Source organism: Malus sylvestris, chromosome 6, assembly GCF_916048215.2.
Source record: "Malus sylvestris chromosome 6, drMalSylv7.2, whole genome shotgun sequence".
Lineage (NCBI taxonomy): Eukaryota > Viridiplantae > Streptophyta > Magnoliopsida > Rosales > Rosaceae > Malus > Malus sylvestris.
This window is the reverse complement of record NC_062265.1, coordinates 26,267,485-26,377,876: the sequence shown is the minus strand read 5'-3', so window position 1 is coordinate 26,377,876 and position 110,392 is coordinate 26,267,485. Positions and strand designations below refer to the sequence as shown.

General features: G+C 38.3%; 5 protein-coding genes, 1 non-coding gene and 3 pseudogenes across 6 annotated transcripts; 5 read left to right on the top strand and 4 right to left on the bottom strand.

Moving 5' to 3' along the window:
- The first annotated feature begins 48,991 nt into the window (after positions 1 to 48,991).
- LOC126626716 (mitochondrial import receptor subunit TOM7-2-like) lies at positions 48,992 to 49,434 on the top strand (annotated as a pseudogene).
- A 2,153-nt stretch (positions 49,435 to 51,587) lies between these two features.
- LOC126626712 (ethylene-responsive transcription factor ERF114-like) lies at positions 51,588 to 81,276 on the top strand. The gene is made up of 3 exons (XM_050296107.1): positions 51,588 to 51,749; positions 78,051 to 78,318; positions 80,341 to 81,276. The coding sequence occupies exons 2-3, from the start codon at positions 78,171 to 78,173 to the stop codon at positions 80,835 to 80,837; spliced, it is 645 nt and encodes a 214-aa protein (XP_050152064.1). The 5' UTR covers positions 51,588 to 51,749; positions 78,051 to 78,170; the 3' UTR covers positions 80,838 to 81,276.
- Positions 51,747 to 53,235, top strand: LOC126626713 (ethylene-responsive transcription factor ERF114-like). Its single transcript, XM_050296108.1, has 2 exons — positions 51,747 to 52,014; positions 52,652 to 53,235. Exons 1-2 carry the CDS (start codon positions 51,870 to 51,872, stop codon positions 53,146 to 53,148), a joined length of 642 nt encoding a protein of 213 aa, XP_050152065.1. The 5' UTR covers positions 51,747 to 51,869; the 3' UTR covers positions 53,149 to 53,235.
- A 9,773-nt stretch (positions 81,277 to 91,049) lies between the features above and the next one.
- On the bottom strand, positions 91,050 to 93,032 carry LOC126626715 (mitochondrial import inner membrane translocase subunit PAM16 like 2-like). The gene is made up of 5 exons (XM_050296111.1): positions 92,928 to 93,032; positions 92,436 to 92,517; positions 91,837 to 91,924; positions 91,532 to 91,662; positions 91,050 to 91,424 (listed from the first exon to the last, which is right to left on the bottom strand). Exons 2-5 carry the CDS (start codon positions 92,436 to 92,438, stop codon positions 91,296 to 91,298), a joined length of 351 nt encoding a protein of 116 aa, XP_050152068.1. The 5' UTR covers positions 92,439 to 92,517; positions 92,928 to 93,032; the 3' UTR covers positions 91,050 to 91,295.
- Positions 93,033 to 94,741: 1,709 nt separating this feature from the next.
- On the bottom strand, positions 94,742 to 95,983 carry LOC126625761 (uncharacterized; annotated as a pseudogene).
- Positions 95,984 to 96,735: 752 nt separating this feature from the next.
- On the top strand, positions 96,736 to 96,817 carry TRNAS-AGA (transfer RNA serine (anticodon AGA)). The gene has a single exon. It is a non-coding gene; the product is annotated as a tRNA-Ser (tRNA).
- Positions 96,818 to 97,108: 291 nt separating this feature from the next.
- Positions 97,109 to 99,946, bottom strand: LOC126625665 (floricaula/leafy homolog). The gene is made up of 3 exons (XM_050294691.1): positions 99,311 to 99,946; positions 98,433 to 98,842; positions 97,109 to 97,649 (listed from the first exon to the last, which is right to left on the bottom strand). The coding sequence occupies exons 1-3, from the start codon at positions 99,765 to 99,767 to the stop codon at positions 97,284 to 97,286; spliced, it is 1,233 nt and encodes a 410-aa protein (XP_050150648.1). The 5' UTR covers positions 99,768 to 99,946; the 3' UTR covers positions 97,109 to 97,283.
- A 3,047-nt stretch (positions 99,947 to 102,993) lies between these two features.
- Positions 102,994 to 104,085, bottom strand: LOC126625564 (uncharacterized). The gene is made up of 2 exons (XM_050294624.1): positions 103,984 to 104,085; positions 102,994 to 103,833 (listed from the first exon to the last, which is right to left on the bottom strand). The coding sequence occupies exons 1-2, from the start codon at positions 104,083 to 104,085 to the stop codon at positions 102,994 to 102,996; spliced, it is 942 nt and encodes a 313-aa protein (XP_050150581.1).
- A 4,359-nt stretch (positions 104,086 to 108,444) lies between these two features.
- LOC126625563 (uncharacterized) lies at positions 108,445 to 109,911 on the top strand (annotated as a pseudogene).
- The last annotated feature ends 481 nt before the right edge of the window (positions 109,912 to 110,392 follow it).

Below are 110,392 nucleotides of genomic sequence, written 5' to 3'. Positions count from 1 at the left end.
TCCATTCAAAAGTCAAAAGTAATAGTTTTATATCATCTTTGCGTTTCACTAATATTTTTCTCAATTTTCTTTTGAGAACTTTAACGAAAAGCATCCGGTACTGTTCACTTTAACGAAAAATCATATTTTTACATTAAAAAGTCAATCCTGGTACTATTTACTTTACCCTTTATTTTGTCCTTAGCATTAAAAATCAAAGTTTTCAAACCCTTTTCATTAGTTTTCCTTTTTCTTTTTTGATTTGTGTTCAACTTGAACAAATGGATTCATATCTTAGGCAAGAACCGCCACCACAGAATACCTCCAATAATGGTATATGCCATGTCCAAAACATCATCTATCAAAAGTCCTAATTAAATATTGGGTGTGCATTAATATTCCTTGCACATTGATTTCAAATCAAAAGTCCTAATTAAATATTGGGTGTGCATTAATATTCCTTGCACATTGATTTCAAACTTGGAGCAAAGTCTTATTAGATATGATCCATCTTATTAAGAATTTCCGTCAAAAAATTATGTGCGTGAAACACACATAATCTTCTTCTAAAAAATAATTGGTGCAATTTTTTAAATATGCATGTGTTACATGCTCAATTTTGATGAAAATTCTCGTCGAATTGGCTTTCAAAATCAATACTCCACATTATATCAAATTCAAAGATCAAGAATAAAAACCAATTTATGCTTCTAACAAATGTCAAGCATATGAATAGTTTTGCATTTAAAAAATATAAACACAGTTACCCAAGGTGTACTCGAAGTCATTGGAAAAAAAAACAAAAGAAAAGAGGACAAAAAGAGTAAACTTCCCACTCCTTGTATGAGTGGTGAGATGACTGGTAAGTGGGTCGCAATTTTTTTTGGACTCGAAAGAAGAATGATATTCGGCTGGCGTTGACTTGAGTTTCAGTCTCCACGCCAATTGCCAAATATGGATCAACTGTTTGACTTCTTGGTCTACTGCTTCTGTCTTTGTTCGTTTCATAGCCGACTCAACTTGTTTTGTCGGCTCCAAACTTCAAACCTTTCGGCTTTCACATTTACGTTTTCTTTCATTTCACTCGTGTAAATGTAAATACAATGATTTCCGCACACTTCGTCTCTCTTCTCATTGTTCTAAAAATTGCCGCCCAGTTCCGCCTAGGCTCTTGTAGATATGTAAATTTCGTTGCATGCAAATGATGTATCATAAAGCTTCACGTGACATATGACTCATCACAAATGAACAAGTCATCAATGACATGTGGCACAAATCAAGCAAAGGAAGCTCAAAACTTCCCCAAAATTCGGCCAAAAGGAAGAAATCTTCTTAAAATTGGCAAGGGGCCCAAATTGCTCTCAAAACTGGAAAGGAAACTAAAGCATCTTCACAAAACAAGCAAGAATTGAAGGTTGTTCACAAAATAGGCAAGAAAGCCCTATAATTTGGCCAAGGTATGGGAAAGTGGCTGAAATTAAGACACAAAACATGCCTAAATTCTCCCATGGACGAATCAAGACACAAATCAAAGCCAAATCCATCCAAAGGCAAGCTTTGAGAAGTCTATAAATACAAGGTCCCCAGATACAAATAAGGGTCGACAATTTCTACATTGAAGGGTAGAAAATTACATATTGAGAAGAACCTCTGCACAAATCTTTGAAGACTAATACGTTACCAAAGCTCTCTTCGAAGAACGCACAACCAAAAGCCGAAGCTTTCTGTCGACCAAAGCCAAAGTACTCATTGAAGAATCAACAAGTACTTGTGCTGATTCGATCAAGACTTTGTTGCAAGCTCAAAACTTGTAACGACATTTGTTTCAAGATTAAGTTGCCAAGACCTTTGAATCAACAAAATCCTACATCAACACTACCTTTGCCACAACCTTAAACCTGAGGTGAAGATCATCCAAGCGTTGTTTCAAGCTCAAAACTTAAAGCAATCGTTCAATTGTTCGTTCGAGATCAAGTCATCGCGACCCTTGGATCAACAACTTACGCATCTACATCAAATTTGAAGACTTAATCAGAGGAAAATTGTAAACAGAGATTGTAACCTACAAATTCAAATCAATACAAATATACTTTGTACACGTGTTCTCGTTTCATTCGATACAGAATTTTCGTGTTTACAAATTTGGCACGCCAAGTGGGACATCTCTGCCTCTCATCTCTGTCTTCAAATCTGCAAGAAGCACACATGGCAACAAGAAAGGATAAAACTGTTCCTGCAATCAATGCGAAGAACAAGAACATCATTGTCGCAAATGGTGGCACTTTGGGCGTCACAACCCGAAGCAAAGCAAAAGCTTTCTCTGTCGTGCTTTCCACCCCTACATCGACTCTGTTGAATGAGCAAGAGTAACCGAGGCACCATCCTGTGATCACCCTGACCTAGTTAAGAGCGCTAAGGGAAGAAAGCTCGATGAGGTACTTCGAGTCGTCGACTTCTGATACTGACTCAAGCAACATCTCGTATCCTGTAGCCATGCAAGTTATGATTACTAGTGTGACATCCATCGAGAAGCAACTAGCACAAATGAACAAAGCAATTGCAAGGCTTACAAAGAATGTGGAAGATAAGGATTTGCAGATTGCTACACTCGTCAACCTTCTAGAGGCGCATCATGACAAGAAAGCTGACCTAAAGGTTGATCCGCTAAAGGAGGAAACTGACTAGAAAGATGAGCCTCTGGTGGAGAAAGCTAAGGAGAAGTTGGAGGTGGACTGAGCTGCGACGCTCATGAGATATCTCTCTATCCAATAGTTGCAAGAGATGATCACAAGCACCATCAAGGCACAATACGAAGGAAGCTCACATGACTCCGTGCTTTACTCAAAGATATACTCCAAGAAGATTGATGCCTTGAGGATGCGAAGGGGTTATCAGCCACCTAAATTCATGCAATTCGATGAAAAGGGCAATCCTAAACAACATATTGCCATTGAAACCTGCAGCAATGTTGGGAAGGAGGAAGACTACATCGTCAAGCAGTTCGTGAGCTCACTAAAAGGTAACGTCTTTGACTGGTACACCTACCTCGAGGCCAAGTCCGTCAATAGCTGGCATCAACTTGAAAGGGAATTCTTCAACCGCTTTTACAGCACCCGTATTATCGTAAGCATGCTAGAGCTGACAAGTACGAAGCAATGGAAGGATGAATCTGTCGTCGACTACATCAATAGATGGCATTCATTAAGTCTGGATTGCAAGGATCGGGTTTCTGAAACCTCCGCCATTAAGATGTGTGTTTAAGGCATGCATTGGGGGTTACATTACATCCTCCAAGGCATAAAACCGAGAACATTTGAGGAGCTGGCAACTTGTTTCCATGACATGGAGTTGAGTATCGCCAATCATGGGGAGAAGGAGCCAATTATCGACTTCAAGAAGGATAAGGTGTTCGCCCCAAAGGTAGACAAGACTGGGAAGAAGCCTGCTAAGGAAGCTTTTTCTGTCAATACTACCTTCATCATGACCTCTTCTACGCCCGTCAAGATCTCATCTAAGAACAAAGCGAATGAGATAAAGAGAAGTGAGCATTCTTGCACCCAGGACAGGTACAAAAACAACTTGAAGGAATTAGAGCAGAAGGCATACCCTTTTTCCTGACTCTGACGTGGCTACAATGTTAGACGACTTGCTGGAAAAGAAGGTGATTGAGCTTTTGGAATGTAAGCGCCTTGAAGAGATGAATCGTGTTAACGACCCTATGTATTGCAAGTACCATTGTATCGTGAGCCATCCTATTGGCAAATGCTTCGTCCTCAAAGAGCTCATCATAAAGTTGGCACAACAAGGGAAAATCGAGCTTGACTTTGAAGACACAGCCGCAACACATACTACTATGATCGTGTTTGGATTATTCGATCCTATGCCTCTCCAAGTGACGCATGACCACTCATGTCCATGTTTAAGCTACACGACACCTTCTATGCAACCATTGCTGGGGGCAAGCGACCAAAATGCACCTACCAATGATGAATAATGGTGGACACTGGTGACTTACAAAAAGACAAGGAAGCCAAGACCACAAGCCACACGGCCAAAGGTGGAACAAGGGAGAAAGCACCGCTGCCGCAACAATAGGAAGCCTAAAAGGAGCCTAAGAGTTGCCAAGCCAACATACGCTGGGGAACCTATGGAGCAAGAGCCACATATTCCTATCTCTTTGCACGAGTACTTCCCAAAGGATTTCTTCCAACAGTGTACTACTGCTGCCTGTCACATGGTTGAAATAAAGATAGAATAGCCCTCAAAAGGCAAATCTATTGTTATCGAGGAAGAGAAGACCCTCACGCCCAAAGAAAGCCTATCGTCACACTATAGCATCGAAGAAGCATTATGATTGCCCAAGGAGATGTGAAATGCACTAGTAGTAGTCTTGGCAAGTCCCGACAACCACAAGTGCAAGTAAGCAAAGACGAAGGCTTGAAGCTTCGGCCACATGAATATGAGACGTGTTGTGCAACCTATGATGCAATCAACTTCACTAACGAAGACTTGCTGCTAGGGTCAAAGTAGACCCGACAGTTTCTAGCACGACACAGTGACATGATATGAAAACGACACGAAAATAACGGGTTTCGGGTCAACACGATAACTATACAATAGCCATATTAATATATACAATATATTATATATTAAAAATATAGTTTTGTATTATTATTTTGGAAAGTTTTAGTCATTATTTATTTTTATTATGAGAGTTCCTTATTATCATTACTAGGACAAATTTTACTTAACATGTTGTCCAAAAAATAAAATAAACTAGTATAGTATTTGTATAGGCAAGAACTAAGAAGACATATATACAAGTATGAAAAATGTGAAAAAATATATAAACACTCATGATTCATCATTATTCCTCCACGAGTAGATAATGGTTACACTTACATTATCGTTTAGATTTTTAAAATCCTCCAAATCCTCATGAATAATGTTTTTTATATAAGGGAAACATTAATAAAATTAATAATAATTATTGAAGAAGTGTAAAAAAAGTGAAAAAAACATACACAATCACTCATAGTGACAAGCTTTACAATTTTCATGAAAGGGTCAGCTTCGAAATCCAACACTATAATCCATAAACCTTAAATTTATATTTAACCGTCGATTGTTATTTATGCTTTATTCTTCTTACTGAATTTCATTTTTAAAATTTTCTTTTTTGAAAACATGATCATCTGGTGGATGTAAGAAGATGAACGGTTTAGATATTTGATTTCACATTTTGATATTTACGGTTAACTGAAATATGAGTCGATGTCATATAGTTTGTAAAAATGTTATAAACATCAAGCAATATTTTCATTAACCGTAAAACTCTGAATATAATATCAATGATCCAAACCGTTCATCTTCTTGCATCCTCTAATAGATCATGTTTTCAAAAAAGAAAATCTGAAAAAAAACAAAATTTGATGAGAACAATGAAGCGTAAATGTAAACAACAATCAACGATTAAATTTTTATCTATGATTTATATGATTATAGTGGTGAATTTCGAAGTTAAGCTCTTCATGAAAGTTGTAAAGCTTGTCATTACGAGCATTTATATATTTTTTCTATATTTTTTACACTTCTACATTAATTAAAAAACTATTAAAGATTTTACTTAAACAATAGCCGTAAGATAAATGAGAGTAAATTTGTATCGTTGGATTTTATTTCACTTATATTATTAGAACTTTTTTGAATGAAAAACCCCCTTCCCTATTCCAATATTTTCCAATTATACCATTTGATCAATTTAGGTAAGTGAAAATATACTTAAAGAAAAATGCGTTTTTATATTTTGGATGTGACAATATGGTATGTATATATTTATTTAGTATTATGTTTTTCATTTGATTATTTATTGGTTTAAAATATATTTTCCTTAATGGGTAACGGGTCGGATCATATTACCTGTTATTATTATCGGGTCAATTTCGGGTCGGGTCATTTTACCTGTTTATTTTAACGGGTGTTACATGACACGACCCGTTAAGATGTCTGGTATGATACGAAAACAACACTAACATGAAAAACACGACATGATTGCCAGGTCTAGGTCAAAGCCTCACAACCATCATCTCTTCATCTCTGGGTACGTGAGAGAGAACAAAATCAACCGCATGCTTTTGGATGATGTGTTGGTCATAAACATCATGCCAAAGTCAACAATGACCACAATTGGCATCAAGGTGGATGAACTATCCCGAAACTACCTCATAATCCAAGGTTTAAACCAAGGAGGACAAAAAGCAATGGGCATGATCCAAGTCGAGATGACCATTGGCGAACTCAAGTCAAGCATGTTATTCCACGTGATTGATGCAAGAACTTCCTACAGCTTGCTCTTAAGAAGGCCTTGGATCCACGAGAATGAAGTAGTGCCGTCCACCCTTCATCAATGCTTAAAGTTCTACCGAGAATGAGTAAAGGTGATACAAGGTGACACTAAGCCATTCACCAAAGCTGAATCACACTTCGCGGATGCCAAGTTCTACATGGATGAAGACATGGTGCTCGAAGCTCTTCCAAAAGAAATCAAATCCACATGCAAAACTGCACCTAAGAAACAAAAGTGGTAAGCCGTGCCCAAGAAACAAGAAATGGAAGCCATGCCATCTTCAAGCAAAAACGACGATGAGCCTGCTAAGCCCATAATAATTAGAGGGAGTGTGATGACCTCAAAAGGACCAAACACATACTCTTCCGATACATCCCAACGTCGAGAAGAAAGAATGGGCAATCCCCGTTCGAAATTGGAACAAGCAAAGCCGACACATAGCTGCACAAGGACGATGTAAAATTGTTCACGATAAATGCAGTTTTATCTCTGACACAGCTAGGCAACGCTAAAGTTTCAAAACCACCACAAGGTTTAGTAAAACCCCTGCCAAAGGTGGCGGAAACAAGCTCTCTTCCAACCAAGAGGACTGAAGAAGGTTTCGACCTGAACGCCTATAAACTCATGTCAAAGGCTGGGTATAATTTCGCCTCTTCTTTAAATCTTGGAAAGAACGTTTCAAACACCGTCAACAAAAAAGAACATGACCTCACCGAGACTCAAAAGAAGTTAAAGGAGCATGGTTACGAAGTTGACAACAATAAAGCTGGAATTGGCTTCACACTAAATACTCCGTGAAGATTTCAAGAAAAGTGAAAAACTCTAGCGCTTAACATATCAACGTGAGCGTTGAACAAATTCAAGAGGAGCCTAAACCCATCCCTCGAACATCAGTCTTTGATAGGCTGAATCGTTCAAAACCCAGAATTTTGACACTTGATCACAATGGTGGTCAAGACCGAACTTTCGTCTTTAAGCGGCTTAACACGCTAACACCCCAAAACTCTATTTCAAAAGGTTGTCAAAACCTAAGAAACAAAGCAACACGGCTCACGATCATTCGCGACAGTTAGCCTTGGAAAAACTTAAAGAAACAAAAAGTCTTCTAAAAATAGGAAAACAATGCCAAAGGAAGAACAGCTTAACGGTTTAGTAAAAAAAGATGACGTTCGAAGCTCGAATCCTTTAAGGATGAAATACCAAGCAACCTTGAAGGTTGACACAAAAGGACAACTGAAGATAAAGGGGCGCATCATCATCCACATTGGCCAATCTTCACGCCAACAAGCCCAAGAGGATGACACTGAAGATGAGGTCCAAAAAGTCCTCCACATCACAATCTAAGAAGACAAAGAAGATGAAATCCTTAAGGAAGACGCCACTGCTGCGCCATAACAGCTCGAGGATGGAGGGCAAGCCACGGTTGATGATCTCAATGAGCTCAACTTAGGCACAAGTAAGAAACCAAAGCCTATTTTAGTAAGTGTACTACTAAGTGCGGACGAGGTCGATGAGTACTACCAACTATTATTGGAGTACAAAGACATCTTCGCTTGGACCTACAAAGAAATGCCCGGCTTTGACCTTACCATTGTCGTGCATCATCTTACAGTTAAACCTGGATCACGGCTTGTAAAGCAAACTCAAAGACGCTATCGATCTAAGCTCATCCTACAAATTGATGCCGAGATTGACAAGCTAATCAAAGCAGGCTTCATTCGAAATGTGCAATACCCTAAATGGATTTCTAACATCATCATTGTCCTTAAGAAATCTGGACAAATACGTCTTTGCTTAGATTTCCGCGACCTCAATGATGCTTGCCCAAATGATGACTTTCCCTTGCCAATCATCAAAATCATGGTGACACGACCACTAGCTATGATGCACTATCATTCATGGATGACTTATCTGGGTACAGTCAAATCCGCATGGCTCTCGAAGACGAGGAATTAATAGCCTTCTGCATTCCAAAAGGTATATACTGCTACAAGGTAATGCTCTTTGGCTTGAAGAACGCTGGGGTTATATATCAACGTGCAATGCAAAAGATCTTCAATGACATGCTACACAAAAACGTAGAATGTTACGTAGACGATGTAGTTGTTAAGACCAAGAAGAGATCCGATCACTTGAAGGATTTACGAATGGTGTTTGACAAACTACGACACTACAACCTCAAAATGAACCCATTTAAGTGTGCATTTGGCGTCACTTATGGGAAATTCCTCGGCTTCATTGTCAAGCACCGTGGCATTGAAGTGGACCAATAAAAAATCAAGGCTATTCAAAGTGTGCCTGAACCAAGGAACTTACATGAGTTGAAAAGTCTACAAGGGCGGCTAGCCTTCATCAGAAGCTTTATCTTCAACCTCGCTGGATGTTGTCAACCTTTCAGTCGACTCATGAAGAAGAACACTCTATTCATATGGGATGACGCCTGTCGCAATGCCTTCGAGGGTATAAAACGGTACCTGGCAAGCCCACCTGTCTTAGGAGCACCAGTGCCTAGGAAGCCGCTTATTCTATACATTGCTGCACATGAGGGTTCCATTAGAGCACTCTTGGCGCAAGAAAATGAAGACTAAAAGGAAAGAGCACTTTACTACTTAAGTAGAACTCTCACTAATGCTGAGCTCAACTACTCACCGATCGAGAATATGTTCCTTGCCTTAGTCTTTGCCCTCCAAAAGCTAAGACACTACATGCATGCTTACACCATCCACTTGGTTGCTAAAGTTGACCCGGTCAAATACGTTATGTCCAAACCAGTTTTGACAATGTGATTAGCTAAATGGGCATTGCTTTTTTAATCAGTATGAGATCATTTAAGTCCCAGCTAAAGTCGTCAAGGGACAAGCGTTAGCAGATTTCCTTGTTGATCATCTAATCCTAGCCGATTGGAAAATCTCAGATGACTTGCCTGACGAGGAGGTGTTATACGTCAACATCTACCTGATATGGACAATGTTCTTCAATGGATTTACACGAGCAGACAAGGCGAGGGCAGGAGTAGTGTTCATAACGCCACAAAGACAAGTATTACCCTACTCCTTCCGACTAAGCGAGCTATGCTCCAATAATGTCGCTGAGTACTAAGCACTGATTATTAGACTCTAAATGGTGATCGACATGGAAATCATAACGCTAGAATTGTATGGCGACTCCAAACTCATAATCAATCAACTCTTGACTGAACATGAAGTGAGGAAAGATGATCTCGTCCCATATTTCTGGCTAGCAACTCAACTGCTACAAAATTTTGAGGTCGTGACTCTAGAACATGTGCCAAGAAAAGAAAATCAAATGGCGGATGCTCTCGCTAACTTTGCCTTAAGTATGGCGCTAGGAGAAGATGAAACTGTAGACATGCCAGTTTGCCAAAGATGGGTGATCCCACTCGTCACTGAAATGCTACAAGATGACATAACGTCATCTCAGTACTTCCAATCGACATTGAAGAGTAGAGGCAACTGCTGATCGACTACTTGGAGCATGGAAAGCTTCCGGGACGATCCTAGACATCGCTCTGAAATACGTTGACGACCACCTCACTTCTTATACTACAAAGAAACACTCTACCGACGCTATTTTGAAGGAGTACTTCTAAGATGCCTAGGTGAGGAAGAAGCTAATTAAGCCATGGAAGAAACACACTCAGGCGTTTGAGAAGCGCATTAGTCTGGACCAAAGATGTACTTCCTGCTCAAAAGAATGGGCTACTACTGGCCAAGCATGGTGAAAGATTGCCTAGAATACACCAAAAGGTGCTAAGCCTGCCAATTCCATGCCAACTTCATACATAAATCGCTTGAGCCATTACACCCTACAGTTGCTTCATGGCCATTTGATGCATGAGGATTGGACGTCGTAGGACCAATCACATCAAAATCATCTGCTGGAGAAGTCTACATCATAGCCGGAATAGATTACTTCTCCAAGTAGGTTGAAGCCGTACCCCTAAGGGAAGTCAAGAAGGAAATTATTGTCTGTTTCGTCAAAGAGCATATCATCCACCGATATGGTGTGCCTCGCTACATCATCACAAACAATAGAAAACAGGTCTCCAACCAACTTATGGATGAGCTCTGCGAGAAATATAAGTTTAAACAGCACAAGTCTTCCATGTATCATGCTTCAGCCAACGGTCTTGCGGAAACATTCAACAAAACGTTGTGCAACCTCCTGAAAAAGGTGATCGGCTGAACAAAGAGAGACTGACATGAAAGAATAAGCAAAGCACTTTGGGCATATATGACTACATATATGACTCATACTCAAGCTACACCTTATTCTCTGGTATATGGCGTGGAAGCTGTTCTGCCGCTCGAAAGTCAAATCTCTTCAATAGGATGGCTATACAATAAGGCTTGACTAAAGAGGAAAATGCAAAGCTACGGCTTCAAAAGTTGGAAGCACTCAATGAAAAAAGGCTTGAAGCTCAACAACACTTGGAATGCTACCAAGCACGGCTATCCAAGGCATTCAACAAGAATGTTCGCCTAAGGCTTGAAGCACTCAACGAAAAAAGACTTGAAGCTCACCAACACTTGGAATGCTTCCAAACTAGAGATCTTTTCTTGGCATTATGAAGGCCTATCATCATAACTCACAAAACAAAAAGCAAGTTCACATCAAAGTGGGATGGACCTTGCGTAGTACAAGAGGTCTACAACAACGGTGCCCACTTAATCATGGCAGAAGATAGCTTAAAGATCGGCCCCATCAATGACATATTCTTGAAGCGTTACTACCTCTAAACCAAACAAGCAATGCTCTTCGCCTACACAAGCTTAAACTGTGCATGACACAATACTCATCGCCTGCACGAGCCTAAACTGCACATGAGAACAATGTTTATTGTTCGGACGAGCTTAAAAGGCAACACCTAATGCTCCTTGCCTGCATGGGCCTAAACTGCACACGGCACAAAACTCTTCTCCTACATGAGCCTAAACTACACACAGCAACAATGCTCTTTGTTCGCATGAGTTTAAAAGACGACACCCAATGCTCCTTGTTCGTACGAGTTTAAAAGGTGACACTCAAGGTTCTTGGTCCGCAAGAGCATAAACTGTGTATGGCAAAATCACCATCAAAATCGTTAAAACCATCAAAAAACAATTCATCATTCCTTTGAACTACGTCATGACTTGATCCCTCCTCAACCGAGGGTACGTAGGCAACTTGAAACTTCAAAACTTCAAGTATAGTCACATTATCAACCAATACACAAACACTTTGAAGCATAAAGAGCAAATTCAAGAATGTGAATACTTTATTTCTTTAAAGGAAGAATTTGGCTACAAACCCGTATTACAAAATGAGCAAAAACAAAGACGGCTTCTCAGTAGTCGACAAGGTGCTATTCCAAGTCATAGCTTCGCTACAAAAATGATCACCAAGAAGCTCAAATGAAGCCGGCAAATTGTCACGAACATGGTGCGAAGGATTCAAGATAAGAATCCTCTATGTACATGCCTTCTTCTTCATATTTGGTCGACCAAAATTTGTCACCTCCCAAGATACTTCAGAAGACGATGACTTGATATGCATCAAGATGTCTTTCGCAGGAAGAACAAGTGCCTTAGGGCCAGTCAACGACACACAAAGCTTCAATGTCGTTCCCTTATCTTGCGAATCGCCTTCCTTCGCAAGAATGGTGATGATATTGCTCTTAAAGCACTTGAAAAATATCATGACTGCAACAAAATAAACAAAGCAACATAAGCATAAGAGTGGGGCAGCAAGAAGAAGAACAAAAAAGATTGCTTCACTAAAGCAAAAGACATGTGAGACAAACATTGTGAGTGTTGAAGAATGATGATGACAAAGTCACAACAATGAAAAGAAATCAGCCACAAAGCTTGAGCAGCATGGAAAATAGGGTAGCTACAAGACGGTCCTTCAAAGCACGCAATAGTAGCAAAGAAAATCAAAATGCTACGTAACCCTGCAGCGATTACGCAAGCAGTTTCTTGCACTGCAAGGCAATGTCACCACCGAGGGAAAACTGTGACTAAAAGGCACCACACAACGTAACCCCGCTGTAGTTTTTTGCACAACACCACACGGTAAAAAGTGATGCATTACAACAAGCTCCAAGCAAGCAGCCCACGGCAGCAACATCAGTAACATACACGACACAACAACAAAGACAATGCACGGCAATAAATTCTGAAAAAAATACACACCCAATTGTCCTATAAATAGGGGTCGATTGCTTCTTAATGCTATGAGGGAGAGTACATACCAACTAGTAAAAGGAAAATCAAAAGAAGGAAGCAAATTCCAAGAAAAAAATGGCAAGTTTAAGCCAATTTGCGCAAGCAAGACGTTTTTGGTGATAATTTGATTTTCCAGAGAAGTTTTGATACAAGGCCAATTGGAGAAGGAAGCTAAGAGGCTGATGATTGTTGTGTCCAAATTTCATAATTTTCCCTAAAGCCAAACGTTCCATTTTTCAAAGTTAATCTCGCAGAAGTTGTTTTCTTGTGGTGTACGATATATGCCTGAAAAGATAAAAGATAAAGCTACGTTTCCCATATTTTTACAGAATGTTTTAGAAGAGAAATCGACCTTAAACTTGGCGTGAAAGTTAGATGACATGTTTCCCAAACCGAGGAAAAAGCTTGCTGTTTTTTTTACAACAAAATCAGCAAAGAAAAGAAATTGCAACAAAAAAAAAAAAGAAAACAAAAGGAAACACTACAAAAAATATGGGCACTGCGCACAATAAATTAAATGTGCTCTTTAAGGCCAAAGAGCACCAACATATGTGCCCATAGACCAATTCAGCAACTATATTTGTATTTGTGCCCTCTATGGGCGTTGCCTTTGATTAAAGGGCACGATATGGCTATTGGTGCTCAAAGGGTTGAGCACAAATAAGGGTTTTTTTTTTGCCCTGTTCTGACACCTGTGTCAGATGACACTTCAAATTATGTTAGAACAATTTTTGTAATTGTGCCCTATGAGTTAAATAAAAAATAATAATAACAACATCGTAACACCTTACAACCTGAAACAAACATTTGAAAACACCAGATCGAAATAGGAAAATATTGCTAAGTTTCTCTTCTTGACAAATCAGACTCAACCAAGTAATCAACATTATGAATTAAAGAAAAAAACAAGGCACCGATTTCAAACGTATATTCTTCCTTTCAGCCATTCATCCTTTGGTGGAGGCGTCTATGCTCCACGCGCCATCCCCAACAGTACCAGACACAGCTCCACGTGCGCGATTACGACCGCCGCCTGCAGTTACACCAGGGGTTTTAGAATCCATTTTGGGTCCAAAACTAAATCATTTTCAACAATTCAAAAACCCAAAAAAAACTACTAAGGTAAGGATTCAAAATATACCTTCCTCATGGCCATTGGGCGGCCGGTGATAGCCTAAAATCGCTTGAAACTCGTGGGTCTCACCGGAAATCTAGAGAATTTCTCCCAAGTTGAAATTGCATCCAACCTTAAACAAATCAGGAATGCAGTGCACGAAAAAGTCTCTAAACAACCTAAAGAACCTAACTAAGGTGTTTTCGAGACTTACCTATACTAGATTCGATGAAAAATCTCACTGGGAAGTCAGGCCTCGACGGAGCTTGCCATTTCACTGTATCGATTTTGGTTCCTAGAAAGCGAAAGAGTAATAGGAGTCTGTGGTGATGAGAGGAAGAAAGTTGGTGGTTGCCTCGCTAGAGAACGGCAGTTCCTCTGCCGATTGTCAAGGAAGAAACTGAGAGGGAGAGAGAGGAGAGAGAGAGTGTGGCAGTGTGGTGTTTGGGTGGTGGCAAGGTTCGTCAGAGTGGCGAATGAGGTGGAGATGGTGCTGCGGTTTTCTATGCAATGAGCACAGAAACGGTGAAGGATATGACAGAGAACAGAGTAGAGAAGTAAAGAGAGTTAGTGAGACAAAGATTGAGTGAAGGAGAGACGGAAGAGTGATGTAGTGAAAAAAATAGTAAGTGCACGGGGAAGCGTGGAGACCCATGTGGGGGTCTCACGGGACACCAAAAACCCATCAAAATATTAGTAAAATACCCACATAAAACTCTGGTGCAATGATGATTGTTGATTATTTATTTATTTTTTTTCTTGGCATATTTTTAAATAATTAAGAGTGTACAGGGGTTAGGAATAGGGAAAAAGTAAATGTAAAGGACACAAAAACATATTTTTTTATTTAAATATATTCAATTAGAGGGCACAAATGCCTTTATTGTGTGTGTGTAAATTAATAAAATAAAATAAAATAAAATTCTCTCTAAAATTTAAAAGGACATTTCAAATTTTTGTAGGCACAATTAGATGACACAAACTAATGTGCTTATTTATTAGAGGGCACATTTGAGATATTTTGGTGCTCAATGGAACTTAAAAAGCACAAATATGTCTTGGTGCTCAATGAAAATGCAAAGGGCACATATCAATTGTGTTCTTAGCTCATTTTTCTTGTAGTGAAAGGGCTTCAAAATTTCCAAAACAACAAAGGAAAGTACCTTTCTTGGCCAAAATACAAAAGCTAAGTTTCCCAAATCAAGAGGGAAAACACCCCTTAGCCGCAAAAAATAAAAATAAAAAAAATAAAAAATAAAAAATAAAAAAGAAAGAGGAAAGAAAAAAAAAATGCAAATCCTACTTACCCAAGGACAAGCATTAAATTTTTCAAAATCTTGAAGGAAATCACCAAGGCTTTCCAAAACCTTGAAGGAAATCACCAAAGTTTTCCAACACTTTGAAGAAAATCACCAAAGCTCTCCAACATTTTGAAGGAAATCACCCTCATTACCAAAATTGAAGGAGGTTCCTACTTAAGGAAGGAAAAACATTTTTTTTCCTACAACCACAAGGAAAAAAAAATTCAAAATACACCAAATGTATTTTGTCAAAATTATGAAAAATCAATACACACAATAAGTATGTGCTGATTTATCCATTTCCAAAATTTCTTTCAAGATCAAAACCTCTACAACCCTTAAAGAAAAATTTCATTTCTTTCAAGATCAAGCCTCTACAGCCCTTGAAGAAAAATTTCATTTTCTTTCAAGATCAAGCCTCTATGGCTCTTGAAGAAAAAATTCATTTTTATTCAAGATCAAGCCTCTACGGCCCTTGAAGAAAAAATTTCATTTCATTCAAGATCAAGTCTCAATGGCTCTTGAAGAAAAGTTTCATTCAAGAAATACGCCTTTACGACCATTGAAAAAGCAAATTAATTCAAGATCAAGTCTTGACGACCCTTGAGTTAGAACATTCACATTGCAGGACTTCAAAACAAGTTTCCTACATGTGACAAGCACACGTCTACAACGCGCATTGAAGGGGGGCATTTGTAGATATGTAAATTTCATTGCATGCAAATGATGCATTACAAAGCTCCTCGTGGCATATGACTCATCACAAATAGACAAATCATCAATGACATGTGGCATAAATCAAGCAAAGGAAGCTCAAAACTTCCCCAAAATTCAGCGAAAAGGAAGAAATCTCCTTAAAATCAGTAAGGGGGCCAAATTGCTCCCAAAACTGGAAAGAAAGCTAAAGCATCTTCACAAAACAAGCAAGAATTGAAGATTTCTTACAAAATAGGCAAGAAAGCCCTATAATTTGGCCAAGGTAAGGGGAAATGGTTGAGATTAAGACACAAAACACGCCTAAATTCTCCCATGGATGAATCAAGACACAAATCAAAGTCAAATCCATCCAAAGGCAAGCTTTCAGAAGTCTATAAATACAAGGTCCCCAGACACAAATAGGGGTTGACAATTTCTACATTGACGGGTTAAAAATTACACATTAAGAAGAACCTCTGCCCAAATCTTTGAAGACTAATACACCGCCAAAGCTTTCTTCAAAGAACGCACAACCAAAGTCGAAGCTTTCTGTCGAGCAAGGCTGAAGCACTCCTTAAAGAATCAACAAGTACATATGTCGATTCGTTCAAGACTTTGTTGCAAGCTCAAAACTTGTAACAACGTTTGTTTTAAGATCAAGTCGCCAAGACCCTTGAATCAATGAAATCTTACATCAACATTACCTTTACCGTAGCCCTAAACCTGAGGTGAAGATCATCCAAGAGTTGTTTCAAGCTCAAAACTTAAAGCAATCGTTCAATCGTTCGTCCGAGATCAAGTCATCGAAACCCTTTGATCAACAACCTATGCATCTACATCAAATTTGAAGACTGAATCAAAGGAAAATTGTATACAAAGATTGTAACCTACAAATTCAAATCAATACAAATCTACTTTGTACACATGTTCTCATTTCATTCGATACAGAATTTTCATGTTTATAGCTTCCCATAGGCTCCGCTTAGGCGCTAGGCGGCTGGCCACCATCCCGATTAATGCCTAGGTGTTTGAAAATTAAGAAAGGGCGCCTAGACCTGCTGAGGTACCCGCCTAAACCGTCTAGGCACCGAGTAGATTGCGACTCACTTAGACAGAAAATGGATAACTTTCATTTTATTTTTTTAATAAATTGTAAAGACTTGTTGAATACTTAAATGAACACACATTATATGTGTGTTCCCCATGTTTTCATTATGTCCAATATTTCATAATATATATGTCATTCTATTTTGTAGTTTATGGTGAAATTATATATATCTTTTAAGTATAAACAGACACTTATTTACACGAAATATAATAGATTCACTTAAATCCGCCTAGTCTGCCTAGGCGCCGTCCTAAACCCTGCCTAGCTGCCTAGGCGCTAGGCCCTAGTCCGCCTCCTGACTAGCGCCTAGCGTCTTTTAGAACCTTGTCTCTTCTTGCACATTTTTGTCTCAACATGCATAAGACATTGATTTTTATCTCATACACACCCTTTTGAGTGATTCAACAAATAAAAAACATAAGGGCTGTAATTACGAAGGGGTGTGTATGAGATAAAAATCGATGTCTTATACAACAACAACAACAACAACAAAGCCTTTTCCCACTAAGTGGGGTCGGCTATATGAATCCTAGAACGCCATTGCGCTCGGTTTTGTGTCATGTCCTCCGTTAGATCCAAGTACTCAAGTCTTTTCTTAGGGTCTCTTCCAAAGTTTTCCTAGGTCTTCCTCTACCCCTTCGGCCCTGAACCTCTATCCCGTAGTCATATTTTCGAACCGGAGCGTCAGTAGGCCTTCTTTGCACATGTCCAAACCACCGGAACCGATTTTCTCTCATATTTCCTTCAATTTTGGCTACTCCTACTTTACCTCGGATATCCTCATTCCCAATCTTATCCTTTCTCATGTGCCCATACATCCCACGAAGCATCCTCATCTCTGCTACACCCATTTTGTGTACGTGTTGATGCTTCACCGCCCAACATTCTGTGCCATACAACATCGCTGGCCTTATTGCCGTCCTATAAAATTTTCCCTTGAGCTTCAGTGGCCTACAACGGTCACACAACACGCCGGATGCACTCTTACACTTCATCCATTCAGCTTGTATTCTATGGTTGAGATCTCCATCTAATTCTCCGTTCTCTTGCAAGATAGATCCTAGGTAGCGAAAATGGTCACTTTTTGTGATCTTCGCTAGATTGCTCCGGTCATTAGTGTGGATAAGTATATAGCTGGATAGAGATAGGAAAGCAAACACAAGATGTACGTGGTTCACCCAGATTGGCTACGTCCACGGAATAGAGGAGTTCTCATTAATTATGAAGGGTTTACACAAGTACATAGGTTCAAGCTCTCCTTTAGTGAGTACAAGTGAATGATTTAGTACAAATGACATTAGGAAATATTGTGGGAGAATGATCTCGTAACCACGAAACTTCTAAGTACCGGAGTGTGGTATCGTCTTGACTTGCCTTATCTGTCTCATAGGTAGATGTGGCATCTTCTCTGGAAGTACTCTTCCTCCATCCAGGGGTGGTATCTGTAACTGGTGGAGATGCACAAGGTAATGTATCAATTTCACTTGAAGCTTACTTGTACTTTCAGGCTTGGTCAAACGCGATACAAACCATGTAGTAGGAGTCTCCCAAGTCGCCGAGCTAGGGGATCTGCTGAAAGAGGTGACAGACAAGGTAAGCAATCAGAGCTCCGGCTGATTGTTCACAATCTCTCTATCGTGCAGGCAGTATGAAGGATAAAGAGAAGAAAAATGAGAAGATATGATATGGGATACTTTTGCTTTTGAAGAAGTAACTTTCCACAGGCTTATTCTTGAACTGGGCTGGAGGGTTTTCTGGTTTCCTTCAGAGTATAAGGCCGACTGAAGAATTTGAGGGTCAAAACAAGTCCATCAAATCTAGAGTACGTTCGACCCTGCTGATATGGGATACGTTTGCTTTTGACAGAGTAGTGGATGTATCGGCACGTGTGCTGTTACGCTTGTCTCCACATGCTTCCTTGTATCCTTCTCACTTGCCCTATCTGTTCCTCAGGCAGATGCGGTATCTTCCCTGGAAGCATAAGATATTGAAGATAAGTACTCGAGAGCAATGCCAGGTAAGTAATCAGGTAAGGGGTTCCAGGCAGTCAGTTCTTAGCTGGAAGCTTGATTCCAAGTGCTGACTGATTGCTCTCTTTCTCCTTGTCTTGCAGGTAAGAACAAGGCCAAAGGAAAAGACAGGGAAAAAGCATGATATGGGATACTCTTGCTTTTAACCCTGATGATATGAGATATTCTTGCTCTAGTATAGCTTGTTTACAGAGGTATTATCGGGGGGAAAGAAAGCTGAATATTTCGAAAGGCTTCGTTGGGAGTGCCCTCTCAGATAAGAGGAAGGGTTGATCATTTTTGCAGGTCTGCCTGTCCGTTGGGGATGGAGGTCGACATATATAGGAGTCTCCCTGACATCAAGTAATAATGCTATTCCTTTACCCTGCTTGGTCATAGCACGGTAGTGGGAGCTGCCAACTTCACATGTTTTAACTTTGTCAGAGCACTTTGAAAAAATGGTCTATGGTATCTGGAAAGCTGATGTTGCGTGTGAAGATTACAGACAAGCTTTATCCAAGGAGATCCAACTCTTGAAGTTGGGAAAGTGGTGCCTCTTCGGTTTTCGAACAAGCAATCATGTCGGGGATCTGGCTCTCGAGATTCGGAGAACGATGCCTCTTCGATTTTTGAGAAAGCAATCCTGCTGGAGGTCTGGCTCTCGAGATTCGGGGAGCGGTGTCTCTTCAATTTTTGAGAAAGTAATCATGTTGGGAGTGGCTCTTGAGATTCGGAAGGCGGTGCCTCTTCGATTTTGGAGAAAGCAATCTTGTTGAGAGTGTTTTCTCGAATGTGAGTAAAGGTTGGGCATGTTTGCTAGTCTACCTTGCCACGAAGCAGAGAGGTTGACACATAGGGAATTTCCAATTATCCAGCAGTGGTACTGTTCCTTTACCCTCTCTTCGATTTTTGAGAAAGTAATCATGTTGGGAGTCTGGCTCTCGAGATTCGGAGGACGGTGCCTTTTCGATTTTGGAGCACTCAATCTTGTTGGGAGTGTTTTCTCGAATGTGAGTAAAGGTTGGGCATGTTTGCTAGTCTACCTTGTCACGAAGCACATAGGTTGACACACAGGGACTTTCCAATTATCCAGCAGTGGTACTGTTCCTTTACCCTTTCTTCGATTTTTGAGAAAGTAATCATGTTGGGAGTCTGGCTCTCGAGATTCGGAGGGCGGTGCCTCTTCAATTTTGGAGCAAGCAATCTTGTTGGGAGTGTTTTCTCGAATGTGAGTAAAGGTTGGGCATGTTTGCTAGTCTACCTTGCCACGAAGCACAGAGGTTGACACACCGGGACTTTCCAATTATCCAGCAGTGGTACTGTTCCTTTACCCTTGTGGGTAATAATATGGTAGCTAGACCTTCAAAATTTATGTGTCTAAACTTTGTTAGTGTTGTTTCTTTGCTATTCTTTTACCCTTCTTGGTCAGAGCGATGTAGTGGGAGCTGCAAGCTTCACGTGTCTCAACTTTATCAGAGAACTTTGGCAAAGTTATCTGTGGTACCCATGAGCTACTGTTGCGCGTGGGAAGTGGGTGATTGAACAGTACGATTCATGTGCTTTCTACTTCGCCAGAAATCTTCGACAGAATGCCCATAATTTCCGCAAAGCTGAGTGTGCGAGTGACAGGTGCTGACAAGGCTGGAAAAGTAGGTGCCTCTTCGATTTCTGAGATCGGCCCTCGTGGTCTCTGAGCAACCCAGCTTTTGAGAAAGCAAGCCTCTTCGATTTCTGAGATCGGTCTTCATGGTCTTTGAGCAGCCTAGCTTTTGAGAAAGCAAACGCCTCTTCGATTTTTGAGATCGACCTTCGTGGTCTCTGAGCAGCCCAGCTTTTGAGAAAGCGAACGCCTCTTCGATTTCTGAGCAAGCGCCTCTTCGATTTCTGAAGCTTCGTCGAGTACAGATTTTTTATAGGGGCTGACATTAAGTTCCAAAGCACACTTGAATATCCACCAGTAGAAGCTCCATTCTTGCACTTCTAAGATCTTGATTTGTCCGACCTCTTATCTCTTCAACATCTTTGAAAATGTCTGGCCCCTCCGACCGTCGTTTTGACTTGAACCTTGTTGAAGAGGCAGCCCCGCCTTCTCCAGACAACATATGGTGCCCATCCTTCGTCTCCCCTACTGGTCCTCTTACCGTTGGGGATTCCGTGATGAAGAATGATATGACCGCTGCGGTAGTGGCCAGGAACCTTCTCACTCCCAAAGATAACAGACTACTTTCCAAACGGTATGATGAGTTGGCTGTTAAGGATTTTCTGGCTCTCAGTGTTCAGTGTGCAGGTTCTGTGTCTAATATGGCCCAACGCCTATTTGCTCCAACCCGCCAAGTTGAATCATTGGCGGCTGAAGTGATGAGTCTCAAACAGGAGATTAGAGGGCTCAAGCATGAGAATAAACAGTTGCACCGGCTCGCACATGACTATGCTACAAACATGAAGAGAAAGCTTGACCAGATAAAGGAATCTGATGGTCAGGTTTTACTTGATCATAAGAGATTTGTGGGTTTGTTCCAAAGGCATTTATTGCCTTCGTCTTCTGGGGTTGTACCGCGTATTGAAGCTTCAAATGATCAACCTCTTATGCCTCCTCCTTCTAGGGTTCTGTCCAGTACTGAGGCTCCAAATGATCCCCCTCCGGTGCCTTCTCTTTCTGGGGCTCTACCGACTGCTGAGACTTCTCCTAAGCAACCTTTGTGAAGGCTCCCTCTTGTTTGTTTATTTTAACTCAAGTATATGTACATATTTGTAACTATTCGGGAATATCAATAAATAAGCTTTCCTTCATTTCAACGTATTGTGTTAAATACACCAAAGCCTTCTTCGCTAAGTTCTTTGAATTTTCTTTTGTTGAAGCTTGTATGTTGAAGCTTTGTGAGTGGAACATGTAGGTTGAGGTAGTGTTCCCTTAATTTCCCGAGTGAGGAAAACTTATCGGTTGGAGACTTGGAAAATCCAAGTCACTGAGTGGGATCGGCTATATGAATCTTAGAACGCCATTGTGTTCTGTCCTGTGTCATGTCCTCCGTTAGATCCAAGTACTCTAAGTCTTTTCTTAGGGTCTCTTCCAAAGTTTTCCTAGGTCTTCCTCTACCCCTTCGGCCCTGAACCTCTGTCCCATAGTCGCATCTTCTAATCGGAGCGTCAGTAGGCCTTCTTTGTACATGTCCAAACCACCGTAACCGATTTTCTCTCATCTTTCCTTCAATTTCAGCTACTCCTACTTTACCCCGGATATCCTCATTCCTAATCTTATCCTTTCTCGTGTGCCCACACATCCAACGAAGCATCCTCATCTCCGCTACACCTATTTTGTGTACGTGTTGATGCTTCACCGCCCAACATTCTGTGCCATACAGCATCGCCGGCCTTATTGCCGTCCTATAAAATTTTTCCTTGAGCTTCAGTGGCATACGGCGGTCACACAACACGCCGGATGCACTCTTCCACTTCATCCATCCAGCTTGTATTCTATGGTTGAGATCTCCATCTAATTCTCCGTTCTTTTGCAGGATAGATCCTAGGTAACGAAAACGGTCGCTCTTTGGTATTTCTTGATCTCCGATCCTCACCCCTAACTCGTTTTGGCCTCCATTTGCACTGAACTTGCACTCCATATATTCTGTCTTTGATCGGCTTAGGCGAAGACCTTTAGATTCCAACACTTCTCTCCAAAGGTTAAGCTTTGCATTTACCCCTTCCTGAGTTTCATCTATCAACACTATATCGTCTACGAAAAGCATACACCAAGGAATATCATCTTGAATATGTCCTGTTAACTCATCCATTACCAACGCAAAAAGGTAAGCACTTAAGGATGAACCTTGATGTAATCCTACAGTTATGAGAAAGCTTTCGGTTTGTCCTTCATGAGTTCTTACGGCAGTCTTTGCTCCTTCATACATATCCTGTATAGCTTGGATATATGCTACTCGTACTCTTTTCTTCTCTAAAATCCTCCAAAGAATGTCTCTTGGGACCCTATCATACACTTTTTCCAAATCTATAAAGACCATGTGTAAATCCTTTTTCCCATCTCTATATCTTTCCATCAATCTTCGTAAGAGATAGATTGCCTCCATGGTTGAGCGCCCTGGCATGAACCCGAATTGGTTGTCTGAAACTCGTGTCTCTTGCCTCAATCTGTGCTCAATGACTCTCTCCCAGAGCTTCATTGTATGACTCATTAGCTTAATACCCTTATAGTTCATGCAATTTTGTACATCGCCCTTATTCTTGTAGATAGGCACCAAAGTGCTCGTTCGCCACTCATTTGGCATCTTCTTCGTTTTCAAAATCCTATTGAAAAGGTCAGTGAGCCATGTTATACCTGTCTCTCCCAAAACTTTCCACACTTCGGTTGGTATATCATCTGGGCCTACTGCTTTTCTATGCTTCATCTTCTTCAAAGCTACAACAACTTCTTCCTTCCGGATTCTACGATAAAAAGAGTAGTTTCTACACTCTTCTGAGTTACTCAACTCCCCTAAAGAAGCACTCTTTTCATGTCCTTCATTGAAAAGATTATGAAAATAACCTTTCCATCTGTCTTTAACCGCGTTCTCTGTAGCAAGAACCTTTCCATCCTCATCCTTGATGCACCTCACTTGGTTTAGGTCCCTTGTCTTCTTTTCCCTTACTCTAGCTAGTTTATAGATATCCAACTCTCCTTCTATGGTATCTAGTCGCTTATACATATCGTCATAAGCCGCTAACTTAGCTTCTCTCACAGCTTTCTTCGCCTCTTGCTTCGCTTTTCTATACCTTTCACCATTTTCATCGGTCCTATCCTTGTATAAGGCTTTACAACATTCCTTCTTAGCCTTCACCTTTGTTTGTACCTCCTCATTCCACCACCAAGATTCCTTTTGGTGTGGGGCAAAGCCCTTGGACTCACCTAATACCTCTTTTGCTACTTTTCGGATACAACTAGCCATGGAATCCTAGCCATGGAATCCCACATTTGGTTAGCTTCCCCCTCTCTATCCCACACACACTGGGTGATTACTTTCTCTTTGAAAATGGCTTGTTTTTCTTCTTTTAGATTCCACCATCTAGTCCTTGGACACTTCCAAGTCTTGTTCTTTTTTCTCACTCTTTTGATATGTACATCCATCACCAACAAGCGATGTTGATTAGCCACGCTCTCTCCTGGTATAACTTTGCAATCCTTACAAGTTATACGATCCCCTTTCCTCATTAGAAGAAAATCTATTTGTGTTTTTGACGACCCACTCTTGTAGGTGATCATATGTTCTTCTCTCTTCTTAAAGAAGGTGTTGGCTAAGAAGAGATCATATGCCATTGCAAAATCCAAGATAGCTTCCCCATCCTCATTTCTCTCCCCAAAACCATGGCCACCATGAAAACCTCCATAGTTGCCTGTCTCCCTGCCCACGTGTCCATTTAAATCTCCTCCTATAAATAACTTCTCCGTCTGAGCAATTCCTTGCACCAAGTCTCCAAGGTCTTCCCAAAATTTCTCCTTCGAACTCGTATCCAACCCTACTTGAGGTGCGTACGCACTAATCACATTGATAAGTTCTTGTCCTATTACAATCTTGATTGCCATGATTCTATCTCCTACCCTCTTGACATCTACAACATCTTGTGTCAAGGTCTTATCCACGATGATGCCAACACCGTTTCTCGTTCTATTTGTGCCGAATACCATAGTTTAAACCCTGAGTTTTCTAGATCCTTTGCCTTACGACCAACCCACTTAGTTTCTTGTAGGCACATAATATTTAGCCTTCTCCTCACCATAACTTCTACTACTTCCATAGATTTTCCCGTCAAGGTTCCTATATTCCACGTTCCTAAATGCATTTTGCTCTCTTGAACTCTACCCTTCTGTCCTAGCTTCTTCACCCTTCCCCGTCTAATAGGATCAAAGTACTTCTTTTGTGTGTCCCGTGTAAAGTTGATAGGAGCATATGCTCCCAAACAACTTTGAGTGGAGTCGTTCGAAAAGAAGTTTCTATAGCCCCCTTGCTCATTTAACACTGCATCCGGGTGCCGATGGAGATACAGCGACCCTTGCTCACTTATCACTGTGCTCGGGCCACACAGCGCGCCACTTACGGGTGACGCCCTAGCTTTAGCGCGATTTCGTTCTGGATTCATTTTCATAAGGATTCGACGTAATCATGGAGTGCCGGCTGTCGACTACCTGACGCCCTACCCCTCCTCATTTATCCGGGCTTGGGACCGGCAATGTAAGATAAACTTACACGGCGGAGTTAATCGATGTCTTATGCATGTTGAAAAAAAGTATTTTTATATAAAAATTATAATCATCATGATATATTCCTAATTAGTATAATTTCAGTTTTCATTCCAACATATAAACATGTTGAAAAAGACATAGTACGTAACTCTTGTTTGATTGTAATCCAAACTCGGAGTTGTTAAGCAAACTAAGCTTAGTACTTTAAACTCATGTCGTCCCATCCCATATATATGTTGGTTAGATTAGGATTAAGGTTATTATAGTTGAATGACTAGCATAGTAGTGTAAGTTGGAATAGTTTTTTTTCGATTTTGAAATTTGTTTATACCATACTTAGGGCCTCTGTATTTAGACCTCGTATAAATACTCGGGGGACTCAAATGTAATTATGTGATAAAGGAATGGGCAAATATGTAAAAAGGGGAGGAGCCCTTATTCTATAAAAGGGCCTCCTCACCCTCACAAATCGGGAAGCCTCTCCTATTTAGAGCAAAGCTCTCACACTCTCTCCCTCACAAATACTCTCAGAGAAATACAATTAGTGTGGACGTAGCCCGAACCTTAGGGTGAACCACGATACATCTTGTGTTATTTACATTTCATGCAGATTCACGGTCGGATTTACATTGTTCCAAGACTTCCGGTTTTGTGCATCAACATTTGGCGCCGTCTATGGGAAACGACACGAAAAGCTACATCGGTTCTCTCTCAATTTTTCTTCTCCGCCATGAATCTGCAAAATCACAAAAACCCAAGAAACCAAATCTCTTTTTTCTCCTCTCTTGGTCAGTCATGCCCAGCAACCAAAAAAAAAAAAAAAACCCGTAGCATGTGCGGTACAGTTTTCTAAGCAAACCGTGGCATGTGCAGGATAGTTTTTCAAACAAATCGTAGTATGTGCAACTGCACATGTTGTCCCATGCGACTGGAAAAGGTGTCGTCGTCTTTCTGGGTCTCCTCCAGCCCAAAATTGAAGGGAAGATGGGCATGTATATGTGCGGAGTTGAGAGCTCACAGCAGCCTGGCGCCACGTGTTGGCCAACCAAGCTTTCTTTCTTTCTTTCTCTCTCTCTCTCTCTCTCTCTCTCTCTCTCTCTCTCTCTCTCTCTCTCTCTCTCTCTCTCTCGCTTTCGTACTAATTAAGGAGAAGCAATTAAAATGGGTGCTTTTGATTATCTTTCAAACTTTTGCATAGTCACCAGCACAAGAAGCAAGCGTAAAGCAATGCAGACAGTTGAGATCAAAGTCAAAATGGACTATGATGGCTGTGAAAGAAGAGTCAAACATGTTGTTACCTCTATGAAAGCAATCCATGTGGCCCTTTATAGAACTGGGCTGGTTTGCATCGTGAAGAAATGGTGGCTGCCAACCATTCAAAATCCCCAAATTCAACGAGAGCAAAACAAGGAGAAAATGTACTCTTTTCATTCTCTCTAACCCTTCCCCAGAAAATTGCAGAAAGAAAAAAAAAAAAGGAAGACTTAGAGAAAGATGGGGAAATGAGACGACAGTGGCGGCGATGTGAAGGTGGTTGGTGCAGAAGTGGGATCCGATAATACTTCCTCAAACTCCCCCGTAGCCTCCAAGATCTTCAAATCCTTAGTATCTTCAGGGACTCGGAGCTTGCATGGTGTCACTGTCGTCACGAGGAGAAGATCAACCTCGCTGGTCACGATGAGTATATTAATCACCGAATAGGTTCTGCATCAACTGGTGTCGCTTCTCCTCCCCCATCGTTGCTGCTGTGTGTTGCGCCGACGGTCCTCTCGATCCTTCCATCAAAAACCAAGGGCAGCGCAAGCAATGAGAAGAATGAATACAGGGATGTCGGTGATGGTGGGCCCACATTCGGTATAAATTCTACAACTTGTATGTATTTTCAGGATGTTTGGTGCGAAGATGAGCAGCCATAGGGAGTCCACCATCTCACTATCTGAAAAAAACACTCACAAAGAAGATAAGCTTTTTCAATACTCAACCTATTATTATTCCTGCCATCTGCCAAAAGCAAAGCAGCAAAACAAAAGAAACAAAAGCGGAAAGAGAAAGCAAAAGCAAAGATTATTCTGTCATCTACCAAAAGAAAGAAAAATAAAGAGAAAGCAAAAGGGAGGCAAAAGCAGAAAGAAAAAGAGGAAGCAAAAAGAGAAAGCAAAAGCAAGGAATAAACACCCCACCAGAATGATGTGGTTTACTTTCCTTATTTTTAAATGATGTAATTTATTTTTGGTATCTTTCGGAGATATCTATATAAACCCCATCAGAGGGTAAAAAAAAAAAAAAACCGGCAAAGCCCAAAATAAATGGGCTGGAATGTTGTGTAGAGGGCGAAGGCCCATAAGCCCAAAATAGCACCAACCAGGTGAACCAAAGTACGTCCAGTACCACAAAAAATTATTCGGCAACCTGCCGCTATTACCACCAACCAGGTGATCAAAAGTACGCCCAGTACTCCAAAATTATTTGGCAACCTGCCGCTATTACCATCAACCAGGTGATCAAAAGTACGCCCAGTACTCCCAAAATTATTCGGTAGCCTGCCGCTATTATCACCAACCAGGTGATCAAAAGTACGTCCAGTACTCCAAAATTATACATGAGCATCACTCATGTCAATCATACATAAACATTCATGAGCATCACTCATGTCAATCATACATACATTCATGAGCATCACTCATGTTAACATTCATGAGCATTACTCATGTCAACATCCATAAGCATCACTCATGCCAATTAACATAAACATTCATGAGCATCACTCATGTCAATCTAGCTTCAAAAGCTTCATTTACAGAGCTCTAGCTTCAAAAGCTTCATTTACAAAAGTTGTAGCTTCAAAAGCTTCATTTACAGAACTCTAGCTTTGAAAGCTTCATTTACAGAATTCTAGCTTCGAAAAGCTTCATTTATAGAGCTCCAGCTTCGAAAGCTTCATTTACAGAGCTCTAGCTCCAAAAACTTCATTTACAAAAGCTCCAACTTCGAAAGCTTCATTTACAGAGCTCTAGCTTCAAAGCTTCACTTGCAAAGCTTCACCTACAAAGCTTCAGTGCAAGGTATACAAATACCGCCTCCGAACAACCGCCATTTCAGCCCATACATAGATTCAATTTGAAGTTTCCAGCCAACAGACCCTATTGACTGAAGACTTTAGGGACTACATTATGTACAATATATTGGGCCTCAACTGGGCCTCATGAAAAATACTTGGGGGACTTAGCCCATTATTTATGTACTAAGGAGCGAGCCCTTATTTTATAAAAGGGACTCCCTCACTTTCATTAGAGAGCACCCATTATTCATGTATTGAGGAGCAAGCCCTTATTCTATAAAAAAAAACTCCCTCACCATCATTAGAGAGCATCAACTCTAGCCCATTATTCATATATAAAAAGGACTCCCTCACCATCATTATAAAGCATCAACTCTAGCCCATTATTCATGTATTGAGTGAGGAACCCTTATTCTATAAAAATGACTCATTCACCATCATTAGAGAGCATCGCCGCCAGCTGAACAACCGCCTCGCCTCGAGCATCACTCATAACCCATCACTTATGTATTGAGAAGTGATCCCTTATTCTATATAAGGGACTCCCTCACCATCATTAGAGAGCATCGCCGCCTGTTGAGCAACTGCCTCGCCGCGAACACCAACTCTAGCCTATCATTTTTGTATTGAGGAGCAAGCTCTTATTCTATAAAAGGGACTTCCTCACCTTTAAACGCCACAAGCCGAGCCAACCAAGGCAACATAAGCCACAAACCGAGCAGCATCACAACATATGCTACTTCTAGTTAAGCATCATTTCAAATTGAGCACCGCCTCATATCAAGTATCAGTTCAAGACGACATTTAGTTACTTCGGCCCACACATGGACTGAATTTCAAGTCTTCAGCCAAAAGATTCTCTTGATTGAAGACTTGAGGGACTACTGTTTGTACCATACTTAGGGCCTCCGTATTTAGACCTCGTATAAATACTTGGGGGACTCAAATGTAATTATGTAATAAATGAAGGGGCAAATATGTAATAAGTGAGGAGCCCTTATTCTATAAAAGAACCATTCACTATCCTTATTAAAGGAGGCCAATTCTTAGGCCTGACCCTCACCCTCTCAAAGCCTCACTCTCACATTACAGAGGCTCTCTCCCTCACAATCCTCTCAGAGAAATATAATAATCAGTGTGGACGTAGCTTAAACATTGGGGGTGAACCACGATACATCTTGTGTTATTTACTTTCTTTCAGATTCACGGTCGGATTTACGTTGTTTCAAGACTTCCGGTTTTATACATCAACAAGACCTAATTATCAAATGGAACGCAACAAATACAAAACATTAATCAGTATGTAGAACACCATAAATGATAGAGTTGTCGAACACATTATGCTCAAGGGAAATTACTGTAACTAAATTCAAACTAAAAGCAAGTCTTAACACAACATATATGAAAGATAGAAAATAAAACAATAAGTTGTGGATATCAGAGAGGGAATTCAGAACATTGCAATTACCTTACCACCCGCACAGGATAACCTTTCAGGCAACTAAGTCGAAGAGCCTTGTTATATTTGTCAAAAGTCTGGTCAAAAGACTATTTCTTATTTGTTCGCCTGTTACCAGTCAAATCCCTTCCACCACTGTAATGTATATCCATGTAAACAAGGCATCAAACATAAATAAACTTGTCAAGGCAAAGATTTCTCTGGAGAAAGCCTCTGGATCTCAGCACAGCCCCCCAAGGGATTGGCACTTTGGATATGTATGTTTGGTAGTCAGGCTCTTACTTGAAGTTAGTTCTGAAATGTGCCTTTGTGGGGCCTTAGGTGTAGGCCTTGAGGCTCGCAATCAAAACTAACTAAATGCTTAGGCATGCCACTGTTATCTCAGTATAGCAGATGTAGAACAAGTGTGTTTTAAGTTGATTACTTGCGCTCCAAGTTACTCAAACTTCTTGTTATCAAAGGATTGTCATAGATGGGTTAAGTCTGCATTAAGTTCTTTTCATTGCCTTTTCAACAAGGACTTTTAGTTCATGATCTTGTATGTTCAAATGGAGGGAGTCCAGAGCCCTTTAAGTCATTTGTTTGATTCCAAGTTATTCTTAATAAAGGCAGATCTATTAAGTTAACCAGATTTAGATGCAAATGAGACTCTTAAAATAGAAAAACAGGTGGAAATGACTTGAATACATGCTAAATAGTGCATTAAGTAATAGATCTACTAATTCAAAGAACAAACAAAAAGACTCGGGCAAGATTTCACCTTGTCTGGCAAGGTTGAACCTCTTGCAGCCACTTCTCTTTGAGTTTACAAGGGTTGTATGCTAAAAGGGATGGATGGTAAACAGGTTTACACGAGCGAATCAATATTACAACACTAAGGGAGGTAGCAGGGCTTTTATACTAGACAAAATATAGCTTTTCTAAGGAAACTATCGTTAAAAGGACTAAATCTAGGTAGATTTCAGATTTTTGGATGCAAATCTGGCTTGAGAACAGAGTTTGTATGCTTGTTTGTTTGATTGCTTGAGTGTCTTTGTCCCTGATACTTGCCTTTCCTTTTATAGGCAGTTTGGCCCGACTGCTGTGGCTTTTGCTTTTGCCCGAAAGCTCTCTGAAGGTAGTGAGTCATCATCTTTTTACCTGTAGTGCCATTGGAAAGTGCTTTTTGGCTAATAGTAGGTTGGTTTTCATCAATTGTCACTTTTGTTATAGACACGTGGCTTGTGTCTTGAGAAGGCTTTAGTTTGCTTTAGATTAAGTGGCTGGGCTTCAGGTAGATTCACCTTGTTTTGACATCTTTGAGCCTCCCTTTAGTTTCGCCCAATATTTAAATATCAACCCAAACAAAACTAAAAGAAAGAAAGAAAGAAAAAAAAAAGTATCTGAGAGAAACATAATAGCTAGAATGTGCCGTTTAAGTGGGTGATCCAATGACAAACCTCCCTGTGTATCTGAACCACTCGCCATGACCCTTATCGTCAAGGTAGCCTCTCGAAAGCACAACTGACCGTGCATCGTGATTAGACGGCCCAGCTATACAGGCAACATGGGGAAAATGTGCACCCCACTGTCTAGATTCAAGCCTATATTTCCAGCATTCACCAACCACAACACCTTGATTTCTATCTGGATCATCGAAGCCCCTTGTAAATCAAGTGGGAGGGGTTAAGTTGATTAGGCTTTCACCTTTCACCTAGGAGTCAAAAATTTGATACCATCGTCCAAACCGCTACATATTATATGTTACATATATCCACAAAAAATAAAAGAACACCATGTTTGCTAACAATTAAATAGAGCATTCAAAGCAAATAATTATTTTTATACTTTTGGCTTCTCAATATCATATAGTTTATATAGGTTACGTTTTTTTTTCTTTTAGAACAAACAATATTATCTACACTAAGGGGGTGAGGAATGAGTTAAGCCTCATAATAGGCTAGCAATAATGTGGTTCAAATTCACTTTTGGCGAAAATAGAACCTAAAACCTCTCACTTACATGTGAAGAGGAATACCACTAGACCGTAGTACTACATTAACCGTCTAATCTGTTAATAATTAAAAGAGTAATAATACACTTATCATAAGTTTTATACTACGTTTGTATTATTTCTCTAATTGAGATAAGATCCGTCAATACAAATATTATTCCATGTTTACTAAAGAGATGAGACAAATATGATATAGAAAATATAGCAAGAGTGACATTTAGTGATTGAAAAAAAAAGTCAAATTATTTGTAATGTATCACACGTAACACAATTTAGATGTTTAATTTATATACTCAACAATATAAAAGGAATTCACCTTCAACATTTGAGAGGTAATTGTTTCAAAACTAAGAAACTCTAACTTTCAATTATCTTCATCCTCTAGCTAAGTCGTTTTCTACTCGCATTGTGACAACTCGTCCCTAAAATTTCGTTTTTATTTATTTTAATCGAGGGAATTGACAAAAATAACTCCGCCTGTGTAAGTTTATCTTACATTGCCGGTCCCAAGCCCGGGTAAAGGAGGAGGGGGATGGCGTCAGGTAGTCGACAGCTGGCACTCCTCAGTTACGTTGAATCCTTATGAAAATGAATCCAGAATGAAATCGCGCTAAAGCTAGGGCGTCACCCGTAAGTGGCGCGCTGTGTGGCCCGAGCACAATGATAAGTGAGCAAGGGTCGCTGTATCTCCATCGGCACCCGGATGCAGTGTTAAATGAGCAAGGGGGCCATAGAAACTTCTTTTCGAACGACTCCACTCAAAGTTGTTTGGGAGCATATGCTCCTATCAACTTTACACAGGACACACAAAAGAAGTACTTTGATCCTATTGGACGGGGGATGGTGAAGAAGTTAGGACAGAAGGGTAGAGTTCAAGAGAGTAGAATGTGTTTAGGAACGTGAAATATAGGAACCTTAACGGGAAAATCTATGGAAGTAGTGGAAGTTATGGTGAGGAGAAGGATAAATATTATGTGCCCACAAGAAACTAAGTGGGTTGGTCTTAAGGCAAAGGATCTAGAAAACTCAGGGTTTAAACTTTGGTATTCGGGCACAAATAGAATGAGAAACGGTGTTGACATCATCGTGGACAAGACCTTGACACAAGATGTTGTATATGTCAAGAGGGTAGGAGATAGAATCATGGCAATCAAGATTGTAATAGGACAAGAACTCATCAATGTGATTAGTGCGTACGCACCTAAAATAGGGTTGGATACGAGTTCGAATGAGAAATTTTGGGAAGACCTTGGAGACTTGGTGCAAGGAATTGCCCAGACGGAGAAGTTATTTATAAGAGGAGATTTAAATGGACACATGGGCAGGGAGATAGGCAACTATGGAGGTTTTCATGGTGGCCATGGTTTTGGGGAGAGAAACGAGGATGGGGAAGCTATCTTGGATTTTGCAATGGCATATGATCTCTTCTTACTTCTTTAAGAAGAGAGAAGAACATGTAATCACCTACAAGAGTGGGTCGTCAAAAACACAAATAGATTTTCTTCTAATGAGGAAAGGGGATTGTATAACTTGTAAGGATTGCAAAGTTATACTGGGAGAGAGCTTGGCTAATCAACATCGCTTGTTGGTGATGGATGTACATATCAAAAGAGTGAGAAAAAAGAACAAGACTTGGAAGTGCCCAAGGACTAGATGGTGGAATCTAAAAGGACAAAAACAAGCCATTTTCAAAGAGAAAGTAATCACCCAGTGTGGGTGGGATAGAGAGGGGGAAGCTAGCCAAATGTGGGATTCCATGGCTAGTTGTATCCGAAAAGTAGCAAAAGAGGTATTAGGAGAGTCCAAGGACTCTGCTCCACACCAAAAGGAATCTTGGTGGTGGAATGAGGAGGTACAAACAAAGGTGAAGGCTAAGAAGGAATGTTGTAAAGCCTTATACAAGGACAGGACCGATGAAAATGGTGAAAGGTATAGAAGAGCGAAGCAAGAGGCGAAAAAAGCTGTGAGAGAAGCTAAGTTAGCGGCTTATGACGACATGTATAAGCGACTAGATACCAAAGAAGGAGAGTTGGATATCTATAAACTAGCTAGAGCAAAGGAAAAGAAGACAAGGGACCTAAACCAAGTGAGGTGCATCAAGGATGAAGATGGAAAGGTTCTTGCTACAGAGAATGCGGTCAAAGACAGATGGAGAGGTTTTTTTCATAATCTTTTCAATGAAGGACATGAAAGGAGTACTTCTTTAAGGGAGTTGAGTAACTCAAAAGAGTGTAAAAACTACTCATTTTATCATCGAATCAGGAAGGAAGAAGTGGTTGTAGCTTTGAAAAAGATGAAGCATAGAAAAGCAGTGGGCCTAGACGATATACCGATCGAAGTGTGGAAAGTCTTGGGAGAGACAGGTATAACATGGCTCACTGACATTTTCAATAGGATTTTGAAAATGAAGAAGATGCCAAATGAGTGGCGAAAGAGCACTTTGGTGCCTATCTACAAGAATAAGGGTGACGTACAAAATTGCATGAACTATAGGGGTATTAAGCTAATGAGTCATACAATGAAGCTCTGGGAGAGAGTCATTGAGCATAGATTGAGGCAAGAGACACGGGTTCCGGACAACCAATTCGGGTTCATGCCAGGGCGCTCAACCATGGAGGCAATCTATCTCTTACGAAGATTGATGGAAAGATATAGAGATGGGAAAAAGGATTTACACATGGTCTTTATAGATTTGGAAAAAGTGTATGATAGGGTCCCAAAAGACATTCTTTGGAGGATTTTAGAGAATAAAGGAGTATGAGTAGCATATATCCAAGCTATAAAGGATATGTATGACGGAACAAAGACTGCCGTAAGAACTCATGAAGGACAAACCGAAAGCTTCCCCATAACTGTAGGATTACCTCAAGGCTCATCCTTAAGTCCTTACCTTTTTGCGTTGGTAATGGATGAGTTAACAAGACCTATTCAAGATGATATTCCTTGGTGTATGCTTTTCGCAGACGATATAGTGTTGATAAATGAAACTCAGGAAGGGGTAAATGTGAAGCTTAACCTTTGGAGAGAAGTGTTGGAATCTAAAGGTCTTCTCCTAAGCCGATCAAAGACAGAATATATGGAGTGCAAGTTCAGTGCAAATGGAGGCCAAAATGAGTTAGGGGTGAGGATCGGAGATCAGGAAATACCAAAGAGCGATCATTTTTGCTACTTAGGATCTATCTTGCAAAAGAACGGAGAATTAGATGGAGATCTCAACCATAGAATATAAGCTGGATGGATGAAGTGGAAGAGTGCATCCAGCGTGTTGTGTGACCGTCGTATGCCACTGAAGCTCAAGGAAAAAATTTATAGGATGGCAATAAGGCCGGCGATGCTGTATGGCACAGAATGTTGGGCGGTGAAGCATCAACACGTACACAAAATGGGTGTAGCGGAGATGAGGATGCTTCGTTGGATGTGTGGGCACACGAGAAAGGATAAGATTAGGAATGAGGATATCCAAGGTAAAGTAGGAGTAGCCGAAATTGTAGGAAAATTGAGAGAAAATCAGTTACGGTGGTTTGGACATGTGCAGAGAAGGCTTACTAACGCTCCGGTTAGAATATGCGACTACGGGACAGAGGTTTAAGGCCCAAGGGGTAAAGGAAGACCTAGGAAAACTTTGGAAGAGACTCTAAGAAAAGACTTAGAGTATTTGGATCTAACGGAGGACATGACACAAAACCGAGCACAATGGCGTTCTAAGATTCATATAGCCGACCCCATTCAGTGAAGAAGGCTTTGGTGTATTTAACACAATACGTTGAAATGAAGCAAAGCTTATTTATTGATATCTCCGATAAGTTACAAATATGTACATATACATGAGTCAAAATAAACAAACAAGAGGGAGCCTTTACAAAGATTGCTTAGGAGAAGTCTCAGCAGTCGGTAGAGCCCCAGAAAGAGAAGGCACCGGAGGGGGATCATTCGGAGCCTCAGTACTGGATAGAACCCTAGAAGGATGAGGCATCAGAGGTTGATCATTTGGAGTTTCATTACACGGTACATCCCCAGAAGACGAAGGCAATAAATGCCTTTGGAACAAACCCACAAACTGCTGATGATCAAGTAAAACCTGACCATTAGATTCCTCCATCTGGTCAAGCTTCCTCTTCATGTTTGTAGCATAGTCATGTGCGAGCCGGTGCAACTGTTTATTCTCATGCTTGAGCCCTCTAATCTCTTGTTTGAGACTCACCACTTCAGCCGCCAATGATTCAACTTGGCAGGTTCGAGCAAATAGGCGTTGGGCCATATTAGAAACTGAACCTGCACACTGAACACTTAGAGCCAGAGAATCCTTAACAGCCAACTCATCAGACCGTTTGGAAAGTAGTCTGTTATCTTTGGGAGTGAGAAGGTTCCTGGCCACCACCGCAGCAGTCATATCATTCTTCATCATGGAATCCCCAACGGTAAGAGGACCAGTAGGGGATAAGAAGGATGGGCGCCATATGTTGTCTGAAGAAGGCGTGGTTGCCTCTTCAATAAGGTTCAAGTCAAAACGACGGTCGGAGGGGCCAAACATTTTCAAGGGTGTTGAAGAGACAAAAGGTCGGACAAATCAAGATTTTAGAAGTGCAAGAAGGGAGCTTCTACTGGTGAAGATTCAAGTGTGCTTTGGAACCTAATGCCAGCCTTTATAAAAATCTGCACTCGACGGAGCTTCAGAAATCGAAGAGGCGCTTGCCCAGAAATCGAAAAGGCGTTTGCTTTCTCAAAAGCTGGGCTGCTCAGAGACCACGAGGGCCGATCTCAAAAATTGAAAAGGCGTTTGCTTTCTCAAAAGCTGGGCTGCTCAAAGACCACGAAGGCCGATCTCAGAAATCGAAGAGACGATTGCTTTCTCAAAAGCTAGGCTGCTCAAAGACCACGAGGGTCAATCTCAGAAATCGAAGAGGCACCTGCTTTCTCAGCCTTGTCAGCACCTGTCACATGCACACTCAGCTTTGCTGAAATTACAGGTATTCTGTTGAAGATTTCTGGTGAAGTAGAAAGCACGTGAATCTTACTGTTCAATCATCCACTTTCCACACGCACCATCAGCTCATGGGTACCACATATAACTTTGCCAAATATCTCTGACAAAGTTTAGACACGTGAAGCTTACAGCTCCCACTACATCGCTATGACCAAGAAGGGTAAAAGAATACCAGAGAAATAGCACTAACAAAGTTTAGAAACATAAATTTTGAAGGTCTAGCTACCATATTATTACCCACAAGGGTAAAGGAACAACACCACTGCTGGATAATTGGAAAGTCCCTATATGTCAACCTCTGTGCTCCGTGGCAAGGTAGACTAGCAAACATGCCCAACCTTTACTCACATTCGAGAAAACACTCCCAACAAGATTGCTTGCTCCAAAATCGAAGAGGCACCGTCCTCCGAATCTCGAGAGCCAGACTCCCAACATGATTACTTTCTCAAAAATCGAAGAGACACCGCTCTTCGAATCTCGAGAGCCAGACTCCCAGCAGGATTGCTCTCTCAAAAATCGAAGAGGCACCGTTCTCTGAATCTTTAGAGCCAGATCCCCGACCGGATTGCTTGTTCGAAAACCGAAGAGGCACCGCTTTCTCAACTTCGAGAGCCAGATCTCCTTGGATAAAGCTTGTCTGTAATCTTCACACACAACATCAGCTTTCCAGATACCACAGACCACTTTTTTCAAAGTGCTCTGACACACGTGAAGCTGGCAGCTCCCACTACCGTGCTATGACCAAGCAGGGTCAAGGAATAGCATTACTACTTGTTGTTAGGGAAACTCCTATATATGTCGACCTCCATCCTCAACGGACAGGCAGACCTGCAAAAATGCTCAACCCTTCCTCATATCTGAGAGGGCACTCCCAACGAAGCCTCTCCAAATACTCAGCTTTCTTTCCCCCCGATAATCCCTCTGCAAACAAGCTACACCAGAGCAAGAATATCTCATATCATCAGGGTTAAAAGCAAGAGTATCCCATATCATGCTTTTTCCCTATCTTTTCCTTTGGCCTTGTTCTTACCTGCAAGATAAGGAGAAAGAGAGCAATCAGTCAGCACTTGGAATTAAACTTCTAGTCATGAACTGACAGCCTGGAACCCCTTACCGGATTACTTACCTGGCATTGCTCTCGAGTACTCATCTTTAACATCTTATGCTTCCAGAGAAGATACCATATCTGTCTGAGGAACAGATAGGGAAAATGAGAAGGATACAAGGAAGCATATGGAGACAAGCGTAACAGAACACGTGCCGATACATCCACTACTTTGTCAACAGCAAAAGTATCCCATATCAGCAGGGTCGAACGTACTCTAGATTTGATGGACTTGTTTTGACCCTTAAATTCTTCAGTCGGCCTTATACTCTGGAGGAAACCAGAAAATCCTCCAGCCCAGTTCAAGAATAAGCCTGTGGAAGGCTACTTCTTCAAAAGCAAAAGTATCTCATATCATCTATTCTCCTTTTCTTCTCTTTATCCTTCATGCTGCCAACAAGATATGGAGAATGAGAACAATCAGCCGGAACTTTAAATCAAACTTCTGATCTGGGCCTGATTGCTTGGAGCTCTGATTGCTTACCTTGTCTGTCGCCTCTTTCAGCAGATCCTCTAGCTCGGCGACTTGGGGGACTCCTACTACATGGTTTGTATTGCGCTTGACCAAGCCTGAAACTACAAGTAAACTTCAAGTGAAATTGATACATTACCTTGTGCATCTCCACCAGTTAAAGATACCACCCCTGGATGGAGGAAGAGTACTTCCAGAGAAGATGCCACATCCACCTATGAGACAGATAAGGCAAGTGAAGACGAGAGCTTGAACCTATGTCATTTGTACTAAATCATTCACTTGTACTCACTAAAGGAGAGCTTGAACCTATGTACTTGTGTAAACCCTTCACAATTAATGAGAACTCCTCTACTCCGTGGACGTAGCCAATCTGGGTGAACCACGTACATCTTGTGTTTGCTTTCCTGTCTCTATCCATTTACATACTTATCCACACTAATGACCAGAGCAATCTAGCGAAGATCACAAACTTAATACTTTCTGTTGTACCAAAGTCCTCACTGATTTTGTGCATCAACAATCCTTAAGTCCTTACCTTTTTGCGTTGGTAATGGATGAGTTAACAAGACATATTCAAGATGATATTCCTTGGTGTATGCTTTCCGCAAACGATATAGTGTTGATATATGAAACTTAGGAGGGGTAAATGCGAAGCTTAACCTTTGGAGAGAAGTGTTGGAATCTAAAGGTCTTCGCCTAAGCCGATCAAAGACAGAATATATGGAGTGTAAGTTCAGTGCAAATGGAGGCCAAAATGAGTTAGGGGTGAGGATCGGAGATCAGGAAATACCAAAGAGCAACCGCTTTTGCTACCTAGGATCTATCTTGCAAAAGAACGGAGAATTAGATGGAGATCTCAACCATAGAATACAAGCTGGATGGATGAAGTGGAAGAGTACATCCGACATGTTGTGTGACTGTCGTAGGCCACTAAAGCTCAAGGGAAAATTTTATAGGACGGCAATAAGGCCGACGATGCTGTATGGCACAGAATGTTGGGCGGTGAAGCATCAACACGTACACAAAATAGGTTTGGACATGTGCAAAGAAGGCCTACTGACGCTCCGGTTCGAAGATGTGACTACGGGATAGAGGTTCAGGGCTGAAGGGGTAGAGGAAGACCTAGGAAAACTTTGGAAAAGACCCTAAGAAAAGACTTAGAGTACTTGGATCTAACGGAGGACATGACACAAAACTGAGCACAATGGTGTTCTAGGATTCATATAGCCCAATGGGAAAAGGCTTTGTTGTTGTCATTGTTGTTGTTGTTGTTGTTGTTGTTGTTGTTGTTGTTGACCATCGTCTAGAGGAACGTATGACTTATTATTTTGGCGTATTTGTGTAATACTCATTGGTACGAACGCTTAGGTGAAAGCTGTTTGCGAGTCCGGATTATAACGGTATAGTTACGGACATTTGAAGTTGTTTCACTAAATTATAGATCTAAAGGAAAATAAACTCCCACCATGTGAGAATTGTAACCAATTAGAAATTAGGGAGGAAGGAGTGGACCAATCAGACAAAATGGCAAGGGACCAATTAGATGAATAGGAGGGCAGCCAATCAAGAGGGGGGATTCCCCTCTTCCCATGCACTCCATGAACCCATGTATGACCTAGCCAAAATTCAGGCCAATTTCTACCATTTTTTAGCAAAATTTCGCACATCCATCACCTGCAGTCTACTCCACCACCTTCCATCTACCATCTTCATCCAAATTTAAGGGTTTTTAGGTCCTAACTCGCGAGGAATTTCACCGGAGCACTGGAGGTGCTCGACGGCTATTCCTCCATTCCGGCGAGTTCCACCACCTAAAACTACCATTAATCAACTTTCCTTGGACCCAGGAACAAGACCCAACCACTGGTAGAGACATTGGAACACCGAGGAAGGAGAATTAAAGTTCACTCATTTTAGGGTTCCGGCGGGTTTAAGTGAAATTAGAGCCTTTTCCGGCCAAATTAGACTTGGTTACAGGTATAAAATTTTCTCTACTCTTTGAGATATTCATTTTTGTAAAATTTGAGCATTTTTGGAGATAGTTGAATTTTTCGGCGACTCGAGGTGGCCGACCGTCGTGTGCGGCGGTGCGTGGCAGTTGCGCGTGAGCCAAGTCACCCCCTGATCTTTCTAATCTAAGTTTGACACCCCAATTCCATCGGTGAAGTCTGATTGATGAAATCTCATCGTTTGAGCATAGTTTTGATAAAGACCGTTACTTGAACATTATGTGAATTGACGATCCGACCGTTGCATCATCACCAAACTTTAATACATTATAGTATGTAATATTTAAGGATATAAGAAACTTACAGATTGAGAATCTAATGTACGGATCTTCCCGGATTGGATTTGTAAGTGCGTAAAATAAAACGTTGATCGCCACTTAAATTGGCAATTGGCAGAGATCCAACCGTTGGATCGTAATGAAACTTTAGTATGATGTTCTTAGAAGCACAATGTGGATCTTTGGAAGTTACGGATCTGAAATCTGAGATGCGGATCTTTCTGATTGAGTTACGTAGGGTTGTGGACCCTACCCTTGATCTTTGACCGACGGTTGATTTTTGGTCAATGAGTCTCAAATCATTCTAGAACGTCATTGGGATGTATTTTATATAAGTTATGTGTTCTATTGATAAGAATTCTGAGACGTGATTGAATAATTGTTCTAGGTAATGATCATTTGTGACGTCTCGATATTCGTGCTAGGGAGTCGTAATGTGGACCTCAGGTGAGTGGGTCTTTTCCTTTTATCATATGTATATCATTGATAGTTCCACAAAACGCTTTTAAATTGATTTATGCATTTTATGCCATGTCATATATATATTTGTATATTCTAAAATACTATGATATGGTTGAGTTTTAGATTACATTATGGTATAACCATATGCATATTACCTACATATAATTGTTGTGAATGCCTTGAAGTGCTAAAGTGAATGCGGGACATACAGGTAAGTTCAGGTGAGTTTATAGTATTATTTGAAATGATTGAGTTAGGGCATGACTATATTAGTGTTTTGTGCAACTCCGACACTGTCATACAGGTTGCAATGATATGTAACTCCGACACTATCGTACTGGTTGCCTATGAGTCGTACATGTTGCATTAGGCAACTCCGACTCAGGTGTTACCATAGATTGATGAGCACTTGATTTATATTGTTGTTGCCAATATGTAGTGATTTGGAATATTCTTGGATTTACTATTGATTTACATTTGATTTCATACGTATATGTAGTATGATTTCCTGTAACCTATACAGGATTGTAGCGAGGGGTTATATGGTTTAAAAGGTCTTTATTAAAGCTTTCTATTCAGGCTCACTCACTCTTGTTTTTATCCCTCCAGGTTCTAGTAGCAGAGTTTTCGTATTGACGAGGATTCGTGGCAAGTCTTGGTATTGAAGATTACCTTCGACGGTATGATTTTCAATCCACTCTACTGTACTTTACTTATGCTCTGACGTCAGGTGTGAAATGAGGTCATTACCGCTCACAGCGCACTCTTGTGTTTAGGCACTTTTAGCTTTAAATTTATTCACATATTCCACATCATCACACTTTATGGCTTCGTTACCTTCCAAGTGTCGGCTAACACATCTCAATTTGAAGTCCTAGTGGACAATCCGAATTGGGATGTGTCACGCATCCCACCGGTCACTCACTTATCTAGTACTTCTTGGTTTCTACATACAATTATCGTGATTTTACAACTAGGTAAAATATTTTTCCTCGCAATATTATATATATATATATATATATGTACGTATTAATAAAATGGTTAAACATGTACAACAATAATATCTATCTAGAAGTTATCTTGAGGTACACTTTTTCTAGTGTTGAAAGATGTCACAAAGTCAAATATCATCTTCTGCTATTAAATAAAAATGGTATATGTTATAAAATCCCATAGAATTGAAGTGATATGCATTACATCTCATATTTTATTGAAATTGATAAAATATTTTGACCACTTTCTTCTATTTTTTACTTGACAAGTTTCTTCTTTCGGTGGGTACGTTCGAACAAGTATATATTCGTTCGTGCAGAAAAGTAGAAGTTGCAGTTAATTAGTAATACAGCTACCTAAAAATGCATAATCCATGGACAAACAAAACACAAAAGTAGTATATTCTTTTAACTATATATATATATGTGTGTGTGTGTGTGTGGCAGATCCGTGCATGGTAGCACTTATTTTACATAATTTTTGACACACGTTTTTATGGAGCTTATTGACACACCCCGATCCTAGAATCAAGGCGTGCTGGCCGTCACGTACAGACCACTCATAGGTGGTTCCGACTCGTAGGTGACTAGCAATTTATCGCATAGCTATCAGGAGAGGATAGCGTGAGTATAACTATATTACACCCAGTTCTGTCGTACATACCATTTCAGTAGTTCCAACCCGTGTGCAGTGTAGTGCCGTACAGGTCGCTTGTGGTGACTCCGGCTAGATTGATTGATGAGATTAATTATGAGCTATAGTTTTAGCCGGGCTGATCACTCGGTTGACATGTTATTATTTATGATGAACTTACTTCACTAATATATTTATATGATATGATGAAATATAGTTTGACATGGCATATACTTTACATATCACTATTTCTGAGCTGGTTTTGAGATAAGTAATTATATTTTTATATTCCTGGGAAATTTACAGGTTTTACGGAAAGGGGTTACCACATTTTGAGAAATGTTTTGTCTTTGAAAAAATTTGTTTTACTGACTTACTCAACTTTGTTTTTCACCCCTCCAGGTTCTAATTAGCTGAGTTTGGTGGCCATGAGGAATCCAACGGTGTCCTGACAGAATTCACCAAAGTAGGATTTACCTATGGGTGTTATATCTTAGTAATTGTCCTACTCGACTGCAACTAGACGTTCTTTTTACTCTGAATGTGCATTTATACACTGAGTTTCGCACTAGCATCATTTCTTAGCTAGTATTGCTAGTGTTTCGGCTTTTATTTATTCGTAATTCTATTTATCTTTTTAGCTTTTGCACTGTGCAAATGGTTACGTCACTCGCACGTGATGGCCAACATGCCCTCCTTCGGGGCAGGGTGTGTCACTTACTCCGTAATATATTCTAACGATCCGAACCATCTATAATTTAGAACATCGTTCATAAATCATCCTTACATAAAATTAGATAAATCCAAAGTTATTAAAAATTCATTTGTAGTGAAGAAAATAGACGAATACCGTTCTATAAAGAAATTTTAAACCCTTTGTTGATGCACAAAACCGGAGGTCTTGGAACATAAATCCGACCATGAATCTGCAAGAAATGTAAATAACACAAGATGTATCGTGGTTCACCCCAATGTTTGGGTTACGTCCATACTGATATTGTATTTCTTTGTGATGAGAGAGAGCCTCTGAATAGGAGAGTGAGGCTTCTGAGCGTGGGAGTCAGACCTAAGAATTGGTCTTCCCTAATAAGAAGAGTGAGGGGTCTTTTTTATAGAATAAGAGCTCCTCACTTATTACATATTTGCCCCTTCATTTATTACATAATTACATTTGAGTCCCCCGAGTATTTATACGAGGTCTAAATACGGAGTCCCTAAGTATGATACAAACACCCTTAATTCAACTATGATATAGTTTCAAACTTTGGTGATTTTTGGTAAATATAATTTTTGAATAAATACCCAAAAAATATACAATTCTATTCGTTGAAATTTATTATTATGTGACCCTCACAAAAACGTATGTAAAAATTAAAAAATGGTGGGGTAGAAAAATGATGCTAGGGATCATTCCCATATAATATGTATAAATATATATCTGCAATTATGCATGCAGTGACTTTATTATATAGTTTCCCTTGCTCAAAAGTAAAATACCAAATAGAACCATCGAAAATCGGCTGAATTGACTCAGTCCTACTCACGGCTGAATTGACTGTAGTTATGACTTTTTTTTTGTTGTTGAAAGACTGTAGTTATGACTTAAGCTACTACTTCGTGTGGCTCCTTTGGACGGCTTCTCTTTTACGATTCTCTGTCGCCTCCATTTGTCAATCTTTCGGTTCTAGCAAGTCGTTTTCGAGCTCAACTATAGCTTGTTTATTTATCCTTCTATTATTTTGTTTTTTATTTTTTGCTTTCTAATTTCTTAATTCTGGAAAAGTATTTTCACAAGAATTCCATGGGAGGTTTACTAGGTTGGGAGTTGACCGCTTACCCCGTTATCGGTTTAATTAGGGCACCTTATTATTTATGGTGCTTAATTAGTTATATAGAGTCAATAATATGGACTTTCATGGGCTAGCTAGGGTTTTAACTTTTACATAAACCCCCTGCAAGATTCACTGTATAAATGTGTTTTTGGCTCTCAAGACTTAGCCGTACTGTAGAGTTCCTGTTAGGGTTTGTATATATGACATAGTCGTTTAGACGTACTTTAACCCTTAGAGTAAAACTCAAATTTTAGGTTCTAAACTTACCCAAACTTGCTCTAATTCTTGGGGCAAATATGAGTTAAAACCTAAAACTCGTTTATGGGGCAAATTTAACTCAGGATTCCCTTGGATTAGTGGGGCTAACCCACCATATATGTGTATTTTTTTTAGTTTTATATTTATAAATTCATTGAATCCAATGGCTAAGATCTAATTTGATCAAATCTAACAGTAAAAAAAATATCTAACAATCTAAATTTAAATCAAATGGCTAAAGTAATTGAAAAAAAAATTATTTTATGTGTTTTGTATTCTTTTGTAGTGTTCCACAAGTTTCATGGTGCTGGTTTAATGATTTTTCAATATTTATCGGAATCTAAATATTTTTAGGTTAAAATGTTCATAAAATTAAATTAGGATAGTCTACATAATTTTTTTATATATATATTTTTTTTAAAGTTACTTTAAGAAAAAAAATATCCTAAATTCATTCTTTAATAATCTCGGGCTAAAAATTTAACCCATAAGGGTTGGGGGAGAAAAACTGTTTATGGGTTAAAATCTAAATTTTTTAAATTAAAAATTTTAAGTTTTAACCTAAAGGTTGGAGATGGTCTTAGAGTTTGTATATGTGGGATTGAGCAACAGACTTCCTTGTATATCTACAGCGATGGATTCAGGTATGCTTCGAAAATTCTATGTTTATTGTTGTATATATCTGCGATCATGGATTTACTTATTTCAAATTACGTATATATTTGAGTTTATGGAGACCCACTTCGTGAAATAACAAAATTCGATAATAAGACCTAATTTAGCTTGAAATAAAGAGTTTGAATAATTTTAAAATAGTTTACAAATCGTTGTGCATCAACGCCAACAAAGCCATAGTAGCCCAAAAGATAAGCATTAGACTCACTTCGTGAAATAACAAAGTTTGATAATAAGACCTAATTTAGCTTGAAAAGAGTTTGAATAATTTTAAAAGAGTTTACAAATCGTTGTGCATCAACGCCAACAAAGCCATAGTAGCCCAAAATATAAGCATAATGCTTGTGTCCTCCATAGAGGGATTTTTTTGTTCACCCACTTACAATTAACAAACTTTTATCGTCCGAACATCATAAGTGGAACTGCTCATTCTTTTTATCATCACCTAAGGGTCATATATGCAAAAAATTATTCAATTTGGAGATCTTTAACTTGGTCATTCATACGCATAAAACAAATGGACGGTTCATCATGAGAACATTACTTGTTACCAAAACTATTGATTGGTTTAACACGTATGGATGACTAAATGATCTCTAAATTGTATGATATTTTTTCTTCTTCATATATGTGATCTTTAGATGATAATAAAGAGAAGAGTAATGCTAAGGAGACTAAATTTGTGGACAAAACTTACAACCTAAATGACGTGTCACCAATATAAATGAGCATGTTTATCAAGGCTGAAGTAATAATCCAATTATCAACTTCCATGTCATTTAGTTTACAAAATTTTGTCGGCAAATTTAGTCTCCATATGTTCGGACGGTAATGTTAATCGAAAGTGGGGGGAGGGACACAAACATTATCCAAAAATTATTCAATTTGGAGATCTTTTAATCATTCATATGCATAAAACAAATGAATGATTCATCATGAGGATGCTACTTGTTACTAAAATTGTTGATTAGTTTAACACGTATGGATAACTAACGATCTCCAAATTGAATGATTTTTTTGTAGATATAATCTTTAACTAATGATAAAGAAAGTGAACGGTTCCATTTATGATGTTCGGATGGTAAAGGCTAAATCATAAATGGGAGGACAAACAAGTCCTTCATAGAGAGAGACTTATCCAAAAGGTAAATAAATAGACACAGTAATATTTATTATCATATATCAATTTACATAAATGAAAGAACCACGATACTTTCATATGCATATATTATGCTCGGACAGCATATTCAGATTTTTTTTTTAATGAGCATTTCGAATTTCTTATTAGTCTGAAAGCTCTCATATGAGCAATTTTTAAGGGATGCAAACATTCATCTTGACTGGAAACATGTAAATTTATATCCATATTTGCATCTTTAGAAAGTGGGCCCTGCAAGTTGAAGATAAAATAAGAAAGCTATTACGTAAATCAAGAGCGAAAATAAATGAGATACAAATTTACATATTCGATATTGGAGTGAAATAGAGACGCTAAATTTATAATGAAGCAAATTTCCACGCCAGGTTGGAAGGTTTTCAAGTTCCAACTGACTCTATTACTGTCAGGAAAAGAAAGATTTACATGGAATATAAACACCAAATAGCAAACAGATTCACCTTGTGACGCTAGGCTGGAAGGGTGTTTGAGTTCGAGGTCGAGCTGATCCTGTCGATGTCATCACTAGGAAACTAACAAGGAGCAAACTTTGAGCTCATTAGGATCGTAGATATATTTTTGGTTATACGAGAGAGGATCAGAATGCTCCTTGATCTCTTTCGTGTAGGCTAAAGCAAATTACTTCTCTTTCTGGTCAAAGTTTTCTGGTATGTCAACTTTAGAACATTAATTATTGATAGCTAGAGCCAATACCTTATGGGTGTGTTTGTTTGGCCTCATTAAGTAGGATTGGACTGAACTGGACTACTTCCTAGTGTAGTCCTATGTTTGGTCCGTGCTAGAACTAAGTTAAATGAGATTAAAGGGGATTCGCGTGGACTATCGGCCTCACTAGAAGTTCTTGGCAAGACCCTCCCCCGACCATGGGACTCGCTAAGACCATCTTTGCTTCGCTCTTTCCGCTTGGCGCTTGGTCCCTTCCGCTTCGCCCCTCCCATCGACTTATTTTTCCCCACAGCTTGCATAGAGACAAAGAGAGAAAAAGAGAAGAAGGACAAAAAGAAGAGCCGTAGAAAGAGGGCAAATGGGAAAAGGTTTTGTTATGGGCTACTGGGTGAGAAGAAGATGGAGGTCTGATTCTCCAATTTTCCTGTTTTTTATTTTATTTATGGGATTAATATGTTTGGATTCTGAGAAATCGTTCAACCCATTTCGCTAAGGTTCTAATCCTCTGTTTGTTTACACCTATTTGAAATTGCAGAATCTAGGGCAAGCAAGGACAGCGGTCATCGATGGATCTAAAGTCGAACTGGGTGACCTCGAAGATAACTTCATGGGTATGTTTAATTTTTGTTTTGGTGAAATGGGTATGTTTTGAATAGTTGTTTTCATGTTTGATTACTGTTTTTTCAGTGTTTTATGCATTTTGGTTGTCAGATTTTTGGTAGTTGATGAATCCAATGTTGGGAAATCGAAGGTGAACTGTGTTCGCCAATTTCTCCAAGAATTGCTTAAATTTAGCTTTGTATCTCGATTTTTCGATTGTGTTCTACCACAAAGATTGTCAATTTCGTGTGTAATTTTTTGTCAGTTTTGTCTGTAATTTTAGTTTTCTTGAGTCAGTAGTGGCTAAGTGGTACGAGCGGGTGGTAGGTGATTAGCGCCGTTGTAATTGTTTATGTACTTTGCAATGGCATTAGTCTGGTGTACTGAGCTGCAAATTTTTATTAGAAAAGTAGTATGAAAGACAGAATTGTGTGTCTCAGCATGCTCGTCTATTTCCTATCAAGTGTTCTTCCTAATGTTATTACTTTGTGAAATGATCAAATGAGGATTACTTCCTAGTCTGAGCAAACACCAAATTGGTGAACAGTACTGTTTTCATTATCCTGCTTCTTAGTCCGATATTGCACCAAACGCTTCACTAAGTTAGTCTAGCTTAGTCTAGTCTAAGCCAGTCCAGCTTAGTCCATGTAGCTAGTCCAGTCCGAGACAGTCTAGTGCAACAAACGCACCCAATAAAAAATCAAATTCCGGTTGAATTTGAGAATATCCACAAATAATAAACTTACTCCTAGAATCGAGTGTTTGACAAAATAGAAAATGATAAACATTATTTAAAGCAAGAGAAAATACTAAAATGCTTTAAATATTGTCATGGATTATGAATTGTATTCGGGTGCTACATGATCGTATGTGTTAGGGCTGCTTTGATATTGTTGTACTTTTAAAATAATTTTTTTTCTGTTGTATTGTGAGAATGATCAAATGTGTTAGGGCTTGTTTAGTAGTCAGATTAAAAGCTAGAATTAGTAAACGCGAGAAGTCAGAAAGAAAAAAAACTTTAAAGGCACTTGTATGCCCATAATATTATTTATATTTCAAAGAAAAGCATTACAAAACCTATTACTTTAGAAAGAAAAATACTGACTTGGTAATAAAGAAGGATTTTAATCCTAAGACCGTTCATTTAGCCTGAAATCGCTCAAAATCCATCTCCAATAAGAGCAACTCCACCTTTGCTAAGGCCCCCCCAGGGCTATTCACTATTTAATACACCCAGTGAACAGTAATTTCCCTTAATAAACAGTAACTGCCTTTTGCATCTCCACCCCTACACTGAATAGCCTGGCAATAGGTAATAAAATAATAGTAATTTTTTATTTATAAAAAAATACAAAATATTTATTTTAAGAAAAGTACAAATTAAAGATTAAAGATTAAAGATGCAAATTCCATTGCAAAGTTAATGCAGCTTCTCACATTTTAACTAGTCAAATTTTGACTAAAGTTTTCATCTTTAAAATAGTTTGCTCAATCAATTAACTAATCAAATCAAAACTCGCACAAACCCCAAAAGCAAATTTCAATGGCGTCGAGAATATCTCTGAAAAGCAAGGGCAAGACTCCGACGAAGCCCTCCAAGGGCTTGGAGGAGCGCTCGGTGGCTTAATCCTTCAAGGAGTGGAGCACGTGGGCCTTGAAGAAGGCCAAGGTCGTCACCCACTACGGCTTCATTCCCTTGGTCATCATCATCGGCATGAACTCAAAACCTAAGCCGTAACTTTCCCAACTTCTCATTCATGTCTGATCCGATCCCAGTCGGATCAACCAATTTTTGTGTTGGGTTTTCGGTATTGTCTCTAATGGGTTTTGTTCTATAAAATTTGGGGTTTCTGCTTCGTCGCCACAACCCATCCATTGTGAGACGACGATGTCGTTGAAGAACCATGAAGGTTGGGAGAGAGAAAGGGAAGTTCGGCCCGTCCAACATGTGGCTGACGTCAGCCTTGTGTCATATGCCATTTGGGCTCTCGGGCTGGCAACTCCTGCCGGGCCTCTCCCTCGGGCCCGCTCAGGCTCCATCGCCAACACACGCTGGACCAAGTTGCTCAAGCTTTCTGGCCCTGTTTGAGAGCCAGTCCACCGGGCTATTGCCCACAGTGGAACTGCTCTAAAAGAGCTAAATCCTAGTCAATATCCGATTAAATCCTTTATCACTGGGCCAAATGGGCATCACACTTGCCAAACATAGCAAGCCCAGTAGCCTAGGGCTACATTTTTTTATGGGTTCCACTTGCTTTTATTATTGTCTATCTCTTCTTGATTCGATTCTCCTTCTCTTCTCTCTTCTCTATTCTCTCTCTCTCTCTCTCTCTCTCGTCTAAGGATGATCAGGGAAGGGTTGGATGGAGTAATTTGGTGGTAATGTTTGGTGTCATTGTAGTGTTGAGTTGGGTGAGATTTGGTGGTGGTGGTGATGTTTGATTGTGTGAGATCTAGTGGTGGTGGTGGTGGTGTTTGATTGTGTGAGATCTTGTGGTGGTAGTGGTGTGAGGTAGAGATGATAAAAATATAGTTCATGTTGCATAATAAATTAATAATATATTAGATGGCTAAAATGTAGCCCCAAACTACATTTAGCTCTCATGACTGAAAATGGCCTAATAGATCAATTAAAGTCAGCCAAGTGGCTAGGTGAGCCTTTTTTTTCTTAAGTGAAGCTTAATTTAAGGTTTTTTTATATAGCCACTTAGTATTACAGTCTAGTGGTATTTCCTCTTCACTTGTACGTGAATGTCTTAGGTTCGATTCTCGTCAAAAGCGAATTTGAACCACATTCTTGCTAGCCCATTGTGAGGCTAAACCCACCTCCATCCCCCTTAGTGTAGATAATATCATTTGCATTTTGTGGGTAAAGCTTATGCCTTCCTTACATCTACTATATCCGCCTCTGACTTGTAGGCCTTTGTTGTCAGAAACTGGAATTTTCCTCTACACTCTCTATTTCTAGCCCCCTGAAATTAACAGATTTAGGGGAGGAAAACAACTTCATTACCGGTGGTATCTTCACGAAGATTGGAATATATTCAAAGTGTTCCAAACTAATTCTGACAAAAAAAAAATTCAAAGTATTCTGAATTTTTAAAGTTATTTACTCAAAATATGCATTTTGTAATCAAATTTTATATTTTATTGTTAGTTTTGGATACCTTTTGTTCATTATTTTTCTATTAAACATAAGAAAAAATGTGGGGCCCACAATTCACACATTATCATTTAATGGTCAAATTCACCGATTGACTAGCAAATGTATGACATTGCAACGAATTCGCAATTTGATGTATGTTATTGCAATGTTCAAAAAAATGAGGTATGAGTTTGTTATGTGACTCAAACTTGAGAGTGCAAAATGTAATTTACCCTAAAAAGAATAAGCATACTAGTATACCAAAAAAATTGAATTTATACGTAAATATATACCAAATATTAAGAATGAACAATAAATTGCATGTGCGAAAAAGCTCGAGAACCTTCATAAACATATATTATATGAATTTCCAAATTATGTTCCAACTTTTCGAGATTATTCGGATTCTAAAATTTCTTAATTTGAGATTGTGATCTGATGTGATCCGTTCCAATTTCAAAATTTTGAAACAGAAATTGAAAACTTTGTTTCCAATCCGATCCATACGAAACTCAGACCTAAACTAGCGTCACATTTGAGTAAGGGTTTGACTTCGAACGTCCAACTTGACAAATTTGCATATATTTGTATAGGAATGCGGTGTAAAGGAATAAAGAACAATAACTATTGAACTGAACTAAATTGAAATACACATATATATTGAATCAATAATGTTGGAGGACTAATGGATTCTTCAAACGTTCACACCACGATAACGAAATATGTATAAAGTCTAAATGTTCCTGTGGAAAACCCTATATCCCACCTATCTTCCTCCTCCTCTCATTTTTCTCCTCTCATCTCTTTCTTTTCTTTCCTTAATCTACTGTCTACTTTTCATGTACGTCGTAAAGCTAGAACGAATTTGAATCAGTTGTTGGTGTCCCTCTCGATTCTGACTCATATATATATAACGTCAAAATATTAATATCTAGGTTCATAAAGTGGATCGAAAACATGGGAAGAGGCTGCTGGCTTCGGTTGAATCGGAGGAGAAAGAGGAGGATCAAATCTTTCCTGTTTACTCGACTCGATCTCAGCAAGACACTTCTGCCATGGTTTCAGCTCTAGCTCAGGTGATTGGAAAAAATAGTGACCAAATTAATAACCCACTTGATCAAGTGCAAGGAATAAATCCATTAATCACCTCACAGTCCAGCCCTACAGAGACTCAATCTCAAACAGTACTTCAAGATCAAGGTATTATATTTTATATATTATCAACAATGAATTAATTTTCCTTTTGGTTCTCCGTTACAAAAATAACTTTTTGGTATATTTCCAGCATAACTACTTGATCTCCCTCATAAGGGATTTAGCGAGCTTCTGTATAACTAATCATATGGTTTTCGTCCACCCTTTAGTTGTGGATTGTGGCGTCCCTATTCTCCTACTGCTCACTCTTTATTTCTGGCATTGAGATTGGATGAAGAGGTTGTGCAGAAATCATTATCTTTATATGGTTATAGATTATCACTCTATCATTCCTTTCTCTAGTATAATGCTTCAACTTATTTGTTCATTTTTTCCTGATTTGAACTTTATACATATATTAGAAGAGATAAATACCCAAATGGTGCATATTAGGATTTCGTGACCCAAGAAGCGAGTATTGACTATGTTCAACTAACAAAAAGTGAAATGTTATAATATGTCAAATAACAATTGAGCACCACGGATAGGAATTGAACCTAACAAGAAGCGAGTTTTGACAATGTTCAACTAGCACGATCCTTCTAGCATTACTCAAACTTCGGTACTGTCTCCGCCTATGTATGAAATGATTCTTTTTCAGGTTTGATATTTTTGAGAAATTAATATATATGTTTGTGTGAAGGAAATTTGAGGAGACAACATTACAGAGGAGTGAGGCGGAGACCATCGGGAAAGTGGGCTGCTGAGATTCGTGACCCGGTGAAGGCAGCCCGAGTGTGGCTGGGCACTTTTGACACAGCTGAGGCTGCAGCACTAGCTTATGATAAAGCAGCACTCAACTTCAAAGGAAGCAAAGCTAAGCTAAACTTCCCTGAGAGAGTTCAAGGGATCTCTGAGTCAGGTTGCCTCACATTAATAACTACTGATCAACAAGACAGCTTGAACATTAATCCTCCTCAGCCTAATATTACTCGACCAACTTCTTCCAGTGTTTTCGATTGTACACAATATAATAATGTCACATCTTCTACATCCTTGTTGTCGTCGTCCTCCATGCCATCTCAACAAGCGGCAGAGCTCCTAAGCTTTTCGATGCAGTTCGGTTCTTCTTTTTCGAGTTCAAGTTCGGGTCCTCCGCATAAGTATAGGAAAGACTTTGACAGCAGTCACTCAAGATGATAAGAGTGAATTAATAGTTATGTTAACGGTAGGAGATCAGATTGAAAGATCGATTAAGGAGAGTAAAAGGCTCATATAATTTTGATGCATGTGTGCTTTTCTTTCCCTTTTTTGGTTTTGTTTAATTTCTTCTGGTCTAAAACAACTTCTTTCTTATATCAAATTAATTAAGTTCACTTCAGTTTGTATTTGATGACAACTAATTTGACAAGAAGCTAGATAAATTTTTCATGCATGTGTGCGCCACCCTGCGTATGGTATAAATTGAGAAGTTATTTCGTATATCAATTTTTAATTACATGCACACATCTGGACATAGTGTGCAGAATGGGAAAAAAATGTATATTTCGAGCATCATTGGAGCTTTCCACTCCTTTCCTAGATGTTATCAAGACGGAATAATGAAGTTAATTTGAGCGAGTATCAATAAGCTCATATATGAAGCATGCAAATTTTGGTGATAGAGAAAATTCCATGATGTATCAGAATGAAGTTTACTTAACCCAGCAAGCTTGCTAACTTAACTAAGAGAGAGTTAGGGTTTGTATACACACCTGGCGTAGAACATAATATGATAAACATTAATGCATAGCCCATATTGATATTAGGGCAAAATTTAGAGATCTGAACCTTGACAGATACGTTCATGGTTATATATATATATATATATATATATATATATATATATATATATATATATATTATTGTTTACTTAAAACCTAGACAGATCTTGATCAGTATACGCAAGAGAGTGAAATCGTGTGGACTAAATGGGGTGGTCATCGAATTCGGCTGTGGGTGACAGAAGCCTTGGAGTTTAAACACGACAGCTAAGTCTGAAAATTGCGGTTGTTTTGGCATCGATTTGAAATGCGTAGTTATTGATAACAATGGTCTCACACGTTTGTCGCTATCGATTCAGAGTAATATTATTTAGATACATAAAGTTGACGCATTTGTTTTTATAATATTCTCCAGTACAGGTGAATCTTGCGTCCAATTATATGGCTTACTACTTCATTAGGTGTGTGATTAACATGTGTGTTAGTTTTATATATTTAAATAAAAAATAATTATGCTATTAAATTTAGGAGAATGAACGATGCAATGCAATTACGTTAATCATCGTTGTTAAGACGTTCAGTTCCTATATCATATTAATAGAACTGCTCTACTAAGGTCCTAACTTTATGGACTTATAAGGTCCTTGTTCATATGAGCCATCAAATTAATTTTATAAGCTATCAACTTAAATAAAAGATTGGATGAAATTGGATGTGTAAAGTTATTAGGGTTTTATGCAATTGGATTTGCAGAGTTTAGATATTTCATAAGGAGACTAGGTTTTGCAGATGGAAGATATTCGACATGACGTGAAACCTTCTTTTCTTATTTTTTTATTTTTTTTATTTATTTTTTTGTTCTATCAATTAGTATTTTGTCTCTGAATAACAAAAATTATTTAATCTGAGGTTCATATAAAAAAGTACCTCATAGGTTCTTAAAATGAAAACCTTCGTCATGTTAAATATTATCTAAAGTCCATGGTGCCATATCCAAATTAATGGATCTATTCAAAAGTCAAAAGTAATAGTTTTATATCATCTTTGTGTTTCACTAATATTTTTCTCAATTTTCTTTTTGGGTCAGTGTTCAACTTGAACAGATGGATTCATATCTTAGCCAAGAACTGGCACTACCGAATACCTCCAATAATGGTATATGCCATGTCCAAAACATCATCTATAAAAAATTCCTAATTGAATATTGGGTGTGCATTAATATTCCTTGCACATTGATTTCAAACTAAGAGCAAAGTCTTATTAGTTATGACCCACCTTATTAAGAATTTTCGTCAAGAAATTATGCGCGTGAAACACACGTAATCTTCTTCTAAAAAATAAACAAAAACTACATTGATGCATAATATTCCTTGCACATTGATTTCAAACTAAGAGCAAAGTCTTATTAGTTATGACCCACCTTATTAAGAATTTTCGTCAAGAAATTATGCGCGTGAAACACACGTAATCTTCTTCTAAAAAATAAACAGAAACTACATTGATGCTTAATTTTGACGAAAATTCTCATTGAATTGGCTTCTAAATTCAATACTCCACATTATATCAAATTCAACGATCCAGAATTAAAACTCCAATTTATGTTTCTAACAAATGTCATGTATATGAATAATTTTAAATTTAAAAAAAGGAAAATTAGGTTCACATCCTACTTTTTGTTACTCCATTGATTAAAATCCTATTCATTTTCAATTTTTGATCAAGGTCCTTGGGTATTAATAACATTATTAATTTGAATAATAAAATATTTTTATTTTTAAATATATTCGTTTAGTGTTAAAATGTTACAATTAGTATATTTATATTATGGCTAAATTTTTTATCATATATTTTTATTTTTAGTTTGTACCTATTTTTAATTTGCAAATATTTTTTAATTTGTACCCATATATTAGTTTCTTTTTGTGCCCAATTTTTTAAAGTTTTATTTGTGTTTGTACCCATGTATATACCGTCACGTGACATTGTATATTTAATCAATGATAGAAAATTACATATGGTATATTTATGTTTTATGCCTAAACTTTGTATCATATATTTATATTTTTAGTTTGTACCCACTTTTAATTTGCAACATTTTTAAAAAAAATTGTAGTATTTTCTTTTTAGTTTTATTTTGTACCCATATATTAATTTCTTTTAGCACCTATATTTTTTAAAAATTCATTTGTACTCATAATTTTTTAATCTTTTATCTATACCCTAATTTATTTATAATGTACCCATTCTTCTTTATTAATGCACCACTTTGTTATATGTGAAATGTACCTATTTTTTTTGTAAAATGTACCTATTTTTTTAACACTATGGCTATATTCTTTTGCCATTTATTATTTCTTATTTTTACATAGTTTTTATCCATTTATTAAATTAAAATGTTTGAATTTTTTTTATTGTAACTGTTTCTAATAGTATTACAATGAGGGAAATCTCATAAAATATCAAACAATTAATGTTAAAATTATAAAAATATTAATATTAATAGTAATATAATGAAGTGTACAAAATCAAGGGACTTTGATCAAACTTTGAATACTATTAAGGTTTTAATCGAAAAATATTAAGGATTAAAAACCATATCCAAAGTATCATTTTAAAAAATATAAACGCAGGTTTTACTCGAAGTCAATGAAAAACACAGAAGAAAAGAAGACAAAAAGAGTAAGTTTTCCACTCCTCATATGAGTGGGGTGGGGAGATGACTGGTAAGTGGGCCGCAATTTTTTTTGGAGCCAAAAGAAATTTGATATTCGGCTGGCGTTGACTTGAGTTCCACTCTCCATGCCAACTGCCAAATATGAAAAGAATTTTCAATGTGATCGTCACATGGAATTGTATATCACGTGTTATTGTATAAATAATAGGATATGTATGTTAAAAAATTGATAATTTCAAAAATAAAATTTACCACCAGTTACATAAAAACATGTAATGTACTACCCGTATTCCTATCACAACTAAAAATTTCTTCCAAATATGGATCAACTATTTGACTTTTTGGTCCACTGCTTCTGTTCTGTCTGTGTTCGTTTTCATAGCCGACTCAACTTGTTTTGTCGGCTCCAAGCTTCAAACCTTTCGGCTTTCACATTTACTTTTTCTTTCATTTCACTCGTGTAAATGTAAATAGAATGATTGCCGCACACTTCGTTTCTCTTCTTGCACATTTTTGTTGAATTTTAGCTTTAAAATTTAATTAATTGAGAAAAAAGATTTTACTCACCCTTTTGAGTGATTCAACAAATAAAAAACTTTAGGGCTGGAATTACGAAGGGACGTGTATGGGGTAAAAATAGATGTCTTATGCATGCCCATGAAAAGTAATAAAAAAAGAAGGAAGATGAGTTCTCATTTCTTTTATCATTTAAAAGTTGTGTTAGATAAAACATTCGTGCACGATTTGGAATGAGAGAAAGAAGTGAAGAATCTTCTTTTCGACTTTGACTCTTAGTTGATTGGGGATGTTATGACCAGGCTGTTTAGTACACATATTTATAATTCTCATATTTTAACAAAAAATAAGGTAGTGTCACTAATGGGCTGGGTCAGTATCGGACTGGGTATTAAGCTAGGTCAGATTCAGTGCGACTTCAAGTTGGTGTCGGACCGGACCGGATTTTGGAGCACAATAACTACTTGTTTACTCTTCCTTTCTCTTCCACTACGCTAATTGTTGCACATAAATAGTTGAGAACATACAAAATGTTATTGCTTCAGTGGAGTTTTTCATAACGTAATACACTACTTGGTAGAGTTAGGAATTGGTAAACTTCGTATACTAGAATGAAAACAATGGGGGCACATAAAAAGCATGAAACAAAGGATTCGGATGACATTGAAACATTATATTTAGATGGTGTAACCACAGAGGTTTAATAACATATACAACATGAATACAATAGCATGACTTAGAATAAGACATAAATAAGAAGAGGAACATATTTTGTTTTTTCATCATTGCTTTCCTTGTCCTCCTTAGAGCTTTAGGACAGAATGCTAGAATAGGCTTTTTGCAGGCGGGTGCTGGCTTCATCCATGACCACCGACCATCGTTTTCCCGATAACATTGAACAGTATAGTTTAGATAATCTCTGATACAATATCAGAGCAGAATGACTAACTGTGCACCCCATCGTCTACATTCAAGCCTATCTTTCCAGCATTCATCAAATAATTATTTTTATATTTTTGGCTTCTCAATATCATATAGTTTAAATAGGTTATGTTTTTTTTTTTTTGGAACAAACGATAATATTTATACTAAGGGGGTGAGGAGTGAGTTAAGCTTCACAATGGGCTAGCAACAATGTGGTTCAAATTCATTTTTTGCGAGAATCAAACCCAATACCTCTTACTTACATGTGAAGAGGAATATCACTAGACCGTAGTACTTCATTAACCGTCTGACCTGTTAATAATTAAAAGAGTAATAATAAATTTATCATAAGTTTTATACTACGTTTGTATTATTACTTCTTGGTTTATACGTACATACAATTATCGTGATTTTACAACTAGGTAAAATATTTTTTCTCGCAATATTATATATATATATATATATATATATATATATATATATATATGTATTAATAAAATGGTTAAACATGCACAGCAATAATATCTATCTAGAAGTTATCTTGAGGTACAGTTTTTCTAATGTTGAAAGATGTCACAAAGTCAAATATCATCTTCTACTATTAAATAAGAATAATATATATGTAATAAAAGCCCATAGATTTGAAGTGATATGCATTACATCTCATATTTTATTGAAATTGATAAAATATTTTGACCACTTTCTTCTATTTTTCCCTTGACCAGCTTCTTCTTTCGGTGGGTATGTTCGAGCGAGTATATTTTCGTTCATGCAGATAAGTAGAAGTTGCAGTTAATTAGTACTACAGCTACCTAAAAATGCATAATCCACGGGCGAACAAAACACAAAAGTAGTACTCTCTTTAACTATATATATATACACTAGAACAATTTGGGTCTTTTACGACTTGAAATATACGGCGTACAGTACTGGCATGCCTTAAATGATATTATTCACGACATTTGTAAAGTTCATGTTGTAATACTTGCACATAATCTAGCATTCACGGCATCATTTTTGTGCAAGTCGTTAAATAAAAATATTTACGGCGTAATCGTTGTGTGTCATATTTGACAATTTACACGACGCATTTTCCTTCTCTTTTAAGGTATTACACTATGTCGTAAAGTGAATTTTTTTTATATATTTGGGTCCCTACCTTTTATGGCACAAATGATACGTCATAAATAATAGTTTCTAGCTTCTCGCCTAAACTTCCCCACTCTGCACCTAACAAAAAATGCATGGGAAATTATAGCACCAGAATGAAATATCAAACAAGTGAAATTCTAGACCATTCCACTTCACTTTCCCCCTTTCTTTCTCTCTGCCTTTCAGATTGCTCGTTTCTTTCACACCACCGTGACCCAACAGGATACCCAGATTTATTTACCCAAACAACAAACCCCTCTCTCTATCGCTTTGTCGCGGTCCATGGCCTTATCTCCACATCGCTTGTTGTCCACCACCTAAAATTCAAGAACCCAGGAGATCCATTCCGCCAAAACTCAAATAGACACCTAAATCTTCCTCTCCCAGACACACGAGACCGCCGTTTTTCTCCCAATGTTCTAAGGTTGAAGTTTTTTTTTTCAAATTTTTATTTTATTTTTATATAAATTTGGTTTTGAATTTACAGGTACTTTTCTCCAGCAGCCCCTCCACCTAAACATTCTCACTCCATAGCCTCCAATTTGGGTTTGATTTTTCTAAATCTATATGTATTTGTGTCTGGCTTTATTATTCTGTGATTGGGGATTCTTTAACTTGATTTATTATTATATATGGAGGACTTTTTAATCAGTTTTCTATTTGCTTTTTATTTTTCAGTATTTTTCTTTTTGCTGTGAATTTGTAGGATGAAATTATTTTTCTGGGATGCTTATGTTTTTCTTGCTGTTTAAAGGTAAAATCTTTATGGCTTGTTGCTTATACAAGTTAATAAGGAAGGTTTAGTAACTTTAGGATTCGTAGATGCTTTGAAATTGAACCACACATAATTGTTTAAGCTACCACTTTACACTCTGCAGTCAATTCCAAGAGCTATCATTTATGTTTTATGGAGAAGCAATTTTATTGTGTGAGGTTCTCTTTGAATCCAGAGCAGTGAGTGCTCTGTACTTGAGTAGTTTTAAAATTTAAAAACATAAGCTATTGTTTATTGGATATTAGGATATTAATGCTCTCAATTGTAATGTTCATCTTTTAGTTGCTCTGCATTGTAATCCTACATGTCCTGGAGGCTTATCTCCTCATGTTGCTTATGTATACCAATACTTGTATCACTCATATGAAAATCAATGAATCGATCGGTTTTTACTAATGATGGAACTTCTGCTTATTGGTTAAATTTGGTTTTTGGGATCACTATCTAATCCATAGTTTGTAATACAATTCAATATTTTTTGTCTTTTTTGTGTTTTTGGGCTTCTACATTTGGATCTTTCTGAATGTTTGGTTAATTCATTTTTTTATATTAATTTTCAAGTACAGGTTGGTACTTGGTTGCTTGACTTCTAACCCTTTTTGTAGATTTTCTAGTTTAAAGTTTCAATGTATATTTCATGTATATTTGTACAAGAGTGAGTCCGCGTATATATGAGAAGATAGAGGGAAAAGAGATGGGAAGGATGGCTGTAGCAAGCAACCGACAAGAAAGAAGAAGGCGTGTTGCCTACCTAAGACATTACCCCAATCAGTCTCCTCCCTTAAATCAAGGGAAATGTGATTTACATACCCTTACTCTAAAGATTACAATGAGCCTTACCCTAGAGATTCATCCTAGGGGTCACCTTGGTAGTAGACTCCATATGCAGCATTAGTAGATGCAGCATCACAACACTTTTATTGGCTCATATGAGGAATTGAGTATTTTGGGTTTCACTGTTTTTTTAGGAATGGTCTCTTCGTGTATGGTTAGGTCCACTAATATGGAAAAAATGGTCCAAAGATCCAAATAGCAAATAACTTTTGTGAATCCATTTATGTCCTATGCAGATTGATCATGCTATTCGTTAGATCACCACCTATATTTCCAAGTGCAGTGACAAATATATACAAGTTAAGTGATTTAATAACTTAAATAAGCGTTAATATCCCACCTTTAAGTGTATTGTAGGAAATGTATCAGCACTTTTTCTTTCTTGTTATAATGTTTTTTTTGTAAGTTATAAACTTATATATGCATTTGAACAATATTTGGGTTACCTAATATTTTTTATTGAGTGAAACAGTTTTTGATAGGTATGCTGGAATGGATTCCTTCCCAAATCTAGACCGGTAAGTAATGGCGCCCAATGAATTATCAAATATGAGGCACCAAGTATTTTAAAAATTTTAGACTAATATTAATCCAGACTATTCCAATTCAGTTTCCTCTGAAAGAGTTTTAATTATGATGTTGAGGATTTGTTAATTTTGCTCTCTCTCTGTATGATTTGGTTGGGATTGCAGAGTGACTTGGGTTTATTTGTATGCATGTCCCGGACCTCCAGGTCACATGGGGTACTCAGCAAGGTTCTACTTTTGCAAAGGAGATTGAGATTACAGACTTACATTGATATTGCAATTCAAATAATCTGTTTTGAAAATCCAAATAATATGTGAGTATGTAGTAGTAGTAGTAGTAGTAGTAGTAGAATAACACTGGGGTACAGCCTAGTACCATTTGAGTTTGTTGTAGTAGTAGTGTAGTACTTTGTTTAGTTTGTACTTTTGGATAAAAATGATAATTTGATTGAGTTCCTTTGGTACGATTTATATTCAATTATTTATTCTATTTCTTTTTACTACTTTTCAGGTAGCATTCAAGTCTTTGGTGAATTTTTAAATGGAGAGGTTGCAAATGCAGCGGTAATGAGTGGAAAAGTTTATACTTAATTTTATTATTAAAGTCTTTATCAATTTCTAAGTTAACATTTTGTTTTGACTAGCTCTTAACTTACCAACCGAGATCCCTTGACTAGCTAGAGTATCTTGGTTGGGCACTTTATCCGTTCCTAGGGCCAACTTTCCAAAGACGAAGTTGAGATAGGTTGGGAACTCTCTCTTTCTCTCCTTTTGTTTTAGTTCCCAAGAAAGTTGATTGGATTGAAGAAAATGGAACAAAAAGAAGTGAAAAAAAATTGAAATTTGTTGGTGCTTTTGCTGATGTTGAATTTGTAATATATTAAGACCCAAAAACTAGATAAATGGCTAACTTTGATGTAAATTGATAACAGCAAGCCACTAGGTCAAAAACAGTGAGTCTTACCTAAGAGTTTTGGGGTATATCATAATTGATAACCATATCCACTTATTGAATATCCAATCTTCTACTTGCCGTATCAATTCTTCATACATGAAATGTTAGAAGTCTCATTAATTTATCTACTCGCAAGTATATGATTTTTATGCAGGTTATAAGAAACAGTAAAACTGTAAAGGTATAAATTGTGTATATTTTAGTCATTTGATACATGTATGAGTGTAAAACAATAAAACCGTGAAGGCATAATTTGGGATTTAGGTTTGTATGACAATGATTAGGTTTTCTTTCAGTATCACTTTTCTTTCTTGAGATTAAATGTGCATTTCTACATATAGTAGTACAATAAATTTTCTTTTGCTCCATGTGCTTATGTCTATGCAAATAGAGATATCAATTAGTGTGGTTCAAGCATTAGGAGCAGTATTTCACTCTCCAAGGACTTCGTTTAGAGGTGTTCAAGGAAAAGTGAAGTCTTTCAAGTGACAAATTTCCTTGTTATTAGAGGCCTATTTGGTATTTCATGTGTAGTTTGATATTGACCTTGGCTATGTTCAACTTGTAATACATTTTGACAATATGATTATTTATGAAATTATTGTATTATAGTAAATGTGTAATTTTGTCGATTCTTTTATATATATAAAATTAAAATAATGTAAATTACTGTATGCAGAATCAGCAGTAATTGTTTATGCTAGTCTTCGTTTACGATGTACAATGTATGTCGTAATTGCTTTCATAGTATTACGACACTTCATTAATGTCGTATCTAATACCAATTAAGGCACACAAGGCATGCCTTAAAGAGCATTTACGACACTTCATTAACATCGTATCTAATACCAATTAAGGCGTGCAAGGCACGCCTTAAAGAGCATTTACGACGTATTTTGCGTAAATTATTCACTGCTACTAGAGAATGTCGTATTTAACAAAACATCTTTTATGATAGGGGCTTTTACTGCTTGGGGGCTCACGCCATGAATAACCATTTACAGCGCCCTTTCTGCTCCGCAAAAAACCAGTTTTGTTGTAGTGTGTCATTTAATTTACAAAATTTTGTCTGCAAATTTAGTCTCCATATGTTCGGACAGTAATGTTAATTGTAAGTAGGGGGAGGAACACACGCATTATCCAAAAATTATTCAATTTGGAGATCTTTTAATCATTCATATGCATAAAACCAATGGATGGTTCATCATGGGGATGCTGAGCTAAAATTGTTGATTAGTTTAACACATATGGATAACTAAACGATCTCCAAATTGAATGATTTTTTTTGCAGATATAATCCTTAACTGATGATAAAAAGCGTGAATGGTTCCATTTATGATGTTCGGATGGTAAAGGTTCGTTAATCGTAAATGGGAGGACAAGCAAGTTCTCCATAGAGGGACATGATCATTATCCAAAAGGTAAATAAATAGACACGGTAATATTTATTGTTATATATCAATTTACATAAATGAAACAACCAAGATACTTTGCTCGGGGAGCATATTCAAATGACTTTTAATGAGCATTTTGCATTTCTTATTAGCCTGAAAGCTCTCAAATGAGCAATTTTTAAGGGATGCAAATATTCATCTTGACGGGAACATGTAAATTTATATCTATATTTGCATCTTTAGAAGGTGGGCCCTGCAAGTTGAAGAGAAAATAAGAAAGCAATTACGTAAACCAAGAGCGAAAATGAATGAGATACAAATTTATATCTCCCATATTGGAGTTAAACAAGGACGCCAAATTTATAATGAAGCAAGTTTCCACGCCAGGTTGGAAGGTTTTCGAGTTCCAGCGGACTCTGTTACTGTCAGGAAAAAAAAAAGACTTACATGAAATAGAAACACCAAATAGCAAACAGATTCATCTTGTGACGCTAGGCTGGAATCGTGTATGAGTTCGAGGTCGAGCTGATCTTGTCGATGTCATCACTAGGAAACTAATAAGGAGCAAACTTTGAGCTCATGAGGATTGTAGATATATTTTTGGTTACACGAGAGAGGATCATAGTACTCTTTGATCTCTTTCGTGTAGGCTAAAGCAAATTACTTCTCTTTCTGGTCAAAGTGTTCTAGTCAAGTTTAGAATATGTCAACTTAAGAACATTAATTATTGATAGCTAGAGCCAATATCTCATGAAAAATCAAATTCCGGTTGAAGTTTGAGAATATCCACAAATAATAAACTTACTTGCTAGAATCGAGTGTTTGACAAAAATGAAAAATGACAAACATTATTTAAAGCAAGAAAAAAATACTAAAATGCTTTAAATATTGTCATTGATTGTGAATTGTATTTGGGTGCAACATGATTGTATGTGTTAGGGCTTCTTTGATATTGTTGTGCTTTTAAAACAAAAAATTTATGTTGTATTGTGAGAATGATTAATTGTGTTAGGGCTTGTTTAGTAGTTGCATCAAAAGCTAGAATTAGTAAACGCGAGAAGTCAGAAAGCAAAAAAACTTTAAAGGCACATGTATGTCCTTAATATTATTTATATTTCAAAGAAAAGCATTCCAAAACCTATTACTTCAAAAAGAAAAAAACTGACTTGGTAATGAAGAAGGATTTCAAACCTAAGTCCATTCATTTAGCCCGAAATTGCTAAAAATCCATCTCCAATAAAAGAGCTAAATCCTAGTCAACATCGGATTAAATATCAAGGAAGGGTTGGACAACGTAATAAGGTAGTGTTTGGTGTCATCGTAGTGTTGAGTTGGGTGAGATTTGGTGGTAGTGGTGGTGTCTGATTGTGTGAGATTTGGTGGTGGTGGTGGTGGTGTTTGATTGTGTGAGATCTGGTGGTGGTAGTGGTGTGAGGTAGAGATGATAATTGGGGTGTGATATCCACACACCCTTTTTTACTTCTCTCACACCTTTTTAATTTTTAGCCGTCGGATCGCATGAATTGAAGAAGATCAACGGACAGAAATTAACTAGGGGTGTGGGAGAAGTAAAAATGGGTGTGTGGATAGCACACCCCTAAAAATATAGTTCATGTTGCATAATTAAATAATAATATATTAGATGGCTAAAATGTAGCCCCAAACTACATTCGGCCCTCATGACTAAAAATGGCCTAAAAGGCCAATTAAAGTCAGCCAAGTGGCTAGGTGAGCGTTTTTTTTCTTTTCTTAAGTTAGCTTAATTTTAAAGTTTTTTTTATATAGTCACTTAATACTACGGTTTAGTGATATTTCCTCTTCACTTGTAAGTGAGAGGTCTTAGGTTCGATTCTCGCCAAAGGCGAATTTGAACCACATTATTGCTAAAACTTATATAAAACTTATAATCATCATGATATATTCCTAATTAGTAAAATTTCAGTTTTCATTCCAACAAATAAACATGTTGAAAAAGACATAGTGCGTAACTCTTGTTTGATTGTAATCCAAACTCGGAGTTGTTAAGCAAACTAAGCTTAGTACTTTAAACTCATGTCCTTCCCATCCCATATATATGTTGGTTAGATTAGGATTAAGGTTATTACAGTTGAATGACTAGCATAGTGGTGTAAGTTGGAATAGTGTTTTCAATTTTGAAAGTAAAACTTTCAAATTTGGACTCCAAAATTTCAAATTCAATATTTTCTGAAAAATTGGAATGAAAATTGAAATGCATTTCTATCTACCCCACGCATTTCGTTGGTGAAGCTTCTGCCTTCCTCACATCTGCTCTATCCACCTTTGACTAGTAGGCCTTTACTGTCAGAAACTGGAATTTTCCTCTACACTCTATATTTCTAGCCCCCTGAAATTAACAGATTTAAGGGAGGAGAACAACTTCCTTACTAGTGGTATCTTCACGGGCATTGGAATATGTTGATGCACAAAACCGGAGGTCTTGGAACAACGTAAATCCTACCGTGAATCTGCATGAAATGTAGATTACACAAGATGTATCGTGGTTCACCCCAAGATTTGGGCTACGTCCACACTGATTGTATTTCTCTGACTGTATGTATGGATTACAAGGGTGAGGAGGAGTCCCCCAGAGAAAGAGAGTGTTATTGTGTTTGTGAGGGTATTAACCTCTGTTGGGTTCACTCCGTCCCTCTTGTGAGAGGGGAGAAGTCCCCTTTTATAGAATAAAGGGCTCCTCCTTTTACATAATCATATGGGCTGGGTAATGAGGCCCAATGTATCAAAGTCTGAGGCCCATTATGTGTGGTACCAACATTAGTCCCCTAAGTCTTCAGTCAAGAGAGTCTTTTGGCTAGAGACTTCAAATCCAATCCATGTACGGGCCGAAGTGGCTAGATGTCTTGAACCAGTACTCAACCTAAGGCAATGCTCAACATAAAGCAACACTCGGTTAGAGGTATCACACGTTACGAGACTGCTCGGCTGGAGGCTATGCTCGTTACGAAACTGCTCGGCTAGAAGCTATGCTCACGGCGAGGCGTTTGCTCGGCTGGAGGCGATGCTTGTTGCAAGGCAGCTCGGCTAGAGGCTATACTCGCTACGAGGCGGCTCGGCTCATGGTATTCCTCATTGCAAGTATCTATTTTATGTCGACATGCACTTAGTATAAGTTGATTCTCGACATAACTCGGGTCCGCTTGTCGGGTTCACATATTGGGTCTATGTGTCGGATCTGCGGATCAGGTCCGCAAGTCGGGTCTTTGAGTTAGGTCCATACGTAGGGTCATCGAGTTTGGGCTATCCGTAGGGTCATCGAGTTTGGGCTATCTGTAGGGTCATCGAGTTGGGTCCAAGCACATAGGTGTCCCAATAAGCGAATGTCCGAGCAAGTGGGTGTCCGGTTTGACAAGAGATTAACATGAGCACGTGGCTCATCAGTCTATAAGTTGGTAGACTTCTTTAATCTGTAATAGTGTTGATCAGTGGATCTAGTTGCTCAATAATTCCTGACAATAAATGACATTATAAGTATGACCGTATAATGAATAAATCAATTTGACAAAGTTTGTCAAGGCAAAATATTGTACTATGTGCCTTCTATAAATAAATAATTTATTCAGTCATGTTGTATAAATCAACAATATATTAGGTATTATCAGTCATGCGGTAAATCACATGTTGTTTGATAAATGACATACTGCATAAATCAACAATATATTAGGTATTGCCTAAATGTGTGCGTATATATATATAATCATGAATAAATGATTTATTCAGTTGTTTGATAAATAACATGCTGCATAAATCAACAATATATTAGGTATTGCCTAAATGTGTGTGTATATATATAATCATGAATAAATGATTTATTCAGTTGTTTGACAAATCACATGTTGTATAAATCAATAACGTGATAGTAATCATGTGATATCAGAAATAATATTATTTAATCATAAGTCATCATGATATAAAAATAATAAAATTATTATTTTATAATTAGCCATCATGACAAAAATAATAAGATATTAAATAAACAAATGATAATTTTAAATAACTCAGCCAAAAGATAAAACTCTTATCTTTTTCCATGTGGTTGACAGTTGCAGGTTGTTTATGCACGCCTACTTGAGCGTTTTACTTTTTCTTTTCGCTTTTGGCATATGGCAGACATCAACATAGCCTGTTATCTTTGACGGGGTCAATTAATAATGGTGAGCTCTAAAACAGCTCCACATCTCTTTTTGTCATCCATGACGCAAGCTTCAATTTCAACAGTGTCATTTCCAAAAGCGCATCCGCTTGCTCCACGGACAGAGATCGAGAGGAGGAGGAAGAGTGTTTAGGGTCAGTCGGAAGTAGAGAGAGGTGGAGTCGTCCTTGAGGATGGCGACAGAGAGAAGTGTCGCGATTTGCTGCTGCCTCATTGTCATTATCATCATGATGATGATCACGATAACCATGTGGTTGAGGCTGGCCCACCGCAGATGGCGCCGGAGTCCACCACGACTGCTATGCTCAAATACTAGAGTGTTGACCAGAGCTTTGACCGGCAGGTGTCCCTACCGAGAGTTTCGAGCAGGAGTAGCTACGCAAGGAGCATGTTCTATAAGGGTGGAAGTTGTGGTGGTGGTTCCTCATGCTGTATATTATGGCAGAGTGGGATTGAACAAGAACTAGGCACAGAATATTTAAGCATGAAACAACATATTGGGAGCAGAAAAGAGCCATTACAAATTATTGGGTAATGAAGAAAAAGTAAAAGCTAGCTGAAAAGAGGAACTAGAGAGAGAGAGAGATTGTCATTGTCTTTCTTTTTGTTTTTAAATGTTTATGAGGTACATGTGGCTGCTTGTGCGGCAGAGAGCTTCAATTCTTGGAGGTGGTGGAGGTGTTAAAGTCGTCCTCCAATCTCTGCTGCAACTCGAAGGAGGAAGAGATGGCGTCGTTGGGGTTGACGGAGCCCAGTCGGGACCATATGTAGAAGACGCTGGTGGGTCGCACGTGGAGGAGGATGACAGATTCCCTGGGTCGAAGGTAGTTCTGTCCAAATTCCAAGATGGTGAAGCCCTGTCCGAGTCGGGTCGGTACCGTCGTCTCCACGTTGAAGAATGCTATTTCGAACCGATCCTCGCTCCAACTCGCCATGCTTAAACCCTAACTGATGCCGTACACAATCAGCACACCCACCACAAAGCTCCAATGTAACTCGCTGCTCAGCATTCTGAATCAATTTATGGGTGTCCATAGCAAATCTCGGACACCCTTTACTAGAGTTTTCTACTTTTGGTTCTCTGACTCAGGGCGAAGACTTTCTTTTTCATGTTCTTCTGCTTCCATTTCCATGGCTAATAATTTTGATTTCCCTTCAAAATTTGAGAACAATAAAACACACCCAGTTGATATATCTTGGTTTTCTGAGGTGGGTTTGTCGATTTGGTTCTTGGTTTCTGCAGATTCATTGTAGAGGTGAAAATTTGAGAGAGAACCAACACAACTTTTCGTATCGATTCCCACAGACGGCGCCAATGTTGATGCACAAAACCGGAGGTCTTGGAACAACATAAATCCGACCGTGAATCTGCATGAAATGTAGATTACACAAGATGTATCGTGGTTCACCCCAAGGTTTGGGCTACGTCCACACTGATTGTATTTCTCTGACTGTATGTATGGATTACAAGGGTGAGGGGGAGTCCCCCAGAGAAAGAAAGTGTTGTTGTGTTTGTGAGGGTATTGCCCTCTATTGGGTTCACTTCGTCCCCCTGTGATGGGGGAGGAGTCCCCTTTTATAGAATAAGGGGTTCCTCCTTTTACATAATTATATGGATTGGGTAATGAAGCCCAATGTATCAAAGTCTGAGGCCCATTATGTGTGGTACCAACAGAATATATTCAAAGTGTTCCGAACTGATTCTGACAAAAAAAATTTAAAAAATTCAAAGTATTCTGACTTTTTAAAGTTATATACTCAAAATATGCATTTTGTAATCAAATTTTATATTTTATTGTTAGGTTTGGATACCTTTTGTTCATTGTTTTTCTATTAAACATAAGTAAAAATGTGGGACTCACAATTCACACATTATCATTTAATGGTCAAATTGACCGATTGACTAGCAAAATGTATGACATTTCCAAATTATGTTCCGAAATTTTCAAGATTACGGATTCTGAAAAATTCTAAATTTGAGATTGTGATCCAATCTGAACCGTTCCAATTTCAAAACTTTGAAACAGAAATTGAAAACTTTGTTTCCAATCTATACGAAAATCAGACCTAAACTAGCATCACATTTGAGTAAGGGTTTGACTTCCAACGTCCAACTTGACAAATTTGCATATATTTGTATAGGAATGTGGTGTAAAGGAATAAAGTACAATAAATATTGAACTCAACTAAATTCAAATATATATATACACATGTGATGCGAGAATTGCTTGACACACAAATTAAACCCTCTTTTGACAATTGTAGCAAAGTATGTAAGTAGGGATCGTTCTAAACCGGGGATTAGGAGGGCTTGCTAAAACCTCTAAACTGACTCAAAAACAAAAAGAAACAAAGTTAAAAATGTAAACAAAAGATTTTAAAACAAGAAAGTAAAAGGGGGATTTGAGTTTGGTGAAGTTGAAAGTAAAAACGAATAAACTAAAAACTTAAATAGATTTTAAACAAATTGGGGTTGAATGGATAATGGAAGGCTAGCTAAGGGGTTCTTCTCCACACAAGTCTTGCTTGCATATAAAATGATTTCCAATTGCTCTTCGATAAGTTATGAATACTCAACGCCCCAAATTACCGTGAATTTCACTAATTAACTCTCAGTTTTTCAACAAGTTATTAGATTGGATGATTGCATACGACAACCCAAAACATTCCCTACAAGTTCCCTACATGAATTGCATAATAGAGATACAAGCAAGAATCATTAAGTTCTATGAAAAACATAAGCATTGACGAGGCACTCGTTACTATGATTTGCATGAAACTTATGCCAAGAATTTACTTAACGTGATTGTGACTAGCAACCTTCACTACTTGTGAATATAAGTTCATAACGATTAGGTGAAACTCCCTTATATTCTAGCGTCAAATTCATGCATGAAAATTAAGCGTGCACTCTCAACCAACATACACAAATTAGTTTTTATACGAACGGATAAGTAAATTGAATTCACAATTCAAGAAACGCAATTGGAAGTAATCAAATCATATAGCAAGCATAAACATGGTTTTGAATCCCCCCCTAGCCAAGGGGGGTTTAGTTCCTCATTATTACAATACAAAGATAAACAAATTTAAACATTGAAAAACAAAGGGAAGAAAGCACCTAAACGTTCCAACGATCCATGTTGGATAGCAAGTGCGTCCAAGGACTTTTCTCCTACTCCTTGCCGCAACAACAAGGTTGGAATGATGTTGAAGGGTTGGTTATTTGGAGGAATGGATGGGAAAGGGTTTAGATATGTAGGAGAGGCAAGGAAAGGCTTGGAGAATGGTTAATTTCTGGATGATTTGAATGAGGTTGCTGCCATGGTATTTATAGGAAGAGGATGGACATGTTTAATGCAAAAATTTGGTGAAATGAAGTAGGTAAGGCATGGCAAGGTGGAGAATTGTTGGTGAGGGTAGGTTTTGAGTCATCCACTCACATGTCATGGTGAGTTAAGCATTGCATCATCCACTCAAATGTCATGGTGAGTTAAGCATTACATCATCCACTCAAATGTCATAGTGAGATAGGCATTGCATCATCACTAAAAAATCTGGTGGAAGTAAAACAAAGGGAAGGCCACGGCATTGATGAATTTTATGGGGTATGCATGGTTTTGAGTGAAGTTTTGGCCAATCCTTCTAGAAATTTATCCCTTCTTGCAACTTGTATTTGTTTCACCAGATTTTTAGCATGTTCCTAGCCTCTTTTTTCTTCAAATTCGTCCATCCATCTTGCTCATATCATAAGTAATCCATTCCAAGCTCAAAACTGCTCCAAAATGCACAAAAATGCACTTTCTTGCTACCTTAACCCTTTGGACCTACAAACACACGAAAATGGCTTAAAGTACTAAAATAACTAAGAACTAATAACGTAAATGCAAGAAAACTAGTTAACTAAGTCGCATAAATATGCGTCTATCAAATTCCCCCACACTTAGCTTTTGCTAGTCCTCGAGCAAAATAAAACAAACAAAACATAACCTAACCTTCCAACATTTGCTACAGGGATTTCCAACGATACATAACATGCCAAAGATCATTATTCCCACAGATTTTATTCATCCCTACTCTTGAGCATATACTTAATCATAGTTACCATTCACTAGCTCACATTTAATCGTTTAAAACAACATTATGGACGTAGTAACATGCCTTAGAGAATCCACTCAATTCCTTACTGGATACACTCTTATTTTCACACAGATTTTCTAACTACACTCCCTATACTAAGTATATGTGAGAAGATTGATGTAAACATGGAAACGAACACTCACACATGTTATAAAAGAAGCACTTTTCTGGAATGATTAAGCATTTATAGATATGATCTCATGAATGGAACGCTACTACTTAGATGCGAGAACCAGGGACACCATATGCTCAAACCAATCCCAAACTCCACATATTGAAATACATAACACTCAAGATAGAAGTTAAGGGTTGTAACGGGGCTTGGGGAATGGTTAACAAAGAAAGGATAGGGAAAACAAACGTTCTTCAAGCATTAGTAAGCAAAGTAGTAAAATTGAGACTTAGAATTCACTTAGATTGCAGAAATTAACTTTAAAACACAAGGGGAAGATTTAAACAACTTCTTAGGGCCGAATTCATTGTTTTGGACCCTTATTTCAACAAACAATATTTTGGAACTCTTTTTTTTTTTTTTTTTTTTTTCTCGTGCCTATGGCACACAAACTCACATGATAAACACTTCCCCCACACTTATTTTCTGCCCACATTAATCAAAAGGAATTCAATTTGAATCATGCTTACTATACTTTAAGAACGAGGGTATGGATAGTCCTAATCTAGGCTAGGTGAGGATGATGTGGGTTAACAAAGAAAAGGCTAAACAAGGTTCAATGGAGTTAAACTTAAACACATAATGAAAATAGGATACACGACAATTTGGCTTTGGTGGTGGTCACTACACAACTTCATCTTGAATATGTGTTATGCAGATCAATAGCATGCTTTGAATGAAATGGGCATGAGTTCTAGCATTTGGAACTACATGATAAAACGCCTTCTAAGTAGTAACCAATCAAAGAATAATGAGATCATGCAACGACTTTAGAAGACAACAAATGCACAGATTATTAACTCTCCAAAGAACGTTAAAAGCTCAAGTCTCTCAGGGTTGTAGCGTTAGTTTGAGTTTCTTCCTTCAAGCATGTTACAAAAACTAATTTTTCTTTTGACTACATGTGAATTCATGAACTATAATTACAACTAAGCATAAACCAAAGAGCATGTCAAACTTTCATCCATGTTTGTAACTTACTTCAACAGTTATGCAATTACAAACCGAATCCTCATTATTGTGTTGGAAGGTACCCTAAGACACAAACAAACACACAAAAACAACTCTTTTTGGGTTTTGCAAAGCAATTTTTCAAATTTTTATGTGATTTTCGGAGTTATAAGTCAGCACACACTAAAACTCACCAAAACAGCTTAAAAACACCTAAAAACAGCAAGAAACAACATTGGGAAGTATGAGTGAGAAAACCCTACGAATTTGCATCAAAACACTTTGGTTACCCCCCCCCCACACTTAAACCAAACATTGTCCTCAATGTTTCAAAGCATAACTAACACAAAAACACATAAACAAACAAACAAACACTAACAAACTAAATATGGCAGAAACTAATTAAACAACAAAGAGAAGGGTTTAGGAACGCAAATCTGGAATTGGAGTGCTCTCTAGGCCTTCCTTTGTCGAATGCATGGGTTGCCTCCCACGAAACGCTTTCTTTAACGTCTTCCAGCCGGACGGTACCTCCGTTTAAGCTTGACTAGGTGCCACGGTATGGAGGGGTACATCCTCCATGACATGCTTTGTATGCTCCACTCCAATACCCTTTTCGATGATGCATCTAGGGACATCCTTCTTGATTGGTGCGCATGAATGTTCCTTCCCCACATGTTTAATCACATCTATTGCAAAACAAGAACGAACATCATGAGGATTCTTAACATATTCAGGAACTTTGAATTTAATCAATTCATCACCAAACTCCATCGTTAACTCTCCCTTAGCCACATCAATCTTGGTTTGGGCTGTCTTCATGAAGGGCCGCCCTAATAGTATCGGCAATGGGGTAGAATAGGGTGAATCCTCCATGTCAAGCACGTAAAAGTCCGCTGGAAAAATCAAATTGCCCACTTGCACCAACACATCTTCCAAAACACCCTTTGGATATGCATTAGAACGATCGGCTAATTGAATAATCACACCATCGTTTTTAAGCTCACCTAAGTTCATAGATGCATAAATAGAGTATGACATAACATTAATCGAAGCCCCTAAGTCTAACATGCATTGTTCAAACTTAGTCTTGCCAATAACGCACGGAATTGTAAAACTACCTGGATCTTTGCATTTAGGGGGTAATTTCCTTTGTAACATGGCAGAAACATTCTCACTTACTTGGACCACCTCTTTGTTCGAAATCCTTCTCCTTGATGTACAAAGTTCTTTTAAAAACTGAGCATATCTCGGGACTTGCTTAATTGCATCAAGGAGCGGAATATTGACTTGAACTTTCCGAAAGGTCTCTAGAATGTCCTTCTCGGCTTCTTCCTTCTTTGATTGCCTAAACCTGCCAGGAAAGGGCACATTTAGTGGAATGGAACTAGAAAAAGTCGAATTTGGACTTACCTTGGTGGTTTGGGACGGCTTAGGAGGGATAGATGGTGGTGGCAAGGATTGTTTATCCTTGGCCGTGAGTTTTGGTCCCTGTGCTTCCTCTTGTAGCAACTTGTCATCCTCATCGTGACTTGATTTGGATGATTTTGGTTTGGCTCCAACCTGTGTACCACTTCTCAACATGATTGCATTGACGGTTTCAAAGCCTCCTTTTGGATTTGCAATGGTTGAGCTAGGCAACTTGCCTTGCTCTCGAAACTGCCCCATGAACTCGGCAATTTGCCCTACTTGTTTCTCCAACTCGTCCACCTTTTTGTCCATATTTTGCATTCCCTGCGCCATAGAAGTTAGTAAATTAAAAATTTGATCATTATCAATAGACGAACTTGATTTTTGGGCAGGTTGTGCTTGGGGTTGAGTTGGTGCAAACGGCTTTTGATAGAAACCCGGGGGTTGTTGCCTAAATCCGCTTTGTTGTTGGCCTTGTTGGGGTTCTCGCCATTTGAAATTTGGATGATCACGCCAACCGGGATTGTAAGTATTGGAAAATGGGTCATTCCTTGGTTGGTATTGGTTGTCAAATCCCACGGCATTGAGGGTCTCCCACCCTCCATTTTCTATCAACTGTGGGCACTTGTCCGTAAGGTGGCCTTGCATGGAACACACGCCACAAGTTGCCACGTTTTGCACTTTTGGACCTTCCACTACCTAAGAAAGCAAAGTAGTAAGGTTAGCCATTTGATTTTGAAGTTCGGTTATGGCACTTACCTCATTGACTTGATGTGGTCGTGGGTTACTCCTTTGTCCAACGCCTTCGTATTGTTGAGCATTCAACGCACGGTTGGAAATTAAAGTCTTTGCTGCCGTGGGGGTCTTGTCCACCAAGGCTCCTCCCGCCGAGGCATCTAGCATTTGACGTTCGATAGGTAGTAGCCCCTCGTAGAAGTATTGCAAAAGAAGTTCCTCCTTCATCTGATGCTGTGGACAAGAAGCAACAAGAGATTTAAAACGTTCATAATAAGTAGGAAAAGATTCACCTTCCTCTTGTTGAATTCCACTTATCCTTTTCCGTAGGAGGATGACTCGAGAAGTTGGGAAAAACTTCTCCAAGAAGGCCCGTTTCATGCTTTCCCATGATGTGACGGTTCCGGGCGCCAATTCGTACAACCAATCCTTCGCCTTTTCCAAGAGAGAAAAAGGGAAGGCTTTCATCTTCAAAATACTCCCATCGACATTGACGGGGGTCATGCTCGAACACACTACCTCGAATTCTTTCAAGTGTTTGTTAGGATCTTCCATGGACAACCCATGGTACTTCGGAATGTGGTGTAACAAGCTTGACTTCAATTCAAATTCTTCTGTCTTTCCTCGGGCTGCTGCGGGGTATTGGATACATAGAGGCGCGGCATTGTCCAATCCCGAGGCTGAAAGTTCTTTGATTGTTCGATTGTCCACCTCCATGTCTTTTTCTGCCTCCTCCTTTTCTTCAAATTTGGATTCAGAACTAGAACTAGGTGGATTAGGTTCTGGTTCTTTCCTTTTCCTTCTCAAAGTTCGTTCAAAATTGTCGTCAAACTCCGATATGTGTGCACGAACTGGTTGAGAACTACGAGTCATAAACTAGTACCTGAAATAAACAAAATCAAATAAAATTAAAACTAAAATTAAAACACACAAAAAGAAATAAAAAGAAACAATGGGGATTTAGCAAAGTTGCTAATCCCCGGCAACGGCGCCAAAATTTGATGCGAGAATTACTTGACACACAAATTAAACCCTCTTTTGACAATTGTAGCAAAGTATGTAAGTAGGGATCGTTCTAAACCGGGGATTAGGAGGGCTTGCTAAAACCTCTAAACTGACTCAAAAACAAAAAGAAACAAAGTTAAAAATGTAAACAAAAGATTTTAAAACAAGAAAGTAAAAGGGGGATTTGAGTTTGGTGAAGTTGAAAGTAAAAACGAATAAACTAAAAACTTAAATAGATTTTAAACAAATTTGGGTTGAATGGATAATGGAAGGCTAGCTAAGGGGTTCTTCTCCACACATGTTTTGCTTGCATATAAAATGATTTCCAATTGCTCTTCGATAAGTTATGAATACTCAACGCCCCAAATTACCGTGAATTGCACTAATTAACTCTCAGTTTTTCAACAAGTTATTAGATTGGATGATTGCATACGACAACCCAAAACATTCCCTACAAGTTCCCTACATGAATTGCATAATAGAGATACAAGCAAGAATCATTAAGTTCTATGAAAAACATAAGCATTGACGAGGCACTCGTTACTATGATTTGCATGAAACTTATGCCAAGAATTTACTTAACGTGATTGTGACTAGCAACCTTCACTACTTGTGAATATAAGTTCATAACGATTAGGTGAAACTCCCTTATATTCTAGCGTCAAATTCATGCATGAAAATTAAGCGTGCACTCTCAACCAACATACACAAATTAGTTTTTATACGAACGGATAAGTAAATTGAATTCACAATTCAAGAAACGCAATTGGAAGTAATCAAATCATATAGCAAGCATAAACATGGTTTTGAATCCCCCCCTAGCCAAGGGGGGTTTAGTTCCTCATTATTACAATACAAAGATAAACAAATTTAAACATTGAAAAACAAAGGGAAGAAAGCACCTAAACGTTCCAACGATCCATGTTGGATAGCAAGTGCGTCCAAGGACTTTTCTCCTACTCCTTGCCGCAACAACAAGGTTGGAATGATGTTGAAGGGTTGGTTATTTGGAGGAATGGATGGGAAGGGGTTTAGATATGTAGGAGAGGCAAGGAAAGGCTTGGAGAATGGTTAATTTCTGGATGATTTGAATGAGGTTGCTGCCATGGTATTTATAGGAAGAGGATGGACATGTTTAATGCAAAAATTTGGTGAAATGAAGTAGGTAAGGCATGGCAAGGTGGAGAATTGTTGGTGAAGGTAGGTTTTGAGTCATCCACTCACATGTCATGGTGAGTTAAGCATTGCATCATCCACTCAAATGTCATGGTGAGTTAAGCATTACATCATCCACTCAAATGTCATAGTGAGATAGGCATTGCATCATCACTAAAAAATCTGGTGGAAGTAAAACAAAGGGAAGGCCACGGCATTGATGAATTTTATGGGGTATGCATGGTTTTGAGTGAAGTTTTGGCCAATCCTTCTAGAAATTTATCCCTTCTTGCAACTTGTATTTGTTTCACCAGATTTTTAGCATGTTCCTAGCCTCTTTTTTCTTCAAATTCGTCCATCCATCTTGCTCATATCATAAGTAATCCATTCCAAGCTCAAAACTGCTCCAAAATGCACAAAAATGCACTTTCTTGCTACCTTAACCCTTTGGACCTACAAACACACGAAAATGGCTTAAAGTACTAAAATAACTAAGAACTAATAACGTAAATGCAAGAAAACTAGTTAACTAAGTCGCATAAATATGCGTCTATCAACATGGAATCAATAATGTTGGATGACCAATGGATTCTTCAACGTTCACACCACGGTAACGAAATATGTATAAAGTCTAGATGTTTCTGTAGCAAACCCTATATCCCACCTATGTTCCTCCTCCCCTCATTGTTCTCCTCTCATCTCGTTCTTTTCTTTCCTTAACCTACTGTCTACTTTTAATGTACGCCGTAAAGCTAGAACGAATTTGAATCAGTTGTTGGTGTACCCCTCGATTCTGACTCATATATATAACGTCAAAATATTAATATCTAGATTCATAAAGTGGATCGAAAACATGGGAAGAGGCCGCTGGCTTCGGTTGAATCGGAGGAGAAAGAGGAGGATCAAATCTTTCCTGTTTACCCGACTCGATCTCAGCAAGACACTTCTGCCATGGTTTCAGCTCTAGCTCAGGTGATCGGAAAAAATAGTGACCAAATTAATAACCCACTTGGTCAAGTGCAAGGAATAAATCCATTAATCACCTCACAGTCCAGCCCTACAGAGACTCAATCTCAACCGGTGCTACTTCAAGATCAAGGTATTATATTTTATATATTATCAACAATGAATTAATCTTCTTTTTGGTTCTCTGTGACAAAAATAACTTTTTGGTATATTTCCAGCAGAACTACATGATCTCCCTCGTAAGGGATTTAGGGAGCTTCTGTATAACTAATCATATGGATTTCTTCCACCTTTTAGTTATGTGGATTGTGGCGTCCATATTTTCTCCTACTGCTCACTCTTTATTTCTAGCCTTGAGATTGGATGAAGAGGTTGTGCAGAAATCATTATATTTATATAGTTATCGATTATCACTCTAGCATTCCTTTCTCTAGTATAATGCTTCAACTTATTTATTCATTTTTTCCCGATTTGAACTTTACACATATATTTAGCTTTCAATTGCCGGATATAGTAACTTGGTAACACCTCACTTCGTCGAGAAGGCTAATGAGATGACCTCTACCAACAAGGACTCAGAAATCCTTGTTAACCGAGACTTGGATAAATAACCAGTTGGTCTCGAAGCGGTGATGTCTATCCAAACTGAAGGTGCTCCTTGGTCGGCTGATTCTATGGCTCCAGTGATGTCTATACAAACTGAAGATGTCGTCGGTTGCCTTCACAGTGCTGTCTATCCAAACTGAAGATGTGTTCGCAAAAAGAAAGGGGGAGAGGAAAAAATCTCAGGGTTGTTGAGAAGCTTTGCGCAAGGCAATTTGTGTGTTGATTTGGAGGGGCCATGAATGATGCACTCCCCTCTCTATTTATAGCAGCGAACCCCCTTATGGTGGAACTAAAGATTCATTTGGATTAGAACTCCTCAACCTAATCTGATCAGGTTTCAGCCAATCTTAACCCCTATAGGACTTTGAACCAAGCTTCTTAACAAACCAGATTCATCCCTTAATTCTAAGCATCCTCAACTTTAAGACTCCTCGTTGCACTAGGGTTCGACTACCTCACCCTTATCTAAACCAATCCTCTCCGTAATAGGGTTCAGTCGACCTTGACTGGACGACCCATGATAAGATTCTAAATGTTACTAGATCGAGAACGACTCTAAGCTCAGCCCAAAATATTATTTTGGGCCCAAACAGGTGCATATTAGGATTTCGTGACCCGATATTAATTTTGTGATAATCATCTTCATCGGAAATTTTTTTTCATAAACCTGTCTTAATTAGTAAAGTACAAGTTCTTGGTCACATCCGGGGTTTGACTCCGCCGTAGCACGATATTGTCCGTTTAGGCCCCGACCATGCCCTCGCGGTTTTGTTTCTGGGAATTCACACGAAAACTTCCCAATAGGTTACCCATCATGGGATTGCTCTCGCCTAAACTCGCTTAACTTCAGAGTTCCGATGGAACCCAAAGCCAGTGAGCTCCCAAAAGGCCTCGTGCTAGGTAGAGATGGGAATATACATATAAGGCTTACAGGATCCACTCCCCTGGACGATGTGGGATGTTACAATCCACCCCCCTTAGAGTCCCGACGTCCTTGCCAGCACACATCCAGCCAGGGATTGGCTCTGATACCAAATTGTCACATCCTGGGCTTGACTTCGCCATAGCACGATATTGTTCGTTGTAAGCCCCGACCACACCTTCGCGGTTTTGTCTCTGGGAATTCACACGAGAACTTCCCAGTGGGTCACCCATCCTGGGATTGCTCTCGCCCAAGCTTGCTTAACTTCGGAGTTCCGATAGAACCCAAAACCAGTGAGCTCCCAAAATGCCTCATGCTAGGTAGAGATGAGAATATACATATAAGGCTTACAGGATCCACTTCCCTAGATGATGTGGGATGTTACATTCTTAGCTAATGTTAGAGGGACCATATTTTCAAACAAAAAGTGAAATGTTATAATGTGTCAAATAACAATTGAGCACCACGGATAGGAATTGAACCTAAGAAAAGCGAGTATTGACTATGTTCAACTAGCACGATCCTTCTAGCATTACTCAAACTTCGGTACTGTCTCCGCCTATGTATGAAATGATTCTTTTTCAGGTTTGATATTTATGAGAAATTAATATATATGTTTGTGTGAAGGAAATTTGAGGAGACAACATTACAGAGGAGTGAGGCGGAGACCATCGGGAAAGTGGGCTGCTGAGATTCGTGACCCGGTGAAGGCAGCCCGAGTGTGGCTGGGCACTTTTGACACAGCTGAGGCTGCAGCACTAGCTTATGATAAAGCAGCACTCAAGTTCAAAGGAAGAAAAGCTAAGTTAAACTTCCCCGAGAGAGTTCAAGGGAGCTCTGAGTCAGGTTGCCTCACATTAATAACTACTGATCAACAAGACAGCTTGAACATTAATCCTCCTCAGCCTAATATTACTCGACCAACTTCTTCCAGTGTTTTCGATTGTACACAACATAATAATGTCACATATTGTACATCCTTGTTGTCGTCGTCCTCCATGCCATCTCAACAAGCGGCAGAGCTCCCAAGCTTTTCGATGCAGTTCGGTTCTTCTTTTTCGAGTTCAAGTTCGGGCCCTCCTCATAAGTATAGGAAAGACTTTGACAGCAGTCACTCAAGATGATAAGAGTGAATTAATAGCTCTGGGAACGGTAGGAGATCAGATTGAACGATCGATCAAGGAGAGTAAAAGGCTCATATAATTTTGATGCATGTCTGTTTTTCTTTCCCTTTTTTTGGTTCTGTTTAATTTCTGCTCGTCTAAAACAACTTCTTTCTTATATCAAATTAAGCTCACTTCAGTTTGTATTTGATGACAACTAATTTGACAAGAAGCTAGATAAATTTTTCATGCATGTGTGCGCCACCCTGCGTATGGTATATATTGAGAAGTTATTTTCGTATATCCCTTTTTACATGCACACATCTGGACATAGTGTGCAGAATGAGATAAAAATGTATAATAATGAAGTTAATTAATTTGAGCGATTATCAATAAGCTCATATATGAAGCATGCAAATTTTGGTGAAAGAGAAAATTCCATGTTGTATAAGAATGAATTTAATTATGGGAACTTTAACGAAAAACACCTGGTACTGTTCACTTTAACGAAAAACCACATTTTTACACTAAAAAATCAACATTTGTACTATTCACTTTACCCTTTATTTTGTCCTTATCATTAAAACTCAAAGTTTTCAAGCCCTTTTCATTAGTTTTCCTTTTAATTAACCCAGCAAGCTTGCTAACTTAAATAAGAGAGAGTGAGGGTTTGTATACACACCAGGCGTAGAACATAATATGATAAACATTACATAGCCCATTGGGCAAAATGAGAGCTGAACCTTGACAGATACGTTTATGGTTTTGTATCCCCTATATATATATATATATATATATATATATATATATATATATATATATATATATATATATATATATATATATATAGATCTATCATCTATGCATGTACATGGTAACTTTTGAGTTATATATATATATATACACTTACTTAAAACCTAGACAGATCTTGATCAGTTTACGCAAGAGAGTGTGAAATCGTGTGGACTAAATGGGGTGGTCAACGAATTCGGCAGTGAGTGACAGAAGCTTGGAGTTTAAACACGACAGCTAAGTCGGAAAATTGCGGTTGTTTTGGCATCGATTTGAAATGTGTGGTTATTGATAACAAGGGTCTCACACGTTTGTCACTACCGATTTAGAGTAATATTATTTAGGTACGTAAAGTTGACGCATTTGTTGTTATAATATTCTCGAGTACAGGTGAATCTTGCATCAAATTATTTGGCCTACTATTAGGTGTGTGATTAACAAGTGTGTTAGTTTTAGGGGCAATTAGATTTTAGGGCCTATATAAGATAATTTTTAGATTATAACCTGAATGGGTTTCAAAATCTTATTTAAGTCTCTAATATTGTCACATCCCGGCCCAGGGTAGATCACTTCCCGGGCCCGCTCCACTACCGTAGCACGATATTATCCGCTTTGGGCCCCGACCACGCCCTCACGGTTTTGTTTCTAGGAACTCACGAGCAACTTCCTAGTGGGTCACTCATCATGGGAGTGACCTCGCGTGCTACTCACTTAACTTTGGAGTTCCGATGGAACCCGAAGCCAATGAGCTCCCAAAAGGCTTCGTGCTAGGTAGGGATGGGAATATACATTTAAGGATCACTCCCCTGAGCGATGTGGGATGTTACAATCCACCCCCCTTAGGGGCCTGACGTCCTCGTCAGCACACTTCCAGCCAGGGATTGGCTCTGATACCATTTGTCACATCCCGGCCTAGGGCAGATCACTTCCCGGACCCGCTCCACCACCGTAGCACGATATTGTCCGCTTTGGGCCCCGACCACGAAGCCAATGAGCTCCCAAAAGGCCTCGTGCTAGGTAGGGATGTGAATATACATTTAAGGATCACTCCCCTGGGCGATGTGGGATGTTACAATCCACCCCCCTTAGGGGCCTGACGTTCTCGTCGGCACACTTCCGGCCAGGGATTGGCTCTTATACCATTTGTCACATCCCGGCCCAGGGCAGATCACTTCCAGGGCCCGCTCCACCACCGTAGCACGATATTGTCCGCTTTGGCCCCCGACCACGAAGCCAATAAGCTCCCAAAAGGCCTCGTGCTAGGTAGGGATGTGAATATACATTTAAGGATCACTCCCCTGGGCGATGTGGGATGTTACAATCCACCCCCCTTAGGGGCCTGACGTTCTCGTCGGCACACTTCCGGCCAGGGATTGGCTCTGATACCATTTGTCACATCCCGGCCCAGGGCAGATCACTTCCCGAGCCCGCTCCACCACCGTAGCACGATATTATCCGCTTTGGGCCCCGACCACGCCCTCACAGTTTTGTTTCTGGGAACTCACGAGCAACTTCCCAGTGGGTCACCCATCATGGGAGTGCTCTCGCGTGCTACTCACTTAACTTCGGAGCTCCAATGGTACCCGAAGCCAGTGAGCTCCCAAAAGGCCTCGTGCTAGGTAGTGATGGGAATATACATTTAAGGATCACTCCCCTGAACGATGTGGGATGTTACAAATATAATATTCACTGCCACATCATATTACAAGATACCTCTATTACGTACCATATTTACAAACTTTGCCATTTAAATTGTCAACCTATTCTATAATTAAGGCTTAAATATTTTCTGTTAATAAACCATTCAAAATTCAAAAACATTTAAATTTTGATACGAAAGTCAATAAGATAAATCCAACTAAGGTAAATTATACTAATTTATACTTGCTGACAAACAAATTAAGTCTATAGTAATTTTAGGTCAGTCACCTTAAGAAGTCGAACATAGAAAAATCAACTACAAAAACAATAGGTTAAAATATTAAATAATAACCCTTAATATATATATATATATATATATATATATATCACAAAAAAATAGTATAACAACTCCTTATTATCTATATATAGGAATTGGATAAGTGTTGGTACATATGTGTAGGTATATACATGCACATAGGTACGAAGGTATCGGTATGGAAGTGCCGTTACATACATGCACATAGGTACATACATGCATATAGGTATGAAAGCATTGATACGTTAGCATCGGTACAGAAGTATCGATGTTGAAGTGTCGGTACATATGTACATATAGGTACAGAAGTATTGATACATTAACATCAAAAGAAAAAATTGGTAGATTCGATGTATGAGAAGGTAAAAATAAATCATGCACTATTAGATGTATAAGAAGAAATATTAGATGTGGATGGTGGCCCTAGCCTTTTCTTCTTACACGGTTGAAGATAAAATTTTGAGTTGGACAAAAAGTTTCATTTTTAAGTAGAATCATTTATGTTAGCAATAAAATGAAAAGTTATAAATAAATTAAATATGAGACATTATAATTCACTCAAGGATAATATAGGAAGAAAAAAATTACATAAAAGAAATTAAGTCTGGCATTAAATATAAATGTTGACTTGGACATAAGTCAAAGGACTATAATTAGTTTTTTTATCTTGGTTAAGGTTTTAGTCTAAAGATAATATTTTTCAAGGATTAATATCTAGTTTCCTATTAGTATATATTCAAATAAAAAAATTATTATGTTATTACATTTAGGATAATGAACGATGCAATGCAATTACGTTAATCATCATTGTTAAGATGTGACGACCTGTCCCTAATTTTCCTATGTAATTTCTCCCCGAGTATGTGTATTGTCGGTTATGCCCTTATTGGTAAGTGACATGGACGTAGTTATATCGCTTTTATTTTATTTCTAGTTATCGCATTTAAATTGTACCCGTTGTTATGAGTGTACAAGAATTTCTACCAGTGTAGAAATATCTACTTCGGATAGAATTTGATTTCCCTTACAATAGAAAATCTGAAAACCTATCCCTATCTACCCTTTTAACCCAAACCATGCACCCTCCCCCATTATTTCACTTTCTCACCAATCAACTCCCTCAAATCTCTCACCAATCCCATCCCTTCCCTCTACACAGCACCCAATCAGAAATTAGAAAAAGGAACTCTCTCTTTCTCGTCCTCTCTCGTTCCCTCTCGAAACTCTCTTCTTCTCTGCAATCTCTCAAACGAGCTTTAAAGCTCACAGATTGAACCCAAGAACCTCATTTTCGTGTTCATCCCATCTTTGCAAACATAAAAATGTTCTTGAAACCTGGAATGGATGAGTTTTCAACGTCGAACTCGTGAGGTCCGAACTCGGAAAAATTGAGTTCGATGTGTTTTCGAGTGAGTTAGGAAGTTTTGAAGCTTGGGGAAGCTTCTACGCAACTCCTCGAGGCTCCTACAACAATTTAGGAGAAATTTGGAAGTAAAATGACCGAGTTTTGAAAAGTTCACTTTTGGCCAAAATTTTCGAAGGTTTTTTCGACGACCTCCATCCACTTTTTGGACTCCAGTCAGGTATAACGCGATTCTACTCTTCACAAGCTTCAAATCCATATAAAGTACGTCAAAAATGGTTGAGAAATGATCAAGAATAGTGCATTTGAAAATTTTCCAGAAAAGTTGAGTTGCAAACGGCGGCGATGGCGAGGGTCGCCGGAGAAGGAGACGGAATATTCTGTCAAAGTGACGTAATATTCTGATGGCGTCAGGTAACGCCGTTAATTTTTGTTAGCATTTAACGGAATATTCCGTGAAATATTCCTAACGACGTCAGGCTAACTGACGGCACTGGCCTGCGCGTGGGGGCGCGTCTGGCCGTGCCCTTGATGGCACATGGGGGCGCATGAACCATCCAAAAATTATTTTAAAATTTTGGGGATGTTCGTGACGTCGAGTAGGTTATGATGGTATATTTAAACCCTAGGTTTAAGCAAACTATGGGGGTTTTATTTAGATTTACATATATGTGCTTTAATTAATTCGAAATTAGTTATTTCACATATAGGGGAAACGTATCCCGAGGACGTTCGAGGCTAAGCTAGGTTCGGGGGCTATGACCCAGCGACGTACTTGTGAGTGGGCAGTTTGTTTTTATACCTATACATATTTATAGTTTCCATAAATGCGTATTTACTTCACTTTTACGTTTATTTTGCCAAGTATCGTTCTTGTGATATTAATTGTGATAAATGCTAATATGTGGTTGGGATATTACTGTCATGACATTCATATATATATTTGTACATGCTCATCTTGCTACACTGGTGTTAGTACTCGGCCCAGGGTCAGGGCCAGTCCTTCACGTGTATGTTCACATCGCACCGTTCGCTTTCTTGGATCCAGGTTAGGTGACAGTCATGTCGGGTAGATTGCACTAGGTAATCCGACTTGTATGTGACCGTGCTTCTGCACCAACCTTCACATGATCGTAGTACTAGAGCATATTGATTACACCTAGTCTTATTTGTGTCAGAAATTATCTGTTCGAATTCGTGTGTCAGCTTAGATGGATGAGCACTTAGCTATACTTGATTGTCACATTATTATATTATTGTGGCATTTGATACATCATGACTTGGCATATTCTGGTTATAATACCGTTATAATATTGTTGATTTATCGTTTACATACCTACATAGTATGTTTTAAGGAAACTATACTTGTTTTACGGCGAGGGGTTAATATATTCGAAAATAAAGAATTTTGTATAAGCATTGTTTTGCTGACCCACTCAACTTTGTTTTTCGCCCCTCCACGACCTAGATAGTTGTACTCTTTGTGGCACTCGAGGAATCTCGGCAGTTCTGACATTCTCTTCTGTTTAGATGTACGAACATATCACTGTTATGTAATAAGTGTACTTTGACTACTCTTATGTTGTCTCACTATCTATTACGCTCTGAATAATTATAATAGGTTCTTCCCACGATTACGCACTCTTTCACTATTTAGTATAATTAGTTCTAATTAGTTTTAAATTTACTCATTTTTTACATCACTTACCCTTATGGTTACGTCACCTCACGGTGATGGCTAGCATGCTTCGACCTTCCCAGGTCGGGGGATTGTAAGATCCCACATCGTGCAGGGGTGAAGATCATGTAAGCCTTATATGTATATTCACATCTCTACCTAGCATGAGGCCTTTTGGGAGCTCACTGGCTTCGGGTTCCATAGGAACTCCGAAGTTAAGCGAGTTCGTGCGAGAGCAATCTCAGGATAGGTGACCCACTGGGAAGTTCTCGTGTGAGTTCCCAGAAACAAAACCGTGAAGGTGTGGTCAGGGCCCAAAGCGGACAATATCATGCTACGATGGAGTCGAGCCCAGAATGTGGTGGGGGCCCGGCCCGAGTTGTGACATAAGACGTTCAGTTCCTATATCATATTAATAGAACTACTCTACTAAGTTGCTCACTTTAAGGACTTATAAGGTCCTTGTTTATATGAGCCATCAAATTAATCTTATAGTAGATTCAGCTATCAACTTAAATAAAAGATTGGATGTGTAAAGTTGTTAGGGTTTCATGCAATTGGATTTGCTGAGTTTAGATATTTCATGAGGAAACTAGGTTTTGCAAATGAAAGAGATTCAACATGACATGAAACCTTTTTCTCTTCTTATTTATTTTGTTTACTTGTTCTATCAATTAGTATTTTATCTATGAATAACAAAAATTATTTAATCTAAGGCTCTTATGAAAAAGTACCTCATAGGTTCTTAAAATGAAAACCTTAGGAGAGTTGTTGTGTCATATTAAATAGGGGCATTAAGATATAGGTCCAAAAAATTGACGTACTATTGGCTTTAGTCCAATTTTTTGAAATTTCTGATTTAGGTCCGCTTAACTATTTTTTTAAACCTATTTACCCTTTGTTTTCAAATTTTGAATATTTAAACATCTGCAATCTACTAAACATTTAAAAAAATAACGTTTCAATTCTTTACCTTTTAATAAAATAAAATATTTTTATAATAGATTAAGTTGCAAAAATATACAACCTAATTAAAAGGTACTAATACATAAATGTACATATACCTATAAGTAAGATATCAAACGAAGAAAATATATATAATCAATAGGTAGATAAACGAACTAAAAGGTATAAATACACAATTTACCTACCTATAAGCAAGATAAATTACTATGTAATATAGGAAAACATATAGAAGCAATTTGAGATGGAGATAGATAATAAAAATAGAAAAATATAATCTGCCTATAATAGAGGTAGGTTATATAACAAAATCTTGTGATACATGTAGATTAATATCGGCCATGAAATCAATTAATTTGAGTAAAAATACAACTCAAATGAAGATCCAACTTTGACCACAAAATTAACTAATTTGAACACAACAAGCAATTTGATGAAAGAAGCCAACCAACCTCCATTCTTTGATCAAACAGAATCAAATTTCATATATAGTGGAAGTCTAAGAAGAGAATAGGAAAACTAAACAATGATAAAGAACAAGAAGATTCGCAAGGCAAATGATAAATCCTAACTAAGAAAAAGGTTTTAGATAACAAACTAAAAATAAAGAATAGATAAATGAAGAAGAAATGAAGAGACATATCCTCCCTTGGAGATATATAGGAAGCAATTTTATTCCAACAATTATCCTATCACTAAGGGAATTTTATTCTTTAAACCTCAAATAAGTAAAACTTATCACAAATACTAATCCTAAAATCAAGGGATAATATTGATTACTTATAAGTAATTTTAGGAGTAAATTGGTATGAAAATGAAAAAAAAAAAACTGACATGGAATATAATTGGACTCGTCTCAAAAATGACTCACAAAATTGGATTCATATCATGTTTCTCCTATTAAATATTATCTAAAGTATAGTTTTATATCATCTTTGTGTTTCACTAATATTTTTCTCAATTTTCTTTTTTGGTCAGTGTTCAACATGAACAGATGGATTCATATCTTAGGCAAGAAGCGCCATTACCGAATACCTCCAATGATGGTATATGCCATGTCCAAAACATCATCTATAAAAAATTCCTAATTAAATATTGGGTGTGCATTAATATTCCTTGCACATTGATTTCAAACTTGGAGCAAGTCTTATTAGATATAACCCACCTTATTAAGAATTTCCGTCAAAAAATTATGCGCATGAAATGCACGTAATCTTCTTTTAATAAATAATCAGGAACTGCATTTGTGCTGTTTTTTAAATATGTGTGTGTTACATATTTAATTTTGAAGAAAATTCTCATAGAATTAGCTTCAAGGGTCATTACTCCGCATTTTATCAAATTGAAATATTAAGGATTAGAACTCCAAATTATGCTTCTAACAAATGTCAAGCATATGAATACTAGTTTTGCATTGAAAAAATATAAAGGCAAGTTGTACTCGAAGTCATTGAAATAAAAAAAAGAGGACGAAATGAGCAAATTTTCCACTCCTCGTATGATTGGTGAGATGACTGGTAAGTGGGTGGCAATTTTGTTTGGAGCCAAAAGAAAAAGATATCGGCTGGCGTTGACTTGAGTTCCAGTCTCCACGCCAATTGCCAAATATGGATCAACTGTTTGACTTCTTGGTCTACTGCTTCTGTCTGTGTTCGTTTCATAGCCGACTCAACTTGTTTTGTCGGCTCCAAACTTCAAACCTTTCGCTTTCACATTTACTTTTTCTTTCATTTCACTCATGTAAAGGTTAATACAATTTGAATTTTAGCTTTGAAATTTAATTAATTAAGAGAAAAGATTTCTGCACACCCTTTTAATTGATTGAACAAATAAAAAACTTAAGTAATTACGAAAAAGCGTGTATGAAGTAAAAATAGATATGTAGAAATCACCTTCTTACATCACATAGGAACCAAAATCAAAAGAAAAATATGTGAAGAAGAATAAAAAGGGAATATGAGAATCATTTCTTACTCTAATCTGCCATGATTTCTTACTTTGAGAGGGTACAAATATTTAAATTTGATATTTTAAATATTTTTTCAGACTTATTGCCGATACTAAGTAGCAACCAATGAATTGATCTTATGCATGCCCATGAAAGGTAATAAAAAAAAGAAGGAAAATGAGTTCTCATTTCTTTTATCACTTAGGAGCCGTTTTAGATAAAAGACTCATGCATGATTTTGAATGAAAAAACGAAGTGAATAATCCTCTTTTCGACTCTTACTCTTAGAGCAAGTCCACCCCTAAGGACTTTGCGCCAGCACCCAGCGCATTTATCCACTCAAGTGAACAGTAATAGACTGGAGTGAACAGTAATAGGCCAAGGCATCTCCACCCCTAAAAAAATGCGCTGGCACCCAGTGCATTTATTTGGTGTGATTTTTTTTTTAAGTTTATTTCAGATAAGATTTTTAACCAATTTCAGATAAAATTTCAAATAAACTTAAAAAAAATACACACTAAAATAAAATTACATACTCATCAAATAAACTATAAAAAAAACACACTAAAATGAAATTACATAAACTCATCAAATACACTTTATTCTTCAACCACAAGTTTTTTGGTATTTTTTTTCACACAAAAAGTATATGAAAGCTTTGGTAGAAAGTGTAGAAAATATTGAAATGTGGTGTAAGGTGGAAGTTGAGAGTTAGGTATTTATAGAATAAATAAATAATTTTTTTTTAAATTTTCTGTATTTTTTAATATTTTTTCTGTATTTTTTAATAAATTTTAATTTAGTTAATTAACGTGGACCGTTGATCTGTGATCGAACGGTCTATTTTAAAAGTAAAATTTAAATTTTTTTTACCGTTGGAAATCCAACGGTCTAGAAAAACTAGCCGTTGGAAATCCAACGGATATAAGCATGCCACGTCGCTGATGGGATCCGGAGCACAAGTGGGCTAACAGCCCTGTCGGCTACTTGCGCCCAGGCGCGCTTGTCATGCACGCGCTAGGCCAACAGCCCGGCTTCTTGCTCAGTCTTTTTTGGGCTGGTCCAGAGCCCAGCTCAGGCTGGGTACCAGTCAAGTTGAGGGGGTGAACTTGGTTGACAGGGTGTTGGCCTTGTTTTTGTGCTGGGTCCTGGGCAAAGTCCACTCCGGTGGACTTGCTCTTAGCTGTTTAGGGATGTTATGACCAGGCTGCTCAGTACACATATTTATAATTCTCATATTTTAACAAAAAATGAGGTAGTGTCACTAATGGGCTGGGCTGGTATCGGACTTGGTATTAAGCTGGGTCAGATTCAGTGTAACTTCAAGTTGGTGTCGGACCAGACCGGATTTTGGGCCACAATATCGACTTGTTTACTCCTTCCGCTAGGCTAATTGTTGCACATAAACAGTTGAGAACATACAAAATGTTATTGCTTCAGTGGAGTTTTTCATAATGTAATACACTAATTGGTAGAGTTAGGAATTGGCAAACTTCGTATACTCGAACGAAAACAATCGGGGCACGTAAAAATCATGAAACAAGGGATTCTGATGACATTGAAACATTATATTTAGGCAGTGTAACCACAGAGGTTTAATAGCATATACAACAGGAATACAGTAGCATCACATAGAATAAGACCGTAATAAGCAGAGGAACATTTGGTAACCGCCAATTTTTCATACCGTGTGGAGATCAAAAGAATACTGCAGCAGCCCTAACATTAAATGCCGAGAATAATGTAACCGGAGCGAAAAAATATTGTGAGCCTACAAGTTACGCATCAGGAGTTCCCTGAGCCCTTTTTGCATAAGCACCTTCTAAGACTTCTTTAGCTCTATGGACCTTTGACTGAAGATAAAAGCTTCCATTTTTGGCATTCCGCTCGAACAAGTTGTCATACCTCTTCATAAAGAAATTGTTTCGATGATGAAATGATTAACACCTCTCAGAAGATTCGACGCTGACATTTACATGCAGGGAAAACAACAGAGAAAATGAATAGAGCAAACCTGCAAGATCTCCTCCCATGATGCATGCTCCGTGACACCTAGAACCTGCCTCGCCTCTGGTTCAGCCATTATTTTGCTAGCTCTTCTAATATTGTTTACTGCTTCGTTAGCAACACCGTTCTTTGAGGCATCTGCATTCAGTGATAACATAAAGAAATTTATCTTCAAACACAGATAGAACGTACACTTGTGATTTACAAAGATGCAATAACCCTGAACACGAAGTACACTAGTGCCTTTTTAGAGTTAAAGATAAAATATCCAAAAGGTTTTAGCTCTAGATTTGGGATTGCAAGAGAGCATACTTGAGATTGCCTGACGGTATGCACGGAGCACAGCCCTGCCCACTATTGCTGAGCCCATCACAAGCACGTTGGCAAGAATTTTTGCAGCCTGTACGAACAAAATAAAACTTAACTACATGAGAAGGATTGCACTATTGGTGCAGGAAGAAAGTGAATATCTTGTCAAATTTTAGGATCTCAGTTGTCTTCTGGGATAACATTGAGATTATAACGGGTAGGAAGTGCGGCTTATAGATAACATTCGCTTTAGGCATCATTGCAGGTTTCGGTTCCCTCTAAATGCTGGTTGAAACCCCTCTTCTTCAATCATGCGGACTTTTGGGCTATAGTTCATTAAGATATTATTTAATTCAGAAGCTTTGGAACGTTAATAGATACATTACTAGATTTTTTGGCAGCTGGATGTGTTATATGTATATTCAGTAGACAGCATGTTCAGCAGGAAAAATCGAATCAAAACTAGCACCCGTCTCATAAAGGGTCAACAAAAGAATCTTATTTACAATTTACGAGTGAAGAATGTATCCGGTTGCGCCTGATTGGCCTGAAGAGAAAAAGAAACTAATAAATCTGAGACAAGCATTATCTAGAATACATACCATCACCGAAGAAGAAGAAGAAGAAGAAGCGAGCAAAACCAAGAAAGATAGAAACGGGGCAACCCGTCAGGATCTTAGAAACCTGCAGTAGCACAGCATAAACGAAGTTCCGCTCAGCGCGTGACAATTAGATAATGTATACAGAAATACTAAACAATCGTAGCATTAATGGACATGATATCATCCTTTTACGACGAAATCCCACTTCTTTACGAGATAAATCCGTTCGTATAGACTACAGAGTGCATCAACAAACCCAATTGACAGACCCAAACACCCATGAATCCAAAACCATCTTTCCGCATTGTTAATCGGTGTCAGAATTCTGGTTCAAATTTTTCATGCAGTTTTTTTGCGGCTAAATCATTCAGGCATCATACATCAAGTTTGATCGGAATATACATATATCAGAAAAATTAGTGAGAAAAAGGGAAACAATTGATCGATTTAAATACATAATAAATTACAGAGGGAGAAAGGGAGAGGACTTACAGATAAAACTTGTTGATGACAGGGTTTGGGATGCGATTGAAGAAAAAGGGGGATTAGGGTTTTAGGGGCGGTGAGAGGTTTTACAGATACAGAACGCCTTGGGAAAGAAGCCAACTACAGAGCTTCATAAAACTGGATTGGGCCTAAACTTCCGAGTTGGGCCTCAGTTGGAACATGATCAATGACTCAATGTCATACTAAAATGGGATTTGCACAAATATTATCTGAACTTTTGCTTTTGTCGGTGTGCCCATTTATTACCTGAACTTTTAGTTTTCAGTTTCGACCACCTGAAATTTGTATTGTATTGCAATGTACCACATACCGATAGAAATTTTTTTAATTAACATGCGCAACATAGGGCTCAATTTTTTTTTACTAACATGGCCACTTGGTAAATATGATTTAATTAAAAATATTATAAGTTAACATAAAAAAATATATATATATATATATATACAGAGAGCTTAAGGGGAGGGATCCCCATTTTTTGAAAAAAATGGGGATTAGGTGTGGGGTCCACTTCACATCAAATTTCAACGATCTGAACCGTCTATTTTGTTAGTCTCGATTCATAGATCATCCTTGCAAAAATTCAATTCAATCCGAAACCATTTGCTTATTTAATTATCAATATCGAATTTCATATTTTCTTATATAACAAAGTATTCGTTCATTTCCTTGAACCCAATTAGATGTCTTAAACATTTCTAATTTAGCTAATATTTTGCAAGGATGACCTATGAATCGAGACTAACAAAATAGATGGTTCGGATCGTTGAAATTAGATGTAAAGTGGGCCCCACACCTAATCCCCATTTTTTTCAAAAAATGGGGATCCCTCCCCTTAAGCTATCTGTGTGTGTGTATATATATATATATATAAAAAACCATGACATCTTCTATTCATCAACTAGCAACCCGTACGACATCTTCTATTCATCAACTAGCAACCCGTACGCCAACCAACCTCCTCCGCCCTATGACCCCATTCTTCTACTATCTCTTATATATATATATATATATATATATATATATATATATAAGTTCATACTTATTCAAAGCAAACTGAAGTAAAGCAGCCTGTGTATGAACACTTGAGCACTCCCGAATTAAAAGTTTGCTGCACCAAAATAACCCTTCCAAGTGTTGAATATTTTAATAATATATTAATATATTCGTGTGGAAGAAGTTGGGTATTTTCCCAACAGTTACTCTTCATCAGATTAAAGCAATGTGACTTTTCCAACTTTGCAAAAAGACATGTCTGACTAGTGCACAGTTTACTAACAGACATAACCTTTGGTAGTTGATGCTTTGCATCAAACATGCGTATTGGGTATATTAATTCAGTTGTATCCCTTGGCAAGAAGACATACCCAAAACCAAAGGATGTATTCCATGCCGAGTAGGCATATCCAAAACCAAATGATATGTCTAACGGATGCAATCTCTTCTATATATTGGTAAATTGGTAGAAAAGAAATTCATTCAGAAATTTATTGTCTATACAATTATATAATTTTGTTTCTACATTCCTTGCTCTCTTTTCTCTCCATCACATTCATACAATTTCTTTCTAGTTATTTCTAAGGGAATACAATTCGGTTTTGCTAATCGAATATTTCATATTTTGTTGTATCCTGGAAGTGATTTGCCAAGAACCTTTTAGCAAACTCATTCTAGTGGGGGCAAATAACACTTTAAGGAAACGATTCAAGTCGTACCTCAAAGTCATCATTCGGATTATTTTCTATATTTCTATATTTACTCTAACACCAAGTTCAACATTTCTTGCAGCACAAGTCAACCGATCACTCCAAATCATCGGCTTTCACAAGCAGAGGGCTTGTTGGTGAAACATTTCCATCATCAACATCCATTGCTTCTTCCTCCTGAGCCTTCTTCCTTCCTCGGGTCTTTGCTGCAGCACCCCCTCTGACCAGCAGGCTTCCTCCCACGCTTTGCAGCTGGCTTTTTCTTCTCATTTGGATCCTGAACCGATTGGACCTGCAGGGGGCTTGATGGGGAACCATTTCCTTCTTTGTCGCCCAATGCTTCTTTCTCCTGAGCCTTCTTTCTTCCTCGGGTCTTCCCTCCAGCACTGCCCTGACAGCCAGGTTTCCTTCCACGCTTTGCAGCTGGCTTCTTGCTCTCTTTTGGATCCTCTTCAGATTGCACCTGCAGAGGATTTGCTGGTGAACCATTTCCTTCTTCATCACCCGAGGCTTCCTCCTTAGTCCTCTTTCTTCCCCCGGACTTTGCTCCAGCACCTCCCTGACCGGCAGGTTTCCTCCCACGCTTTGCAACAGGAGCATCAGATTTGCTTTCTTTAGGATCTCCCTTCAAACCATCAGTCTGGGCGCCAAAAATTTCCTTTGCCTCCCCATCATCATCAGTCTTTGATGAGTAATTACCAGCATCAACCTTGACAAGTTTGGGACTCCTTGCAGGAGACTTTGTTCCTGAAGTCTGCCCGTTGCCATTCATTCCTGTTTTGTCAGACACAGGATCACTAGCTTCATTGTCAGAATCATCTTCTTCGCTTGACTCCTCGGTTGGATCCTCATCCCCTTCATCACTTGACTTCTCAGTTGGATCTACCTTCTCTTCCTCTTCATTCAGAGCTTTTAGTGATTCGATCATATTCTTTATCTCTGTATTCACCTGCCAGGTTTAATCCCACAACATACAGTAAAAAAATTGTCAAGGAGTTATACTTCAATAACGTAATGTTTCATTGGTTTCTAATAAGATAAAAGACAAAAATAAAAAAAAACACTCTACCTACGAGCAGTTAAAAAATGAAAGGAAGAATAATTGTTATCTTCCCATGAAACAAAAAGAAAAATGCGCGAGTAACTACAAACCTGAGGATTCTTCAGAAAATCAGAGATATCCCCCGGACAGGCAGGGCATTTCATTACATTCTTTCGCGCTCGAAGAGACCCTCCACCTCTGCTTCTTTCTGTCACAAAACTCTTGCCAACAAAAGCACCTTCTAAGCACGACTTGCAAAAGTGATGAACACAAGGTGTGGATACTGGTGCAGTCATCACCTCCCAGAATATATGTGTGTTACTATATATGTCGTTACCTCCCAAAAAATAACAAGTGCGCAATTATCGCTAATGATTAATGTTGCTTATGGACTTGAGCGGAACTAATTGAATACATGTCAGTTCTAATAAACTTTGGTGGAACGCCATCTTCATCTGTTCGTGATCGCAGTCGACTCTTCTGAATTTCGATCGTAGCTGAGGCGCCGCCATCTCAAATGATCTCCAGTTGCTAACCATGGTTTGGCACGAATCTCATCGCCACTAAAATGAATTGCTTTAGCATGCTTTTGAATTTAAGCAACGGGTTTCGGTTTTGGTTCCAACATTTGGTGTCGTTTTTTATTAAACAATGTCCTCTGTTACAATTGGACCGCACAACGCCGGGCTACTATTTCATGAGCTTCATTAATTGAATCCAACGACAGATCAGCTAAAACTTGAATGGATTTTGCAGTCCAACCTCACCCTTGAAGGGTCAGCCTAACCTAATACTGCCTCTACTAAGTGTACGTTGCCGATGACGGGGTAGAATCTCTCAAGATTCACACATACGTTTTGATAGTCGGGTTATTGATTTCAAAGTCAATCAACGGTTCACAGCCGATTTTGTTAATTATAAAGTAGTGTTGTATTTATAGGTCTTTAATATGATCTTTATACGTGTGTAAATGTTTCTCTCTCACTCCCATTATCATTATTCTAAACACGTTAGTATAACGGTTAATGGTCCTTCACTTTCAAATAAGGTGGACGTGCCGGAGTGGTTATCGGGCATGACTAGAAATCATGTGGGCTCTGCCCGCGCAGGTTCGAATCCTGCCGTCCACGTTTTTATCCCTCACTAGAGAAAAAAGAAGTGATTCACACAGTCATTAATTCATTTTTAATTGGTGGTTATAAGAAATTTTTAGTGTGACGTTTTACGTCAGTTACTAATTCACCTGTTTATAGTTATTATTTTATTTTTGATTTGTGATTATGAGAAATTTTAGTGTAATAATTCACGTGCAGTTATTAATACACGTGTTATAATATTAATAAATTGACAACACATTTGTGCGACAGGGTAAGATTTAAAAACTTCCAATTACACTATTCAAAATTTTGATGGCAGATTAGTAAACAGTTAAAATAGCAAGCTTTTTAATTAGTAAATCATAGTTAGATCCTAACATCTTCATTCAGTCTGCCCTAGCCTTACTAGTACATATATAAGTCCCTCCTTGGTTTGCCCAAAACCTCTCGCCCTCCGCAGCAGCGTTTGGTAAGTTATACAGTGGAACACAAACTTTGATCAATAGGGCAGGTGCTCGCCCCCGCCACCGGAGGCAGAGCTAGAGGCGGTGGCATTGTGGCGCTCGGCGTGACAAAGCTGACGGAGCTTCGTGGGAACGTACCAGATGGAGAGACGGGGATGAGAATTGAAAATGGCATCGATGTCCCAGCCTTGGGCTGCTGCAATGACCACAAGAGGCTTGTAACACGCCTGCCGCCATGCCCCGACATTTTCGCCCCTCTCCTTGAACGATCTCCTCAGCACATTCGACGCCTCCACGTCCAGGCAATGCAGGGCGTAGCAGTGCACATAGTGCCGCATCTTCGGCTTGTTGATGTAGCTTGCGCCTGACTTTTTGGCATACCTAAACACCTGGTTTGTCACCTGCATATATAATGTTTGTAGTAAAAAAGTGTGAAATTAAATTAGCCGAACTAAATAGTTGAATCAAATTACTTTTGGACTACAAACTGACCTACTTTCATTCATGTATTTTCGATTGCATCAAATTTGACTCATGATGTAAGAAAGTAGTTCCAATTCAAAGAATATTCATCAACAATGTGAATTTCTTGTACGATGATGAATTTAACAGATTTCGTACAAGAAATTCACAGAAGTTGACGGATATTCTTAAATTGACAAAATTTGCAGACCGCATGTATCAAATTCGATGTAATCGAAAATATATAAACGAAAGTGAAACTTTGCCAAATCTAAATTGATTGAAAATGTGTTGTTCATAACTAGAAAGAAGTGCTTTTAGTAGTGTTTTTCACACACATCTATTTATCTCTGACACATTCTTATTAATTTTGGTCAATTGATCTTTTTTAATTTATTCGATCCAACGACCATGAATTGAGAATGATGTGTGAAAGGTAAAAATGAGTGTGTAAATAACGCTTAGGGTCAACTACCTAAGTTTCCAGTGCATACCAACAAGGTGCATCAATGCGGTGAATACAGTGAAAAAAACCCCATAACTGTTTTTCTTAGACAATCACCAAGTCTTTGTGGTAATTTTATACATGAGTATAAGAGTCTTTTTCTTTATCGATGAACGTCCAGAAATCAAACGTGGGTGTACAGAGAACCACTCAAGATGAGTTTACTGTATTTACCACAGTAAAAATCCGCTTATGAAATCATGGGTAAACTCCGTACCTTGGTTGGACATTTTTCACCGCGCTCCTTGGCAATGTTCTGGACCTGGATCAAGAAATCACGGCACAGCTCGTAGAGATAGAAGAGGTAATCAAGACCGTTCTTTTTGCCACGTGCCACCTCCCCAGGCTCCGTCACAATGAACGGGTGCTCCCTCTGTCTCTCGCCTAGCAACCCCCCTCCTCCACCGTTCCCCTGCCCATTCATGTCGTCCATGTCGTCGTCCTTGTCGTCTACACCCTCGTTATGATCATTATTATGACCCCCTCCAGCACTACAGTTCCTATATTGCCCCTTCTGCATCCTCCGCTGCTTCTTCCGCCTCTCCCCCGCCGTCACAACCTCCCACGCCATCCCTACTCCGCTCCCCACCATCTCCTTCTCTTGTTGCACTGGCTCCTCCGACAGCCCTACACATCCCATGCACATCGTATCATATATCCCAATCTAATATAACAGCTAATTTATTTTCTAGTATCAAAGACTATGATAATTGACATATTATGTTACAATCATATAAAACATATGCTTTTAGTTTTATCACGCAATCTCGAACATCATATGATCTGGCATACTATGTTGCAAAATAATAAACATCTTTGATTTGTTATTTCCATCAAATTATTATACCAAGGCCAAAAGTTTAAATGTTTTGCGACCTATTTTTCTTCTTTGATTCACTAAATCCTAAATTTTTCTTCTTTGATTCACTAAATTTTTTTAATCATCTATTTGAACATGTTATATTGTCACACTATTAATTTACATGTAAAATAATGTTATTTCAAAGTGTAATCAAACCCTACCTATATGCCTATATACTACGGTTAATCTAAGACACAAAGGTAAATAATATTCATGTATATAGCGTATAGTACCTTCTTGGGAGAGAGCATCTAAGGCATTGGTGGTGGTATCACCAGAGACAGGGTTGCGCCGCCGAGAGTCCTCCTCCTCAAAGCGGCGGCGCTCGGCTCTGACGGCAGCTTTGATACCATACCTCTCCCCAACAAGCAACTCCCAGCGGAATATCTGGGAGAGGCTGCTCATCATGTCATCAAGCTCATCATCCTTCATGTCCAAGAGGGTGTTCACAGTAAATCCAAGCTCCGCTATCTTCGCCGCCGTGTAGTATCTGACCCCATAAGCCTGGAACAAGTCTTCAAGCCCTCCAAGTCCAAGCTCTCTTGGCGGCCGCAAAGTATAACCAGCCGCCGCCCCAGCGGCTGTGGCTGCTGGCGGCACGGCTGCTTCGAGCTGAACCCGGTTCGTCGGCACAACCATCCCACGTAAATCCCACTTGAACAAGTTCGCAGAGAAGGCATCTGGATCCATATTTTCCACAACTCCACACAGCACAGTGTGAACGGAGACTATTTTCTGTGGGAGCTTGTAGTGTTCTGTTCCTATAAAAGCAAGACTGTTTTTCTTATACTTCCGAAACTACCCTTTTGTTTTGTATGAGTGTTTCCTGAGGAACTGACAAACTGGAGTTCGTATACTTGTATTCAAACTTGACACTTCCAAACCCAACCAAATTTTAACAACCAAAACGACGGTGTCGTTTAACTTGTTAGGGTCCATCGAATTGGTCCCACTACCCAAAGAACTTCTTGAAATTGTTATGTTTGTTAGGTCTAGCCAATAAAGATCTATGCATGGCTCTGATAGATTTGAGTTGACCTTAAGGTTGGATTTGGTTTGTTCTTAGATTCTTATTTATCTTTGAACTCGTACAGCATCCAAGGAGTCATTTTTGCTAGAGAAACTTTAGTAGCGGAGTTACATGGTCGGACATGTAGGGCAAGTTATTAAAAAGTTCATATAGTTTCTAATTTCTATGATGTCATCATTAGATTCAAATATAAACTCTATCGACTAAGGCTGAATGTAGGGGAGTTTGTGAGAGAAAATGAGCCAAAAAAGAGTCCGACTTTTCTTATTGAAGTTTCTCTTTATTTTTACAAATAACAGTTTAATGCATACGCATAAATTACTTACAAAAAACAAGAGTAACTTTTATTTGCAGACATATCAAACCCTCTTCTACACGAAGGGCAGAACACCATAGAACTTCGTTGACATTAACATAACCTCGATTTTGCTAAGATAGGTTTCCCGTGTTAGTATTATGGCTGAGCATAAAAGTTAAGGGACTTTTTTTATATACTTAGGGATAGTCTATAACCACTGTTTTTTATAATTATTTCCTTGGTTAAGAAACGAACGACCAAGGTCTAGATAATAAAATGACTGATATATCCTATACACCGAAAATAATATGATTTAAAAAATAATAATAATTTACCCATGGTTTGGTTCAATATCTAATTATGAAACTCCTGAAGCAAAAAAAAAAACAAACTTTAACGAAAAGCTCTTGGTACTGTTTACTTTAATGAAAAACCACATTTTTACACTAAAAAATCAATCATGGTACTATTCACTTTACCCTTTATTTTGTCCTTATCGTTAAAACTCAAAGTTTTTAAGTCATTTTCATTAGTTTTCCTAAAAAAAAAAAGGATGAATCGATATCAAATCAATCATAACAACTACCTACATTCCATAAAATTGTGCACCACAAACATCTACATTCCATAAAATTGTGCACCACAAACACGAGCTAATAAAAAGACTTGCAATCCTATAGAAAGACATTACGATATATACCTTGTGGAAAAAAAAAATATTTGCTAAGAAGGAAATAAAGATATAAAATTCCTACCAATTATCAAAAAAAGAATTTCAAAAAAACTGGTTAACAGACGACATTTCCATTGAGATCCTAATTCCTTTTCATTGTTTAAGTCGTGTATCTCTTTCAATGAATGACTAAAAAGTGATCAAACAATTCAATTATAATATTTGTTACTTTGTATATAAGCAAAACATTCAAAATTGTATTGACTACCCATTCAATAATGAATTGATGAAAGTCCGTGCAAGCGATGAAGCATGTGGTTTAATTCAATGTAAAGAGAACAACATTACCAGGGCTTGACATGCCGCGAATCAACCCTTTTAGAGCAAGTCCACCGGGAAGAAGAGAGCCCAGCACCCAGTCAAAAAACCAGACTGGCACCCTGTCAATTCACTCCAGCCTGTGAAATCGACTGGCACCCAGCCCAAGCCAGTCCACAGGCCGGCCTAAAATCGACAGACCTTGTGACCGGCCTATCTGACGTCAGTGTGGCGTCGGAGGGCATATGACGTCAGAGAGGGAGTTGTTGTGGAGGCTGAGGAGCGGAGCTAGTCGAGGCGGGAGAGGATGTCGGGAGGGAAGGAACCACGGAGGGAGAACGACGGGAGGACGGCGTGCAGAAGGACGGTTTTGAAGACGGCGTCGACGGCGTCGGAGATGCAGGGGTGGATGGCGTGCAGAAATGGAAGGTTTTGAAGAGGAAGGAGAAGGAGAGCTCACGGGAGTGAGCTGGAAAAGAGAGAGAGAGAGAGAGAGGGAGAGAGAGAGAGAGAGAAAGAAAGGATCGGAGAGGGAAAGGAAGAAAGAAGAAAAAAGAAAAAATAAAATAAATGATAAAATATTAATTGATATGAATAAAATAATATAATATTAGATAGACTGGGTGCCAGCGTATTTTTAGGGGTGGAGATGCTTTGGCCTATTACTGTTCACTGGGGTCTATTACTGTTCAATTGAGTGGATAAATGCGCTGGGTGCTGGCACAAAATCCTTAGGGGTGGACTTGCTCTTATGAAAGGAAAGACAAATCTCCTCAAAGTGCTAAATAGAAGTAACTTGTCCCAACTTCCTTTCTCGCTTGCTTCTTGTTGTCTAGCTACTTGTCTCCTTTGGTCTCCTACTCATGACACCCAATATCTAAATGTCCACAATCAGTGACATGATTCAAACACACAAATAGTTTTTTTTTTTTTTTTTTTTTTTTTTTTTGCAAAACTTGGTAATAAAAAATGTTGACAGTTCAGATTAAGATGGACTGTGGGGAATTATTCATAACAAAAACAAAAACAAAAAAAACCCTAATTTTGGTATAATGGAATGTTTAAGGTTAAGATTGGTGTTTGCGTAATAAATGGTAATTTGATTTTCCACCATGATGTCATCATCAGACTCATCATATCGATCACACTCCATCAGTCGGTCTAGGGCAACGTGACAGACACAACCCCCATATCTCTGTAGAGATTCTTGAATCTTTCATTACTCCAACAGGTCAAGCATGCATGGAAGGCATAAATGTACTTTCACCAACACGTACACAATGTCATGGAATAGGATCCTAGCCGGATTCCTTTCTTTGGAGTCTTGGTAATTCCGGGATCGGAACAGTTCATTATATATTGTACGATTAATTTTTATTAAGTACTATTTATATTTATTTTTAAATTTTTAAATTTAAAATGATTTATATTCACATAATGTACGATAAACGATTCCTATCATAAAATCTCCGAAATTTCTAAGAAAAGAATCCCGCAAGGATATTTTCCCAATGTCAACACTGTTTCCTGTGCCCTTTGCAAAAATAAAATTAAAAAACTGGCAGGGCAACTTTTTTTTAATCAAAGATAGAATAGATTAAAGAAGAATAGGAATGTTTACATCGCGGGCTAGAATATTAAACAAAAACTTCGGCCCAATACAATCCCAAACATAATCACCACCTTGCTGTAGGGCAAACCTCGCCACCGAGTGAGCCGCATGATTGCTCTCCCTAGGTACGAACGAAAACGTCACTGACGTTAACCTCTGTACTAGAATCTCGATGTCACCAAGTATGCATTCAATACTGTAGTCGTGTGAGGATTCCTTTCTTAGCATCTTAATGATACCTAAAGCATCAGATTCAATTATCACCTTATCACAGCCATTTTCAATACTTGACACCAGAGCACTCCGAATAGCACAAGCCTCAGCAGCCGCCGCGCTATGACAAATGCTTGTTCCCGATCCTCCGGCAAATTGAAGCAGACCAGCAAAATCGCGTCCCACCCATCCTACTCCAGTTCGCAAAGAGGAACTGCACCAAGCCGCATCAGTGTTCACTTTGATGGTTCCAAACTTTGGTTTCGTCCAGTGCAAACGTGGACTTTGTTCCGTCTTGAGATTATTGGAGATCAGCTGATCTTCGCACTTGAGACTCAGGGACAGAGCCTCGCGAAACTCATAAATGTTCTTTCTCCATAGCATCATGACTTCCAAATGCTGTCTGTGTACACCATTAAATACCACGTCATTTCTGTTCTTCCAGAGCCTCCACAGGCCAAACGCAACTTCCTGGAGTATCTCCTCTGCCTTATCCATATTCTTTGTACTGGTACAAATTTTATCCCAGTTTTCCAGGAAGTCGGCACCCGCCAACTCATGAGAGTTTATGTGTAGAGGAGAGCCAAACCAGAATCGATGGCTAAATTCACACTGAAAGAACAAATGATTTTCCGATTCATCAAAGGTGTTACATACCCCACAGATATTTTCCACTCTTATTTGTCGTCGTTGCAGGTTATGTCGCACCGCCAGAGCTTTATTGCAGCACTTCCATAAGAAAAATTTGATTTTGTTGGGAACCTGTAACTTCCAGATTCTTTTCCATGTCAAATTGTTCTTTCGGAGCATACTGGACGCACCCCGTCCTTTCTTGCCCAGGGCGCCATTCTCCATCAAATTCATTGCCACTCCATATCCAGTTTTAACCGAGTAGTCGCCATTCACCGTATAGTGCCAAACTAATCTGTCAAGAGTTGGGCGGGTGTTTCAGAACTGAAAAGGCTGCTTTTGTACTTTCAAGGCCCACATCAAAGGAGGTGACGATCAGCTGCATCTCCGTCTACATACTCCCTTCCCATCCCGACACGTGGCCCTGACGAATACGATGTTGTAACCGGCTCTCGGACTCGTGTCGCGTGGGGAAATGGTAGTGGGGTTCGGATCCAGATGCCACTCGTTGTAGGGCCCAAGGAAACTGCCAGTTGGGCTCACTACTGGTGAATTGATGAATGAAGAAGTGTGATGTGATGGAGGAGAGTAATAATTTATTTTAAACAGAGCTAATTTCATTAAAAAAAAAGATTACAACAAGGTTATGAAAGTCCACAGACAATCCAAATCAACTCAAACATAAAGAAATACAAGGCTAGTCCTAATAATGGAGTCAATAACAGCCGTAAAGGAAAGAAACCCTAGATTTGAACAAAGGGACCAGTCACCTCCGCTTAACAGAGTCACACCATCATTGTGAAACCATCACCGTCGAGAAGAAGAACCAACGAACCATTTTGACCAATAGAAAATAGGGGTGGCGAACCACTTGCGCTCTGAGTGCTCTCATAATCCTACAAATTAGTGTAAATTGCACTTTAAAAGCCACCCAAATGTAAAGCATGTCTCCATATGTAATCCAAGGAGGAAACACTCAATGAGCCAAGTAGCTGATGTCGATGGGCAGTGATTCGCGACAAGGAACAACAATTGGGCCGAAGAAATCATGAACTTGATCTGAGACAAGAACTGCCATAAACTGAGATAAAGCTCAAAGAAGTTGAGACATAGCTCAAGGCAAGGTGAGACAACGCTCATAAGCAAACTTACCAGATCACATGGTCAAAATGGAAAGCAAGGAAATTAAAGAAGGAATGAACTGTAGAAAATTAAAGAAGGAAATAGGGAAGGAAGTTAAACCAAAATGAGAGGCCGACGGCTAAGGTTAGGGTTTGTGAGAGAAAATCCTTCAATGAGGGAGAGGGAAGAAGAGGGGTCACATAAAAAGTTCAAAATTTGAAATTTACGATCAGCATTAAAATCTCTAAAGATGCAAATTTTAGATTGCAGGATTAAGTACCTAAAATCCCTTGACCTTTTAGTGTCATGCACTGTTCTAAAAATACCCGCCTAGAACCGCCTAGGCGCTAGGCGGCTGACCACAACCTCGATTAATGCCTAGGCATTTGAAAATTAAGAAATGACGCCTAGACTTCCTAAGGCGCCTGCCTAGACCGCCTAGTCACCCACCTAGCCCACCTAGACCCGCCTAGGTTGCGACTCATTTAGACAGAAAATAGATAACTTTCATTTTGCATTTTTTTTTTCAATAAATCGTAAGAAACTTGTTGCATACTTAAATGAACACACATTATTTCCTTATTCCCCATGTTTTCATTATGTTTCAATATTTCATAATATATATGTCATTCTGTTTTGTAGTTTATGATGAAAGTATATATATATTTCAAGTATAAGCAGACATTTATTTACACAAATATAAAGATTTACTTAAATCTGTCTAGTCTGCCTAGGAGCTCGCCTAGCCACCTAGGCACTAGGCTTCAACCCGCCGTCTTACTAGCGCCTAGCGTCTTTTAGAACCTTCATGTCAAATTGTTCTCAACCTTTTAGTCATTTCAAACAAGTACTAACCTATTGAAAATGTCACATCCATTAAGTCTCAATTAATTTTTTTGTCCAATTAACGGTCACCATCACCCCCTTCATGCCATCACCTCCAAACCAACGCACAACCACAAACTCCATCCTATAACTCAAGCCGGCAACATTGAGTAGGTCACAGAGGTTGCTGAAACGGTATGAACTGCCATGATGCGGCCACCACCATATTTTCATTGTCCACAAAAAAGAACTGGAAGCTTTATTAGCAAAAAATATGTGAATAAGGAAATCACATGAGCAGAAACAAGCTGCTTAAAACCCTATATGAATTCTTAATCCTCTTCTTTGTTAGGAGATCAGCCGAAAAATCAATTGAAACATAACGGATGTGACATTTTCAATAGTTTGGGTACTTGTTTGAAAATTTTAAAAATATTAATACCAATTTGGAATGACACTAAAAGGTCAGAAGATTTTAGGTACTTAATCCTAAATTTTAAATATAAAATTTAAATTTTATAGTTTATGTCTCACTTTGACATTTTTATGGTTTTTCTTTTTACTCCAATGTATCGAATTAAATTATTATTTTGTGATATTAATTATTATAAATATCATTTAAAATAAAAATAAAAAATTAATCAAATATATTTTATAATTAATTAAAAATATTTAAAGATGCTGTCAAAGTGAAAGCTACCAACAATGTTCTAAAAAACGGCCTAGGCGGCCGCCTAGGCGCTGGGAGGTTTTGTTTTTTTTTTTTTTGTTTTTTTTTAAGTTTATTATATTCTAACTTCTAATTCAGATTCTAAGTTCCTTCCTGTGCCCTGCAGCTACCCTAATTTCAGAAACCAAGAACTCTCGTCGACAGCCACTTCGTCGTTCGTCCACTTTGTCTCTTCTTCCGTCACCTGCGACGTCTCTTAGTCTCAGAAAGCCTATCAAATATTGATGACTCCGAGCTCGAAGTATGCAAATAATGCGGCCATTTCTTTCTTATTGTTTTTTTTCAATTTTCTGAATTGTTTTTGTCGAATGGTGTCTGCCCATTCACTATACGTTCATAAATTTAAGGTTGGTGCCCAAAATATTTGATGATAATAAGAATTAATCTTGCATGCTACATTGTTGGACTTTTAATTTCATAGTTATTGTGAAAAGTTTCATTCTTGGTTCATGACTGTTGACCTCATTTTCCAAGTCTGATAATTAAGGGGGGGGAATTTACTGAAAGATTAAAGCAGAGATCCTGAAAGTTACACCACCTGCCCAGCAAAGAACATTTTCATCATAGCCCACTCGGTAGTCCGTATAGTGATTTGGATTTGTATGTGATTGATTGTTGCTTCTATTTTTTGTTTGTGAATCGATATGGAAGAACTCATGCTTCTGTTTTTTAGGTTGTTGGATACCTTAACAGTAAGGAGGTGGCACGGTTTAAAAGATTAATTTGGGAAGTACTTAACAAGGAGACTACAATCAGGTAATGCCTTTGCAAGTTTATAAGTTTTGACACATTTGTTTTCATAAGGATTTGGTGCAATGGCCGACTTTATGAGATTGTGACCGTATTGTATATACTATATATGATTCATATATGAATGATTGAGCTAAAGGTCTGGAAAGTACGAGGTATGTGTGTATAGGTCACGGTAACAAGTTACAGTTGAAGAAAGAAAACAATTATTGGAAATAATTGAAGAAAGTGGGAGAGATGTAGAGGTAATGTCCATGTATAATCTTTTATAAAGGTGGTAAATTTTATATGTGGTCAGAGGATAAAAATCCAGGTTAGCATAAAATTCACCTCAAAATATTTGTAGGGGAATGGGGAACAATTGACAAACTTACTGGAGGTTCAAGTTTTATAGTAAGTTTGTGAATTGGTGGGGCTTGTTAAAAGTACTTGACTGAGAAGAAACGACTTGGATATGTGGAATACAATAGGTAGGGTTTTGGATTTATGTATTCCGTGCCTTTTGTCTTCAGTCGAATGGAGTAAATGGGGATCATTGCAGCTGTGTGTGGCTGTGTGCCTTACAAATCTGTCAAAATTTATTAGCTTTAGAAGGATGGTGATTTATAGGTGCTACTAGTTATAGCTGCGAAAATATTTACAGGGGTTGGAAAGCTGTTTATCTGCTGCGAGATACTTCTTTCGCTTATGTAATGAATTGTTTGATTTGCATATACTTCTTTTAAGATCCTAAGCACATATATAAAACAACAAATTCTGAATGTGTGCATTGTTCTCTCTAAAGTGTATGTTTGGAAGATTCATTTAGCTTATTCACCATTCTTTGTCGGATTCCCATCGCAATATCATTATCTGCTTTTGCTGCTAGCTTTGATGCAGGGGTTCTGACTCTGAGCCATTTTACTCACTTTGATGCATTGTTCTGAGCCATTGCAGTAGATATATTGATCTTGACATTGCATGATCCATTTTACTCACTTTAAAACGTTATGCTTTGACCAAAATAGAAAAACAAAACAATCTGAGTTGGCTTATAAGTTAAAATACTGTGATAGTTTTTTTGTGGGAGATTAAGACCTAAAAGTTTGTAATGTCTATTTTATATAAATTTTAGGATTGTTTCTTGTATGATGACTGGTACTTCATCTTCTAGAGCATCTACTGCAATGTCGTCCTCCTCTCAATCTGAAAATGTGTTGAAGCGTAGCTCGGAGGATGTGGGATGTGAATATGGGATCTTGGCAAATCCTACAAACACAGATAAGGTGAAATGTAAGTTGTGTAACAAAATCATTAGTGGTAGAGTACATAGATTAAAACAACATGTAGCCAACATAAGGGGAAATGTAGCGGCATGCACAAAGTTTTCGGATGAAGATAAAGCCAAATGTAGAGCCGCATTAGAAGAAGCAAAAAATAAGAAGAAACAAAGGGATAAGCACAATGTGGAAGTGAGGGAAGAGGTGCAACTTCAACAAATTCAAGAAGAAGAAGAAGACATTGAAGTGATTGGGTCAAGGAAAAGGCCTCGCACTCTTGGACCTATGGATAGGTTTGCATCCGCCATCAATCCTGATTCTTCAAATGAGGGAAGTAAGAAGACTTGGCGACAAAACATCCATGATGCAATTTGGAAGGAAATAGCACATCAAGTGGATCAATATGTGACTCGATGGGTGTATGAAGCCGGTATTCCTTTCTATGCTATTGATAATGATAACTTCAAGCGTGTGATGGAAGCGGTTGGTCAATTTGGCCCGGGTTACCTACCTCCAAGCCAATACGAATTAAGGGAGCCATTATTGAAAGAAGAGGTAGAAAGAGTAAAAAGGTCACTCAAGAAACATGAAGAAGAGTGGGCTTTGAATGGTTGCTCAATCATGACCGATGCTTGGAGTGATCGAAAAAGAAGAAGCATAATGAATTTATGTGTCAATTGCAAGGAAGGCACCATATTTCTTTCTTCTAAGGAATGCTCTAGTGAAGTACACACCGGAGAATATGTCTTTGAATATGTTGACAAGTGTGTTGAAGAAATTGGGCCTCAAAATGTGATTCAAGTGGTAACCGATAATGCTTCTAACAATATGGTGGCGGCAAACATGATGAAGAAAAAGAGGCCGAATATGTTTTGGACATCATGTGCCACTCATACTTTGAATTTCATGCTTCAAGGGATTGGTAATCTCCCTAGGTTCAAAGGAGTTATTAACAAGGCAAAGGCTTTCACCATCTTCATTTATGCACATCATAAAACTTTGGCATTGATGAGGAAACATACCAAGAAAAGAGACATAATAAGGCCCGGAGTCACTAGATTTGCAACTTCTTTCCTCACATTGCAAAGCTTGATGGATAAGAAAAAAGACTTGAAGGTTATGGTTGCTAGTGAAGAATGAGAACAATGCAAACATGTCAAGACTACAAAGGGGAAAACGGCATATGCTACTATATTGAGTTCACATTTTTGGAGTGGGGTCTTACTTTGCTTGAAAGTATTTGAACCTTTATTCAAGCTACTTCGAATTGTGGATGGGGATAAGAAGCCATCAATGGGATTTTTGTATGGAGAGCTACAAAAAGCAAAGATGGAGATTAAAGAGACATTCAAGAACAATGAGGCCAACTATTAACAAATTCTTCAAATTATTGATGAAAAAGCTCGTGATCGGCTTGATAGTCGATTGCATTTGGTGAGCTACCTCTTCAACCCTTATTATTTCTTCAAAGATCAAAGCATACAACATGATCCAATTGTCATGGAGAGGATTTTTACTTGTGTTGAGAAGTTCTTCCCCGATAACTATGAGGTTCAAAACCAAGTGATAAACGTTGAGATGCACAAGTATAGAATAAAAGAAGGTGGATTTGGAAGACATTTGGCCGAACTTGGATGCGTTGAGAATGATGAAAACTATAATCCGGGTATGAATATTCACATATGCTTATATTTTATTTATTAAATTTGAGTTTACTACTTATTTTTCATTACTAATTGTGTGCTTTTTTTCTTCATTAGTTGCATGGTGGTATAATTATGGAAATGGTGTGCCTCATTTGCAAAGGATAGCTATAAAGATACTCTCATTGACTACAAGTTCATCCGGTTGTGAA

Excerpts from the sequence above, each read along its gene's own strand:
- LOC126626713 (XM_050296108.1), top strand. The coding sequence starts at position 51,870 with ATGGTTTCAGCTCTAGCTCAGGTGATTGGAAAAAATAGTGACCAAATT. Across the intron at positions 52,015-52,651 it reads AACAGTACTTCAAGATCAAG|GAAATTTGAGGAGACAACAT; the intron begins GTATTATATTTT and ends GTTTGTGTGAAG.
- LOC126626712 (XM_050296107.1), top strand. The coding sequence starts at position 78,171 with ATGGTTTCAGCTCTAGCTCAGGTGATCGGAAAAAATAGTGACCAAATT. Across the intron at positions 78,319-80,340 it reads GGTGCTACTTCAAGATCAAG|GAAATTTGAGGAGACAACAT; the intron begins GTATTATATTTT and ends GTTTGTGTGAAG.
- LOC126626715 (XM_050296111.1), bottom strand. Across the intron at positions 91,663-91,836 it reads ATACCGTCAGGCAATCTCAA|ATGCCTCAAAGAACGGTGTT; the intron begins GTATGCTCTCTT and ends CACTGAATGCAG. Across the intron at positions 91,425-91,531 it reads CATGGGAGGAGATCTTGCAG|AGGTATGACAACTTGTTCGA; the intron begins GTTTGCTCTATT and ends TTCTTTATGAAG.
- LOC126625665 (XM_050294691.1), bottom strand. The coding sequence starts at position 99,767 with ATGGATCCAGATGCCTTCTCTGCGAACTTGTTCAAGTGGGATTTACGT. Across the intron at positions 98,843-99,310 it reads AGATGCTCTCTCCCAAGAAG|GGCTGTCGGAGGAGCCAGTG; the intron begins GTACTATACGCT and ends TGGGATGTGTAG. Across the intron at positions 97,650-98,432 it reads GTGAAAAATGTCCAACCAAG|GTGACAAACCAGGTGTTTAG; the intron begins GTACGGAGTTTA and ends TTATATATGCAG.
- LOC126625564 (XM_050294624.1), bottom strand. The coding sequence starts at position 104,085 with ATGAATTTGATGGAGAATGGCGCCCTGGGCAAGAAAGGACGGGGTGCG. Across the intron at positions 103,834-103,983 it reads AAAGAATCTGGAAGTTACAG|TGTGAATTTAGCCATCGATT; the intron begins GTTCCCAACAAA and ends TTGTTCTTTCAG.